This window comes from Biomphalaria glabrata, chromosome 4 (genome assembly GCF_947242115.1).
Source record: "Biomphalaria glabrata chromosome 4, xgBioGlab47.1, whole genome shotgun sequence".
In the NCBI taxonomy this organism is placed as follows: Eukaryota; Metazoa; Mollusca; class Gastropoda; family Planorbidae; genus Biomphalaria; species Biomphalaria glabrata.
Genome location: NC_074714.1, coordinates 3,277,151 through 3,400,572, shown reverse-complemented (window position 1 = coordinate 3,400,572; position 123,422 = coordinate 3,277,151). Strand labels below are relative to the sequence as shown.

The 123,422-nt window shown below is 37.2% G+C and overlaps 4 protein-coding genes and 3 long non-coding RNA genes across 7 annotated transcripts in view; 6 read left to right on the top strand and 1 right to left on the bottom strand.

Annotated features, from left to right (window-relative positions):
* Positions 1-1,604: 1,604 nt before the first annotated feature.
* LOC106052822 (uncharacterized) lies at positions 1,605-15,139 on the top strand. Its single transcript, XM_056027699.1, has 7 exons — positions 1,605-1,762; positions 4,869-4,970; positions 5,725-5,910; positions 6,931-7,083; positions 9,194-9,382; positions 11,064-11,294; positions 13,479-15,139. Exons 1-7 carry the CDS (start codon positions 1,736-1,738, stop codon positions 14,694-14,696), a joined length of 2,106 nt encoding a protein of 701 aa, XP_055883674.1. The 5' UTR covers positions 1,605-1,735; the 3' UTR covers positions 14,697-15,139.
* Positions 15,140-22,812: 7,673 nt separating this feature from the next.
* LOC106060814 (uncharacterized) lies at positions 22,813-55,353 on the top strand. Its single transcript, XM_056027462.1, has 7 exons — positions 22,813-22,927; positions 24,813-24,914; positions 29,536-29,721; positions 37,553-37,705; positions 41,846-42,034; positions 51,026-51,256; positions 52,421-55,353. The coding sequence occupies exons 1-7, from the start codon at positions 22,901-22,903 to the stop codon at positions 53,660-53,662; spliced, it is 2,130 nt and encodes a 709-aa protein (XP_055883437.1). The 5' UTR covers positions 22,813-22,900; the 3' UTR covers positions 53,663-55,353.
* Positions 55,354-60,138: 4,785 nt separating this feature from the next.
* LOC106070959 (E3 ubiquitin-protein ligase XIAP-like) lies at positions 60,139-75,744 on the top strand. Its single transcript, XM_056027623.1, has 7 exons — positions 60,139-60,243; positions 64,909-66,121; positions 66,431-66,606; positions 67,626-67,659; positions 69,272-69,403; positions 70,805-70,858; positions 73,311-75,744. Exons 2-7 carry the CDS (start codon positions 64,909-64,911, stop codon positions 73,523-73,525), a joined length of 1,824 nt encoding a protein of 607 aa, XP_055883598.1. The 5' UTR covers positions 60,139-60,243; the 3' UTR covers positions 73,526-75,744.
* A 7,912-nt stretch (positions 75,745-83,656) lies between these two features.
* Positions 83,657-86,839, top strand: LOC106069082 (uncharacterized). The gene is made up of 3 exons (XR_001218027.2): positions 83,657-83,842; positions 85,951-86,008; positions 86,601-86,839. It is a non-coding gene; the product is annotated as an uncharacterized LOC106069082 (long non-coding RNA).
* Positions 86,840-95,949: 9,110 nt separating this feature from the next.
* Positions 95,950-97,878, top strand: LOC106069081 (uncharacterized). Its single transcript, XR_008777589.1, has 2 exons — positions 95,950-96,775; positions 97,770-97,878. It is a non-coding gene; the product is annotated as an uncharacterized LOC106069081 (long non-coding RNA).
* A 5,352-nt stretch (positions 97,879-103,230) lies between these two features.
* On the top strand, positions 103,231-108,930 carry LOC106069083 (uncharacterized). The gene is made up of 3 exons (XR_008777363.1): positions 103,231-103,370; positions 105,805-105,928; positions 108,791-108,930. It is a non-coding gene; the product is annotated as an uncharacterized LOC106069083 (long non-coding RNA).
* A 9,506-nt stretch (positions 108,931-118,436) lies between these two features.
* LOC106069078 (baculoviral IAP repeat-containing protein 2-like) overlaps positions 118,437-123,422 on the bottom strand; it is a 6,477-nt gene continuing 1,491 nt past the window's right edge. The window contains exons 3-5 of the mRNA XM_056026198.1: positions 122,924-123,031; positions 122,390-122,521; positions 118,437-119,929 (exon numbers count right to left, since the gene is read on the bottom strand). Coding sequence (XP_055882173.1) covers positions 119,730-119,929; positions 122,390-122,521; positions 122,924-123,031 — 440 coding nt within the window. The 3' untranslated portion in view covers positions 118,437-119,729. The remainder of the gene's footprint in view (positions 119,930-122,389; positions 122,522-122,923; positions 123,032-123,422) is intronic.

Here is a 123,422-nt window from a genome sequence, read left to right as displayed (position 1 = left end):
GCGAAGCGACTATGGATCATCTCGGTGAGATGAATGCCTGGGCATTAGCTGTGGTCGGAACGATGTCGCCCACACATCAGTCCCCCCCCCCTCTCCACGCAGCTGATGTATCCAAAGGAACGGCAGTGCCGTTTGGGGTCAGCGGCTTCGCAGGTTCTGCCAGGGTGTAGCACTGGGTGCTGCAAACTGTCTTAGGGTCGCCAGCTCCTGATTTTTCCTCAGGGTTGACTCCCGAAGCCTTTCCCATGATTGGGTATAGCTGCAAGGCAACAGAGGTTTGAATTCAGAGTATATGATTAAAGAGTCTCATAACATACAGATACACGCATACGAAGTCCATAACACCCTCTCTGTAAAGATTCAGTCCCAAACGGACTAAAAATACATTAATAATAACGAAACGATCCAATTATCTTTTTATTATTTCCTCAAATATTTCACAGTTTTCAATCACATTAGTAAAATCTGTAGTAGGCGAGAATATCTTAAAATAAACATGTTCTGATGGAAGTACGTGTGGGCAATGTAGATTGTAGAGGCACTTATGACTGCTTGATATCCTGTATTGGCGGATGATCCATTTATCTTTTTATTATTTCCTCAAATATTTCACAGTTTTCAATCATATTAGTAAAATCTGTAGTAGGCGAGAATATCTTAAAATAAACATGTTCTGATGGAAGTACGTGTGGACAATGTAGATTGTAGAGGCACTTATAACTATTGATAGCTCTGCTTGATATCCTGTATTGGCGGATGGTGGTGGGAGGCGTGGTCGAGAGGCCAAGTGCGCTTGAACTTGGCTTGGCTTGGCTACCTAGAAGGGGGCTCGAGGTTCGACACCCGACACGGGGGGCAGAGTTGTGTTTACTGAGCGCCTAAAGGCAGCACGGAAAATCAACTCCTAGATACCCCCTCCTCCCCCCACTGATCTCACAAATGTGATTGGACCAAAGCGCTCTGAGCATGCTATAAGCATGAAAGTAGTGCTATATAAAAGCTATAAATATATATGACAGCATACCAGAGACGATAGTTTAGGAGAACAATAAAACAGATATGCCCACTCTCACAGAAACTGTATATAGAACGCTGGCATAGAGGAGAACTGCTGGCAAAAGAGGACCTCTAAAAGAGACCGAGAGCTCCCACGAAGAATGCGGGACACACCTATATGAGACACCTTCCAAACACAAACAAACAAACAAACAAACCCTTTCCTAAAACAGACGCAGAAGGCGAAAAAAAATAGACAAATACACCCCTGTTGGACAACGGCTTTATCTGCATCAGATGTGGTAAAACATGCAGGTCTCAACGGCGAGGTCACATGACATACTGTACTCATTTCTCATTTTGAGACTCGCATTCACTTTATTATCATTATTATTAGATGATAAAAAAATGTAGCGGTTATAATAGAGACTTGGGTACAAAGAAAGAGGGGGAATAACCATGTTGAAAAGAACAGACAACTAATTGCTACTAGGAACTTGTTTATATCATAAACTTGTAAGAGTGACTTTCGTAAGATGACCGGAAGTACAAATATAGTACTTGACGTCGTAAACTTAACATAAAGGATACTATCTACCCACTTATGTACACCATTTGAGCGTTGAACACAATGCAATCTTTTGAAGGGCAGTAACTGGGTGGAGACCCACAAGCGTGTCTCGTTTCAAAGTCAAGGCAGTATAAGAATGTCTGTGTTTTGGAGTGCAGTCACATAAATATGGCCAGCTTAAAGTTGTTCCCCTTGGTAAGCATTCTCTTATTTAGGCATGCAAATAGATTTCACTTTCAGTTCTATTTCCGCTGAGAATGCGTGGGCTACGTTGGTATATTTTGTAAGATATTTGTTATTAAAAACTTCATCTTATCAATTAAAAACATACTGGGGTCTAAGGGGCCAATGATGTTAAGATCAACTTTTTATCTAGAGTCAGCAGTTAACAACCATTCCATCTCGTCAATATTAAATATAACAAAAAAAAAATACTTTAAAAAAAAAAGAAAGATTATAATACAAAAAGAACCACACATTTACTGTCATTCATATCTCTCAATAAAGCAAAATTTGTCTCCTTTTCTATATAAAACAGACTTAATCAAATAGATCTAAATAGTTAACCAATTGGTAAAAGTTTTTTGAATGATTCATGTATTGTCTTCGACAGTGAATCATTTTGTAAAATTTCAACCTGATCTGAGAATGGGAAGTGGGAGAAATGATGTGCACAAAATTTGCACCAAACAGACAGACAAACAGAAAGATGTTAAATTATGTTTCAAAATATCAGTTAAACAAGTCTCTGTGTACAGTTGGCTATTTCATTTCTTTTAAGAGACGCATATGTTTTTCGTTTTCAATGATGACTATTAATAAGATGTCTCTTGATACGCTATCACAGAATGTTTCTGACCAGGAGGAGTGGTAAGCTTTGGTTGCACTCACATCTGCACCATTTCTCTGCCCACGCGAACGGTCAAATACAAATCATTTATTAAATTCGATCATACTCTCACGGCACTGGTTAATGCTAGACAGTTTAGAGCTCAATCAAAGACAAATATCATTCAAACTAAATATCTTTTTTTTAAAACATTATATTCATCTATTTCCTAAATTGTGGTTCGACATTATTCTAAAAATTCTTTAATGAGTCTGTCCTAGATTTGATAGGATGGCTGCCTGGTTGTGCGGTATGAGCGCTTGACTGTCGTTAGGGTTGTCTCAATAGTAAATAGGGTTCAAACCGTGGCCGCTCCCATTCCACGTCGTCCTACGTGAGGTTTGGACTAGGAAGTAAATTATCTTCAACTCTGAAGGAACATCCGAAACATGTAACATATTTTAAAACATTAGATAGTATTTGAAAACACACAAGACTAGTGGAGACAAAACATAGAAAAGTGGAATTTTGTACAGAATATTTTTAGTCACTTTGTAGCAGACTATTGTGGAAACAAATATATCTAGACGCAAATATTCAGAGACAAAAAAATATTGGGTGCAGTCCTCCCCACCGTTTTGTTTTTCTTTTTGGGCCACCGTTTTTTTTTTTAATGTTTTTTTTTTAATGTTTTTTTTTTTGTTTTTTTTTAAATGTTTTTTTTTTCACCAATGACTTAGTCAAACAGTATATAGTAAAGTAAAGTTCCCCCTTTCAGACCTTGTGGTCTATAGGGCAGATGATGTAAAGATTATCTGATTTTGTGGCTTACGGTTAACGAGGGTGTCATGTGGCCAGCACAACGACCAAACGCCTTTACTTTTCCCCAACTAACGTCAGTTACCCATTACAGCTGGGTGGATTCGAACCCCGGACCCCGGTTCGCTCAGCCACCGCGCCTCCTAGTCAAACAATATATGCTCATTTAATAATACTTTTTGAAAAGATCGATAGATGTTCCAATTTTGTATGTGTGTTTGTATTCAAATTACTGGATGCACCAGTCATATGCATTGACAATTTGGGTATAGTTATCATTACATAGAAACAATCTGATATTAACATTTTACATGTATATTTTAAATTTGGTCTAGTCTAGTGTGAATGTATATTTATGTTTTCTATAGTTATAATGTTTTGTTTGGTGTAATGCACAAATTGTGAGACAAATTTCCTGACGGACAATAAACATTATTATTATTATTATTATTATTGATGGCTGTCGGTATTTAGATACGGGAGATAATGCTGACAGACATCAGCAAAGAATATACATTATCAAAGACAGATCAACAAAAACTAAATATTAATATGCATACTGTTACGTGCGCATGTGAGTGTAAATGTGGAACGGTGCGAATGCGTGTTGAAAGGAGGAGAGAACCCAAAATGGAGAAATAGAAACGAAATAGTGTTCTAGTGTTCATGGACATTAAATGAGTTCTAAACGACGACGTTGTTGTTTTAGTGTTAATGTACTGTGTCAAAGAGTCTCATCTTAAAAAGGAGCGTAACACATAACAAGGGTTGTATCCCTTGTTTTAGGCTAGTAACGTCTCGTGAGTCAGGTTTAGCCTGGGTCAAGAAGGCGACATAATAAACAGGCCTGATACTGAATCGAGCTTACGTTTCTATACTGATATAGTAAAAGCAAGCAACCCTACAACAGATCCAACCAGCCCGTTCAAAGTGTGCTGCCGGCTTTTCAACTGTAATGGAATATGTGAGACATGTAATACATATACGTCGGAGCCCATGACGACCTGCTAACTATTGTAAAAAGACGAAAGCTTAAAACCTTTGGGCACATTACAAGATCTACGGGGCTCGCAAAGACCTTTCTTCAGGGAACAGTGCCAGGGTAAAGAAGAAGAGGCAGACAGGGCAAGCGATGGGAGGACACCATTGTTCTAAACAAGGCAAAAAAAAAAAGGGAGGAATGGAGAAAGACGGTCGACAAGTCTTGCTTGGTGCCCCAACGGTCCAACAGACTAAGGGATAGGTAAAGGTAAAGGTACAAGGTAATACATTTCAAAACATTAGATATTATCGAATTATTATAGGACATAGTTACATACGATACTGGGGGAGAACTTCATGTGACGAGGCGAAAGCTGAGCTGGTTTGGTCATACTGTAAGACATGACTCACTATCGAAAGTCATTCTTCAAGGTGAAGGTACCCTGGAGGGTTATCCAAAGAAAAGCTGGCTGGATAACAGAAAAGAATGGACGGGACTATCTCTTGATATCCTGCTAAGAACAGCTGCTGACCATGAAAAGTGGAGGGATTTGGTTACACGAACTGTCACAGCACCCCTAAGAAAGTGAAGGAATGTGATGTTCAGGGTCATATTCGAGTATAGTCGAAGATAAAAAGTCCGGTCATAATTTTTTTATTTTTTATTTATAGGTTTGGGTACTGACGTCATCGCTTGGGGTATCAGAAGGTCTATATGACATAAATAATGAAATGCAACAGTTAAAAAATGTTGTTTCCTCTCTTGCCAGGCAGGTAAGCCATTTTGTTTGAAATTCTGGATTCATAAAAAAATTGTAACTCCAGATCGCACAATCAAAAAATAAGAAAAGGTAATGTCCCTTAGAATAATGATTGATGTAATGGTCAATGTTATTTAGCTTGTGCTCGTTGTTCAAGATTATTTACATCGTAACTGGTTTAACTGGATGGTAAAAAGTCCGTACACGTGATTTCTTCCACAAACAATCTCGGATTAGGCTGAGTTTTCGCACAATTATTTCTTTTACTTGACAACACGAGAATAAATACAAATAAAAATTTAATAATTAGTTAATGAACCATTGGTAATATTTTTTTTTGTTTGTTTTCTCTGACAAAGGGAAAGAAATTGTAATTTTCTGAAGTGATGGTATGAACTGAATTAGTCCCCTTTATAGGTCATCGTCTGAGTCTTTGCGAAAAGTAGGACGAGACAATAGCAACAATAGATAACAATACAATCTTCCGTGTTCATAAGCGATTTACTAGCAGAGTGGTTAGTGTGTTGGCTTGCGAAGTCTGAGAAGGCTTGAGTCATGAGTTCTTATTCAGGTCGTTCCCCCTTTCTAAAAAAAATTATAAATGCTTTTAGTTTTAGTCTAGATCTATTACAAATTTAATTACATGACTGATCCAAACTAATTGATACATGTACCTTTAATATAAGGTTTGCTTTAATTTAAAAAAAAAAAATATTTTTTGCTTGATTTTAATGTTTTTATTTGCGATTTTCTGCTGGGGAAACTAGGTCATGTTACAGCAGTTCTCCCAAGAGGAGAAGCTCAGGTCTGACGGCGGGTCCGGAATCAAACAAGTCAGAGTGGACAAGGATGGGGAAAAGAACTACGACACAAACTCCCACAGTGGCGTCGCCATGGGCGCCATTCACGACCATTCCAACTACAAGATGACGGTTGGGCTAGGTGAAGGTCAAGTAAGCAGCCATTTGGTTTTCATAGTTGAAAGACTAAAACCAAGTATTTAGATACTGTAATCAAAAAGGAATTGTGTTGGCCAACACTAATCATGGGCGTAGCCGGGGGTGGGGGGGTTGGGGTTCATAATATTTTTCCCACGGGGGGGGGGGGGGGGGGGTCAAATATTGTTTTTCCACGGGGGGGGGGGGGGCTTGGGGTTCAAATATTTTTCTTCCCCCCCCCCCCCCCCGAAAAAAATCCTGAATACGCCCATGATACTAATACCTAGAGCTATCCTAAAAGAAAAAAAAATCAGTTAAAATTATATTGAATTGTATATATTTGGCCTCCTTCAGTCGTAGAACGACTACGGTTCAGCTCGAAAGTGAGATGAAAGCCTGGGCATTGACTATGTTCGGAACGATGTCGTCCACACAGCAGTCCCCCCCCCCCCCCTCCCTCTCCGTGCTGCTGATGTGACCAAAGGAACGGAATATCCGATACAGTTTGTGATCAGTAGCGACGCAGGCTCTGATAAGCTGTAGCACAGTGTGCAGCAATCTGCTTAAGGGTCACCAGCTCCTGATTTTTCCTCAGGGTTGTCTTCCGAATCCTTTCCCGCGTTTGGGTATAGCCGCAAGGCAACGGAGGTTTGGATTCAGAGTTTTCCTTCTCCTAGATGGGTAGCCAACCATGTCTATCGAGCCCCTCCTACCTGAAGCTTACTGGTTTAGGCGCCAGTTGCTCGCCTTTGCCCCTTCTTCTGTTAGTGATAACAGTTCCGCAAGGGCCCAGTATCTGAACCACACGTGAAGGCCAGGAGTTGGACTGGTTGTCAGAGGCTATTGGAGACGCATGCCATTGGAAACATTTTATAGGTAATGGTGGGCTTAGAACCATTACCACTTCCGGCGTTAACAACCTTGCGGAACTATTCTATAATTGTAGAATTATTATCATTGACGTCAATTTTTATGTCAAGCAAATTTTACATCATGTTTTTATTATAGCATTGAGTTGTTACATGTATCACTCAGTATGTTCTGAACGGAGTAGAATTTAGAACAAGGCACAACGATTACCAACTGAGAATGCCCAGCACCAGATCATCTGACTACCACATTATGAGTGAGATCCCCGCCCCAGCTGTACCGCCCCAGGTGCTGAAAAAGTCATCACTAGAAGAGCAGGCAAGTCATAAATCAGTCTAAAACGTTAGTTCCACTAGATCAGCGGGTCTCAACCTTTTAGGCTCGGCGACCCCTTTTTACAATCCCCCACTCTGCTGCGACCCCCCCCCCCCCCCGTACACACACATACAGCAACAGAAGGATAGACAAAAGCAATTCATTTTTTAAATGGTCTTAGGCGACCCCTGGCAAATCGTCAATCGACCCCCAAAGGGGTCGCGACCGACAGGTTGAGAACCCCTGCACTAGATCAACCTGGGCGAGTCGCCTATGTCACCACCAAATGTTATTGCGCCTTTAGAGGTGAGTTCAAACGAGGCCATTCGCTATAATAGGCCTCAATACTGACATGCGACGTCACAAAGATAAAAGGGCATGCCTCAATTCCATATTCTAGGACAAATATGCACAAATGCTTCTTCTTCCCTAGTGCTATTAGAGCATGGAATGGGTTGCCTGAGTTATCCAAGAAAACCAATGACTTGGCAGAGTTTATCTCATTGGTTAACATGCATCACTAGATTGACCTAGGAACTAGCGTAGGACGTAATCATCTTATTTTTTTTGAAGCAACGTCTGTATTTTTATAAGATAAGATAAGATAAACCTGTGGGCAATGGAGACCAATAGCTCGTTGGTACGTCGTATAGACGTGACGAGGCGACGAACTATTGGTCTACACTGCCCAAAGGTCAGTGTTTAGGCCTTCTATGACGATCAGTCTGTGTTCAAATCCATCGGCGAGCCTTCAGATGTAAGCGCCAATCCAGTGTAAGTTCCAGAATGTTCTGTGTCGGCTCCGAGGTGATGATTAATTGCCCCCAAAACTAACATACAAGAAATAGTGTCAAGGAGTATGAAGTGTCGTCTAACCAATGTTAGTTTTTTCATCCGGTCAGGGCCGGCCTTAGGTAATTGGAGGCCGTAGGGCCGCCAAGGCAAAGTGAATAGGGAGGCCATAGGCAAAGTGAATAAGGAGGCCCTAGGCAAAGTGAATAGGGAGGCCATAGGCAAAGTGAATAGGGAGGCCCTAGGCAAAGTGAATAAGGAGGCCCTAGGCAAAGTGAATAGGGAGGCCATAGGCAAAGTGAATAGGGAGGCCCTAGGCAAAGTGAATAAGGAGGCCCTAGGCAAAGTGAATAGGAAGGCCATAGGCAAAGTGAATAAGGAGGCCATAGGCAAAGTGAATAGGGAGGCCATAGGCAAGTGAATAAGGAGGCCCTAGGCAAAGTGAATAGGGAGGCCATAGGCAAAGTGAATAGGAAGGCCATAGGCAAAGTGAATAGGGAGGCCATAGGCAAAGTGAATAGGGAGGCCCTAGGCAAAGTGAATAGGGAGGCCTTAAAGAAATTAAAAAAAAAGTAATCCCTAAAACACGCCATGAAATATAAATCGTCCTGTACTCAACAAGTAAGATCTTGATCACCAGACTAGAAAAAACTTTTGACATTTAAATAATTAATAATTAATTTTTAAAATAAAGAAACAATAGTCTTCTAACGTGTTTAGTGTCTAGCAAGTAGATGAAAATATTCCACACTAAATCTTTAAGCTACAGCCAGTAGACCTAGATACACGTAGTTCTGCTAGTTTGAGATTTAATCCATGTTTCACAAACATTTTCTCTAACAAATATTTCTTTCAGACCTGTGCGTCACCAACACCAATCGGCGGCTGCCTTGTTGGCCTAGGCCTAAGTCCGGTCAAACGACAAGAATACAATTAAACTGTTTCTCTAGATATCTGTTTGGTGTACTGAACAAGTCTCTATGACAGTGTTTCCCAAATTGTCTTCCGAGGAACCCTAGTGTTTCTCGAGGCCGGTGCTCCACAAGATACTACAATAATTAAATGGATCGCCTGAACTAAATCTCTCTAAGAAAATAAACAAAGGGTTCCGCTAAATCCTCCGAACGTGCGAAAAGTTCCGTTAAGGAAAACACTGCTCTAAAGTATTCCCTGCGTTCAGGCATAGACAAACTTTAAGTAGCTTTATGCATGTATATATAGCAAAAAATTAGGAAAACAAAAACTGATTAAGCAAATGTATTTGGAAACCAATTAAAATGCAAAAGGTTTAATCATCTTGTGATTTTATGATTGCCTCCAGATTCTAGAAATGAGAGAGTGGTTCAAAGCCTGGAGAGACCAGAACTATTCAGTCCGAGACTACCGGAAGTACTTCAAACCAGTTCTGTGTTACCTAGAGGGCGCCTGGACCAAGAATACAGAAAGCATCGAGGAACCTTTCTTTAGTGACAGACACTCACTGGACGCTACCAGTTGGTTCGACCTACAGGTATGGACCGTATAGTTACTGCCTCAAGATCTATTAAAAAATAATTTTACATTGTAATGACCTTAATAGATGACCATAATTGGCAAGTATTAAAAAACGCAATTTAAAATTTGGTTTGCCAGTCACACTTCTTTATTTCTTTTTCGGGGGCCAATTTTCAATCAATGCATTTGATTAACCTTTCTCTTCAGAATACTTAATTATGTGTTGACAATGATTAACCTTTACCGAAATAGTTTGTTTTAACCCACTGACTACAACCGATATTTCAGTAATGTTTATTGTTGTATTTACTGCTTTGCTTTACCATAAAACTCGTGCTAAAAAAATCAAATTTAGCAGAATCATTTGTGGCCCTAATATCAGATTTATTCGATTCAATCGTAGCCAAAACATCAGATTTTAACTGAATCATCTGTAGTCCCAATAGATGAAACTTTTTAATTTATATTCATTGGCTTAACATCAGATTTATTTGATTCATTCGTGGACCGAAAACCAGATTTATTTGATTCATTCATGACCCAAATATCAAATGTATTTGATTCATTCATTGCCCAATCATAAGACTTATTTGATTAATTTATTACCATAATATCAGATTTATTAAATTCAAATGATGTCCCAAATATCTGATTTATTTGATTCTTTCATGGCCCCAAAAATCAGATTTGTTTGATTTATTTAATTGAACCAACTGTTTTAACTGCGAAACGGTTTCAACAGAAATTTGTTTCGGGTTATAGTTTGAATTAGAAAATTGTGGTTAGCACTTGACTACTGTTGCTTAAATAATCAGTCCGTAGAAGATTGCCATTTAAAAAAAAAATATAAGGAATCAATATTAATCACTGTATCAGAAAAATGGTGAGGGAACGACCTTAACCTTGGAAAGTGGGTTTTGTGTGTGTGTCTGTGTTTTTATTATCTGCTGTGAATGTGAATGGCCGCCTGGACTGTCGTTCTGTCTTGTCAGTAGTCCAGTGTTCATTCCCTGTCCACTGCATCCCCTGTCGTCTGACGGAGGTTTGGGCTAAGTGGTAGATTATCTTAAACTATGAAGGAACATCCGAAATTTATAAAAACATTGTATAAAATATGGATTTTACCTTGAAAGAGTGTATGGGGATTATGAGTTGAAAAACTGAAGTTTTATCTTAACTAGCATGTGCTGCAATATTTTCTATTTTGATTTTCACACACGTAAGGGCAGCATTTTGTGGCGTTATATTTATTCGTTGTATAAATACGCTTGCGAATTGGCATTTAAAAAAGTACGTCCTGAAATTGCTGTTATTAACAAGAAGCTTTTATCATGGAGTTGCGGTGGTCGAGGGTTAAGCGCTTGGCTTCTGAAACTGGGGTCCTGGGTTCGAATCTCGGTGAAGACAGTGATTTTGAACTTCGGGTTTTTTAGGGCGTCCATGAGTTGACCTAACTCTAATGGGTACCTAATTATAGTTGGGGAAACGTAGAAGGCGGTTGGTCGTTGTGCTGGCCACATGACAACCTTGTTAAACGTTGGCCAAAGAAACAATGACCTTAACATTATTTTCCCTATAGACCACAATGTCTGGAAGGGGAACGTTTTGTATCAATAAAGACCCATCTACCATCAGTTTTTGTCGTCAAACAAACAAAAATTCTTATGCACTGATGAAATGCTGTGTTTTCCCTGCAGGAGAAAGTCAGATACTCCGCCTACACGGGGAGAAAGAATTTACTGGAAAACTTTGCTTTCCTCCCCACGACCATAATCAACATCACCGCCGGCGGGGTGCCAGTGTACGCCCAGTGGAACTACAGGATGCTGTGTCACCCTCTGTCCAAAAACCTTCCAACGTCGTACCTCAAGCCAGTCGATGACCTCAGCGTACGCCTTCCAAGAGGACACAGTTTTGAAACTTATTCGGTAAGCTGTGTTATGAGGTGAATGTGCGCGTTTCTGATGCGATCATGTGTTTACAGGGCCGGTCTTAGGCCACTGCAACCTATGCGGTCGCAGTGGGCCCCGCGCTTTCATAAGCCCCGCGCTAATTCTAGGTGTAATTATTAAATTGTAAAATATACACGAAAAATTCCTGGAAATCTGAATTTATTAAAATCTTCTGAAAAATTGATACATTTTCATTTGTGGCTGTCATTCATTGCGGAAAACGCGATAAAAGAAAAAAGGCATTGTCAGCTTTCATGTAATAAAATGTAATAATCGGGCGAATTTTCACCTGGATCGTAAGTTCCAATACTTTATTTACTTTTATGGTCACTGGCATATAAATATGCCATAGTTACAAGGTTCGTAAAGAAAAGTTCTTTTGATCGCAATTTTGTACGTAGTAAAGAATGAATACAATTCAAAGTCGAATTTATTTTCTAATACAAAATCTTAATTTTCACTTATTATCCTTATTCCCACCCAGACTAGGCCCCGCGCAATCAGTTTCGCATAGGACCCCGCAATTGTTAGGACCGGCCCTGTGTGTTAAGGTGGGCGGATGGTTTGGTTGTGTAGTGTTATGATACGCATTTGATTGTTATTCGTGTGCTAATCTCGGGACCAAAAAGAGTAACTAAAATTAGGAAATACGCCATGTTTAGAGACGCTAGAAGGAGTGACAACAGAGACGCTTAGTGTAGAAGACTCGACGACCGTGTCGCCCCATAAATAAACGATTGAAAGCGTTATCCTGTTCTTTCAAGAGCGCCCAAAAAAGCCGAGCATCTGAGCGGACTGGCGACATGTGATGGAAGTCTTGATTGGAGCATAACAGAAGCCTGAAGAGATTCTGATGAAACCACGATGTGGTATGTCTTCGTTCAATCTAGTAAACAGATGGAGAAGAGCAGAAGAAGGGAGAGACCTTAAACCAGGGATTCTCAACCTGTGGTTCGCGACCCCCTTTGGGGTGGGGGGGGGTCGATTGATCATTTGCCAGGGGTCGCCTAAGACCATCGAAAATATGGATTGTTTTTTGTCTATTCTTCTATTGCTGTGTGTGGGGGTGGGGGTGGGGGGGGATCGAGGCAGAGTGGGGGATTGTAAAAAGGGGTCGCCGAACTTAAAAGGTTGAGAACCGCAGAGACAGAAAGACGTGTATATCTACTTCGATCTTCAGGTATCTTTAGATCATTTGTCTTTCTACATACATCTATGTTGAAGTTGAAAGCTGAGTATATTTATGAATAAAAGTTAGACTTTTTTTTTTCTTTAAATAACATTGTTTGAATGTTTATTGAGTTCTACAGTAAAAGTTAGATTTTTTTTTCTTTAAATAACATTGTTTGAGTTTATATTAAGTTCTACAGTAAAAATATAATACGCCTACACTGGTATAGATCTAGTTGTAACGCTTCAACTTTTAATTATACTCCTGACACGGAAGTCTCACTGGGTACTTTAAATCTAACAGCAATAGTTTTAGTTAACTTAGTAAATAGTTGTGCTGTCTTTTTAGCCTCTCTTTATTAGTATGGCCGAATCAGACAGGGCAACCAGAGTTCTAGCATGGACAGCTAGAGTAACATTCGAATGATTAGTGCGTAATACTCTTTTATTGAAGCGAACGTCTGTGATTTATAAGACCACCACCTTCACCATTCACCTATGTTGGGGCGACACACAAGATCTGTTGACAGCCTTTCTCGTTTCTCTGTCCTTTGCTTTGGATAGAATAGCTTTGAATGACAGGCCAGTCCATTCAATTATGTTATCTTTCCATCGCTCTAATTGCCTCTTCTTTTTTTTTTCCTGGTACTGGTCCCTGAAGGAAGGTCATTGCGAGCCATGTGGACCTTGTACTATGACCAGAGACTTTTAGTTTGCGTTTATTGACAGTAGTTAGCAGGTCATCGTGGGGTCCAACCGCTGTACTAATCCTGACTCTAATTTCTACGTTAATGATGCTGTCTTTGCATGTGATACCGTGGATCTCTATGTAGCGTCTTAATTCCATTATTAAGAAAATACTAATAGCAATTTATTGTTTGAAAAAACATCTTTTAATGCTTGAACTTTAGAGAAGTTACTCAAAATTATTATTTTTTTTTGCATTATTTATACAAATAAGTTAAAAAATGACAATGGCTCTATTTCTAGGCTACTAGAGGTGCAAGATTCACTGTGGTTAGCCCCGAAGACTCCCCTGACTGGAACTATCTGGACACCATGATGGGCGAAGTACCAGGAAAAGATAACTACGGCGCACAGATATTCGATACCGCACTTAACACTACGCTCCTGAGCGCGATACCGGAAGACGAGAACAAACTGAACGTGGGCTACTACAGCAGACGATATCGGGTTGAAAAAGCAGACGCCATGGGGCTTTCTTTTGGGAGGCGCGGCTTCAGTGATCCAAACGTCTTCATGGCGGAAACGACACACAAAAATATCGCGGACATTTATCTGAGGCAGTGCTATCCCAATAAAGTTTGCTTAGAGTCCAACAAGCGTATGTCCTACGCGATCCCTCTGGAGGTCATCTATCTGACCCCACTCAGCACCTGGAACCCCTACGACATCCCGCTTCACAGAGATGAGGATATAGATCGAGTCCTCAGCAATGGATTTAACGGGAAGAGAATCGGAGGCTTTCTTCCTCATAGTGCCTTCAATGGCTCTTTGTCTAGTCAGTACTACAGAACTCCAGCAGATTTTTTCTCGGGCGTAGAACTTCGACGAAACCCTGCAGATACAATGAAAAAGTCTGTTGGTGTTTTAGACAGACATAACACAATAAGAAACATGACGGCGTCGGGTATAAGAGTCTTCTTACCCAATATAACTGGAGTTGGTGTCTTGAGAACCCGATTTCCCATAACACCTGTTCACGCTGAAAGCAGCCCCGTTTGGAAAGAGTTGAACGCCCTCAAAGACTTTGTTACGAAGAACCTGGAAGATCGAAAAATGAACCAGAGGCAACCCAGACCACCTAAGGTCAGGCCACAAGGTGCTAGAGCCACTACACAAAAGTCAAGAGTTAGGCCAGGAAAGACCACTACTGCATCCACTCCTGTGTATCCAATCCGACAGCCTCTGATCTTAATGACCAGCATTGCTACAAGGTACCCTCCAGGCGAGCACTATCACACTATAGAGATGAACAAGCATCAGCAGGCTCGTCTTCAGAAGGGCGAGGTGGTTCATTTCAGAACCAGCCAAGACAACGGCCACTCGCACACGGTCAAAGTTCAGTTTTTCAACGGCAGATATCACGTGATTAAGTGTGACTCGAAGACGCCACCCTGTTGGGATGGCCACACTAAGTGCCTGACCACGGAAGAAGAAGCAGGGTGTCCACTGGAAGATTTTTAATATATCCATACTATTAGATCTACTCTTTCTACAAAGCATATATAAAGTCACTCTGTCTTTATCTGTTTGTCTGCCTGTCGGCCCAGATGTTTGTACACATTAATTCTCCGACACACAAACTCAAATCAAGCTGAAATTTTGCACAATCATTTCTTTTACCTAATAACACAAGAATAAATACAACAAAAATTAGTTAATTAATTATTGATAATAAATTACTTTGTTTGGTATCTCAAACAAGGGGAAAAATAGTACTTTACATGAATTGGTGGAATAAGGTGAATTAGTCCCCTTTGTAGATCGTTTGAGGCATATTACAAATTTAATTACATGACTGTAATTAATAAGCTTAGTAAAAGCTTTGTATTTTTAAAAAATATTTTGCTTTTTACTTTCTCTACAATGATTGCATACATAACTTAACTCTTTGTAATCCAAAATAAATACTTTTTATAATAAACAAGTAATTGTTTATTTATTTTTAAGTTATATGGTTCTTTACCAGAAAATAGCATATGATAATTTTTTAAAAAACTATAATGAATGTATTTAAGAAACATAGACTATATACCACAAAATGTTAGTGGGCAAGTTATATAAAATACTTTATTGCTTGCAGCATGCGCTGAGTGTATTTGACGTGATAATTCACTCGCGCAGGCCAATACCACTTTTTACACTAAATGCGGTCCAGAGTGGCACAGAAGTCTGAGACAAATGAGACGGCTTTGAAATACAGTCGCAGGCTATAATTCGGTGTTTCCATCTCCTAATCTGACTGCGACCAAGTCCGTGGAGCTTAGTCTGTGGCTGCTGGTGACCAAGTCAATAGAGCTTAGTCTGTGGCTGCTGGTGACCAAGTCCGTAGAGCCCAGTCTGTGGCTGGTGACCAAGTCCATAGAGCCCAGTCTGTTGCTGATGACCAAGTCCATAGAGCTCAGTCTGTGGCTGCTGGTGACCAAGTCCATAGAGCTCAGTCTGTGGCTGCTGGTGACCAAGTCCATAGAGCTCAGTCTGTGGTTGGTGACCACGTCCATAGAGCTCAGTCTGTGGCTGGTGACCAAGGCTATAGAGCCCAGTCTGTGGCTGGTGACCAAGTCCATAGAGCTCAGTCTGTGGCTGGTGACCAAGTCCATAGAGCTCAGTCTGTGGCTGCTGGTGACCAAGTCCATAGAGCTCAGTCTGTGGCTGGTGACCAAGTCTATAGAGCCCAGTCTGAGACTGGATGGTGATTAAAGCTACAGAGCCCAGTCTGTTGCTGATGAGCAAGGCTATAGAGCCCAATCTGCCTACAGGCCAAATTGCAGTTGTTCTATTTCAGCATAATTGCTATAATTTCATACTTAAACTTAGATTCTCCCCCCAGGCCGTTTAGCACTTGGGCAGCAAGCTTTCTGCAGACGTTATGGTAAGCTCTTACCACTTGGTGTCCACTAGTTCAACTGGTGTCCACTAGTTCAACTGGTGTCCACTAGTTCAACTGGTGTCCACTAGTTCAACTGGTGTCCACTAGTTCAACTGGTGTCCACTAGTTCAACTGGTGTCCACTAGTTCAACTGGTGTCCACTAGTTCATCTGGTGTCCACTAGTTCAACTGGTGTCCACTAGTTCAACTGGTGTCCACTAGTTCATCTGGTGTCCACTAGTTCAACTGGTGTCCACTAGTTCAACTGGTGTCCACTAGTTCAACTGGTGTCCACTAGTTCACGATCATCCCTGCAGGCGCAGCGCCTTATTAATAAATAAGAATAGTAGTAATATCCCAATTGCGTATGACAGCCCCCATAAGAAGTATAAATGACAAGCAATAAATTTTTTAAAAAATTAAAAAATATATGGGAATAATTTCACATTCATGGACATATACCTCAATACTGTAGGGTTACTTTCAGATCGATTCATGTGTTTTTTGACAATAAATAATTGAGCAAAACTACAACTTGATCGTAAAATGGGAAAAATAGCGTGTAAAATTTTTTTTTACCAGACAGACAGAGTAGCCTATTTTGATATAAACTTTATTAAAGTATAAATCTATTCGCTTTTTTGTTTATTTACTTTTTAATAATAAAAATTGTTTTACTATTGATTCATGTTTCGCTAAAAGTAAATGCATTTCTGTGGTTTATTGTTGTTCCTCTTCCAAAGCAACAGACTTTTAAAAAATTCGTCAAACACTTTATATGATATTTCAAATAATTTATTCATAAACCTAATAACCACGAATAATGCATGGTCCTAATAATTTTGTATCATGGCGTCACCCCCTCACATCATAGTACATAAGTAACCCTTACCAAAAAAAAAATATTTTTATTTATCAATCTTGTCATAGATGAAATCTGCAAAAATAGTATTTAACAGGGTTACAAAGACAGTTTGTGTGGAAAGAAAATTACTTGATGAGAAACTTAAATACTTGAAGCTTCATCCAAATAGCACAGCAAAACATTGCTATCAGTTAATCAATCGGGCTTGAGAGATAAGGAATTCGTCTTGATGACTCGCTGGCATTGATGAGATCATCGCCTAAAGGTCATTAAAAATGTTGTTTTAAACAGACTCCAAACATTGCAGACTCCTCTTTGGATACGTGTGAATGAAGTTAGGGCGTTGACTGTCATTGTAATCAAAATGTGTCTTTGTCAGCCTTACACCATGGGCCGTCTTGTTAACTATATTCTCACACATTCACACTGCCTACACGCACTCACAGGTTATGTGTTTGCCCCAAAATGCACTATCTTACTACACACACACACACATATACATATACACACACCCCACACACACAAAGAGTCGAGGTGGCTGAGTGGTAAATCGCTTGGCTTCCGAATAGGGTGTCCGGGATTCAAATTCTGGTGAAGCCAAAAATTTTTAATTTCGGAATCTTTGGGCGCCTCTGAGTCCACCCAGCTCTAATGGGTACATGACTTTAGTTGTGGAAAAAAGTAAATGCGGTTGGTCGTTGTGCTGGCCACTTGACACCCTCGTTAGCTTGACTTTGGAGGTCCTATGAGTTATAGCCTTAAATAATCTCTATCCTAATCACATTTTAAATTTATGTAATTATAGGGTCATTGTTTCTAATTAAATTAATTGATAGTGTGAACTGTGTGAAAGAAAAAAAACAACAACTCAATTAGCAGAAAGATTAACATTGTTGTTTTTTTTTTTTTACTTTCTAATTTTAGTTGCCCGTTTCCGGAAATGTAAATTAAGTGCTATTGTAGTAACATACTGCAAGTGACAGTACGTGACCATTCATAGTGTCTAGTCAAGAACATAAACAAGGACATTTGATGCAGATATAATGTTTACAGATTGAGGAAAAGAGAGAGAGAGAGAGAGAGAGAGAGAGTGTAAAGGAGAGCGAAAGAGAGAAAGAGAGACAGGACGAGAAAGCAGGGCCGGCTCTAACAATTGCAGTGCCCTATGCGAAACGGATTAGGGATAAGTATAATAAGTGAAAATTAAGATTTTGTATAGAAAATGAATTTGTCTTTGCCGTTTATTCATTCTCTACTAAGTACAAAATCACGATCAAATTAACTTGAGGAGCCTTGCATGTCATGTAGCGAAGTCATACAGTATATTATCAAAATTCTATTTCCTACATAGATCATGCTCAATTTCTAGAATCGCCTAATTATTAAATCTATCTTCGCGAATTGTTGACCTCAAGTAATTGATTAGTTTTAGGCGCGATAAGATTCATTCGCACTGTGCCACAATTACGAGTATTGCATAATGCCTTTTTTTTTATACCACTTAGGATTGACGTTTTCCATATTGAATGACAGCCGAAAATGACAATTTTGTCTTTTTTTCAGGACATTTTTATGAGTTTTCGGGAGATTTTTATAATTTTAGGAGATTTTATATATTTTGTAATGCGAAAAATGGCCAGCTCCTCTACCACCAAAGCAAAAGCCACCTTAACCTGTGATATTTGTGGACGGGAGTGTCTCTCTGTAATGAAATGATAACGACTAGAATACCAATAACATGGCTTTATTCGACAAAATTAGACTACAGTAAACAGTGAATGAAACCAGCACGTCTAGCATACCACTGATGCAGTCTATACACACACACACTGGACATGAAACACAACAATGGCCATGACCTTCAGACACGCTGGACGCACGCAGAAAATCAACTCAGTTACACTACACTCTCCAAAATAGGGCTACACAGCCACATGAAAAATTGTTCGAGATGAACCATAGTCGCTCAACGGCTTAAGGAGGCCACCAATAAGTCTCTCTTTGATATGCAAGTGTTTTAACTCTTTCTCTCCGTAATTATTTTACCATGTTTTGACGAATTCTTCAAGCTTCTCATTACTATTTCACTACTCTGTTATGATTAAGCTTTAGAAACGTTTTCATTTGTTATCAGAAAATGTTTTATTTGGTCTAGAATTAAAGGGGAAGGCATGCTCTTTTTATAAAGCACAAAGTAATCAAACATTTACTTAATTTATTGAGGTCGAATCAACGATGGTATCGTCAATTAGGAGAGAAAGAGTTAAGTGTTTACTTCTTCAAATGTACCTGGCCAACATGTCACTTTGTATTTCTTACGATGCTCGTGTATATCCGTATATGTGTGCGTGTCAAGACCACAGTATACATTCATTATCTGCAATGTCCATTATATATCCTAATTGGATGAAAGGCAGAAAAAACGTGACATACAAACCTATTTTAGTCGCCTATAGTAACTCTTTTTTTTTTAGCGTGTTTTAGAAGGCCAACCTGGCAACTGAAAATATCTTATTTCGGCTATACTTTTTTTTTTTACTTTTTTTGTCGTGTCTGTTTTTCTTGTACAATTTGTCTTCCGTCACTTCGAGAGTTCGTAGCAACATGTCTCGTAATAAATAAAACTATACAAGATGAATGAATTTATGAGTTTACTTTTCAAATAAATAGGTTTCCACAACCTTGTATGAAGCCTAGGTGATAAACTAGTGTTCTCAATGGTGTGATCTTGGAAGAAGCTGAGGTCAATCTAATGTCCTATGAACAGGAAGATGGCCAACTGAGGAGGCCTTAGCACAGAGGTTCTCAACCTTTTAGGCTCGGCGACCCCTTTTTACAACCCTCCACTCTGCCGCGACCCCTCCGTATACACTTCTTCTTCTAGCCAGCTTTATTGCTGCTGAGCTGTGAGCTCTTTGGCTGGGTGTTTCCTCAGGCTTTTTTAAAATATATAAATATATAGTCCCTGCATTTTAAGGGAGTTTTCGGTCTTGGCAATTTTCTCCAATACTGACATAAAAGGAAACATCTAGGTCTGAAGACTGTAACCGGAATATCCATGGGACAAGGTGGGGTTGGCCAATGGTCCATTCTCCGCCATCCATAGAGCTCTCCAAATGGAACTTTTCTGCAGTAGAAAGCTTAAAGTTGACTGTGCCCTGGGTATGCTCTGTGGAATCGTCACATCCTGGATCCAGGCCCCTTCACGATATCACATTCACCAGATTTAGAAAAAAAAACACTTCATGTTGGGTTTATGTCTAGTATTAGAATGTAGTGAGACAAGGACCTCCGTCTGGTGTAGTGCAATCCAGACCTCCGTCAAAAAGCACCTAGAGGGGGGGAAGGTCCACTATTATTCACTTAGTGAAATGCAAGTGGAAAGGCAGTGGGGTTATTTATTTCTCTTGGTCATTTCCAAGCCCCGATACCCACACGGGGGAGTATCGCCACAGAGTGGAGGTTTGGAGTCAGAGTTTTCCTTCTCCTAGATGGGTTGCGTTATTCAGGCTGACGTGCCCCATCAACACGAAGCTAAACTGGTTTTGAGGCGCCAGTGTTCCGCCTTTCATCCCTTCTCCTGTCAGTTTGTAAGAACAGGTTCCGCCGGATTTTTGAGAAAATCACACGTGAAGGCCAGGAGCTGGATTTGACTGTCAGAGGCATTTAGAGACGCAAGCCATGGGAGCATTTCTAGGAAAGTAGGTGATTATCCCCACTTTCATCCCCGGCATTGACAGTCCTTTGGAACCCCTCCGTATACACACTCAGCAATAGAAAAATGGACAAAAACAATTCATTTTTTCGATGGTCTTAGGCGACCCCTGTCAAATCGTCAATCAACCCCCAAAGGGGTCGCGACCCACAGGCTGAGAACCCCTGCCTTAGCAGGACGCGGACCCAGGGGCAAAGTGTCTTACGCGGGCCTGTGAGCCGTAAGCGTAAATAGCGTAAATGTATACCGTATCTACCTATCTACCTATCCCTTAGTCTGTTGGACTGTTGGGGCACCATGCAAGATTTGTCGACTGTCTTTCTCCATTTCTCTCTGTCCTTTGCCTTAGCTATAACCTCTTTCAATGGCAGGCCCGTCCATTCTTTTATGTTGTCTTCCCATCGCTTTCTCTGTCTACCTCTTCTTCTTTTTCCTGGTACCGTTCCCTGACGGAAGGTCTTTGCAGCCCTGAAGACCTTGTAATATGGCCATAGATTTCACATCACGCTATCGAGCTCGCCAGCCGCTAACGAAGTAGATCTTATTATTACAAAACTTAGCAGCTTATGTAGGTAAGGTACTATTGGCCGTTCAACTACATTAAATAATGTACTGTAATTGTTCTGAGGGTGCGATTATGTCCCCAGTGCTCTAATATTGATTAAGTGGTTTTAATCAACGCAACAAATGATTCAGACACATTTTGCATAAAACTTCAACAAACAAGGTAATAGTGATTTCTGCTATCGCGGGGGCTGTCGCCCCACTCGCCACACACTAAGGCCGCTTCTGATGGAACTGAAGGTTTCAAAAGCCTAACGCACACAGGGCACTGTTAGTGTTTACTGTTGCCTTCTTCTATTTTTTGTTTAGTTGTTTGCAGGTAATTGTCATCTTTTGCCTCGTAGTTTGAAACCTCGACATTCACGGCTCTACGCCTCGAGGAGAGACGAAGGACTAGGATTTTTCCAGTCATGCGTGTCAATCCAACATTCTATGAGAGCATCATCCTATCGCTTTTGTTGAGCCCCTTAGGGGCGACTTTCAATGCACAGCTACACAGACATTGTTTGGAGAGGTGATTGTACTGACTACATGGCCAGCCAATCTTATTAAGGAGCATTTCGCTGTGGTGTTGATACCGCTCATAGGATTTCACAGCCTGGTATGTGTTCAAACCAATATAGCTTTAGGTAGCACTTTTTCATTAACAAACAAAAAAATAAAAAACAACAACCTAACTAGAATGAACTGGTTATGAACTGGTTATAAACTGGTTTTGAACTGGTTATAAACTAGTTATGAACTGGTTATGAACTAGTTATGAACTGGTTATGAACTGGTTATGAACTGGTTATAAACTAGTTATGAACTGGTTATGAACTGGTTATGAACTGGTTATGAACTGGTTATGAATTTTTATGAACTGGTTATGAACTGGTTATGAACTGGTTATGAACTGGTTCTGAACTGGTTCTGAACTGGTTATGAATTTTTCTGAACTGGTTATGAACTGGTTATGAATTTTTATGAACTGGTTATGAATTTTTATGAACTGGTTATGAACTGGTTATGAACTGGTTATGAACTGGTTATGAACTGGTTATGAACTGGTTATGTACTGGTTATGAACTAGTTATGAACTGGTTTATGAAATTAATGCTTGTGTATATGTGTGTACCTGTAAATGTCTATATGAAACACTGTGTGCAGTGGCGTAGCTTGGAATTTGCCATCATTTGTGGCCCGGGGGGCTTGATGTCTCTGGGGGCCACTGTATTTTGACATACGACATCATGACATGAGATCATGGCTTAATATTTAATGTAAAAAATAATAATTTGAACACTCATTTGGGGTGCCCCCTCATGTGTGGGCCCCGGGATGATTTTAAAATTCTTCCCTCTCTCCCACACTAGCTTCGCCACTGACTGTGTGTTTGCATAAACTCGTCCCAATCACTGTCTATGGACTATTTTTTTTTTAGATCGTCCCTGACTTCGCCTAATAAAAAAAAAAAGCATGTTTAGCCGAAGGACAATCCAATCCCCCACTTATCTATGTCAGTGACGTTCAGGTCTAACACTCCATAAGGAAACAAGTTGCGGGGAAACTAATGGGGAGCAGGGTCACGGGGGAGGTACAACTTTACACATTAGCGAGACTACAGACTTGATATAAAACGCAACATTTTTTACCAATCTATTGCTTGTCAAGACATGGCGAGAGTTAGTAGTGTTGTAGTGGTAAGCTATTTAATCATAATTATAGATACAATTTAGGGACTTTTATTGTTTATAAATGAATATTATTTTAGTATAAGTTTGGCCAATCCATTTTCTCTTAGGGGTTCTTAAAAATAAACAACAACAATCCTGTTCTTAAAATATATATATATATTTAAATTTATTGGATAGACCTGGCCAAAAAAAATTGTTAAAGCTTAACCTCTGGTACGGCTGCAAACAGACAAATCAAACAAACAAATCAAACAAACAAATAAACAAACAATCAGGAATTCATCAACTACTTGAGATACATATTCGCAACTACCTGTTCTTAATGTAAAATACATTTTTAGATCGCTGTATTAGAAACGCGGAAGTTATTACATGTGAATGAATAATTTTAGTTCCATTTATATTGAGGCTGTTGCAGATGTTACAGAATGAATCCATTGATTTCGCAAAGTATTTTTTTTTGTTGAGAAACTGATTAAATGTTCTCTAATACTGAAGAAAGTTTAATAATGAAAAAAAATATTGATTTCTTGACGAAAGCAATCCAATCGTTAGAGTTTAGAAGTCAAAGAACGTTCAAAAATGTTTTTAAAAAAAGCAGAAAACTTTTACTCAGATAGTCTTACACTACATCGTGGCTAGAATCAGAATTTCTATTTGACATTATAGGTTACGATACAGGTACGAACAAAAAACAAAGTTTTCTCGTCAACTAGAATATAATTATGGTTTATATATATATATATATATATAATTTCAGTTTTAACTCTTTCCCTTCGTAATTATTTTCCTAGTTTCGATAGTATTATTCGTTTTGCTCATTTGTATTTTACTCTCCTGTTATGATTCAACTTCAATGATTTTTCAGAAAATGTTATATTTTGTATCCAATTGTAGGAGAATGCAATGCTCTTTTTACTCAAAACAAATTAAAGTTTATAAATCCAAAATCAATTTAGTTTAAAGGCGGTCAAATAAACGTTGGCATCGTCAATCAGGAGATAAAGAGTTAAAAACACTTGCTTTATGCCTGCAAGGAAATACTGAGACACTATAGATCTAACATGGAAACACGAGATGGCTTTAAGCTAAATTGGAAAGTAAATTGAAGTACTGCTACGTTTAAAGTTAAAAAGATAACTTTGAATCTGTGGGAGAATATTAGAACCAAATTTAAACATGCATTGTAAGAGGCGATAAAGCGCTTGGCTTCCGAACCGGGAACCGGGGTTCGAATCCTGGTGAAGACTGGGATTCTTAATTTCGGGATTTTCGTGAGCCTCTGATTCCACCCAGCTCTAATGGGTACCTGACGTTAGTTGGGGAAATGTTAAGGCGGTTGGTAGTTGTGATGGCCACATGACACCCTCGTTAACCGTAGGCCACAAAAAAACAACAACAGATGAGCTTTACATCATCTGCCCTATAGATCACAAGGTCTGAAAGGGAAACGTTTCTTTTACTTACTTACTTAAACATGGCAAAGACAAGACCAGGTCGACTTAAAAGAATGGATAATAAATTATAACCAGAAGACAAAGGGAAACAAACAACATGACCTATATAAATACATTAAAACACACACACACATACACACACGACTTTATTTTTAGTTCGTCTGATGAATGAACGTCTCAAGAGAAGTGCAGACTATTGAGCAAGAGTACTTCCTTCGTTTTCCAGGATGTTAAAACAATGAACTTTTTGTTAAATTTAAGTCTTTTTGTTTTAATTTTCGCTTTTTAGTTCATTACCTGTATTATTCAACGAAATAATCTTAGGTTAAGCAATACCCTTTTGATTTAGCGTATAGTTTCCGTTAATTGAACTGCGGTACACTTAATTGATTTTAATTCTGTATTATGTTGTATACTGATTTTTTTTCTTTTAGGGTTTAATTCTGGCTTCAACACTACGGATTAGCGTAAGTCAAAGTGATCCACAGGCTGAGATTAAAAGGTTGAAAAATGTCATTTCTGCTCTAGGAAGACAGGTAAGTTAAAGTCTAAATGAATGTTTCAGTGTGTTGCAAGATAAGAACTAATGAATCAGATCCACGGGGCCTGCCTTCAGTATTGAAAACCAAAAATCAACTCAATGTAAAAGATGTTCTTTAGCTAAGAAAGCTTTCCAAAGAAATGTTATCACTCCATGCTACTCACCAGAATCAAAGTATTAAAACCCAGATTGATTTATCATGAAGGTTTGAATAGCCTTGCATTCAATTTCAACTTTACCTATCCCTTAGTCTGTTAAATCGTTGGGGCACCACACAAGATCTGTTGACGGTCTATCTCCATTCCTCTGTTTTGCCTTGAATAGAATTTCTTTCAATAGCAGGCCCGTCCATTCTTTTATGCTGTCGTCCCATCGCTTTATCAGTCTGCCTCTTTTTCTCTTTCTCAGTACTATTCCCTGAAGGAAGGTCTTTGTGACCCCCTAAGGACCTTTTGATATGGCCATAGAGTTTTAAGTTTGCGTTTTTGTTGACAGTAGTCAGCAGTTCATCATGGCTCTGATCGATCTATTAATCTTGTTTCTAGCCTCTTCATTAGTGATGCGGTCATTGTAAGTGCTACCTTGGACCTTTCTGTAGCATATCAACTCCATTGCTAGGATCCTTCTCTCGAGTTCTGCAGCTATTATAATTCATATTTCATGTAAATAAGTGTATGTTACATTCATAAAAACATTCCCGGAAGTGTGCTGTTTTCTTTGTTCCTGAAAGCGCCTCACTAAAGACAAAGAATAAAGAAAGAAACAAAGACTATGAGAGGCACACCTTTATGGAATACAGTCCAATAACCAACGGCTGAGCCTAAAATCTTAAAGTCTGAAGTGCAAAAGACTCCTACAAAAAAAAAAATCCCTAGTATTAATATATGCGGATTAGTATTTCCTTGACACAGTTGCACAGTCCACAGATGCACTTGCGAAGTTCAATACAATATGGAAAGTCAAGAGCAGAGTACTCGGCACAAACACTAGACAGACGTGAACTTCGGTCATGGTGACTTTCTTGTATGTTTTGAGATTCCTTAATTCTAACCAATTAAATAGCGCGAAGTCCTAACCATGGAATCCAAGATGCTACAGAAGGATTCTAGGTATCATCTCCAAAGACCGCCTCACAAATGAGGAAATCAAAAAATTGGACCAAGACCGGGACCAGGCCCCATATCATTTAAAAAAAAAAGGCAAGATCTTACGGAACAATTTGAATGATTCCTATGGCTCGGTATATCAAGACAATATCGATGAATAATCAGGCCTGTCATTGAATGAGGCTCTAATCAAGGCATAAGACAAAGAGGAATGTAGTGAGATGATCAACAGATCATATGTGTTGCCCCAACAGAACAAACGACTAAGGAAGAGATCAATGTGAAGGTTATTTCCTTTAACACAATACTCAGAAATAAAAGCCTTTCTTGGACATAGTCAAGTGAAAATATTTTCATGGCATCATTAATAATTTGAAATGACTTAACGGAAAATATGCGCTAAGGAAAACGAGCAAAAATAAAAAAGGTCCAACTCAAGTTTAGAGAACCCCTAGAGCAGGGCTGGCGAACCTATGACACGCGTGCCCAAGGTGGCACGCGAAACGATCTTGTGTGGCACGCGACGACGATGATATTAAGAAATGTGTATTTTGGAAAAATCACGGATTTCTCAAATTACCATAATTAATAACGTTCAATTATTTCCGAGAACTGTAAATAATATGGAAGAAGCGCTAGTGGATCATATTCCATATAATTTTTTCATATGACTGTGTTTCATTTGGGGAGCATAGGGCATAAAAAATAAATTTTTCAAGACAAATTTCGTATTTGAACGAGATCTCCTTAGCTTCCGCCATTTTGTTGATACTGAAAACGTGTCTGTTTTACATCGATTGCTAGCGTTGCCATCAATAAATTTTTATCAGAATAATTACCATAACATGTCATTCTTAAAAATAAAAAAAAAGAAAATTCAATGAAGAAGAAGGAAGTGGCAGACCTTTTCAAGAGTGGTGGACTGAAAGATATGGAATGATTCACAGAGAAAACAAAGCCTTATGTGCCATGTGTTTGGAAAGTGTTTGTCGGACATCATCAGTAAAACGTCATTATGAGTCCAATCACAGCTGGCTTTTAGGCAAAAGCGAGGATGAGCAAAAAGAACATATATCGGGTGAGTTAAAAAAGTGATTTCACAATTCAGTTCTTTTGTAAACTTTGTTAAAAGTTCTTCTAACTTAGTGGCTGCAAGTTTTGAAGTTTCAAAAATTATAGCAAAGCATGGAAAACCTTTAAGTGACGGTGATTATATCAAGGAAGCAATGTTAGAATGTGCGTCTTATTTACTTTCAAAACAAGGATAAAGTCATTCAGAGAATAAAGGATTTGCCAATAAGCCGAAACACGGTTAAAGCGAGAGTTATGAAATTGCACGCTAATATTCAAGAACAAGTAAAGAAGGATATTAATGCATGTCAAGCCTGTTCTATTTGCCTTGATGAAAGTACTGATGTGATTTCGTCCGCTAGACTGGCCATCATTGCCAAATATAGCAAAGGAAATGAAATACACGAAGAATTAATAAAATTAGCACCTTTACCAACGACAACAACAGGTGCAGATATATGTCAAACTGTTGTGACTGAACTCAGAGATGCAGGTGTAGATCTAAAAAAAAATAGTTTCTATTAACTGATGGTGCTCCAAGTATGACTGGAAAAGATGCAGGCTTCGTTACTTTGTTTACAGGACATTTTGGACACCCACTAATAACTTTTCACTGCATTGTGCACCAACAAGCCCTATGTTCAAAAAACGGCTTAAAGGAACTTGAAGACATTATGAAATGTGTAACACAAACCGTAAACTTCATTACTGCCCGTGCTCTGAATGAGAGAAAATTTGAACAGCTGCTAAATGAAGTTCAGTCCAGTTACTCTGGCTTATTAATTGGACCATGTTTTCTTGGATGGGATTACACGACTTTGAAATGCAACTTGTGAAGTTTCAGTCCTGCGCAATTAGGAGACAGAAATTTATTGACTTAGAATACGACTTGAATTGATTGAACGTGAACGGTTAAATGGATCATTAGAACCTCAGATATTAGCAGAAAATGAGATTCTTCAAGTTTGGAATGACCTGCCTAAAACTTTCTCTGATAAAAGTAGCAACATCCATGCTGTCAATTTTCTCGTCTACTTACTCATACGAATTTTTATTTTCTACAATGAATTATATTAAATCAGATGCCAGAAGTTGCTAAACCGATGAACTAAGTGCGGCGTGTGTAACTTTGAAGAATACACGGTATACACCAGATATCAAACTGTTATCGTCTTCCACACAACAGCAGAGGTCGCACTGATCGACCTGCCCTAAGACTTCACATCTGTAGGTCAGGATAATAAAATTGAATAAACAAGTAATATTGTTAGTAAGCTGTTTTTATACATGCAGTTGACTTACTGGCTGTAGCACTTCTTTTATATAGCGGCGTCACTAGTAGACCTACTGGGCACGCAACAATCTTCATTGTTTTTAAATTGAAATTAATTGGCACTCGAACTGAAAAAGGTTCGCCAGCCCTGCCCTAGAGCTTTATTACAGATGTGACTAAAGAATTAAAGCAATTAATATGAAGTCGTTAAAGAGTTAGCAGTGAAACCAAACGCTGCTAGTTTAACGTTGCGTAGGGAACAGTGCCAGGAAAAAAGAAAAAGAGGCAGACAGAAAAAGCGATGGGAGGACAACATAAAAGAATGGACGGGCCTGCCATGGAGAGAGGTTCTAAACAAGGCAAAAAAAAAAAGGGAGGAATGGAGAAAGACGGTCGACAAGTCTTGCTTGGTGCCCCAACGGTCCAACAGACTAAGGGATAGGTAAAGGTAAAAGATCGGTACAGACTGTTTGTGAAACAATAAAGAAGAGGAAGCACTATTTAGGTCAAGTCGTTAAGGAGTTAGCAGTGAAACCGACCGCTGCGTAGACCAGGTCAGGCTGGTTTTCAATTAAGGAAGAGGACGCATCACATAATTTAATTTTTTTTTGAACCACAGCTAATGTGGAGGCGTACGTTTTATTTCCATGTGATGATCCAGAGGCGTTTCGCGACTCAAGAAGGATACACACTGTTAGACACCTTATTTATAGATTAGTTATTTAGCGACGCACCATAGAAGACGCATATTGATCGGGACTAGTGACGTTTGGGATATGTTGGGTTAGAGACCGGAAAATCAGTTAGCGATATAATCCTCTAGGGTAACGACGTGTTTAGTGACAGAGACTTTTACTGTGGCCTTTTCTTAGAATAAATTCATGGTACATTGTTCTTCAGCGTTGACTACATCTCTTTACTAGTTAAAACCGATGTGTTTGTTTTGTCTGGATTGTTGATCAACTACACGGAATACACCCGAACAATAACACACAAACTCTTGCAGAGTAATTGGTTGAAATTCAACAGTCATCCATAGTTGACCTCAAGACAGCCTGAACAAGCAACATCACAACATATAGCCTACTATTTGTAAAAGTCACATGACTAACATCGATTTATAAATAGCGCTTTTGTCACGTGGTTTTTTGTTATGTTCTATCCAGGTCATGTTGCAGCAGTTTGCCCAAGAGGAGAAGCTAAGGTCCGACGGCTGGTCTGGCCTAAAACAGATTCGAGTGGACAACGACGGCCCACGAAACTATCACACCAACTCTCACAGCGGCGGCTCTATGGGGGCCATACACGACCATTCAAACAATCAGATCACAGTGGGTCAAGGGGAAGGACAGGTACAGATTTACATTAGCGTCCTTATCAGGGCAGGATTTAAAGAAATAGAGACGTGGTTAGGGGTGGGCAATGGGGGCACGATGGCACGGGCGCTACCTTCAGGGGGGAGCCACACACAGAGAGGCGCTTGAATATCTTCTTGTTTAATGAATTGGGGGCGCCAATAAAGTAACTTGCCTGGGGCGCTTTTTTTACTCACTACGCCTCTGTCGAGGTTAAGAAGTGTCCGCTTGTACTGCACTCGTAATATAAAAAGGCAGCTCCTTATTTGCGGCAGAGAGTCTTACCTAGGGCTTTACCCTCAACTTCTAAATTATTTTTTACTAAAATAGGGATATTACATACATAAAATAAGATTAAATGTACAAGTACTCTGTTTATTTCGTCTAAACTATGGTTTAAGAGATTTTTCTTTAAGAGATGTTTGTTTAAGAGATGTTTCTTTAAGAGATGTTTCATTATTAATAAAAAGGAAATTTAGCTTTCGAAAAAAGTGTGAAGGCCTACACACAAAAAATCTGCCCCTGGGCACCAGAGGCCTTTTAAAAACGGTTGGTCTCGATCAAGATATCTTCAGTTGTTGCGTCACATGTTTTGTTTTCGTTCTTCCACCTTGAATGTGGCCTTGAACTAATAAATCTCACCAAAATGTCTGTCACGTGACCTATGGCAGAGGTTAAACTAACTTGTCATTAGAGACATTTTGATAACCAAGGGGAAGCAATACCTTCATGTCAGTGTACTTCAGTGGTCTTCAACCTTTTATGGCCTACCGCCCCCTTTTCGAATTTTTTCTTTAAAAAAATCCGCCAGCGCCCCCCTCTAAGAAAAACAGTTATAAAGAAGCGTGAGAAGGCCAATTTGAACAAAATATCATCTATTTATTAATTGTTATGCTGTCAATATCCCGCTTGAGAGACGACCGCATGCCAAAGGCGATTGTTGTGAACTCCTTGGCCTATGACTGACGAGCTTTGAGGTGCCCCTCTCCCCCGTGAGCGCTATAAAGATTTATTCAGGCGCCATTTCGCTCTCACTGGCATAGAGGAAAGTACCTGGCAACATTCTCTGGCAGCAGATAGCCTCTGAGAGAAACAGTTCGAGAGCTCTTACAAAAACTGCGGGACAAACATTGGATACTCAAAGAAAAGCCAGCACACAGCGGGAAAATATGTAGGTCGCAGTTGGGTTTGCGTAGTTATTTGAAACACTGGCCGTAATCTTCGGAATTAAAGGCAAAAACAGCCAATATTATCATTATGCAAAAATTATGCCAAATAATTTGCAGTGATTACACACAAAAATTAATTGTAAAGACTATCTTTCAAATCCTAAGAATAGTCTCCGTTTGAAGTTTTGAATATTAGGGCCTACTGTTTTTAGGTTTATTGTAAATTTAGTTTTAATTTTTAATATAAATATTATTATTGCTGAATTCACTACAAAATGAAATTAAGCTAATGGTAACCTTGTGCCTCCTGTAGTCTGACAATATTAGAAATTTCAAGCTTTAAGTTAGCCAAGGCAAGGCGAAGGTCTCCTATATTTGCTACATCCAGTCTATTTCTTTGCTTATTCATTAACTTTGTTACGCACTAAATCTAGATTAATCATGTATGTTGATGGAATAGCTAAAACATAATTCCAATTTCGACCAAAGTTTGGAATTTTACTGAAACATTTAAATGCAGCCACATCTCTGTTGTGCCTCTAGGGACGTAGCTAGGAATTTCCATCGTTTGGGGGCCAGGGGGCTTGACATCTTTGGAGGCCGATGCATTTTGCGTAATATTTAATTTAATTAATTAAAAAGGTAATAATTTGCCCCCCCCCTTTAAATGGGGGCCCGGGGGAATTTTCAAATTTCCCCCCTCCCCCACCATAGCTACGCCACTGTGTGCCTCCTATGTTAACATTCTTTTTTACTGAAGACATGATTTTGTAAATTTATTTTTTCATGGAACTCAATTTGAACGTCAGTAACAGATGTTTAATAATTGTCATTTATATATATTTTTTTTTAATTTAATTTTAGAAGCGAATCTTAATTTCTTCATATAGCATTGTTATGTGAATTGCTTAGATATCGGTGTCCTTGGGCAGTAATTCATTTGTCAACAAACACCTTATGTGAGATTGTAAAACTCTTTAAAATAAATTTAATATCTCGATTAAAGAGAAAATGATATCAATAAAAGTTAATCTCTTTCCTAGCAGTCGGAGGTTGGTTTCATACATTTGTGTTAGATGCCTACCATGAGAAACAATTTTTTTAGCCTGCTTTAAGTCATTGCCAATGGTTGAATCTTCCCGTTTGTCAAAAAAAAAATTATTTAAGAGCTTAAAAAACGAGCCATAACCATCCAGCGAACTTCAGTTTACAACAAGAGTCTAACACCTTTTTTCATCATTTATTTCATAAAACTGTTGAAAGATGCGCTTATTCTCGGCATGGGTTTGTATTTTATTTAGTTTTATAATAAGATTCAAATAGAATAAAATTGTGGGCTAAACTTTTCTTGTGTATCATAACTCACAATGTGAATAGTGAATAGATTTGTTCTTTATTCTTTATTACCTATGAAATCATTGTAGCGTCCAACCACTGATGGTTTCTTATATGTCCCCATAAGCTAAATAACAAGACAATTTTGAAATAATATTTCATCTCTAACAGAAAAAAAAAGTCTTTATGTGTTACACATGTTTTAAAATAAATTTTGTTTTAATCAATTTTTCAACAATATCATAAGAATTTTTAAAAAGCTATGCATTTTTCTAAGAAGCCACTAAAACATATCCTGCTTTGCTGTTTTTTGTTTTTAATATTGTTTTAATTGTAGATTTTTATAATTGTTCATGAATATTCTTAAATTATTTTTGGATATCGCTATATATTCGTGAAACCGACTTGGTTTCATAACCTCATCTGAAAATGCCATCAAAGTAGAACCTACTATTTTTCTAATGGCAATTCACTAAATCTTAAGGAAATCTTAGATGACATACCAGTGAGTTTTCGTATCATTTTATCAATGTTTTTTGTTTTTAAAAAGTTAAATTATTCTGTTAAATGTTACCTGTAATGTTTTTTGCAATTAACATTTACATATTAATATATTAACATATGTAGATAAAATAAACTATAAAACTTTGTTTATCAAATCTTAAACGTTTATATGCGCGAGATACATGGACAATAAATACTCTCCAATCATAGCAAAAAAGTAAGAATTTTTAAAATAGAAAATGGGATTACCAAACTCAATTTCTAACGCTGTTCCTATTCTTAAATAAGAAGCAAGTTAACTATAATTTGTCTATATTTAGTTTAATGTTGAAGAATTTTAAAATTTGTTTTGTTTCAGAGCACCTTTAGTTTCTTCTTTCCGCCTTTATGCCCAGCGCCCCCCTACCGCCCCTTTGGCTCTCAGCGCCCCCCAAAATCTCGAAAACGCCCCCTAGGGGGCGATATCGCCCCCGTTGAAGACCACTGGTGTACTTGAAGATAAGTAAGAGGACAGAATCTGTTTATGACAATGGAATGAAATATATTCAGATTAAGTGGAACCTGTTTTGATTTGCTTGTCACAATGTTTATTACGTACAATAATCCACCTTTTTTTTAATCAGCCTGTGGGCTACTTGTGAAATTTCTACCTCTGGCAAATATAAGTGTTAACCTGAATAGCGCAAATTCTGAGGTTTCCTTTAAAAAAAAAAAAATAATAATATAACGTTTTTAAAGTGCTAGATCAATAAGTCTAAAGTAAGTCTAATAAAATACTTTTAAAAGGCTAGTAGTTAATTCCTTATTATTGTAGCCAACCTTTCTTACTAACTTTTTGGAACAATTCAAGAATATAGTCTATGAGAAACCAAGGTGGATGAAGCTGAGTTACTTCATGAAGAAATCCCATAGTGGCGATTCGGAGAAATATGCCAACAGTAATGCACCTGATAATTAGTGGGAAGCGTGGTCGAGAGGCCAAGTGCGCTTGAACTTGGCTTGGCTACCTAGAAGAGGGCTCGAGGTTCGACACTCGAGTTGTGTTTACTGAGCGAGCCTAAAGGCAGCACGGAAAACCAACTCCTAGATACCCCTCCCCCTCCCCACTGGTCCACAAATGAGATTGGACCAAAAAGCGCTCTGAGCATGCAATAAGCATGAAAGTAGCGCTATATAAAAGCTATAATAATAATAATGAAACAGAATCATACGATCTGGTGTAGAGTCGCTGCTTTGCGATATGTCAATAGTTCAACCGAGATCACATTCTACCTCGTAAGCAAGACACAGACACTGATAATGTTTCCCCCAAAGTACAACAATCGACGTCGGAGAGGTTGTCCTACTGAAGACCTCTATCTAAACGATGAGCTTCTCCGGAAGGTCATCACCAGACATGCATTGCTGATTGATGTCTTTGTTTGCTGATAAAAATTAGCGATTGTATTCGTTTAAAATGTAAAACCATGGGATGCTTACAAATGTTACGCATGCCTAAGTCATTTTACTATTTTAATAGGAGAGCATTTCTAATGCAGATGTTGAATAAAGTGTATACCTTTATTTGGACTCCCCCCCCCCCCACCCCCACACAATAAATTACACGTTGAGACCTTGCGATCTATGGGGCAGATGATGTTAAGCTCATCTGTTTCTTTGGCCAACTGTTAAATGGCAGGGTGTCATGTGACCAACACAAAGACCAACCGCCTTTACTTTCCCCAAATAATTCAAGTACCCATTAGGGTTAGGTGGATTCAGGAGTGCCCTAAGTATACTGAAATTCAAAAGCCTGGTCTTCACTAATATTCGAAATCAGGACACCAGGTTCGGAAGCTAAGCGTATATTTCTGGCTTCTGGATGTTATTGCTGCTAGGCTTTTGTTTCTTTAGCAATGTAAAGCTTGTTTTAAAAAAGGTATATTCATGTAAAGATAAACAAAAAGAATTGAAATAGACTACACCGTATTAATACCCATATTGAACAACTGGTTGGCTGCCTGGTTGGGCGATATGGGCTTACGAAAGTTATAACGAGTACCCTGAGCTCGAGGCTTGACCGATGCCTACCATTTGAGGATGACGGTCGCTGATTCAGAAACCCCATTGACAGCGAAAAACATACTGGGAATTACTCCCTTAGAGCACATGAGAGGAAGCGAGCAGTGAGTTTTAAGGTCGCCTTGTTCCCGTACAAGGACAGCCTTTGTGTCGGCCATGAACCAGGTATCTCTCTATCTAATCCTTTCGTGCAGAGCTCTGCATTCGTAAAGAATGTGGTCTATTGTTTCGTCGTCCTCCATGCAATGGCGACACCGTGTGTCGTTATTCTCCTTCCACCGTCCGAGGTAAGCACCAATTGGACAGTGTCCGACCCGGAACTGGGCCAGGACCGCCTGTTCCGCACGATTCAATTGCCACCATGCATCTCTTTTGTCTGGTCTACTCATTGCCCGGTAAAGCTCACGTCCCTTGTCCGAAGAATCAAAGCCATCGTGCCAAAGTGCCAACTAGCGTTTGTCGGCTAGGGCTCGCACACTTTGGCAAGAGTACGGTTCATCATGTTCGAGTGCTGATGCGGTTTTCGCGAGGTGGTCAGCCAATGCGTGGCTGGCCACCCCACAATGGGCGGGCACCCATTACAAAGTAACGTTCATGCTGAATCGTAAGAGACGCCCTCCGACCGTTATGACGTCCCATACCATTTGTAGTACCAGATTGCTAGTAAACAACTTAACCGATGTAGGCGTGTAATAATAGTTAAAATTAGCGTAATAAACTTCTTTTGTGTACAAAATTTAATGTATTTTTTAATTATTATCAGCTTAAGATGAAATGATATTTCAACAAATCCAACACACTATGCCAACACGTCGATACACTCTCGCTTCATTGGGTCGTCTCCCGTTCTTAACTTAGATTATGGCAGAGACGCTTATCTTGCATCATTCTACAAGACTAACAATTAATGCGCCCTTTCTTCAACATCACCTTGGAAACGCACACACACACACACACACACATTCCATTACACTCTGCCAGCTGGCAGGAGTTTGGAACTACGATGTAATAATCTTCATTTTTTGAAGGCACATTCGAAACAAATACATCCAAGCAACGCATGCTTGAACAACGACCATTTTTTTCCCTCCTCCTTGGGTCACGTGGACATATCACGTGGACTTTTTAAGTTCGGCAAAGTCATCCAATACACCCCCTCCTTCTTCTTATTTAGACTGGATCTTGTGACATTCAGATTACCTTTAGACAATTTACCACCCTTCCCTGTAGCTAGTTATATAGTTCAAATATTGCAAAGCACACAAACCATGTATTTTTTTTCTCGGTCTCACAACTCAGTCTGTCTGTCTAATTTGTATATATACACATTTGCATACCTGATTTTTTTGTGTATCTATTTACCTATGTATAAGAGTCGCTTACCTAATAAACCTGGTTCGAATCCTGACAAAGACTGGGATATTTTTTTTAATTTGAGGTTTCTTTTTGGCGTCTCCCAAGTCCATCCAGCTCTAATGGGTACCTGACATTAGCAAGGGAAAATTGAAATGCGGTTGGTCGTGGTGTTGGCCACATGAAACCCTTGCCAACCTAAGGCCAAAGAAACAGAAACAGATGCAACATAGATCACAATTTCTAAAATGGGAACTTCACTTTTTTTATGTATACGTATATATATATTTCATCAGTCTGCTTTCTATTAAGGTATATTTCATCAGTCTGCTTTCTATTAAGGTATATTTCATCAGTCTGCTTTCTATTAAGGTATATTTCATCAGTCTGCTTTCTATTAAGGTATATTTCATCAGTCTGCTTTCTATTAAGGTATATTTCATCAGTCTGCTTTCTATTAAGGTATATTTCATCAGTCTGCTTTCTATTAAGGTATATTTCATCAGTCTGCTTTCTATTAAGGTATATTTCATCAGTCTGCTTTCTATTAAGGTATATTTCATCAGTCTGCTTTCTATTAAGGTATATTTCATCAGTCTGCTTTCTATTAAGGTATATTTCATCAGTCTGCTTTCTATTAAGGTATATTTCATCAGTCTGCTTTCTATTAAGGTATATTTCATCAGTCTGCTTTCTATTAAGGTATATTTCATCAGTCTGCTTTCTATTAAGGTATATTTCATCAGTCTGCTTTCTATTAAGGTATATTTCATCAGTCTGCTTTCTATTAAGGTATATTTCATCAGTCTGCTTTCTATTAAGGTATATTTCATCAGTCTGCTTTCTATTAAGGTATATTTCATCAGTCTGCTTTCTATTAAGGTATATTTCATCAGTCTGCTTACTATTAAGGTATATTTATCAGTCTGCTTAGTATTAAGATATATTTATCAGTCTGCTTACTATTAAGGTATATTTATCAGTCTGCTATCTATTAAGGTATATTTATCAGTCTGCTTACTATTAAGGTATATTTATCAATCTGCTTACTATTAAGGTATATTTATCAGTCTGCTTTCTATTAAGATATATTTATCAGTCTGCTTACTATTAATGTATATTTATCAGTCTGTTTACTATTAAGGTATATTTATCAGTCTGCTTACTATTAAGGTATATTTATCAGTCTGCTTACTATTAAGGTATATTTATCAGTCTGCTTACTATTAAGGTATATTTATCAGTCTGCTTACTATTAAGGTATATTTATCAGTCTGCTTACTATTAAGGTATATTTATCAGTCTGCTTACTATTAAGGTATATTTATCAGTCTGAATGTATAGACATTTTTTTATCAATACACGTACATATATATATGTATATTACATGTTCTTGTGTGTTCCAGTTTGTCCTGAACGGAGTAGAGTTTCGAACCAGGCACAACGACTACCAACTGAGAATGCCCAGCCCCAAATCCTCCGCGTATCACGTGATGAGTGAGATCCCCTTCCCTCCCGTACCGCGTCAGGTGTTGGATAAGCCCAGTGTACAAGAGCAGGTAGGTCATGGAATAGTGACTTATTGAAATAGTAGGCTAATGGTTGGATATGAACTCAGAACACTACATCTAGAAGGTGAGAGAACTACGTTAGTAAGTAAAAAGAAAGGCGTAATTCAAACTTTTTTGTCAACACAGTGGTCTGTTTAATGTTTTCAACACCTTCATCAATCCTTTAGTCTATTTTATTTATTTGATGTGTTCCCACCGATTTCTCTGACTGTCTTTTCTTCTGCCTGGTACTGTTCCATGCAGGAAGGTCCTTGATATAACTATATTGGCTTAAGCATTGTCTAATTGTGGTTTGAAGGGCATCGTTGAGGCCAATGGCCCTTTTAATCCTGTTTCCAATTTTCGCGTCTTTTTTTTTTGTTCTTGTACACTGCTTTGATTATTTAGTTGGTATGCATTTAGTTGCAATGGAAGTTTGTGGGAGGCCAAATCGTCTGACAAACACACCTTCATTATTACTGCTTTTGAAATACAACACGTGCGTTAGTTCTTTATCATAAACTGAATTAGAACAATGTTTCGCTCTAAGTATCTTCAATCAGGGCCGGTCTTAGGCCACTGTAACCTATGCGGCCGCAGTGGGCCCCGCGCTTTCATAGGCCCCGCGCTAATTCTAGGTGTGATTATTAAATTGCAAAATATACACGAAAATTCCTGGAAATCTCCTGAATTTATTAAAATCGTCTGAAAACTCATAAAAATCTCCTGAAAAATAGTCTAAATTGTCATTTGTGGGTGTCATTCATTGCGATAAAAGAAAAAAAGGCATTGTCAGCTTTCATATAATAAAATGTAATAATAGGGCGAATTTTCACATTAATTGGAAGTTCCAATACTTTATTTACTTTCATAGTCACTGGCATATAAACATGCCATAGGTTGCAAGGTTCGTAAAGTAAAGTTCATTTGATCGCAATTTTGAGCCAATAAAGAATGAATTAAATTCAAAGTCAATTTTTTCAAATACAAAATCCTTATTTTCACTTATTATCCTTATTCCCACCCAGACTAGGCCCCGCGCAATCAGTTTTGCATAGGGCCCCGCAATTGTTAGGAACGGCCCTGTCTTCAATCGTTCATTATATTTCTATATTGATCTTGTAGAGATAAAAACTTGAACTGAGGAATCTAAGGCGACATAAAGAAACGAATCTATTCCGATATAACTATGAATTTAAAAATACTAAATGTATTTTGATTATTAATGTACTTGAACAACTAATTACTATCTAATTACGTGAGGCGATACATCACTTGAGTACCACATCCTGGTTACCTAATTGAATAGCCTCGAGGCCTCCATGTGTGCATCCAAAGTTGTTTCACTTCATGACATCTAAATATAGAGTAGTGTCCTTGTTTCGTGTCTCAGTCTTTCCCGGTGAGAATTTTTGAAATGTGATAACGATTGTTGACTCTCCTTTACCCCCCCCCTCTCTCTCTCTCTCTCACACACACACACACACACACAATTACTTGGCCTCTCTACCTGTCACTTTCAGGCTCTCAAACTGTCTTTTATTTTACACTCTTTTTCTCTCTCTTTTTTTCTCTCTTTCTTTCTCTGTCTTTCTCTCTCTCTCTCTCTCTTTTACCTCCTCACCTTCTTGCGCTATTTTCTGTCTTTCTCGTTCTCTCTCTCTCCTTCTCTTATTTTCTCGCTCTGTCAAGCATTCATTTGGGCACATGTACTCTCTATTTTTCTCTCTCAATCTATCCACTTACACACTTTCCTGTTGTCTCTCTTTCTCTGTCAATCTATCCACATACACACTTTCCTGTTGTCTCTCTCTCTCTCTACCTTAAACTTTCTCTTACTTTCTCTCGTTAACATAATTTATTTCTCTCTACCCTATAAATTTTCACTCTTTCTCTCTTTAACTCATACTTTTTCTCCCTTTCTTTCTCAAACTTTCTCTTATTTTTTGTCTTTTCCTTTCCATATTCCGTAAAAAAAAGTTTGTCGTAGAGGTGCTATGACAGTTTGTCGTAGAGGTGCTGTGACATTTTGACGTAAAGGTGCTGTGACAGTTTGTCGTAGAGGTGCTGTGACATTTTGACGTAAAGGTGCTGTGACAATTTGTCGTAGGGGTGCTGTGACATTTTGACGTAAAGGTGCTGTGACAATTTGTCGTAGGGGTGCTGTGACATTTTGTCGTAAAGGTGCTGTGACATTTTGTCGTAGGGGTGCTGTGACATTTTGTCGTAGAGGTGCTGTGACAATTTGTCGTAGAGGTGCTGTGACATTTTGACGTAGAGGTGCTGTGACAATTTGTCGTAGAGGTGCTGTGACATTTTGACGTAGAGGTGCTGTGACATTTTGACGTAGAGGTGCTGTGACAATTTGTCGTAGAGGTGCTGTGACATTTTGTCGTAGGGATACTGTGACATTTTGTCGTAGGGGTAATGTGAAAATTAGTCGTAGGGTTGCTGTGATAGTTTGTCGTAGGGGTCTTAGCATGTAATGGGTTGCCTGAATTAGTTAGGAAAATGAAAAACTTAGTACAATTAATTTTTTTACTTAACTTATGACAGTAAACATCTTTATTTAACATAAAATACATTGATTAACACTGTCAGGTCCTTTAGACTTGGCTCAATGGGTAATTAGAACATACAAGAATTAACATTTTTAATATACGAATATATACTTAATGAACCTCTAAAGCTACAACTATCCTAGAGGCGCTTGGGTCCCGGGTTCGAATCCTAGTCAAAACTGGGATTTTTCATTTCGGGATCTTTGGGCACCTCTGAGTCCACCCAGCTCGAATGGGTACCAGACATTAGTTGGTAAAATGTAAAGGCATACATGGTCACATGACACCCTCGTTAATCGTAGGCCACAGAAACAGATGACCTTTACATCATCTGCCCTATAGACCACAAGAACTACTTTTAACCTGGAACTAACAAGTTTAATGACTATTTAAGTTAAAATACTACATGACAGCACACAAACACCTGTCCGCTTCTACTCCCAGCAGTAAGTGTCCAACCTTTCCGGACAGGAAACAAAGACCCCACTAACTAACACACACACACACTCAAGAAAAACTAAAACATTAAATTCACATTACTAAAGACTGTTCCCATTCATAAACAAAGGGATGTAACTCTTTCCTACCAAAGTTACAACAAATAAACAATACATTCAACCGCTTCATATTGTTACGTATTTCTGAATCTTCTGGCTAAATGTACTAGCAGGCACACAAATAAAAACACTGCAAAGAACTTGACGACTCAACTTTCAGCTTCATATAACTATATTGACTATTAACTCTAACAACTCGTCACTGTAACATGTAGCGTAGAAGACTGTACAATATCTGTCAGTTTACAGTTAGCTATACTTCGTTGCGATTCATCTCTTCACTTCGTTGCAATTTCATCTCTTCACTTCGTTGCGATTCATCTCTTCACTTCGTTGTATCGAGCCGTATTCCACAGAACAGACCAACGACACACTTCCCAGTGTCGCTCCAGGTCTCCCAAAGCTGAACAAGGTCGTACTCAAGTCTACCGAATCAGAGCCGTACACGTCTTACATCGACTGTATCGACTGTAACGGCTCAAGTCCACTGTAGTTCGCTGTATAGACTTTAACGACAGTAGTCCACTCCAGTTAACTCTACCCTAGTTAACTTGCATCGAGTCGTACACATCTCTCTTCTACTGTCTCGCACAGTAGACAACAGTACCGACGACTCACTCACGACTGACTTTCACATTAACTCTCTGGTTTATATAAAGTCCCTAATCGCTCCTCCACAAGTTGCACAAACACTGCTAGTATCTTCTGGAATAACACGTGAGGAAACGTCACATCCTGTCTTTGTTTGCACATGTAGATTCCAGAGAACACTCGCTGCTGTGTCATCTAGCCGGGGTCATACGTTGACCTCTACCTATCACTGTTCATTTGTAACTATACATACCGGTAACAAATATAGTATTAAATGTAGGACGTAATTATCTTCTCTTTTTAAAGAAACATTTCTAATTTCTCAAATTAAATATCCCATTCCTTTTTCTGCATATAATTATACTGCCTTGATAAATGATTTTATTAAATTAATTACGTTAGACTATTTTCTTAAATTGTTATCTTCCTCTATTGACTAGATCGTAGAGATGAGAGAGTGGTTCAAAGCTTGGAGGGACCAGAACTCTTCGGTTAGAGATTACAGGCCCTACTTCAAGCCACTTCTGTGTTACCTGGAAGGGGCCTGGACCACAAACACTAAAGAGTTAGAGGAACCTTTCTTTAGTGACCGCCACTCACTGGACGCTACCAGTTGGTTTGACCTGCAGGTTAGTTAATTGCTTCCGCTTTATGTAAGCTATGTCTTAAAAGACTAATGATATTACAGTGTTCTCATCAAGAGCACTATAGAAATGTATTTGTTTTGATTATTTATTTTGTTTTGATTATTAAAAATGTGTGTATCCATGTTCCCACATAGCACTGAAAAATTCTTAAAGAAATGTTAAGTTCTGTACTGTATGGCATTCGTTATTGTAAACGTAGTTCTGTGCTATTATTTGAAATTCCGTGCTTCTTTCACCGTGTGAGAAAGGGGAATGAAAATGAGATCTTTAAAAATATTTCATAACTTTAAGTCTTATTATTGTTTAGTATAGCTTTGTATCTCGAACCTTTTTGTTCGTAATACTATAATTTTCTTATAATATGAATTGTCTCGCGGGGTATGCTAATTTTGTTAAAATTTCTTTGAAATATCACTAGATTTCAAGGCTTATTCACAGTTTAGCCAAGATTGTAATTTTACTGTTCAGTTATGTCCCTTTAAAGTTTTCTTTATCAAATTGAAGTTAAAAATTTTTAAGTACATTAAGTAAAAGTAAAAGACGCTATTAGTTGTATAGAGAATGTCAGTCCCGTTTAGATCTCGTAAACTAGAAAAGATATTGAAAATTGGACATCACAATATTTTAGACCATTCAAAGTTCTGATGCAACGGCTACTTTTTTTTTTCTGAAAGCGAAAAATCTAATTTTTAAAATCAGTTATGCAAGTATTTTTTAAAGAGAAAAAGCTAATTAGTATGCATTATAAGTAAAACCTAATTTAAAACGAAAAGTAATCTTATAAAGTTTATTTTCCTGAAACCTTTTTTTATGGATCCACAAATGTTTAAATTTTTTTGTAGAGGATTCGAATAAGAGATTGAGCCTTTTCAAAAAATTAGAATAATTATAAGACATCAGTTAGGCCAGGGGTCGGCAACCCTTCGAGTCGAAGGAGCCAAAAATTACAATTAACAAAATTTCTAAGGTTTTCAAGAGCCACACAATTTTTTCGTGCCAACTATAAATAGTACTGGGATAATTAAAGTTCTTTGATAAATAAAAAAGAATCAATTTATTTCTGACAAAAAATATCGATTTATTTTAAATATGACTAGTGTTTTTCACAACAAATTAGATAATATATACATGTGATTATTAGATAATTACTTTTTATGTAGGCCTATGTAAACAGATTAAATGAATTAAACATTTACATACAACACAAACTTGTACTTCAAAAACAAAACTATTGAGCTAACAAATTCAATGGGAGCGATGACTTAGGTTTTAGAAAGTTCGGACACATTTTGCTCATAACTTGTTTTATTTTCAAACACGACTCTACATTTTTAAATTGTTAGTAGGCTTCTTACTTTAATTTTAATTATATTCAAGTAAGAGAATGCTTGCTCGCACGAATATGTCGATCCGAATATAGTTAGCACTCCAATAGTCAACCTTTTCACTTCACTGTAGCAATCTGGAAGACAATTCCATGTGTCGAATATAAGTGCCTCATCTCGCGGCATTTCTTTGAAAGCTGCATGTCCATTTTTTTTGTGTTACATACTTATCTAGACCCCCAACTCTTCCAATTTCCTTTTCAAAACCGTATTCTCCACTCCAGAAACTTTACTTTTATAAAAGTCCAGTATCAATTCCAAATGGCTCAATGTAGATTTCGTTACTATTAGTGTTGAGGGGATTTGCTATGAATGCTAGAATGGTTTTGAAATGCTTAAATCTCTCAGCGAATTCATCTGTAATTTTTTAAATAACCGTGCTAAAGTAATTCTTGTCAACAGTTGCACTGGTTTTATCGCGATATTGATTTAGAAAGTGAAAATGAAGTCATTTATCGCTCTGAATAAGTAAAGTAAAGTTTCCCATTCACAACTTGCGATCAGATGATGTAGATGATGTAAAGTTCATCTTTTTCTGTGGCCTGCACAACGACCAACCGCCTTTACTTTCCCCCAACTAATGGCAGGTACCTAATAGAGATGGGTGGATTAAGGAGCGCCAAAAAATATCCAGAGATTAAAAATCCCAGTCTTCACCAAGATTTTTATTCGGGACCCCGGTTCTGAAGCCAAGCTCTTTACTGCTCAGCCAGCGCTCTTATATCTTCTTCTAAAACATCGGCTGTGTTTTCCTTTTTTTTTTTTGTAGTTTTAGATTCATCTTATTAAGTTTTCCTGATATATCCATCATAAAATAACATTTTAGCAATCATTTGTCTTTCTCTAATTCAGGGTGATTAATACCTATAATACTAAGGAATGTATTTATTACATTCAAGCACAAAGCTAGAAGTTTCAACACCATACCCGTAGAAAGAAATCGCACTTAATGGGGAAGCAGAAGGTCGGAATATTGAGTCTCCATTTCGTCTAATTCTTTCAACTGACGATGGTAGAGTGCTTATTGACCAGCACTTCTTGCTGGAGTATGCAGTGAAACGTAAGAAATACATGGAGACTCGCAGATTCTCTTTTTATTTTTTTCCTGTCATACTTCTGGCTCCATCAGTTGAAATTGAAACGAGTTTATTTGAATCGATCTTATTGTCTTCAAGGCGTTTTTGCACGGCATAAGATTAGCCTTCTATAGTTTTTCACGAGAGCGCTAGCAATCCTTGGGAAGACATATACCTGACAGAAAGCTAACTTGTGCCGTGTCTTTTATGTCGGAAGACGTATCTATATCAAGTGATAAGGCAGAAGAAAGTTGAATTCTTCCACTTCCAAATATGTTACATTTGAAGACCTTGGGAGGGTTGCGGTGAAGAACAAGTACAAGCGGCTGAGAGAGAGAGAGAGAGAGTCGGTTCCTTATCTTAGTTAATTTGTTCAATTTTGTTTTCGATAAAATAAATAATATTTCAGTGTGGTACTAAAGAGCCGCAACTTAACATCCAAAGAGCCGCATGTGGCTCGCGATCCGCAGGTTGCCGACCCCTGCTTTAGCCGGATTTCCAACAGTCTTTCTTCCTGTCTAAACCCCCCCCCCCCCCCTCAAACCATGGTTCACAAATAAGATTGGACCATGGCGCTCTGAGCAAGCTACAAGCATGAAAGTAGCGCTATATAAAAGCTATAATTTATTTATTTAATTATTTCATTCAATGGAACTCACTTAAGCAACCATACCCTATATTTAATGGTACCCACAACTAATCAATGAAACCCGCCTAATCAAAATTAGTGGATTGGATTTTTTTTTTTTTCGCGTTTCTAGAAGCGGATTTCTTGGAAGTCCGCCAACAATGTATTCCACTTAGCGTAAAGTTTATCTACTCGGGGAGTGGTGGGATCTAAAAATAAATACGAGGCAGGCATTTCATACCTACTATACAATTTATTTTTCTTATTGTTATTTCAATTATTATTTTGATCATGAGTATAAATAGTATTGTAATTTTTTGTAAATGTCAAAATATTTTATTTATAATCTGCTGTCGTTTTGTTTTTTTTTTGTTTGTTTTGCCCGTTCTATATCTAGATTTTAATATTTTGTTTATAGTTTGTTTGTTTGTTGACTATGATTGCTATTTTTTGTTTGTTTTGCCCGTCTTTATCTAGATTTTAATATTTTGTTTATAGTTTGTTTGTTTGTTTGTTCACTATTGATTGCTATTTTTTGTTTGTTTGTTGTTGTTGTTTTTTGTATATCTTTATCTTTGTTTTTGTTCGCCTGTGATGTTTTTTGTTTGTTTTATTTTATGTTATTATCTGCACTCTCAGACAACATGCATATGTGCTAACACAGACGAAACAGCTCCGGACCTAATGTTTCCCTACACTAGGCCACAAACTTTTCACTAAACGTAGACAGTTTTTCTCCACAAGATACGGTCCATTCGCCACACTAAGACACGACACCTAAACTAACCAAATAAAGCAAGCACCACATCAACACGTTAGACGCATCCACCCCAAGCCCCTCCCAACATTAGTGCTAGGCCCACGGTTTGGGTGGGGGAGCTGGTGAGTTAAAGTTTAACGGTCTGGTGGGACCTGGGGATGAACCGTATGGGCTTTTAAGTGTTAGCCCCCGAGGGAGGCAGTGGAGACTTAATGATGATAGTCCAACAGCCCCAAATTAGTGCTAGGACCGCGGGAGGGTGTGGGGGAGCTCGGGAGTTAAAGAATGATGTCCTGCTGGGACGTGGGATAAAACTTAGGGGCTTTTATGCTAGCTCTGAGGGAGGCAGTGGAGAAACTCTAAGGGGATCTAGTTTTAGCTATCCTAGAGTCAGCCCAAACTCTAATGAGCAACTATTTAAAACGAAATAGACCATAGAAAATTATGATGCTACGAAATATCCGCTCTCTCTCTCACTCTCTTAATCTATCTTTCTCTTTTTTTCTCTCCCTCGTTTTTTTCTCTTGCTTTCTTTATTTTACTTTCTCTCTTTCTCTATGGCTTTTTCTGTCTCTTTCTCTCTTTCCTCACCCCTTCTCTTTTTCTTTCTCTCTCTCTTTCTTCTCGATTCTTTTTGTTCATCTCTATTTCTGTTCTCTATTTTTCTCTCGTCCTCAATCTCTCGTTTTAGTCTCTCTATTTCTTTGTCTCTTTTTCTCTCTTTCTTTCTCTTTTACTTTTTCTATATCACTATCTTTTTTTTTCTTTCCTCGTCAATCTTGTTTCTCTTTCTATTTTTCTCTATTTCTCTCTCTCTCTCATTATCAATCTCTTTTTCTGTCTCTTTCTGTCTCTGCGTTTCTATTGCTTTTCTTTTTCTTTTTTTCTTTTGTTCTCTCTCTCTTTCTTTATTTCTTTGTCATTCTCTCTCTTTCTTTATTTCTTTGTCATTCTCTCTCTTTCTTTATTTCTTTGTCATTCTCTCTCTTTCTTTATTTCTTTGTCATTCTCTCTCTTTCTTTATTTCTTTGTCATTCTCTCTCTTTCTTTATTTCTTTGTCATTCTCTCTCTTTCTTTATTTCTTTGTCATTCTCTCTCTTACTTTCTCTTTTTCTATGTCTCTCTTTCTTTCCCCTCTCTCTACCTCTCTTTTTATCTCTTTCTCTTTTTTTTCTTTCTCTTTCTCTCCTTCTCTTATTAAAAGAACAAAATCTCTACAACAGCTATTGATCATTATTGAGATTTATTTTCAGACATTTGTTCTGTTTATATTACAAATATTGTCCATATTTATCATTATCATTAATTGAAATGTGTAGTAGACACAATCCAGAATATAGCGAGGAGATATGTACAAATCTACTACCACCTTTATATACACATCTACTGTCACCTATAAGTCCATACTGAATAAGATTATGTTTACCAGTGGCGTAGCTCTGAATAGAAGAGCCTGGGGACTTGCCCTCTTCTGGGGCCCCTCTATTTTTGACATTAGAAATCATGGCATTAGATAAATCTACTTTATAGATATATAACTTAATAATATGTAACTCGGGTTACTTCCTGAGAGTAACCCCGCATGAACTGAGTTAATTAATATGTGTGGAGTATATGCAACAGGGTCATAACCAATTTAAAAACATGAATATCAAGATTAAAAAACTGTGCATTGCACAAAAATACGGAGGCGCACGTCGAATGTAACAAATACCCCCTGCACCCTGGCTACCCTTTGACCGCATCTCTGGCATCCAAGTAGTGCCAGACGAAGGCGAAGAGAAACGTGAATTGTCCGATGAGGAATAGGCTGAATGACCAGCCGAGACTAAATTTAAATTTTGGAAGGTAGAGCTGCATCAAACCGATTCCCTTACCAGCAACCACACTCAACCCTACAAATCCAACCACAGCTGAAACAAGACAAACATTTTTTTTTAAATATTTTTTTTAAATACAATACCTCTAATATTTAACTTAATTAACTTAATTAAGATTTTTGGATCATTCTAAGTTTTGAACCAGGACACTGTCAGCTGCTAAAACGTACACATTTTTTTTTTACTTGGCCAGTGAAGATGGCAAACCTGGGCGACTATTTATTGCTATGTTCATTATATGGACAGATCTAACACTAGACTTAACGTTCTGATTAAGAACTATTAAGATCTAGTCCAGGTCTGCTTCTAGATCTAAAATCTAGATGTAATCTCTATTAGATTTATAAACTTCAATAATATTGAAGCAGCTTTAAAAATATTCAGTCAAATAGAGCATAATAATGATGTTGATTGATTGATGGATGATGATTGATTGAGGGATGACGGTGTGTCACAGCCTGGTTCTTGTTGTAGGCGTGATGACGCGAATGTCTCTGTGTGTTGTAGATACCTCTTCTGGTATTACTATAATGTTCTTCTTAACTAAATACTTTCTTACACGCACTAGATTTGCTAGTGCGTAATAACACTAGTATACTAAAGTCTCCAACGACAACATTTAGAATTATTGATAAACACACTGGTAGCAGACATACATTTTATTCACACAATAATTCACAAAAGATATTGGCAACTTAAGCCATCACAAAATGTAATCCAATGAAAAGAACAGCATACTACATAATAATTACTCAGTGCTCATACAATATACCTAAGGAGATAATAACGCTCCTCTCTCTCTAAGAGTCCATGGTCAACTGAGGTGTCCACCTCGTGGTCAGTCCCCGACCAGGAGAAAAATCTCGTGGTGTTAGCACGGAATAGTTCAGTGACTACTAGTCACCAAATATTACAGGGGTTCTAAAACTGATACATGACACGGTGATGATGATTATATTGTTGATGGATGATGGTGATGACGATGATAATGATGATGATGGTGATAATGATAATGACGATGAATTGATGGGTCAGTTGATGGAAAGCTGATCTGTTTCTATGGCTAACAGTAATCGTGTCTTTTGACCAACTTAAAGAACAACAGTCTGTAATGTTTTTTCTTCTCTAAAAAGACAATGCTGGTCTTCAGTAGATCAGTTTATTAGCGGCTCCTGAAAGGGGAAAAGACGCTATTAGTTTTGGCAACAGTAGAGTTCAATTTAGCGTCCTGTATTTTGTTTAGTTGGCAACAGTAGAGTTCAATTTAGCGTCCTGTATTTTTGTTTAGTTGGCAACAGTAGAATTCAATTTAGCGTCCTGTATTTTTATTTAGTTGGCAACAGTCGAGTTCAATTTAGCGTCCTTCTATTTTTGTTTAGTTGGCAACAGTAGAGTTCAATTTAGCGTCCTGTATTTTTGATTAGTTGGCAACAGTAGAGTTCAATTTAGCGTCCTGTATTTTTGTTTAGTTGGCAACAGTAGAATTCAATTTAGCGTCCTGTATTTTTATTTAGTTGGCAACAGTCGAGTTCAATTTAGCGTCCTTCTATTTTTGTTTAGTTGGCAACAGTAGAGTTCAATTTAGCGTCCTTCTATTTTTGTTTATTTGACAACAGTAGAGTTCAATTTAGCGTCCTTCTATTTTTGTTTAGTTGGCAACAGTAGAGTTCAATTTAGCGTCCTTCTATTTTTGTTTATTTGACAACAGTAGAGTTCAATCTAGCGTCCTGTATTTTTGTTTAGTTGGCAACAGTAGAATTCAATTTAGCGTCCTGTATTTTTGTTTAGTTGGCAACAGTCGAGTTCAATTTAGCGTCCTTCTATTTTTGTTTAGTTGGCAACAGTAGAGTTCAATTTAGCGTCCTTCTATTTTTGTTTATTTGACAACAGTAGAGTTCAATTTAGCGTCCTTCTATTTTTGTTTAGTTGGCAACAGTAGAGTTCAATTTAGCGTCCTTCTATTTTTGTTTATTTGACAACAGTAGAGTTCAATCTAGCGTCCTGTATTTTTGTTTAGTTAGCAACAGTAGAGTTCAATTTAGCGTCCTGTATTTTTGTTTAGTTTTGGCAACAGTAGAGTTCAATTTAGCGTCCTGTATTTTGTTTAGTTGGCAACAGTAGAGTTCAATTTAGCGTCCTGTATTTTTGATTAGTTGGCAACAGTAGAGTTCAATTTAGCGTCCTGTATTTTTGTTTAGTTGGCAACAGTAGAATTCAATTTAGCGTCCTGTATTTTTGTTTAGTTGGCAACAGTCGAGTTCAATTTAGAGTCCTTCTATTTTTGTTTAGTTGGCAACAGTAGAGTTCAATTTAGCGTCCTTCTATTTTTGTTTATTTGACAACAGTAGAGTTCAATTTAGCGTCCTTCTATTTTTGTTTAGTTGGCAACAGTAGAGTTCAATTTAGAGTCCTTCTATTTTTGTTTATTTGACAACAGTAGAGTTCAATCTAGCGTCCTGTATTTTTGTTTAGTTAGCAACAGTAGAGTTCAATTTAGCGTCCTGTATTTTTGTTTAGTTGGCAACAGTAGAGTTCAATTTAGCGTCCTGTATTTTTGTTTAGTTGGCAACAGTAGAGTTCAATTTAGCGTCCTGTATTTTTGATTAGTTGGCAACAGTAGAGTTCAATTTAGCGTCCTGTATTTTTGTTTAGTTGGCAACAGTAGAGTTCAATTTATCGTCTTTGGCATTGTTTAGATTACAGTAAAAATCTTTAATGTGTATAAGTGTAGTCTACATCAGTGATGCCCAAAATTCGGCCCGCGGGCCACACCCGGCCCACGACCTTATTCCACTAGGCCCGCCGATACGTCGGTATAAGATGTAAAAAATCCCCTCTATAGAAAAAAAAATGTTTTAAAAAATGTAATTCTACGTTAGGGTAAATGGCTTGGTACCAATAAGCCGAAATATTTGTTCTATAAAGAAAAAGAGGCTTATTTTTAAAGAACAATACATTCAACAGCTTTATGAAACCAAACTCCAACTGTATACCTCATTTATGAAGCTAGATATTTAAAAGTTTTGGATAAACTTTTCATGAATTAATGCAAGTACTAGATTCGCTGGTTTCTAATAAAAATGATTTATTGTCTTTTTCCTTTTTTATCATTTTGTTGGTGTGGCCCGCGACACGAGTGTCGAAAATTAAAATGGCCCGTCGGCCGAATAAGGTTGAGCATCACTGATCTACACTCATTCTTTCATCTTTTATGTATTCTTAATTTGAGTATTCCCCCACCAGGAAAGGGTCCGATACTCCGCCTACACTGGCAGGAAAAGTCTGGACGAGAATTTCGCTTATCTCCCCACGGCTATAATCAACATCACCGACAGCGGGGTGCCAGTGTACGCCCAGTGGAACTACAGGATGCTGTGCCACCCTCTGTACAAAGACCTGCCTACGTCCTACCTCAAACCTGTCGACGACCTCAGCGTGCGCCTTCCAAGAGGTCAGACCTTGGAGCAGTATTTGGTAAGCAAGGAGCATTTAGTGCTGCCTTTTTAATAATCATCATCTCTTTTGAAGTAACCTCTGTATAATATAAGATAAGAAGATAATAATAATATTAGATACAGTAATTTTTATGTTGCCTTAGTCTCTTTTCATTGGTTAGAAGAAGTGGGGGTTCAGTCAAAGAGAAGGCAAGGGCGTTAATTTATTGGGGTTTGGGTTTAGGGCACTTCGGCACAATTAAGGCCATGTCATGCCTCAGATTGTTACAGTTGTCAATATGTAATGGGGGATTTTCATTTGTCTGTTTTTGTTTTTTCAATTTTTAACACTATGATATATTAAAAACTAAATGATGACCAAAGAAATAGAACAAATTACTTAGTCCTACAACCGCAGAGGTTTACTAATAAAAATTAGCTATTATTCATAAAATACTGATCCATAATTTACAATCATGAAAACAAAACCTAATAAAATACTTAAGAACACTCAAAGATAAAGGCAGAGTCCTCTATTCCTTATGCTAGAACGAGTTATTCTAAGTTCTCCATTCTCCTTAGTGATATTAGGGCATTGAATGGGTTGCCTGAATCAGCCAGGAATACCAACTACGAAGCAGAGTTTAAGTCATTGACAAGCAGCAATAACTAGATCAACACATGAAATGCGTAAGACGTAGGCTAATGCAAAGGCTAACACTACGGGTTACCGTAAGTCAAAGTGATCCACTGGCTGAGATTAAAAGGGTTGAAAATGTCATTTCTACTCTATTAAAAAAAGTCTGTAATTTTATAAGATGATAAAATAAGATAAGATAAGTATCTACTTTGCTTAAAAGTGCGTTTACATGCCATTACCTTCTTTAATACATTGCTTTTCAATGCTTTACCTCATCGAAGCTGCTGTAGATTCTATGTAAAAATCCCCTGACTCCTGTTATATTCTAAAAAGCTAGAGTTTGAAGGCTCTTAAATTTGCAATGCTCACTTTTATATGCTCTTATTAAAACATACTTTAAAATGTATTTATATAAAAGAAAAAATTGATCAAAGTCAAAGTGATCCGCTGTGTGAGATTAAAAAGGTTGAAAATGTCATTTCTGCTCTTTTAAAGTCAAGTCTGTAATTTTTAAATGTATTTATATAAAAGAAAATTCATAATTATCTTACGATGTATTTATAGACTACAAGAGGTGCCAGATTTTCCGTTGTCGGACCAAACGACAAGCCCAACTGGCAATACCTAGACGACATGATGGGCGAGGTGCCAGGGAAGGACAACTATGGTGCTAACATTACTGATTCCACCTTCGGGATGAAGCTCTTGCACCCGGCTCCAGGAAACGACAGCAGATTTAACGTCGGCTTCTACCACCGTCGCTACAGGGTCGAGAAAGCAGACGCCATGGGGCTCTCTTACGGCAGACGAGGCTACAGCGATCCAAACATCTTCATGGCCGAAACGACGCAAGAGAAGATCGCGGAATTCTATATTAAACAGTGTAGCGCGACAAAAGTGTGCTACGAGTCTAAGAAGAGAATGTCGTATTCCATCCCGCTGGAGATTATTTATTTAACTCCCTTGAGTACTTGGAACCCGTATGACATCCCGTTCTATTCTAATAAAGACAAGAATATTGTTCTCAGCAATGGCAAACGAAACGGTGGTCTCAATATCAACAACGCGTTCAATGGCTCTCTCTACAACCAATTCTACAGAACACCAATACAATTTTTCTCAGGGGGCGAAGTTGGTTCCACAGCAGCAGACACAGTGAAAGGTTCTGTTGGGGTCTTGGATAAGAACAACACCATCAGGAGCATGTCGGCTTCAGGCGTGAGAATCTTTTTGCCGAATATTCCCGGAGTAGGAGTTCTGAGGACCAGATATCCTATAACCCCGGTTCACGCTGAGGGTAGCTCCGTCTGGAAAGAGTTAAACGCTCTTAAAGATATTGTCTTAAAGCTTGCTTCTTACGAGAGGCTCTTAACGGAAAAGATTCCTAGAACGCCAGAGGTGAAACCGATAGCCTCTTCACCTACTCCTCAGAGGACTACCCCAAAACTAGTGACGTCCACTTCGACAGCACTTCCAAAAACATCTACCACTTTGACTCCCAAATATCCCATCCAGCAGCAGCTGACCCTGATGACCACTACCATCTTCCAGAACCCTCCAGGCGAACACTATCACACGATAGAGATGACCAAGGACGAGCAGGAACGTCTTCAGAAGGGCGAGGTCGTCGACCTCATCACCAGCCAAGACAACGCCCACTCCCACGCGGTCAAGGTTCAGTTCTACAACGGCAGGTATCACGTGACTAAATGTGACTCCAAGGCGATTCCTTGTTGGGATGGACACACTTCGTGTCTAATGAAAGAGGGGGAGCGTGGCTGTCCTATAGACAATGGACTACCGTAGATTGGTCACTACCATAGACAGGTCACTTAACTACCATAGACTGTTTATTTTTATAAATGTATTTTTCTTAATTTTGCATTTTCAATTTCATCTTGCAGTCTACTTGCATTCGTATCTTCTGAGTTAAAAAAATGTATTCATGAAATTTGACATGACACAGTAACTTATTCATTTATAGTAATTCATATTATTATTTAGGAGGCTTGGTGGCTGAGCGGTAAAGCGCTTGGCTTCCATATCAAGTGTTCTGGGTTCGAATCCTGGTGAAGGCTGGAATTTTAAATTTCGGGATGTTTTGAGTCCTCTGAGCCCACGTTTTGCTGGCCACATGACACTTTCGTTAACTCTGAGCCACAGAAACAGATTACCTTGGCATCGTCTGCCCCATAGATTGCATGGTCTGACAGGGGAACTTTACTTTAATATTGTTATTAGTATTATAATTTCAATAGTTATATTCATTGCTATTCATATCGGCATATGATCCTGTTTACATTGTCGTTTAAATTATTTATTCCTATCTTATTTATATATGTATTGTGGTGGCCTAGTGGTAAGGCACTTGGCCTCCGAACCAAGGGATCCCGGGTTCAATTCTAGTATTTATTAAATTCGGGATTTTAAAGGAGCCCCTGAGTCTACCCAATTTTTAATGGTTACCTGACATTAGTTGGTGATAGTATAATGGTTGGTCGATGGCCACATGACACCCTCGTTAACCGTCGGCCACAGTTGACCTTTACATCATCTGCCCCATAGTTCGCAAGGTCTGAAAAGGGAAACTTTTCTTTTTTATCGTCATTCATTCGGTTATTTATTTGCATGGTTTTTATATTATCATTCAAAATGCCATTAATATTGCCGTACTTCAACATTCATATTGCTGTTTATACTTCATAGTGTTGTCGATGTACTCAATACTTCTTAACGAAAATTGAATAAAACCTATCAACGTATATTCATTTCAAATAGTGTGCAATGCTACTCTGTCCTTTGGAAACAGAAGGCGCACGATTTAATTTGATAACCCGGTAATGATTATGCATTTCGATTATTATGTAAATATGCACATGTCTACTACTTTTTTTTCCCTCGTTACGCGATAAACGTATTTATGTAATGTAATTACCAGATGTTTGTGTACGTCATGTAATGAAGACTACTTCCTGTGAGGTAACAGTGCATTGTTTACTTTAATATTGTATGCGAGTGTGTGTGTATTTGGTACACAGATAAGAGAAACAAGTAAAACGAATGTATATCGTCAGTTTAGAGCAGCGGTTCTCAACCTTTTAAGTTCGGCGACCCCTTTTTACAATCCCCCACTCTGCCGCGACACTCCCCCACACACAAACACACACATACAGCAATAGAAGAATACATAATAACAATCCATAGTTTCGATGGTCCCCAGGCAAATGGTCAATTGACCCCCCAAGGGGGTCGCGACCCACAGGTTGAGAACCCCTGGTTTAGAGTTTCTCTTTCGCTAACTCTACATGTACTAAAATTGTACATATTGTGTATGCAGCGTAAGAGCGCGGTGGCTGAGTTGTTAAGCGCTAGGTTTCCGAAATGGGGGTATATTATTTTAACTTTCGTGTTTCTGTTTGTATTGTTATTACAGCGCCTTGAGCCTACATTTTGTTTGTTAACAGCGCTTTATAAATAAAATTATTATTATTATTATGTATCTCGGTAAGACTGGGTTTTTTAATTTCAACATTTTTAAAGCGCCCCTGATTTCATCCCACTCGAACGTATAACTGACTTTAGTTAGGGAAAGTAAAGACTGCTGGTCGATTTGCTAGACACACGACACCCTGCTCGTTAACTGTTGGTCAAAGAAAAAGATGAACTTAGTATGATTTGCACCATAGGTCGCAAGATCTGTAAAGGGAACTTTTAGTTTGCTATATGCACAGTGTTAAACGTTTAAAAAAAAAAGTGAAAGGAGAAGTGTTTTAAGAACTATGGAGTGCTTGTTCAACGAATGTTCAAATTTATGAAACACGTTCTGCTTTAACAATAAAATAAACATAATAGGCCCCCTAATTTCATTTTCAATCCCGTAAGTAAGAAAAAAAGAAAAGATGGAGGATAAATGTCCATAACAAATGACGCTATACTTAATAGTTACTGAATTCTAACAAAAACTTATATCCACTTACTGTCTGGCCACAAAGGTTGCACACGTTATTTCTCTGCCACCCATTCTCGGATCTAAATGAAATTTCGCGCAATTATTTCTGTTACCTGACAACATTAGATTCAAAATTAAAAAGTTAACCAATTAGTTAGTTTATTATTGGTAATAATTTTTGTATTGTGGTATCTCGAACAAGGGAATGAAATTGTACTTTAAAGAAGCGGTGGTATAAGCTGAATTAATCCCCTTTATAAGTCGCCGCTCTAAATTAAAAAAAAATGATATACAATATTCTCTAGCAGAGTGGTTAGCACGTCTGCCCGTGGAGGCGTGAGCCACGAGTTGGAATTATAGGATCACAACGTACTGAGAAGTCTTGACTAAAAAAATCTCTGCAAATCAGTCTAAGTCTAAGGTAACCCTGAGATTTCTTCTTATTAGGCTTATTAATCTAGAACGGGGGTTCTCAACCTGTGAATCGCGACCCCCCTTGGGGGTCTATTAGCGATTTACGAGGGGTCGCTTAAGACCATCAGAAAAAAATATTTTCGTCTAGAAAACATGACATTATACACATTTTTTAAAGGTTATTTACTTTAAAAAAACTATAATAGTAATTCGAGGATAGATGCTGAGAAACAATTAAATTAAAATCATTTCAAACATTATAATGTCGCCTAATAACTATTGCAGTATTGCAGTTCTTTCTATGGTGAAGATTTACGAGAAGCACATTCGTGTTTCATTAACAATACTTGTTGTTGAAGGAGATATTTTCATTATGAAACAAACCGTGAAAATGGAAATCGTACAAAAGTACGTTAAGAAAATATATTGACAATTTCTTATAATATTGTTTTACTTCAACAGTTTAAAAGCAGGTATTGAAAAAAAAAAACTTAACGCGTCATTTGTGACGAAGTTCTCTTTTCAGACTCACTAAGTCCGCACAAACTGAGACGTTATTTTGTTTTGTTTTTTTGTAAACCTGTTTAAACGACTAATACAGCACCTGATTTGACAAATTTGCTCATTTCTGGAAAAAAAAAAACAACGTGCAAAATATTTGTAGCATGTGCAAAGATGCTGGTCAAAGTATTGTAGTAACTCCAGTTGCGGACCGAAAGGGTTAATGTATGAGCGGCCAACTGATACACGCGACTCAGGCCAATCACACAGGTCAACGGCTGTAAAACAAGGGACAGTACTGCTAGTTCACTCAAATATGACCCATGTTGTGGTCATGTGACCGAAAGCCTTCAAGGAAGAGACACGTACAGTGTGTAACAATAGACAGTTGAGTCCAGGACAGCAAGGCAGTAAGGACTTTGTCATGGTACCTTGTGAGTCCTCGAGAATGTAACTGTACGACTCTAGAAGTAGACAGAAAGAGCTTGTAGTGTTTAGTAGGCAGTTCTATTGTACTAGAAAGCATTTGAATTTGGTGTGGCCAATTGTGTTGTATTGGCTTTTGATGTATTTGTCATTAAATCACCACTTTGTTACTTGAAGCTCTTGTTGTCAAGTTCTTGTGTTAGATATGTTGTGTTGTTGGGCAGTGTTTGCAGAAGGCCTGGTAGAGAAGATCGTAACAGTATGCTTGGTTGTTGGTTAGGAGTTGAACTTTTGGTACAGAATGCGTCCACCAAAAGTTGCCAAAGGTCATCAGAACTTACTATTTAAATCATAGACGAATATTAGTAATTTCCACAAGAATACGATGTTAGCCCTTTGAATTTTGTGAATTCGAGTGTTTTAAACAAACATTCGATTATTTTAACAAATTTGATGAATCCGAAAAAAGTTTTTGCTATTTCAAACTCAAGTTAGCTGAGATAAAGTTCGAAAACGTTTGTTATTTTGTCGTATTTAATACGAAAATAAAATCGAAGGTTGAAGCGCTCTTTATTGATGTACGTGAGCTACAGAAACAAGTTAAATTTCTAACATCAAATCTTGTCAAAACAGTATTTTTTAACTTGTTTAATACAGAAGTATATTTGGTGCAGAAGATGTTCTGATCTTGCAAGCCCTAGAACTCCCGATCTAGTCGAACGAGTTGTGGCTTTTCCCACAAACTGTCGCAACATTTTGTAGCTATGTATGACTCCATTCGATGGAGTTTATGACCATGTCCAGTCACGTTTTTCAAAATTGTCACATAATAATAAAATCTTGAATATAGTCAATACGCTATTGAAATGTAACAAGTCATAAGGGTACAAAGTCATTTATTTGCAATTTAGCTATTAGCGGAACTATTTAATGTTTCTTGATACAACGTCTGTGGCATTTTACGTCTCGAAAGACGATCTTTTCCCTTTGCAACTTCTTGTGTGACTAAAGAGGCCAATCCTTGATACACAGCTGCGATCGCAGGTTGGGCATATATAATCACCAGGCGCCGTTGCATTTTCACCCTTCTTTCTGCTTCTGTTGTGTATGACATCTGCAATCTGTGACCTATCCTTTATGCTCTCTCTCCATGTGGATCTGTCCAGTGCCACCTCTTCCCAGTTGCCATTGTCGATTTTGAAGAGCTTCATGTCGCGTTTGCATACATCCGTATAACGTAAAAGTGGGCGACCAGCAGCTCTCATGCCTTCTATTAGATCGCCATACAGAATGTCTTGTGGAAGTCGACCTACTGGCATTCTACGAACGTGGCCAAGCCAGCCAAGGCGTCTGCTGCTGATAACAGAGCGGATGTCCTGGCATCCTGCTCTATGTAGCACTTCCTCATTGGTTATCTTATCTTGCCACCTTATTTTAAAGATCCGCCTTAGGCATCGGAGGTGGAAGACATTCAGCTTTTTTCCTGCCATGAGTAGGTTGACCATGTTTCACTTCCGTACAGCAAGGTGCTCAACACACAGGTCCGGTAGACTAGGGCTTTAGTACTGCTAGTCAGCAATATGTTGTCCCAGACTCTTTTCTGCAACCGTGACATGGTGGCCATTGCCTTGGCTATCCTGTTGTTTATGTCTTTATCCAGTAGAGTGTTTTTGGATATGATGGAGCCAAGATAACAAAAGTGATCAACAATTTCTAGTGGTTGGCTATTAATGCTTACTTGAGGTGCAGTGTTTGTGTTTTGGACAAGTAACAACGTACAGCTTTGGCAATTCATATCATTTATTTGCATTTTGATTTCAATGTTATATATAACACCCCGCAATACCCGTAAATGTGGAATTTATTGAAAGAAGCTTTCCACCCCTCTAACTATTGAGATCAATAATTCTCTTAGATTGAAACATTTGGTAATTCTTGCTATTGAGCGTGATCTATGTAGGAAATAGAATTTTTAGGATATACTGTATGACTTCGCTACATGCAAGGCTCGTAAATTAATTCTGTACGTAGTAAAGAATGAACAAAATGCAAAGACTAATTTATTTTCTAATACAAACTCTTAATTTTCATTTATTACCGTATCCCTACCCAAACTTGGCTCCGCGAAATCCTTTTCGCATAGTGCTCTACAATAGTTAAGTCCGGCCCTGATATTTAGTGACTGGTGAATACAGAGTTGATTACTTGTTCTCTTTCCATGGCTTCCTGGTCACGATGGTTAAGTCCGGCCCTACTATTTAGTGACGGGTGTCGGGTGAATACTACTTGTTCCCCCCCCCCCTTTTTTTTTCGTCTCGTAAATTACGGAGGGTAACTCTAGTTGCATAAATAAAAGAGTGATCTTTCCATTACGTGGTGTCCAAACTCTTGAGCCATGAAGAGAATTATATATATAGATTGTTGAAATAAGCTTAAAAAATACACTCTAAAGTATTAGATCTGGCCAGGATAATTTAACCATTCTTTACATGGTTTCTTATTCACTGAGAAAGCAAGTATATTGCATTTATAGGGACATGTTCCATCATTGTACGAGCACACAGAAACGAGGAAAAGTAGATCAAATTCATAAACATATGTACTTGTTTTTTTTCATGCAGTTTTTAGCCATATGTCTTTGATATTAAATAACATTTATATTACCAATGCCATATTTTTAGGTTAATCACTTTTCAATTGTTTATGATTTAATACTTGTGAATTATGAGAACTTTCAAATAAAAACATAAAAAAAAAAAAAAAAAAAAGCCCACAAAAGAGGCGAGATGGCCCATAAAAGAGGCACATAGAGCCCTAAAAAGAGGCAAAGAAAAGAGGCCTAAGGCCCAAGGATTCCTATGATGATAAAGCTAAAGCTGAATAGCGCAAATTCTGAGGTTTTCTTTTAAAAAATAAAAAAAACTATAGCTCTAAGATTTAAATACCCGAAACTATTATTAGATAAGGACGATAAGATTAGATATTTTCTTTCCCTGACATTCCGGAATTATCTAGAAAGCCTGTTCAAGCCAGTTGCATTGTTCTTATTGTATTTTTCAATGTTTATTATGCTTCACAGTTTCTGAGATTTAAAACGGTTTGATTTGTTATTATTAAATCAAAGAAACCGCTTATCGTATTCATTATTACTGTGGGAATTAAAAGTGTCAAGTATTTCTCTTGTTACAGTGTATGAACAAGACCCACCTACAAGAAAGGACATTTTAGTAACCTTTGTTAAGGTATTTTCTATCTGTCTATCTATCTATCTATCTATCTATCTATCTATCTATCTATCTATATCTATCTAATCTATCTATCTATCTATCTATCTATCTATCTATCTATCTATCTATCTAATCTATCTATCTATCTATCTAATCTATCTATCTATCTATCTATCTATCTATCTATCTAATCTATCTATCTATCTATCTATCTATCTATCTATCTATCTATCTATCTATCTATCTAATCTAATCTATCTATCTATCTATCTATCTATCTATCTATCTATCTATCTATCTATCTATCAATCTATCTATCTAATCTATCTAATCTATCTATCTATCTATCTATCTATCTATCTATCTATCTATCTAATCTATCTATCTATCTATCTATCTATCTATCTATCTATCTATCTATCTATCTATCTATCTGAGAAGCGTGGTCGAGAGGCCAAGTGCGCTTGAACTTGGCTTGGCTTGGGGGCTCGGGTTCGACACCCGACTGGGGCAGAGTTGTGTTTACTGAGCGCCTAAAGGCAGCACGGAAAACCAACTCCTAGATACCCCCTTCCCCCCCACCGGTCCACAAATCATGAGCATGCTATAAGCATGAAAGTAGCGCTATATAAAAGCTATAATAATAATATCTATCTATCTATCTATCTATATCTATCTATCCGGTCACAATCTTTGTAATGTGTGATAGAGCACACGACTATTCCTACAACATTTTGACAAAATTATTTTTTATTCTGAAGCGATGTCGTTAGGGTTATGTCATGTAATGTTCATTTGTGATTTACCCGAAAGGCTTAAAAATAGAATGACTGTAAAAGCACCTACGAATCGGGAATATCGGAAATGTGATATATTTAGATAATTAAAAAAAAAATGACGGAAATTTTCTTCTGCAGACAAAAATACGAGTTTATAGAATCCATATATCAACTCACTCTGTCTGTCTAAAAGTCTATAATTCATATTTTAAACACGACATTTCTCCCATTTCCCTTTCTCTGATCAAGTTGGAACTTTGTACATTTATTCCTAACGAAACACAAATCGATTTAAAAATTTACTAATAAGCTAATTAAATAATGGTTAGTAATTTTGTTTTTATATCGAAAAAGTAAATATATCTTACAGTATTGAGATATATGGCGCCCGGGGGAGGGGGGAATGAGTTCTTTCCTTAAGATAAGTTCGTTAATTACAATTATTTCTTTTTTTATTTTAAATTACCTTCATGGAACTTGAAACCTTCAAAGACGCTGATCTCAAAAACTGATCTATAGATTTCCCTACAAATCTAACAGATGATCTATAGCGCTGAGAAAAAAATTACTCGCTAATTAGCCACACAGGGAAAGCTCTTGCTTGACTCCTACAATTTTTTCTAAGTAAAAAAGAAATACATTTAAACTACGGTATAGCACTAGACCTTTAAAGGCTATTTATAGAGCTAATATCAGTTTTGAATGGAATATCGATTTATAAAATTTAAGAATGCAAGTTTTATTGATTTAAGAATTTAATAGGTTAATGTTCAGGAAACTTTTGCACATCGACTTTTAAGTCTAGATTTATAGGCCTATCTTTTGAATTATTCAAATTTAAAAAAATGAGATAATTTAAAGTTGCCGTTTAATGAAAGATTATATAAGCCGTGCTTCCATTTTAAGTAATACTTATTTCATTTCGATTCTATAATCTAGATCTAATATTTTACTTTTCCCCGAATAATGCCAGATTCCCATTTGAGCTCGGTTGACTCAGAGGCACCAAAGATCCCAAAATAAAAATCCTTGATTCAATGACAACTTTAGTAGAGCGTACAGCATTTTCAATTCTTAAGAAGCACAATGCACTTATTGGTTAATTTTTTTTTTTGATTCCGAAGATGATGGAATTAGTGCTGTGTTTCAAATGACTAACCAAACCCAGTTGCGACCTACATATTTTCCCCCACGTAGTGAAGACAAAGCCGCTTTCCGCCGAAAGTCTACTTATGTTTGTGGCTTGTTTTCTATGCCCTTTCTTTAATAAGGGCTTTTCTTTGGTTCTCTGATGTGGTACCCGCGGCCTTTGTGACAGCTTTCCGATTGACCCTCTCTTTTTCTCTCTGCCTCTAACTGTGGGTGACTAGACACCTCATCATACGAGACATTTCATCATGGCAACATTTCATCATTGCAACATTTCATCATTTCAACATTTCATCATTGCAACATTTCATCATTGCAACATTTCATCATTTCAACATTTCATCATGGCAACATATCATCATTTCAACATTTCATCATGGCAACATTTCATCATTTCAACATTTCATCATTTCAACATTTCATCATTTCAACATTTCAACATTTCATCATTTCAACATTTCATCATTTCAACATTTCTTCATTGCAACATTTCATCATTTCAACATTTCATCAAGGCAACATTTCATCATTGCAACATTTCATCATGGCAACATTTCATCATTGCAAAATTTCATCATGGCAACATTTCATCATGGCAAAATTTCATCATGGCAACATTTCATCATTTCAACATTTCATCATTGCAACATTTCATCATTGCAACATTTCATCATTGCAACATTTCATCGTTTAGACATTTCATCGTGGCAACATTTCATCATTTCAACATTTCATCATTTCAACATTTCATCATTACAAAATTTCATCATTTCAACATTTCATCATGGCAACATTTCATCATTTCAACATTTCATCATTTCAACATTTCATCATTTCAACATTTCTTCATTGCAACATTTCATCATTTCAACATTTCATCAACGCAACATTTCATCATTGCAACATTTCATCATTGCAACATTTCATCATTGCAAAATTTCATCATGGCAACATTTCATCATGGCAAAATTTCATCATGGCAAAATTTCATCATTTCAACATTTCATCATTGCAACATTTCATCATTGCAACATTTCATCATTGCAACATTTCATCATTGCAACATTTCATCGTTTAGACATTTCATCATTGCAACAACTCATCATTTCAACATTTCATCATGGCAACATTTCATCATTTCAACATTTCATCATGGCAACATTTCATCATTTCAACATTTCATCATGGCAACATTTCATCATTTCAACATTTCATCATTGCAACATTTCATCATGGCAACACTTCAACATTTCATCATTTCAACATTTCATCATTGCAATATTTCATCATTGCAACATTTCATCATTTCAACATTTCATCATTTCAACATTTCATCATTTCAACTTTCATCATTTCAACATTTCATCATTTCAAAATTTCATCATTTCAACATTTCATCATTTCAACATTTCATCATTTCAACATTTCATCATTGCAACATTTCATCATTGCAACATTTCATCAAGGCAACATTTCATCAAGGCAACATTTCATCAAGGCAACATTTCATCATGGCAACATTTCATCATTGCACTATTTCCTCATTGCAACATTTCATCATGGCAACATTTCATCATGGCAACATTTCATCATTTAGGTTTAGGTGTTAGGGTTAACTTGCTCAGTATGTTAATGACTTAATTACACCTACATGTACTTATGTTTTCAAAATGCACTTTATGCAAAGATGAAATGTCTCGTATGATGAGATGTCAGGGAACAATATATATGTTTCTGGGAATTCAAGTAACATTTTTATGTTTAAATCATTTATATTTTCCTTTTTTGTTAAAATCATTTATATAAAAACAAGATAACAAAATGAGTTTGTGTGATAGCACAAACTCAGAGTCGGCCTCTTACGGAATTCGATTATGGACAAGGAGTATTGAAAGTAATCTGTATAAATATAAATATAATATTATAAATATATATATATATATACTACATTACTACATTAGCCAACCGACACACGCCAATTACAGCTAAGAAATAAACACCGTCGTAGGTTATACACATTATTCTGTGTGGTATCTGTTAATAAATTGCTTGATTCTAGCTAGAGCTTGACCTTACCATCTATTATTACTAGGTTTACTAGTATTTACTAGCTCTAGGACTAGATCTAGTTAGATCTAGATGAGATCTAACTTAAAGATGTAGAATCAAGTAGGCAATTCGGCCTCTGGTCAGACTGGGCTCTATAGCTTTGGTAAGCAGCCAGTCTAGCAGACGGAAACTCCGATATAACACCTATGTCTATCTGTTGTTCACAGCCGTCTCAGACTTCTGTGCCACTGTGGACTGCATTTAGTGTAAAAAGTGGTATTGGTCTGCGCGAGCCAATTATCACAGTAAAAATACTCTGCGCAGGCTGGAGGCAATGCAATAATTAGCCCACAAATATATATATATATATATATATATATTTATTTATTTATTTATACATATATAAATGATCTTAACAAAAAAGAAAATAAAAATTATTTTATCATAGAAATGTTACTTAAATTCTTAGTATACGGCTCTGGAAAGATTTCTTATTGTACTATTAATTCTAATTTAGCATAATTGTATGCTTAAACTTTGTTAAAACTCTTGTTTCAGATGATGAGAATAAAGGTACTGCTTTCCTGGATAGCCCTATTGAAATTGTTTCAAATCATTTTAAAAGTGATTATCTTGAACTGTGTGTATTTGGACTTGTATGCCACTTTAATAATATCCACCAAAAAATCAAAGTTTCCATTTCTTTTTCGTTTTCCCAAAAATCTCCATTTAATACCTCAAAACATTCATGTCCTTCCCATGCTAACTGGATCAGGAGATGTAAACTTACATAAAGTAAAGTACAGGTGTGTCGCTGATCGACTACTTACCTTCAAAAAATGCAATCCTAATGTGTCAGCATTAAATTTGGCAAATAACGGATTCATTTATACAGGCGGCGGAGACGACGATGTTTTCTGTCCATTTTGTTATAAAGCTATGTCCAGTAGGATGATGGGAGAAAATGTTCGACAACATCACGTCAGAAATTCACCCAAATGTCCATTCTATGAATCAGACCACGAAGGGAGGTCGTACATCGACATTTTCCTGAAAGAGCACCCGGCAGTACAATATGTTCCTCCTCCTCGCCGGCTAGCTTCTAGATCTGCAACAACAGGGGAGTTAACATCAATCGCGGATGAAGAAAGAGGTGCTAATGGACAAACAACACATCCAGAACATTTAGAGACAGCGTCAAATGTTAATTTACCGAATGTTGAAGATAATAAAAATCAACGTGCAAACACTTCTCATCCACTTTCACTGCCAAGACATTTATTGTCACATTTTCACAATTCACATTGGAAATTTCAAAGACATCGAATTGATCATTCAAACAATAGGCATTGGGATAAAGTGCACAGATTTCCAAATGAACATGTACACAATGTACATACTTTTGGATTTCACCGACGTCATATTCCTTATACATTCCATACGTGTGAAGCAAATCGATATCGATTTTCAAACACTGAACACATGAATAGTTTTCACCAATATCATAGCCTTAGCTGTTCTTATGATAGCTTTCCATCATATCGAAATCCTTTTTCATTAAAAACAACTGTTGAAAGTTTTACATATCAAAGACATCAACGCGAATTTTCAGATAATTTACTTAAATCTAGTTCTATATCACCAAGAAATTGGAAACCAGAAACACTGAAATACTGGGAATATTCCAAACGAAAACAAACTTTTAATTCATGGCCTAGAGAAATTCTTTTTATACCAAAACACTTTGCAGATGCTGGATTCTTCTATAAAGGTAGGCTGACAGATAATAATCAAAATACTTCTAAATTTTATCTTAATTTGACTGACGTTTATCTCTATTCTCGTGAGGTAAATATAAATTCTTCTAAAATGTATCTAAATACTTTTAATTTATCCAAATTGCTCCTTAAATTGCACTTAAATTTATATAAATCTTGAAATAATCATAAATTTATCTAAATTACTCTTAAATGATTAAATTAAACCTATCTAAATCCATCGGAAATCTCTGTACAGACAGACTTCTTAAATAATAATAAAACCTTTTTTTTTTAAACGTACTGCAACATTACAATTCTAGGTCATGGTGATTGTGTAAGCTGTTTCTACTGTGGAGGCAGTCTAACAAACTGGGAAGCTGAAGAAGATGCTTGGATAGAACATGCCAGATGGTTCCCTAATTGTAATTACTTAATCCAACAAATGGGACGTACGTTTGTTGCAACAGTCCAAGAGCTGGACAAGGTCAAAGACCACGTCAGTATCTGTATAATTACTTTTTAGCTTCTAAAGCCAAATTTAAAATACAGGTTTATAATTTTTTTTTAAATATATTGAGAGCGTAGTTATTTTATTTTAAACTGGTATATAAAAGAGCTTGTATACATTTTACTGACAAAAGAAAACAAATCCGGCATTCCTAGGCAAAAGAAATAAAAACGCACTTATATCCTACTATACTAAAACGCATGGGCGTATCCAGGGGGGGGGGGGGGGCGAAATGAAATCCTCCCGGCGTTTATTGACTGATCTTTTGCTTTAATTTTGTTTATTTTAGGTGAAATTTTAATACTAAACCATCACTAGGGGGGTAGGGGGGTTTTGAGTTTGAAACCCCCTACCAGGGGATTTTGAGTTTGAAACCCCCTACCAGGGGGTTTTGAGTTTGAAACCTACTACCAGGGGTTTTAAGTTTAAAACTCCCCCCCCCCCACCCCCACCCCCGAAAAAAATCCTGGCTACGCCTATGCTAAAACGTCAGGCAATCTATTGAATGCCGGATTGTCTACTTTTCCAGAAAAATATGTGTTATCGGCAGAGTCCTAAATTCGTCTATCTAAAACTATATATAAAGAGACATATATATATATATAAAGAGACATATATTATATATATATATATACATACATTCATACATACATACGTACATACGCCTTACTTTATGCTTTATATTATACATTTCTTAAATTCTGTGTTTTACGTTATAAAATCTTGGATTATGTCTGTTGTCATTCCGTTGCGATATTTCTATTCTATGGGCAGATCCATTAGGGGCCACCTCTGTGTTTGTGTAATCTTGTTATATTTGTATTTGTGGAGATAGCGATATTTGTTAATCGGGCGGGATAAAAAAAAGTTTTATTTTTTACTTATTATTTATAATTTATTTAGAATAAGATAATATAGAAACTTAAAAAAAAAACAAAAAAAAAATATTTTTTTTTATTTTACTGGCTTGTTTGTAATAAAATTGCGTTTATTTTTTTTTTTTAAAGATTCCATTGAACAAGAAAGTTTGTGATAAACTCCGTAAGTTTTTATATACATGTTTTGTTATTAGATTTTCTTTCCTTAACTATTGATAATTCAGATACTTTTGGATTTATTAAATGTCTTTGTTAATTGGTGGATTTATGCAGTCTGGCCGTCAGGTTTAGATCTTAAAACAAACAAGAACCAACATTTGGTTCTGAAATTTGCATTGTTGCTGCAGCTGCTTAAGATAGGTCGAAAAGTGTGTTCTACGTTTGGTCTCTGTCACATCGTTATAGTTTGATAGTGACTCGTGGAGTCCTAAAGCGTGTGCAGTACTACACTCGGATCCACGACTGAAATTCAGACAACGTAGGCGTGGATAGAGGACAGTCCAGTACAATGACAATCCGAATGCACTGAGCAAAACCTGATATAAAAGACATAAAATTTAATAAAAAACAATAAATATACATAGCATACGGTACGTGAAGATTCAGCCATACGCCGATTGCTATACAAATAGTTAAAATGAAGTAAAATTCAAGGTTGAACGCAGTTACTAAAATATGTTGAATCCGAACTATACGTCCGCCCAATGGAAGGATAAGGTAACAACTCTCAGAATAACAAAGTTAATAAACGAATAGGTTCTGGTGCACACGTCTGCTCTTCACTGAGCTCCAGAAGTAGCTGACTATAGCATATTTCACTCCCTCTCTAAAACTCAGAGGTTTTTCTACTGCCCTTGGCACGTTTACAAATCATAGACATATCATAATGAGGTTACAACGAGGCTGTGACAGTAACCTTTTTCATTAACATAATCATGTCAAATGGGTTCAGATGACAAGTCTCAAATCTGAGTTGTAATGTGTGTTTTAGGGTAAATGTCTTATTCGAGCTTTACGTTTGCCGTTTTGAAACCAACAATTTTTTTGTGTTATTTAAAATTAAATATGTTAAAAGAATATTTACAAATGTTCAATGTACAATTTCACGTAGTCGCGAAAGTCGCTAAACTTTTAATTATTATTTATAAAACACAAAACTTAGAATAATAATAAGATCTTTTCACTAAAGTACTTTCAACCTCTAAGTATTTTAACTAATATATCACTTAAAACAACTATAATAATTTTAACAACTATAGTAACTTTAAATACAATTAAACTTTCAACCACTACAGCAATTTAACCACTAAAGTACATTTAACAACTATTATGCGTTAAACCGCTATAGATATTTTCTACTATAGTACTTTCAACCACTACAGGAATTTAAACCACTTTAGTATTTTTGATAATTTTAGTTCTACAACTGCTATAGTACTTTCAACACTACAGGAATTTTAACCACTTTGGTATTTTTGATAATTTTAGTTCTACAACTGCTATAGTACTTTCAACCACTACAGGAATTTTAACCACTTTGGTATTTTTGATAATTTTAGTTCTACAACTGCTATAGTACTTTCAACCTTTAACAAACATGGCTCCTTCAACGAATGCAGTATTTCCAACCACACCCATTCTTTCAGCCACTAATTTACCTTCAACCACTATATCACTTTCAAACGATGTAGCGTCTAATGCTTCTATTTGTACATACAGCCATGAAAAATTATTTTGAATGTTTAGATATTACTTCTATTTTTTTTTATATGTAGAGAATTGTACCAACTGCCCATTTAAGGACAGAAGAAATCCATTAAGGAATAATCCTTCAGTGATCGCAGTCATAGAAATGGGATATCCAGTGGAAGATGTTATTGACATGGCTGAAAAAATCCAGAAAGAAGGTACGTAATCGCCAGTGTGTTTGATTAATTTCTAATTATCTTTTTCTGTTTGCTTTTATTTTTGTTTGAAAATTTCAAAACGCCAATTAAATCATTGAATTGATATCAAAACGATACATTTACACAAAATTGTGGTGCCTTTATGTCCTACAATATTGACTTCCCTGCAAGCAATGAATAAAAGAAAACCAGGTGGTAAGGCGTTTGGCTTCCGTAACTTTGGTATCAAAGTCGAAGAATTAGTTTTGAACTTCGGGATTTTAAACTTCGGAATTTTAAACTTCGGAATTTTAAACTTCGGGATTTTGAACTTCGGAATTTTTAGGACTCTCCTGGGTCCAACCAACTCTAATGGATACCGGCTATTAGCTAGGGAAAGAGATCATTGTACTGGGCACATGACACTCTCGTTAGCCGTCTGCCTTAGAAGGAGATGACTTTACAGCATCTGCCCTATAGAGGTGTAAAAAAGAAACTTTTACTTCATACAATTCATGAATACATTTATAACAATGAGTTACTATAAAGAATAAACATATGTGATATTGAAGCCAATTAATGTTTATCCAAATGTACTCGTATAAGGCACTCTGCAATTATGTTTGGCAGTGGAGTGATTAACACGATAAATCAGGCCAGAATGCTGTCCAACAATTTTAAAAGCAAATGTTAGTGATTTTCTTTTTCAACATTTGATATGAACATCAAAACGGCAGTTCTAGATCTATTCAAATAGTTTGAACCACTACAACACCAATTTCCCTTTTTACTAATGCACGTTTTCTCCCCTTCGTTTCGTGATCCAGCTAATTGCACCTGCTTGGGCATTCGCAAATTCCCTTGTCTCGAGTGTCTAAGGATGAATCCAGATATAATACGAATATTAATTGCTTCTTAATTTGTGACAGAATCTGCATGATTAAGCTATAAATATTCTGGATCAGCAAGCATTGCCACAGTTCGTGCGTAGGAATTAATCGATCTTTGTGATTTCATCCATGAAGGCTATCTTTCTCTTATTCATGTCTAAAGCCACCTCTATTCTTCTATCCCGCCCCCTCACCATACTCTACTTTGTTTCTTTCTGTGGATTGTTAACGTAGCTGACATCTCTGTATTTTAATATGCAAATTTACTGTAACAGAAAACTGGTCAGTTAAGACGCCCTCTTTTGCACCGTTCACATAGCATTAACATTAATAACTGTTGCCAGGGGTGTATAATATTTAAATAATAATAAAACGTATATATACACATAGAATCCGATATATATTTGATAAGTCTAAGATATTCATTATATTTTAAAAAAGATTATAATGTATGTAAGCTCAATATAGCGTAGTTATTAAAGTTATACTGCAATAAAGAGATGTTGACATTTATTATTGTTTCTTTTCTTAGGGATCCAATTAACAGCCCTCGATATAATGAACAAGCTCTTAAACAACAACAGAAGTAAGATTTATGATAATAAAAGTTACTCATTTTTCATAAATGTATTATTATGGTTCGTTGTTTATGGTAAGGACGTTTAGAGTTAAGATGTTTCATTCACAAATGATTACTACGTCTTGGCTTAAAACCTTCTGTAAGATATAAGGGGATGGAAGACGGCAGGGTTCAAACCCGGGATCGTACTGATGACTTTTTTTAAAGTTTATAGGTTTGGAGCACTAGCATGCTATAGTGAGTTAAAGAAGCCTCAGAATAGTTACAGTGAGTTAATGACGCCTCAGAATAGTTATAGTAAGTTAATGAAGATTGGACTAGTCATTAGTATAATAAGTTAATGAAGCCTTCGACTAGTTATAGTTACCAAAGCCTCGGAGTAGTCATAGTGAGTTAGTGAGTCATTATTATAAGAAGTTAATGAAGCCTCCGACTAGTTGTTATGAGTTAGCCAATCCTCGGAATAGTTATAGTGAGTTAAAGAAGCTAGTCATTATTATAGTAATTAAATGAAGCCTCAGACTAGTTATAGTGAGTTAATGATGCCTCGGACCTGTTATAGGGAATTCAGGAAGCCACGGAATGAGACATTTCACTAAAGAAAGCATAAACATATCTATTGTTTTATTAAACATGATGATCCAATAACAACTAACTATTCAAAATAATCTTTTAATCCGTTAAAGTGTTGCCACGAAATAATCCACTGATTATTTACGTGTTGTTTAGATCTATATTTTACATGAATGCATAATCATCAATTCGCTATTGATATAATAAAACATGTAAAACATTACTCACAAAGAATGAACTTCACATTCTTTATACCTTATATCTGTTATTAGCGGCCCCCGAAAGGGGAAAAGACGCTATTAGTTTTGTGCGAAATATCTGTCCGTCTGTCCGTCCGTCCGTTTAGATCTCGTAAACTAGAAAAGATATTGAAAATCCGACATCACAATATTTTAGACCATTCAAAGTTCTGATGCAACGGCTACTTTTTTTTTCTTAAAGAGAAAAATCTAATTTTTAAAATCAGTTATGCAAGCAGTTTTTTAAAGACAAAAAAAGCTAATTAGTATGCATTATAAGTTAGACCTAATTTAAAATAAATAGTAATCTTATGAACTTCATTTATCTGAACATTTTTTATTGCGGACATTTTTTTTTTTAGGATTTGAATAAGAGATTGAGCCTTTTCAAAACAATTAGATCAATTATAAGACATCAGTTAGGCCAGGGGAGACGCGGTGGCTAAACGGTAAAACGCTTGGCTTCCGAACCGGGGGTCCCGGGTTCGAATCCTGGTGAAGACTGGGATTTTCAACTTTGGAATCTTTGGGCGCCTTTGAGTCCACTCAGCTCTAATGGGTACCTGACATTAGTTGGGGAAAAGTAAAGGCGGTTGGTCGTTGTGCTGGCTACATGACACCCTCGCTAACCGTAGGCCACAAAAACAGATGAACTTTACATCATCTGCCCTATAGACCACAAGGTCTAAAAGGGGAACTAGTTAGGCCAGGTTCACATCTAACTTTACATTCACTTACACCTATCCTTTGATCTGCGGGACCGTTGGGGCACTACACAAGATCTGTTAACCTTCTTTCTCCATTCTTATCTCTCATTTGTCTTGATATAATTTCATTTGGATGTTCTTTCTGAAAATATTGAAGCCTGCCTGGGTGGACCCTGTTTGGGGGCCGATTTTGAGTTTGTGTTTCCACACAAACTGTCTTTTGTAACCTTGTTATTCTTAATTTTATAGAAAGATTGCACTCCACTATATAGCTAGTGAGTGTAGCATTGAAAAAAAAAATCATATTTTACAACTACATCCACCCTTGAGAAAGAGATCTACCTAAAGGTAGAGGTTTTCATAGGGTTTTGACGCCAATTTCCATCGTAACGAACGTTTTCTTATGTTTTAAAAAAATCAACATTTGTTTGAACATTATGAAAACAATACTTTAAAAGTATTAATAGTTCATTCCAATGCTTGTCTCCATTTTTTTTAAATAGAAGAATATGCGCAGCAACTATAGCGGAAATGACTTCAAAGAACCTGGGCCCACAACTAATAGATGCCCTCAACAAATAGAGGCCCACAACTAATAAGGGCCCACAACTAATATGAGCCCGCATCTAATAAGGGCCCACAACAAATATGAGCCCGCATCTAATAAGGGCCCACAACTTATATGAGCCCGCATCTAATATGGGCCCTAAACTAATAGGACTCACAACTAATAGGGGTCCACAACTAATAGAACCCCACAACTACCCTGGGCCCTCAGCGTGACTCAATTAGGCTTGTGTCACAGTCATCTAAAAATAAAGGGGGCAATTATCACATTATTGAGCACGTGTCCGCAGGTTTCTTGCTAAGCTACTAAATACATGTTTTCTGTATGTACTTTCTTGCTGCTGAACAAGTGTTACATTTTTTGCTTTGCAGAAAAATCCAAGGATAGCGATGTTCTACTTCCGTGTCGGATGTGTGGTTACAGAGAAGCCAGTTGTGTTTTCCAACCTTGTGGTCATTCGATGAGCTGTGCAAACTGTGCTCCCTTGTTCTCACGATGTCAACAATGTCAAATATTGATATACAGAAAGACAAATGCAACAAGCTATAGAAAAAGAGAATACTTCTTAAGATCAATGTTTATCTAAGGGGAAATAACGCTTATAACGACCATTCATCTGCTTATTACACGGTTTAACTCCATTTCATGAAAACAAAAAAAAATAATTATTACTAAATTATAATTAATTTGGTGAATTTTTGAATTGATTATTATTATTCGTGTATTGTTATCTAATATGAATAGAGTCACAATTTAAACTTGATCCGAGAATGGGAAGTGGGAGAAAACGTGTCACAACGTAATAATGGGACTAAATCCATATATATATATATATATATATATATATATATATATATATATATATATATATATATATATATATATTTACATCTATCATTACCTTTACCTATCCCTTAGTCTGTTGGACCATTGGGAGACCACGCAAGATATTCGACACTCTTTCTACATTCCTCTAGGTCCTTTGCCCTAGCCAGAACCTCCTCCATGGCAGACCTGTCCATTTTTTTCGCTATCTTCCTATCGCTTTCTCTGTCTGCCTCTTCTTCTTTTTCCTGGTACTGTTCCCTGAAGGAAGTTTTTGCGAGCCTCGAAGAAATTGTAATAACTCCCTAGATTTTTAGCTGGCGTTGTTTTACGATAGTAAGCAGGTTATCATGGGGTCCAATCGCTGCAGTAACCATGTCTCTAAAATCTTGGTTTGTGATGCGGTCTTTAAATGTAATAATTTGGATTCTTCTTCTAGCATCTCAGTTCCATTGCTAGGATTCTCCACTCTAGCTCTGTAGTCAGCGTCCAAGACTCACACGCATATACAAATATAGCATGACAAGGGAAGACCTCAGTCTGAAATTGGTGCCGAAGGCTAAGCCTTTGTCTTTCCATATATTTTAAGTTTTGAAAGTGCAGCTGTGGACTGTGGTATTAGGACCAGTAGCATAAGTTTTGTTCCCTCCTCTGAGACAATAGTTCCGAGGTATTTGAAACTACTGATTCTACTGATTCTAGTCAGCTTTTCACCTCCGAGACTGATGCCCCCTTTTAAAGCCCTATTGGCTATTGGTCATATTTTTTTTTCGCCATTTATTTGCATACCATGAGCTACAGAAGTCTTGTCAATGCGCATCACCAGGTCAGCTAGTTCTTCTTCTGTCCCTGCTAGGCCATCAATGTCACCTGCGAAGCGCAAGTTAGTAATTCTTCTTCCTCCAATGCTAACAGTACCTTCTCTCTCTCTCTCTCTCTTCTCTCTCTGTTTTGGGCATCTCCTATTAAGTAGAATTTATTTCCCTTATTTCAAAATGAAACAAACTAATTATTCATCAATAATTAATTAACTAATTGTTGTTTTTTTTTAATTGATTTATGTCTTGTCAGGTTCAATAAACTTTTTTTAAATATATTTTTTTTAATTTGATAAATCAATAACATTTCGATAACATTTACGCTAATAACTTTATCTTTCATCCCCACCCCTTCCCCAACTGATCCAGACACATAATTGGATCGTAGCGCATTGGGAATGTTAAAAGATTGAGAATGCGCTAAAACAAATTTCAATTACATGACTACAAGTATGCTAGTTCGATCAGGTGTAATATTGTTTGTGAAACTGTGGGGGAATGGGGTATCGGGAACCTTTTTTTGTGCTGCATTTAGGCGTTCAGTAAACAAAGCGTAAGCCTTGATTCCAACTGGAGCTCCCTTGATAGGCACCCAAGTAGTACCTACCAAGCAGACACTCAACCTTCTTCCACGTTGATCTTCCTTCAATCTTTTTTAACCACTTTCTGAAGATAAGTCTCTGGTTTTAGTTCTTTCATTCAAAAAAAAAACATGAGCGTCTGCTCTGTCTAGATGCTTCAGAAATTAGATAGTGAGAGACTTAAATACATGAATATATGAGGAGGCGATGTGGCTACGAGCCTTGCCTCTTAGCTTCTGAACCCGGGGTCCTGGGCTCGAATCCTCGTGAGAATGGTATTTTTAATTTCAGAATCTTTGAGAGGGATTTGAGCCCAACCAGCTCTAATATGTACCTGACACTAGTTAGGGAAATTTAAAGGCGGTTGGTCGTTGTGCTAGCCACATGACACCCTCGTTAGCCGTAGGCCACAGAAATTGATAGACAATATCTGACCTTTAGATTACAATGTCTTTAAATTTTTTTGGAAAACAGGATAATTCACAGTGTATGTATCTATCGTGTGAATTTAATTTATGAAATGTTGACTAATTGCCTATTAAACATGGATTTTAAAAAATATTTTTTCTTTATTTTTTTTTATATCAAAATGATTTGCAGAGCATCGCTAGTTAATTTTCAATAGCATTTTGAAACTTCGGCATCACTATAAACAAACAATCTAAGAATAGAAAAAAAAGATTCCGTTTTTATAAACAAAGCTTATTTAATGCGAAATAATCATTAAGTACTGCTATTTATCTGAAAATTACGAGGCTTATCTCCCCACCTGCTATATAAAATAAAAATAAAAAAAAGAGCTTGTTTTAAATACAATGCTCTTCAATACTTCAATACATTGGAGCTACCGAAGACTCTGGTACAAAATATCCTCCTGTTATATTTTAATAAGCTAGATTTTGAAGGCTCTTTAATTTCCAAGTCTCACTTTTGTATGCTCATACTAAACATACTTAAAACATACTTAAACAATTATATATAAAAAAATATATTCATAACTATGTTATGATGTATTTATAGGCTACAAGAGGTGCCAGATTTTCCGTTGTCGGACCAAAAGACAAGTTCAACTGGCAATACCTAGACGACATGATGGGTGAGGTGCCAGGGAAGGACAACTATGGTGCTAACATTACTGATTCCACCTTCGGGATGAAGCTCTTGCACCCGGCTCCAGGAAACGACAGCAGATTTAACGTCGGCTTCTACCACCGTTGCTACAGGATCGAGAAAGCAGACGCCATGGGGCTTTCTTACGGCAGACGAGGCTACAGCGATCCAAACATCTTCATGGCCGAAATAATTTTTTAAATTATTTTTTTTGCCACAAAGCACAAGTGCTTCAAAGGCAGTCAAAGTTACAAATAATAACACTCTACACATAATCAAGATGAAAGCAAATGAAAAGTAATAATAAAGTAGCAATATAAATTATAAATTGTAATCATAACTGTCACGGATGAATGTGTGTATGTATGTATAATCTATTTTTACAATCTGCGCGAATGACCGGAAGTGTGTTTTGTTGATCAGAGAGAGACCAGCGTGTGTGATATGCAGTAAAGCTGATTCAAGTTTATGTGTTTGATCTAGTGGTTTCATTGTTTTATTTCGTTAACTAGAACTGAACCAGGGACACCTAGACCTATGGTAGATTCTACAGAGTTATAAGTAGATAGAGTTATATAATAGGAAAGCTGTAACATATTTGGAGGCTCGTTTATCTGTTACTTGACTTAGTCTTGGAAGACATAAGCAGAACTGCGGTTCGCCATTGTGAAAAGGTCAAGGACAAAGAAGGCCGTGAAGTCGTGAAGAGTGTGCGCTCACGTGCAACGGCGGGAAAAAAACTAAGTCAATCAGCCGAGACGAAACCAGGTCAAACACAGTGATAAAACTATTTGTGTTGTGTATATTGTATGCTAGAGATATAAACAAAATGTCAGAGAGATTAACACAGTTAATAGCTGCTGGAAAAGAGATGGGATTGTGTGGGACAGCTCTACAGGAGTGGGTGAAAAAAAGAGAAGTCAAGCTGGAAAAGAAAGAAAAAGAAAGAGAAGACAGAGAGCGTGAAGAACGTGTTAAAGAGAGAGAAGAAAGAGCTAAAGAAAGAGAGGTGGTGGAGAGAGCTAAAGAGGCAGAAGAAAGAGCTAAGGAAAGAGAGGCGGTGGAAAGAGCTAAAGAAAGAGAGGCGGTGGAGAGAGCTAAAGAGGCAGAAGCAAGAGCTAAAGAGAAAGAAGCTGATATAGAGATACACAAATTGAGATTCAGACAGTTGGAGCTTAGGGAGACGAAAGGAGAAATCAAAGAGCATATAAAACCTGTGTGCAAACCAAAGATAATTACTCTGATTTAGTCATGTAATTAAATTTGTAACAGATCTAGACTAACAATAATAAACATGTGTGATAAGTAATATTTTTACCAATTGTTTTTGTTAAGCAATTTCATGATTATAGATTTCTCAATACGTCATGATCCTATCACTTGCCTGGACCAGTTAAAAAAGGGTATGGGGAGAAAAAACGGGGTATCTGGGTGGTCGATTTCGAATGCAAACAAACATAATGTTTGCACAAATCGATTCGTTTGCCCCGACAATTTTGACTATTTCGCTAAACATTTTTTTCAGTATCGATGATGAAAAGATGTTTTCTAATGGAGCATTCCTATTTTCTAAGGAAATAGGTCAAAGTTAACTAAAAAAAACAACAACTTAAAAACAAACAAACAAAAACAAACTTGGCAATAGAGCTAATTTAATATCAATTCAACCTCTCCCTGTATCTACTAATCATTGTTAACTCTTTATTGCCGTAATTATTTTCCATGCTCTGACACAATTGTTCATTTTTCAAATTTTTACATTGTACCCTGTAATGATTAAACTTCAATAACATTTTTCTTTGTAATCAGAAAACGTTACTTTTGGTATAGAATTATAGGAGAGTGCATGCTCTTTTTATAAAACACAAGTTATATTTTCTAAAACCAAAAACTTTGTTTAATTTAATGGGGTCAAATGCAACGGTATGGTATCGTTAATTAGGAGAGAAAGGGTTAACATTGCTGTTAAGAATAGCATGTCAAAGTTTGAGACCTGATCAGAATTATTGGACCACACTCTCAATGTTACTTACAGGCGTGCCATATAGGTCATAAAGCATCCACTAAAATATGTCTGACCATCGCTGGCACACACAGGCAAGTTTACAACTGGACATATATTCACGCATTGTGCACTTGCCGGGTCAGAAGTGAGAGCTAAATAAACAATACAAATAACAAGCGAAAAAATTTCTAAAAAATCTTAAAAAAAAAAACACAACAAAGTTTTTGAAAGTGCATGAAATTTACTGCTATATATCTCAATACTTCAAGATACATTGCCCTTTAAGTAAAATAAAAAAAAATATTAATTAAGCAAGCTTACAAACTAGTTGGTATAATTTTTTTTTGCAATTGTTTATGTGTTATTGGCAATGTATAATCGTGAAAAGTCTCATCTTGAACCGAGAATGGGAATTGAGAGAAAAAAACATTTAAAAGAAACTTGACAGACAGACAAAGTGAGTTAACTGAAGCTTTGTTATAAACAAAACATGTTCAAAAATTATTTGCTTAAACCACGAGAAGATGTGTATCGCCTTCTCCGCATTTTGACGAGATAGACTTTCTTGTTGCACATGCCAGTGCTGCTTTTGGCAGACTTCCAGAACATTTGTGGCAACGGAAAGGACTTAGAGTATCTTCAAAAGTGAAAGTCTACAGTTAACTCTTATATGCATCAGAGTCCTGGACCTTAGATTTCAGCCACATAAAAAAACTAAACTCCTTCCAACTACGCTAAGAAAAATTCATCGGGTTATCTGGTTTGCCACGTATCAGACGTTGAAATCCTACTTTGTCACATATGAACAGTATTCACGCCGCAGCCAAAAGGTACCAAGTTTGATGCTGAGACATATAGTACGTATGCCAGAAAATTGCCTTTCCAATCGACTTTTTACGGAGAGCTTTGTCCAATCAAGCGTTCTTAGGGAGGGTCAATACAAACGTTACTAAGACACCCTTAAGAGCTCCTTCAAGGAGGGTGATATTGACATTCATTAGAGGGAAGCAGTAGCTCTAGATTGATCCTCATGGCGTGAGCCCGTTAGTGAAACGATGCAAGGAGCATGGCCAACAGAGAAAAGAAGCACGCCTATCTGCAACAGACCCAACCTACCCATGCTATGTAAGTAGCCGGCTATTTAAAGCTTGTATTGGATTTTTCAGTCACCTTCGAGTTCAAAGGAATTGAGAAATATACTATTTCGATGATAAGGAGGAGCCAGTGCTTATTTTGTGACGGTATTCTAGCAACAGTGTTTGCTACATACACAATTGTTGAACTCATCTTCTTTGTTGCCTTGCTTTTAAGCTTATGGAAGGTAGCTATGGTATTATGCTGTTGTGACGTTTCTTTCGTCTGTGTACCCCTGTTGTTTCGCTGCCATAGTGTATTGGACTAGACCTTTCAATTAGTCTTTCTTACGTCTATACAGGGAGTTAGTTCTGGGATTATCAAGTCTACACTACAGACTGGAATCGACAGTGGCTAGTCGTCCGATGTTTTAGAGTATTTCACTGTGGGACAGCAATGTGAATACAGGTGCTAGATATTTAGTAAATGTTGTTTTATCTACTAAAATTGTAATATGGTTGTTCTTAATATATTGATGACTCTAAAAGCACAAAAACAGTACTTACCAATGACAAGCAGACAAACAAAAATTTTAATTGTCAGTACGGTCATTGTGTACTTTGTCAAATTTTTAAATACGAAAATAAAATCAATGTCCTGAATAATGCAGTTACCGCTCTTGTTCATGAATAATTGGAGTCTATTTTTAAAGTTCTTCTCCGATGTAGCGACGTGTACGTAGAAATATCGACTTTAGACATCAATACTTGTCCCTTAATGAGATAGCTGATAAAATGAGACAGTAATTACACATTAACATTCACCTATCCCTTAGTCTTTCGAACTGTTGGGGCACCACACAAGATCTGTTGACGCCCTTCTCCATTACTCTCTGTCTTTTGCCTTGGATAGAGTTTCATCCAATGACAGGCCTGTCCATTCTTTTAGGCTTCCGATCGCTTTATCTGTCAGCCTCTTCCTCTCCTAGCACTGTTCCCTAAAGGAAAGTCTCTGCGAGCCCTGCGGGACTTTGTGATGTGGCCAAAGTAATCTACTTAGCACAATAGCATTATCACGTTTAGGCAAATGACTAATGAATGAAAAGTGCTACACTTCTATTTAGTCTTTTCTCTATTATTCATTTCGTTCAAGTACTTTTTACTTTTTAGCGGTACCCGAAAGGGAAAAAAGCGCTATTAGTTTTGTGTGGCCTGTCTGTCCGTCCGTCTGTCCGGTTTAGAATTCAGAAACTAGAAAAATAGTAATAATCCGACATCATAATATTTTAGACCATTCAAAGTTCTGATGCAACGGCTACTTTTTTCTTTTCTGAAAACGAAAAATCTATTTTTTTAAATTACTTATGCAAGCAGTTTTTTTTATGAAATACACCCTTTTTACAATTATTCCGATATATTTTTCTCTTTTTAGGAGGCCTCTTTCTGTTGGCTGTAGGCCTGTAGCCCCACCTGCTCTCCTTTGAATTTGGCCCTGAATATAGTTAGCCTACTTATACATCTTTACCATTATCATTATACTTTTGAATTCTATAGCAATACTTTTAACTGTGTAGCTACCAATCTCTAGGAAATCCCAATACGCAGTCTGTAATCTAGTGAAACATTTATTATAGTAAGTAAGCCTACTATTCAATTAGGGACCAGCCGATTTTCGGTGTCAACATATGTACTCGCAATTGATTTTCTTTTGTTCTCAATTGTGTCTCGTACTGAAGTCGCCTGCAGCCAGGTGCTCTTTTGTATGTCATTTAAGACTCATTTGTTAAAGTAAGCAAAATACAAAAAAAAAAAAAGAAAAAGCTTCTATTAAGTTTATCAATTAGCTTCGAACAGTCATGTAATTAAATTTGTATTAGATCTAGACTGACAATAATAAATCTGTGCGATTAGAAATATTTTTTTTCTCAATTGTTTTTTGTTTAGAGTAATTTCATGCATATAGCGTTCTCAATACGCTATGATACTATCACTTGTCTGGACCAGTCGGAAAGAGATTCTAGTCTTGTCAGGTAAAAGAAATAATTATGCAAAATTTCAGCTTTTTCCGAGATCGGATGTCGAAGAAATAGCGTGTACAAACTTTTGGCCAGAGAGACCGACAGACAGACTGAGTTGATAAGCTTTGTAAAAATCAAAACATTATTTAAAAGCAAACTCCCATGGTTTTTCAATTTCGAGTTATTGCCATATTTAAATTCTGCGAAAAAAGTTGGAATAGTAAACATTTTAGCATTTTATATTTAAATGCTTAGAAGCATTTATATTACTTGAATTAGTCGGTAAATTCTAGACTAAATAAAAAAAAATATGTACAAAACTCTACCGGAGCGTTCAGATGACTAGACCAATATATGAGATGAACTGCGCAGTGGTTTCCAAATCAGGGAGCTCTCCATATAGTTTCCTTTCTATTGGGGTGATTTGGGGCCAATGTCTTATACGGGCCTCTTTGTAAAGTTTTGGAGGATGTGATCGGCATTTTCTAGTGATACTCTACATGGGCAGATTTCACTGGTTCCAATTTTGAGCTTCCGGTACATGTGTTGTCGCATTCTGTTGTGTCCGGTCCTGAGTCGAAAGATTAGACGTTGATCTTGTCGGGATAGCTTATAGTAAGCATCATCTTTCTTGTGTCCATTTCTGCTCGTCCATTTCTCATTTATTTTATTTACAATTAATTTCTTCATTTCTTCTGGATAGAGTGCAGAGTTTATTTGTGAGTTGGTTCTCCCACTCGTGGCAAGTGTGTCAGCCACACTTTTATAACATCCTTACATTAAAGCTTAAAATTGGTTAATGTTTTGAAGTCAATATAAATTTTGGTACGTTTCTCGGGATAATTTTGAGGAAGTATTTTTTAATTCTATTTTTTTTATCGGTTTTTATTCGTTTCACTACGGTGTCATCCCAAAGCTCTGATGTGGGTCCGATCTTGGTAAATTTAGGTCATTGGTTAATATGCATGACTAAATGCATGACGCGTAGGACGTAAACTTCTTTTTTAAATAACGTCTGTATCATATAAGATAAGATAATGCGTGTCCTCGAGTCCGAAGATTAATGAGGAATACGGTATTTTCCCTGGCTGCGACCTACATTGTTAGCCACAGTCTGCACAGACATAACCATTTTCCACAGGTGATGGATTTAGATTTTATTCGTCTGTCCTCAATAGATCAATCAGATACAGGGTAACATCAGTTTAGCCAGGTTCACAAATTTTCACAGCTATGAGTTCATTGAATATATTTGAATATTCACCTTCACCTTTATATTAACTTATCCCTATGTCTGTTGAACGGTTGGGGCACCACACAAGATCTGTTGAAGGTCTTCCTTCATCCTTTCTGTCTTTTACATGGGATATAATTTCCTTCAATGACAGACTCGTCCATTTTTTTTTTGTTGTCTTCCCATCGCCTCTTTATTCTTTTTCCTGGTACTGTTCCCTATAGGAAGGTGTTTGCGAGCCATAAGGACACTCTGATGTGTCTATATAGAGTTAAATGATTATCAGATCATCGCTTGGTCTTATTTGCTGTATTAACCTTTTTCAAATCTCTTCATTGGTGATGCAGTCTTTGTAAGTAATCTCTAGGATCTTTCTGTAGTATCTTAATTCAATTGCTAGAAATATGAATATTTCCTGATAATTCCACAATTATATAATGACGAATACAATAATTTCTAGCAAACTGATTGATTTTTCTGTCTACTTCAGGCAAATCGTTCCATGCTCAAATATCCCCAGAGAATAAGAGGCATTTGTACAATTCTGTCCCAATATATGGAATAAAAAGTATGTGGGAAACGTGGTCGAGAGGCTAAGTACCCTTGAACAATGAAGGGGGCTCGAGGTTCGACACCCGACACGAGCAGAGTTGTGTTTACTGAGCGCCTAAAGGCAGCATGGAAAACCTACTCCTAGATACCTCCTCCGCCCCCCAAATGAGATTGGACCAAAGCGCTCTGAACATGCTATAAGCATGAAAGTAGCGCTATATAATAAAGCTATAAAGATATGTCTTTTTTTTAACATGGTTTATTTGATTATGCTTTTTGTATCTTTAATTTATATAATAGTGCTGTATGTCTAATTGCTGCTTTACTCATTTTCTGTTTAAGTATTAAATCATTTTTAAATAATTCACTGCTTCTGATAACTAATATAAATGTACTTTATTCTAAGAAAATTTTGCAAGTTCATTTTTTCCAGATATTTCCACAATTATATAATGACGAATACAATAATTTGAGTGAAATCATTTCTTTATTTTTTCTTGCAATAAAAACCTGACTTTGCTTCCAGGGAGAGGACCTAGTCTAGACATAGTTTGCTTTTGCTGCGGTGGTCAGCTGTGGAATGTTACTCCTGGTGCTGACATCTACTACTTACATGCTTTGTACTTCCCACGCTGCGTCTACATCAGATGTATCTTAGGTGTCCACTACATCCACGCACTTAATGATGTAAGTTTTTTTATTAGAGTTTGTCATAGTAAGTTCCTCTTTCCGACTTTGCGATCTGCAAAGGTTATCTGTTTCTGTCCCCCACGGTTCACGTGGGTGTCATGTGGCCATCACAACTACCATTTTTTTTTAAGAGTTCGTAGATAGTACCTAGCAATGTTTCGAAATCGATTTATTTTAAATTCTATAAATAGTGTAAACCATCAAAGGGAGACAACTCTATGAATGAGCACTGTAAAGTTGAATGGTGATTATTACTTATGATAAAAGATTTGAGACGACAAATTTAGACATAGATCGAAATGTCAGTCTTAGTTATCAAGCCTTCTAGCTCATGCGTGTAAGATTGTCTGTCTCCTCTGTCTTGGCTTTCCTAAAACGTCAACATACTGTATCGTTCTCTAGTCTTCAGATTGTCTTAAGACCGGCTGTCTTCACAAACCAAAAGGAACGTCTTCAAGTCGCTAAAATAAACCCTCCCACTCGAGTCAACGCACATACGGTCCTCTAGTAAACGCCTGGGCGCAGCTATTAAGCTACGAATTCTCCTCGAGGACATCGGCAGATAGATAGACAGTTGTCTTTAAGGTCCGCAGCATGTTTTGACGTAGACTTAACGTTGTCCTGATCTGTCCGGCTAATTGAGATACAAATCTAAAACAAAAGCTTTACTCAGGCTATATAGGTCTCTTGTTCTCGTTCATTTCTCTGTCTCTTTCTTTTTTAGGTCTGTACTTTTCGTTGAAATTAGCAAAATCGTGACGTTTCTAGTCTTAAAGGCCATTCTTGTACAGCACATCAGCGCCTGAAACGTAACTGCCTGAACAGCCAAATCTTTTGTCGTGTCCAGTACCTGATGTGATACTCTGATGTGCGGCGTAGTGCCATTTTCAACCTTTAAGAAATAAAACAACAAAACTAAGAAATAGATGTAAGCTTACAATGGCTAAACCTTAAATAGACATTTAAGTTCCCCTTAATAATATAACAACATTTATCGACTAAGGCATTAAGACCATGGCTAGACTGTAAACTGGAAAGCAGAGCCGTCCTTAAACCGATTTGACCGTTAGCTTCAAACTGGGTGCCGCGCCTGGCAGGACTGTTTATATCAGTCATGGCTCTGGCTTTTAAAGATGTAGTGTATCGTACGATCGACGTAAATTTAATTAACGCACTGGTGCCTATTGAATTTGAGTTGCTTCATTATGCATGCTGTTATGAAAAATGATGATATAATGACCTAATTAATAGTAATAGTCGTAATTGTGAAATACAAAAAAAAAAAAAAATAGAAGAGGGGCAAGTATCCATTAAATTTGATTAAATTAATGTAAAAAAGCAAAGTTCCACTTTTAGACTTTGCAAAGTATAGGGCAGATGATGTTAAGGGCATATGATAACGGTTAACAAGCAGCGAGTCATGTAGCCAGCACAACGACCAACCGCCTTTACTTTCCTCAACAAAAGACATGTACCTATTAGAGTTGGGTGGACTCAGGGGCATCCTCAAAAAAATCCCGAAATTCAATATCCAGGTCTTCGCCGAGATTCGAACCCAGGACCCCAGTTTCGGAAGCCAAGCGCTTAATCACTCTGCCACCGCACCCCTATTAAACTAGGCATCGCAATTTGTAAGGCCGGCCCCCTGCTGTAAAGCTTGTGTCCTTGACTTTGTGCAATGAGAATACGTTTGTGACTCGCACAAATTGTCAACTAGCTTACAAGCAGCCAACTTTTTTTTGTTCTTCATTGAAAAGATTCACAGTGCCAATTTTTAGAGTTGGATTTGAGTGTCCGTGTACAGTAAGAAGTGCCAGCTCTCTCTTCTATACAACAGTTACGGTTTCAACACCAAAACTCTAGTTCAACACTTGTAAGTTTCGGACGTCCCTTCAGATATAACGATTAATACGTCCTAGTCCTCCAAACGTCCTGCAGGACGTTGGGAGATGAAGGCGTTGCATGGTTTAAACGCGGGGCCATCAAGACGATACCTATTCTAGTTTAATTTTTTAAAATAAAGTAATAATACATTTAAATAAACTGAAGTGGTTCTAGAAGTTTTTAAAGATAGCTGTCACTCTCACTCATGTTTTGTTTTTAAGATGATCTCAAGTAGAGTACAACAACAAGGGCGGACAAACCGAAGTCGAGTTGTTCCTGGTAAGAGTCTTTGTTGTACAAAGCTTATATCAACTCACTCTGTCTGGTACAATTTTCGTACACATTATTCTCCCACTTTATCGGCTAGAAGTTGTTTTTTTTTCGTTTTGGCACTACTTACTATTTGAGTCGCACTGTTCACTGCAGTAGACACACTTTTCAAATTCATTACATCCTTATAATAATTAAATCATTATATTAAAAAACTCTGGCTTATAGTTTTGTTTACATTATCTATTTAAAGACCTTAAATTTTATTAAGATAATGAAGTCAAATGGTCGTTACTACCTTTGACGTCTTCGAAAATTATACTTGCCCATCAAATGTTTTAAATAAAAAATGTTGTAGAAGCTTGTTAGGTCAACATATTCTTGAATACAAAAACACGAAAGTGCGCGAGTTATTTGCCAAAACCGAAGCCTTGAGTTTGATAAATCAAGTTGCACTCTATGAATGTTTTACTTAATAATAAAAGCCTTAATTCTAACTCTAAACTCTAACCTTAACTCCAACTCCTATTTTAAAGATTTACTATTATGTCTCTATATTTAATAATTCAGAAACAATAACCAAATACAACTTTATCCACAGATCATAATCGACACTATCAAGATGAATGGGCATCTGGAAGGTCAACAATATTCAGATGTCTGCTCTGTAACAGCAGACGACGATCTATTCAATTCTACCCGTGCAATCATTTACTATTCTGCCTGTGTTGTGGTTTCAACGTTAGAGTGTGTCCAGTTTGTGGCCTCCTGGTCATTTTTATAGGATACGTTATACAAACCGGATGACCAGCAGATTCAATAAATAGAATAATATTTTAATTGTCTTTGTTTGTTTTTTATTATCTGTGTGACAGTATATCAGTGTGACAGTATATCAGTGTGACAGTATATCTGTGTGACAGTGTATATGTGTGACAGTATATCTGTGTGACAGTATATCTGTGTGACAGTATATCTGTGTGACAGTGTACCTGTGTGACAGTGTATCTGTGTGACAGTGTATCTGTGTGACAGTGACAGTATATCTGTGTGACAGTGACAGTATAATCTGTGTGACAGTGTATCTGTGTGACAGTGTATCTGTGTGACAGTGACAGTGTATCTGTATGACAGTGCATCTGTGTGACAGTGTATCTGTGTGACAGTGCATATGTGTGACAGTGCATCTGTGTGACAGTGTATCTGTGTGACAGTGTATCTGTGTGACAGTATATCTGTGTGACAGTGTACCTGTGTGACAGTGTATATGTGTGACAGTGACAGTATATCTGTGTGACAGTGCATCTGTGTGACAGTGCATATGTGTGACAGTGTATCTGTGTGACAGTGACAGTGCATCTGTGTGACAGTGCATCTGTGTGACAGTGCATATGTGTGACAGTGCATCTGTGTGACAGTGCATCTGTGTAACAGTGTATATGCAATGAAACGATCATTTATTGTAACTAGAGCTTTTTTTTTTTTTTCGGTACGCACCAGTACGGCGTACCGGCACCTTTTTCAGTGTGGGGAAAAATTATTATTATTTTTTTTTTGTATTTTAACATTTATTATTAATTTATTAGTAGTTAAAAGTTAAGCAATCCGTCATTGAGTACCGGCACCTATATTTTTACCAAAAAAACAACAACAACAACAACACTGAGTGTAGCTACCCCAAATAATTTCTATTCCCTTATCTTTCTTGCTACAACTATTCTCCACTTATCTTTCTTGCTACAACTATTCTCCACTTATCTTTCTTGCTACAACTATTCTCCACTTATCTTTCTTGCTACAACTATTCTCCACTTATCTTTCTTGCTACAACTATTCTCCACTTATCTTTCTTGCTACAACTATTCTCCACTTATCTTTCTTGCTACAACTATTCTCCACTTATCTTTCTTGCTACAACTATTCTCCACTTATCTTATATAATACAGACGTTACTTCAAAAAAAGAAGATGATTACGTTTACTTAGTGAGATATAGGGCTAAAACTTTCCAATTGTGTACATATACAGTCATCCATCCATCCCTCCATCCCAGTGGCGCTACAGCCCATGGAGGGCTCTGGCCTGCTTTAACACATCCTTCCGTTCAGATCTCTCCTGGGCCTTTCGTCTCCACATATATAGTCATCACATTTAGATTTTCTCAATTAACGGATATTAAAACTGGGGGGGGGGGGGACTAGACTAGTTTTCTTTGTGCCTGTAGCTAGATTGCCATAAAGGATGGATTCCTGGATGTATTTGTCTTTAATACAGCTGTCATTATAATGTGTGTATAATCTATTTTTAAAAATATTTGGAGGCTCGTATATCTAGTAAGATGGCGTAGTCTTGGAAGATATTAGGTAGAACTGTGATTTGCCATTAACTAAAGGTCGAAGACTACGAAGCCCGTGAAGTAGGTGCGCTCAAGTGTTACGGTGGAGAGAAAAAATTAAGTCAATCAGGCGAGACGAAAGTAGGTCAAACACAGTGATAAAGCAATTGGTACTGTTTATATTGAAGGCTACACATATAATCAAGAATGGCAGACAAGAGTATCACAGTTGATAGCCGCTGGAAAAGAATTGGGATTGACTGGAACCGCTTTACAAGAGTGGGTAAAAGAAAGTGAAGACAGAGATCGAGATGAAATAGCTAAAGAGAGAGAAGTGAGAAGTTTCTGTGTTTTAATCGAGCTGTTTATGTTTTTAATGTAACTACAGCTGAACCCAGGAACACCTAGACAAACAGTGAAACTAAGATAGTTTCTAGCGAGTTATACGTATAAATATAGAAGATTCTAGCGAGTTATACGTATAAATATAGAAGAGAGGTGCTACAACAGTGTATATAAACAAACATAGTTGGAGTAAGACAAGGCTGCCTACATTCACCAACACTTTTAAATAGCTTCCTTGAAAGGATAATGGAAGATGCTCTCGAGGGCTATGAAGGTACTGTAAGCATTGGAGGAAGAAGAATTATTAACTTTCGCTTCGCAGATGACATTGATGGCCTAGCAGGGCCAAAAGAAGAATTAGCTGACTTGGTGATGCGCATTGACAAGACTTCCCCAGCATATGGCATGCAAAAAAAAATGTCCAAAAAAAACAAAACAAATTATGACCAATAGCCAATAGGGCTTTAAAAGGGGCATCAGTATTGGAGGTGAAAAGCTGACTAGTGTTAGGAGAAATAGTCTTGAGATTTAACGAAACTGGCACTACTGGCCCGAATAGCACAGTCTACAGCAGCACTTTCAAATCTTAAATTAATATGGAAAGACAAAGGCTTAGCCCTGGGCACCAAAACCAGACTGATGCGCTCCCTGGTCATGGCCACATTTTTATATGCTTGTGAGTCTTGGACACTGACTGCAGAGCTAGAGAGGAGGATCCTAGCAATGGAATTGAGATGCTACAGAAGGATCCTAGGCATCACTTTCAAAGACCGCATCACAAACCAAGAGATTAGAGACAGGGCTACTGCAGCGATTGGACCCCATGATGACCGGCTAACTATCCTAAAAAAAAAAAAACGCAAGCTAAAAATCTACGGCCATATTACACGATCTTCGGGGCTCGCTAAGACCTTCCTTCAGGGAACAGTACCAGGAAAAAGAAGAAGAGGCAGACATAGAAAGCGATGTGAAGACAACATAAAAGAATGGACGGGCCTGCCATTGAAAGAAGTTCTTAACAGGGCAAAGGACAGAGAGGAGTGGAGAAAGACGGTCGACGAGTCTTGTTTGGTACCCCAACGGTCCAGCAGACTAAGGGATAGGTAAAGGTAAAATTGAAAAATATAAACAAGCTGGCATGAGGTCATGTTTGAGGGTTGTGAATGTACTGGCAAGACCTTAAGAACAAATATCTCCGTGTGGTGCGCTCTGATTAGTCACGTGACTATCAAGAATGGGCTGAGACAGTGCAAGATGTACGAGTTATCTCATTAGCTTCACCTGGTGTAGTCTCTCACACTCGCACCGCCCTAGCGACTCCTCTGCCTTAAATGCGCTTACCTTTCAAACTGAAGCTAATGCTTAAATGCTATCTTCGTATTCAGAGGCAATAGTTACTTAACTAAGACGAGACGCGGTGGCTGAGTGGTAAAGCAATTGGCTTCCGGACCGGAGGTCTCAAGTTCGAATCCTGTTGAAAATGGGGAATTTTTTTATTTATTTCGGGATCTATGGGTCTGAGCACCAGCTGTAATGGGAACCTGACATTATTTGGGGAAATGTAAAGGCAGTAAGGGCCACATGGCACTGTCGTTAACTATGAGCCACTGAAACTGATAGCCGTTACGTCATCTTCTTTTTAGACCGCATCGTCTGAACGCGAAATTTAAGTTACTAAGATGTGTTGGGCCATCCTGACATTAGTTGAGGAATGGTAAAGTCAGTTGCTCGTTGTGCTGGCCACATGACACCCTCGTTAACCGTGAGACTCAGAAACTGGTGACCGTTACATCAGTTGCCGTATCGATCGCAAGGTCGGAGAAAGGAACTTTAATTTAACCTACAACTAAGACCAGAGTGTAGAGAAATTGTCTGTAATCGGCTTATTTCTTATATCTAGAGACGAATGATACCCCCGAAAAATAATATAGTGGTTTATCGTATCTGATATAATACAGACGTTCCTTTAAAAAGGCCATTCATGTTAACCAATGACTTAAATTCTGCCAAGTCATTAGTTTTCCATGCTGATTCAGGCAACCCATTCCATGCTTTTTAGCACTAGTGAAGAAAAAGTATATGTATCTATTTTAGCTCAAAATGGGAAACATAGTTTGTGGATCATTAAGAAATGATATGATGTCTGATGAAATTAAACTTTTGCATAAATGAATATGTTGAAATATATAAACATTCGTAGAAAGCCTAGTATACGTTTACTACCTCCAAATGGCTCAAATTTGTTTTGTTTTTTTTCCTAGTCGAAGTAATAGTCTAATATGTGTGTACATATACTTAAAAACACATTTAATTAAATAATACTCTATAACAAAAGAATCAATTCCCCTGGAGCTCAAAGAAGGCACGCTTGAAACAATTGAAAGCTATCCAAAACAGCCATCCATATATATACACCGACGGATCGGCCTTCAAAGCCACCATCGATACTGGTCCTGGTGCCTTCCTGGTCTTCCCCAAAAATAAACACTTTGAAATAATTGCACCCTGTGGTGATTACTGCACAAACTTCCAAGCCGAAATGAGGCAATTACCATGAAGGGATACAATCACCATCAGATATTGTTGTCTTTACAGACTCCCAATCAAGCACTTAACAGCTGCACCTTAAAAAGCCCAAGAGAGTTGACAACATTAATAGTGATAATACACCAGATGATGACAAAATTAAACATCAACATCACATTACAGTGGATCCCTGGACACATTGAAGTCATTGGAAATGAAAGGGCAGATAAGCTTTCAAAGGCAGGAACAACCTGATAGGCTTGTTAACTACCTCACCCTAAGATCAATGTTAGTCAACAATCACAAAGAGGAGTGGCTCAACCAATGGGCAACAGGAAACACAGGCAGAGCCATGTACAAAGAATGAACATGCCTAACAAACTGGACAGTATTAACTTCCTCCCCCGCAAAGAGCAATCTACAATCTTCCAACTAAGAACAGGAAACACACCTCTGTTAAATTACCATCTCAATAAAATAAATTCCACAAAGCTTCCCTTTTGTAGACACTGCGCCTACCCTTATGAGACCGTAAACCTTATCCTTTTTTTATGCCCCTTCCTAATCCACCTTAGGCAGACCCTACTACCACTCCAGCCCAACATAACCAACACCCTGTACGGAAGTGCTGAACAACTGAAGAAAGCAGCACACTATTTTTCCTTGGTACAGTCTGCAAAAGCGTTCACCGCTCAGCAGCAAATAAAGCTGGCTAGAAGAGGAAGAAGAAGTGTACTAATACTATAATGTTAACTCTTCTTGTGTTTTATAATTGACGTTGCTGCCACGAGTATATACACTATCAATTATGAACTGTAAAAGTAAAATCAATCCACTTCTGTGTATTTCACATTTCACCGTGTAGACTGTAGAGTGCTAAAGAGTGATTTAAAGTATTTTCTTGTATTGTACATAGTCGGGAACTGATTCGGATTAACGTTCGGCTTCAGGACAAGAATAAGGCAAAGTTTACTTTGTCTGACATAGGTTTAGTCATTCTTGTGAATGACATGCTGTGACGGAACGGGTCCCTCCTCAATACAGAACTGACAAGTTAGCATTGAATAGCCTCCCCTCAACACTAAACAGACCAGTGTAGAACACAAATATCCTATTACACCAAGGTTAGATCCAACCACCAAATTATAGGCCATAAACACACATCCCAAGTTACGCCCCAAACGCCGAAACAAACGTACGCAGCCATTCAGTCCAGGAACATTAAAATTGAAAGTTACGCCCCAAACGCCAGAACAAACACACGCAGTCGTAAAGTCCAGGGACATTTAAATTTGGTATCCACATACACCACTTTGAGTCGACACTCCTAACGCCCATGGCTATTCAAATCGCTCCCGTCCGCTGTGCCATCGAGCGATGGTCTAGCCTGATAATTGGTGCATGGTTCCGCTTTCATCCTCCTTCTTCCCCCCCCCCCAGGTCGCGGGTTAAATAAGTCAGGTGAGTGAGCCCCAAATGAAAAGATTGGTCCAATTTAACAACTCTAAATTCGAAATACTCGATGGCCATTGGATCGTCACTACTCTAACACACCGCTCTGGAACCTATAAAAGCCGGAGACGAAAGTTTCAGGTTAATGCCATTCTAGATCAGAATCACTGAGAAGTCAGAAGACTCTCAAGTCAACGATTCGTTTGGGAATTTGTGTGTGAGGCAAAGCGGGTGAGTTGGAAAAACTTTATCATTATTATTTAGTGTGTCTTCGCCTGTAACATTTATGTTCATGTATCATTACCATGTTAATTAACACTTGTTTGCTTCCAAATATTACATTTGTAAATCTCTATGAATATGTGTTCCTCATTTACTCGTCAATGTTGACTGTACTCCCAACGGGGGACATCCAACCTACAACTTAGTTAACCCTATTGTCTATTTATGCATTTCTTATTTATTCATATCCATATTCATCTGGACCTACTCACGTCTAGATTATTTCCTTTCCTGTGCATATGTACCTGTATATGTGCACATATATATACATTACAATTATGCGTGTTTTTGTTATGCACATACTGTGCTGTTACCATGCATCCTTAGGCCCCGAGAATCAGTCTCGCGTGTCTACCCCACTATTTTCAGCTTGTCGACCTGCATAGTTATGTGCCCTTTTGCACCCCCCCCCCCTCTTCTTGTCACGGTCCTCTGGTCACGAGCGAGTCCGAGCGACCATGGACTTGTTTACCTGTGGGTCAATGAAGTCACATGGGCTACAACCCTGTAATATGGTCTCCCTGTTTCCCTCCTCATTTATGCCCCTGCCATGTACATTTATATGTGTATTCGTAATATTATTATTATATTATTTGTACAGCAATTATTATTAGACCTAGTAAAATATCGTAAACATGTATCTTAGTTAGCCTGACGGAGACGCTCCTAATCAAGGACGCGCCCCTCGCCAACCAGTCCATATGGTTTAATAATTTAGGATCCTCTTATGTCTCATTTAATAGCCTCCTACACCAGGGCTGGCGTGTTTTGTTGCATGAAGGTAGTCCTCAGCAGCTCTCCACACATTCCCGTTGAGGGTGAGTCACTCATCAACCTCGACCAGAACTGAAGGCATTCCAGACTGAACTCCCTCCAAATCGGCCCCCAAAGTGGTCCACACAGGAAGGTAAAAAAAAAGTTAGGTTTCAATATATTCAGAAAGAATATCAGAATGAAATATTCTATCAAAGGCAAATGATAGAGAAGAATGGAGAAAGAAGGTTAACAGATCTTGTGTGGTGCCCCGACGGTCAAGCAGACCGAGGAAAAGGTGAAAGCGAAGGTGAAGTTAAATGTGAACCTAGCCTAAATCGTTTGCATAAATGTGTTCGAAATAGTAAATGGATATTTCCATTACTAAATAGCCTCCCGTGTTTGTTACTATTAATAGTGAATAATTGTAAAAATGGTGTATTTTTTTGAAAAAAAATGCTTGCATAGCTGACTATAAAAATTACATTATTGCTTTTAGAAAAAAAAAAAGTAGCCATTTTATCAGAACTTTGAATAGTCTAAAATTTTCAATATCGTATCTAGTTTACAATATCTAAACGGGACGGACGGACAGACAGACCACACAAAACTAATAAGCGTTTATTCACCTTTCTGAGGCCGCTAAACAAAATTAAAAATATAATAATGTGTAACGTTCTATTGGACACGCCTGCTGTCTCAATAAATATTAAAAAGTCCACGGACACACTTTGTATTCAACTGACATTTGACCAAAGTTGACGCTCGACCTGTTCCTATTGTGTTAAGTAGATCACTGGCGTGGTTCATCTCATTAAAGAACAATTACTGATATTAGGTCAGTCTGTTCAGAGTCAATATAAACATCCATAAGTGGCTACATATGGTAATGAATGCTAAACACGGTTAATCTCATACGGGTAAAAAGTACTTAGAGAGGTGATCCAATTTGAAGACCAGCATTGATTAAGTCAGTTTGTTAAAAGTCAACCAATTTTAAGACACGTGCCTACATTAAAGTACAAACTTTAAAACTAGGTCGCCTACCAGAGTTTATGTACAAGCTGTACTTGATCCAACCAAATATAAATAGGGGACAACATAAAGATTTTTCAAAAGCCAAACTTGGTTTCAGAAACTACGGTCTGGTGTTTTTACCAACAAGATTTGAGTTGATTAACTCTGTTGAGGCTGTTCGTTTTTTTTTCAAAGCTAGACAAAATAAAATGAAACCACTGACATTTACAGTTTGTGTTTGTCTGGTATTCTTTGGTAAGTACTTTATGTTTGTTTGTCATTGGTAAGTACTTTGTGTTAACTTATCTTAGGTAAGTACTTTGTGTGGTTTTTTTTTTTTTCATAGGTCAGTACTTTGTGTTTGTCGGTTAGATATAGCTAACTACTTCATGATTAATAGCCATACAGTGTGATTGATGAGTTTTTTTTTTATATTTATTTCTTTTTGTTCTCAAATGTGTATCCCACGGCCTTCGTGAGTGACCTCAAGCTGTCTCGTTCTGAGGCCGCATTCAACCAGGTGCTCTCTTCTATGTCAGCCAAGGAAAGTTGACGCCTAAGCTGGTCTTTGAAGCGTTTCCGTGGGGCGCCTCTGTTACGTCGACCACAGTTTAGCTCACCGAAAAAGACTGCCTTTGGCATACGTTCGTCTCCCACACGGGATACGTGCCCTGCCCAGCGCAACTGTCGGACCAAAAGAAGTTCCTCTATACTGTCCATACGGACGTTCGCAAGGACATCGCTGTTTGTAGTGCGGTCTTGCCACCGTATGTTCATGATGGAGCGCAAGCACCTTTGGTGGAAGCGCTCAAGAAGTCTTAGATGTTTCCTGTATAGTGTCCATGCCCACATACTTACTAAATATATAGAGAACCTCAACCAAAGTACAGTATGTTCGCTTACTGGCATTTCAAAGCTAAAGAAGATTGGTCTTCCTTACTTATACCAGAAAATGTGGAATTACGACAAAACCAGTAAAAGATGAATTCTTAAAGTGAAAGAATAACGAACTGTTAAAAAACTATATAAAAATATCAAGTAACAGATCCTCTTCTAAATGTGCCCGCGACACCTTCCTTGTTAAAGAAAGAAATAAATAAGTTAAATACGCGTATTACTTTGTTATTCAAGACCGAAAATAATACAAAGATTTTCACATTAAAGATCAAGATGTTCAATGCATTCGCCAACACACCCTAGAGAGCCTCGATATTGTTAATTAGACCGAGGCCCCCTTTACTCTTGCAGTGGTTCTGTGAACTTTAAACGTATTGTAAAATAAATTTGGTTGAACAGCTTGCAAGCCATTCGCATTTTAAAATAATGTAAAAAAAAATAATATAATAAAACCAAGACCAGTAAAGAGATGGCGATTATAGTCAAGATATCTTAAATGCAAGACTAGATACTCATTAGACGTAATTATCCTTTGATAAAATGAAAAGTCCAATTCATCAGATATTAACCTGTGATGACAAATGACCTGCAAATCGTTGGACAGAAAATCTAAATGTAAGGTATTAGACCGGAAATATATTAGAAAATATCATTTAGTATAGGGAAGCATTTGTTAACCGCTGGAAAATACGACAGACATGAAGGTATAATAAAGAGGAAAAAAAAAACACTTAATAGTTAATTCTTACTTCGAATCGAGGGATCCTGGTTCGAATCTTTGTGAAGAGTGTTATTTTTACTTTCGGGATTTTTAGGGCACCTCTGAGTATACCCAGCTCTAAATGGGTACCTGACATTAGTTGGGTAAAAAGTAAAGGCGGTTGGTCGTTGTGCTGGCTACATGACACCCTCGTGAACCGTAGGTCAAGGAAACAGATGATGTTATCACCATTTGCCCTATAAACCACAAGGTCTGAAAGGGAACTTGAGTTTTTTTTATATTGTTATAGTAATTGTTATACATAATGTTTGTTCTTTGTTTCTAGCATTCACTGCTGTCCTGACTCAGGCCCATTGTCCATCTATCTGCCCCTTGATCTACTACCCTGTGTGTGCCAGCAATGATCGGACGTTTGATAATGAATGTCAAATGCAAGCCTACTCGTGTCGGTAAATAACATTCATCTGATCTTATCTTATCTTATATGATATAGAGTGACTGATGCAATGAACCATCAATGCCAAAATATTTTAATTTTTTAAGCAAACTATGATTCATAGAGTGATCCGATGATTCTAAGAGTGATTCGATGATTCATAGAGTGATCCGATGATTCTAAGAGTGATTCGATGATTTATAGGGTGATCCGATGATTCATAGAGTGATCCGATGATTCATATAGAGTGCTCCGATGACTCAAGCCAGATATTAAACTTTAAAATGCTTTTTTTTTTTTTTTACAAATACAATGATTAATAAAATAAATATGTTGAGGTTTTGGGGAGCGATTTGGCTGAGTGGTCAAATGCTTTACCTCCAAACCGCAAAGTTTTGGGTTCGAATTTGGAGAAAGACTGGAATTTTGAATTTCGGGAGTCAAACCATCACTAATGTGACTTTCTATCTATCTATCTATCTATCTAACTATCTATCCTTCTATCTATCTATCTATCTATCTATCTATCTATCTATCTATCTATCTATCTATCTATCTATCTATCTATCTATCTATCTATCTATCTATCCATCTATCTATCTATATATATATCTAACTATCTATCTATCTATCTATCTATCTATCTATCTATCTATCTATCTATCTATCATCTATCTATCTATCTATCTATCTATCTATCTATCATCTATCTATCTATCTATCTATCTATCTATCTATCTATCTATCTATCTATCTATCATTATATATGTATATATATATAAAGGGAAACGTAGTCTCACATATATCACGCATGCAAGACACACTCAATGCAAGTAGTCTCGGTTAATGACCTTATCTACTAGTCATTTTATATATGTCTCTAGCCTAATTAAGAGTGACCCATACCACGTTGAATGGTCTAACTCTAGCTAATTAATTAATATCGATCCCCATTGATTGACCGAGTTTCTCACACCAAATTTTGTCTTGTTTAATTTTTATTTCAGACAACATCTGAGCCTTACAAAGAAACACGATGGTCCTTGCTAAAACACTTCATATGAAGGAACACTACTCACATTTATTCAAATTAATGTCGACCTATTTTCTGAAAAACATATTAGCTTTATAAGTTACTTTCGACCAGCTAATAGAAAATGTACACTATAATAAATAAAGACTTAACTTTGACATGGCGTGTTTGTTGTTCGATTAGTTCCCCTATAACCCAAGTGTTATTCACTATTCGTTTTGTGCTAAGCTTACATCAAGTCACTCCTTGTCTCTGTCTGTCTAGTACGATTATAGAGCATGCTATAATTCTCCCACACCCGTTCTCGGATCAAGCTGAAAAAGTGCGACAGTTGTTCATTGTTCGTTGACAAAACACGAATCAATAATCCAAGTTAACCTATTAATTAGCTAACTAGTATAAATAATCATTAGTGTTTGAAATAGAAAAAAAATTCAAGTTGCTTAACCTTTGACACTAGCCTAGAGAAAAATCTCACAGTTTGACATGGTCGTGACAATAATTTTGAAATTGAAAAAGGCCATGTTTTCAGATGCGCATACATTTTTTTTTGTTAAGTTAAATAATGATTATTATTATTTTAATTTCATTATAGATACTATTGCAACCAATACATCAGTATGTAACATTCAGTAAGTCTCAAATATTGCGTGCATCGTAAATGAACATGTACCCCACCCCCTTCCCTTTTTTGTGATTTAGTGGACTCAAGAGAAAAACGCGAACAATTTCTTTTCTAAAAACAACAACTTTTATTAAACTTACTTGTATCAACAAAAAAAGTACAGAACTTTATCAACAGATGTCTAAGAAATATCTTTAAAAATACACTGGTACGACAAAATAGAAAACACCAAACTGTGGGAGATGGGTGGGCAGAAAAAATATAGAGGTGCACATCTTAGAGAGGAAGTGGAGATGGATTGGTCACACCTTTAGTTAAGATGCCAACAACAGAGCTAGGCAGGCCCTAGAGTGGAACCCACAGGGAACAAGACGTAGAGGAAGACCAAAAAGAACATGGCGACGCAGTGTACGAGATAAAGCCGAGAGGACAGGAAAGAGCTGGGAAGCCATTAAAAAACTAGAAAGAGACCGTGGAGAGTGCCGTGTTTTTGCTGAGGCCCTATGTCCCATGAGGAACTGATGACCGTTACATGATGTAACCTATAGACGTCATGGTCTGAAAGGGAACTTTACGTATCTGAGATCTTATCTTATATAATACAGACGTTACTTCAAGATGTGTTCACCCTGACATTAGTTGAGGAATGGTAAAGATCTATGGGCGCCTTTGAGTACCAGCTCTAATGGGTACCTGACATTAGTTGAGGAATGGTAAAGATCTATGGGCGCCTTTGAGTACCAGCTCAAATGGGTACCTGACATTAGTTGAGGAATGGTAAAGATCTATGGGCGCCTTTGAGTACCAGCTCAAATGGGTACCTGACATTAGTTGGGGAATGGTAAAGATCTATGGGCGCCTTTGAGTACCAGCTCTAATGGGTACCTGACATTAGTTGGGGAAAAGTAAAGGCCGTTTTTTATTGTGCTGGCCACATGACACCCTCGTTAACAGTGAGACACAGAAACTGATGACCTTAACATCATTTGCCCTATAGGTCGCGAGGTCTGAAAGAGGAACTTTACTTTAAACTTTAAACGAAGACCAGAAGGTAGCGAATTTATTCAAAATGTCTGTAGTCGCCTAATTTCTTATATCAAGAGACGAACGATGCCCCCAAATAATAATATATTATATCTTATATTATCTGATATAATACATACGTTACTTCAAAAAAAGAAGATGATTACGTCCTACGCGTCATGCATGTCTACTAATGACTTAAATTCTGCCAAGTCACTGGTTTTCATGGCGGACTCGGGCAACCCATTCCATGCTTGAATAGTACTAGAAGAAGGAGAATTTGTACACATTGGCCCTAGTATTTAGATTAATACCTTTAACCACTAAAGGAGACTGTATTTATGATACATATATCTTTATGATGTGTGATGAAATTAAACTTTTGCATAAATGAATATGTTAAAATATAAAAACACTAGTAGAAAGCCAAGTAAACGTTTACCACCTCTAAATGACTGAAATTTGTTGCTGTTTTTTTTTTCTAGTCGTAGTAACGGTCAAAATGTGTGTACTTGTACAAGAATCTTAACTCTTTTTATGTGTTATATTGACGCTGAGGCCGAGTATATACAATATAAATTATGAACAATAAAAGTAGAATCAATAAACTTCTGCAAATCTTATATGGATGTATGGACATTATACATGTTTGTAAAATGTTTTACATGTTTCGGATGTTCCTTCAGAGTTGAAGATAGTTTACTTCCTAGTCCAAACCTCCCGCAGGACGACGGGGGATGGCAGCGGGCAGGGTTTGAACCCTCGACCGTGGATAAATCCGAACGACAGTCCAGCGCGCAAACCGCACGACCAGGCAGCCATCCTGTATGATAATGAGTGAGTTGAAGCATTTTGTTTTATTGTACATTGTCGTGAACGGATTCGGATCAACGCTCTGCTTCAGGACAAGAATAAGGCACATTTTACTTTGTCTGACGTTTAGTTAGTCTGGTGAATGATATGCATTCTATAGTTATGGCCCAGACTAGTATTAAATAGTATAGTTATTTCTAATCTGACAGCTGAATGTCACTCACAAAGGCCGCGGGATACACATCTGAGACCAAAAGAAAATCCGCTGCCGAGGACAGACGACCACCGGCGGCCAATGGTTATGCTTGCCCTGGTTGTGACAAAGTATGTAGGTCACAGCTGGGGCTGCGTATCCACTAGAAATACTGCATTCCTCATTAATCTTCGGACTCAAAGACAAGCCTTTTTATTTAATATTATTATTTCTAATTTACCTAAAATAATTTCTGTTGTTATGTAGAAAAAAACAGATTTCGAACTTTGGATGTAACATATTAATGAGCAGTGTTAAGCCAATTCTTTTTTTCAAATTTTTTTCTAATTTGCGCACATGACATGCATTATAGGATTCGTTCAATACAAAGGTAAGACTTAAGTGAGATGATTACATAGTATATAGGAACAATAAAAGCAGTGGCGTCACTAGAGGGGTGCGGGGGTGCGGTCCGCACCGGGTGACACCCACCCTAGTGACGCCACTGAATAAAAGCATTACAAGATACAGATATTTTACAAATAAATTTACAGATATAGGAATCAAAGAGTAACTTGTTTTTCCTTTGCACAAAGCATATTTTATAAAGAGTAACAAGAAGGCTCAAAAGTAACAAGAAAAAAAAAACCAAGAAAAAACAAGGTTACAAAGACAGTTTGTGTGAAGTTGTCCACCCAGGCTAGTAAAAAGGCAGGTTTCAATACTTTCAGAAGGAAATATCGGAATGAAATTCTAAAATTCTATCAAAGATCTCTTTCTCAAGGGTGGATGTAGTTGTAAAATAAGATTTTTTTTTCAATGCTACACTCACTAGCTATACAGTGGAGTGCAATCTTTCTATAAGATTAAGAATAACAAGGTTACAAAAGACAGTTTGTGTGGAAACACAAACTCAAAATCGGCCCCCGAAATGGTCCACCCACGCAGGCTTCAATATTTTCAGAAAGAACATCCAAATGAAATTATTTCAAAGACAAATGAGAGATAAGAATGGAGAAAGAAGGTTGACAGATCGTGTGGGATGCCCCAACGGACCAGCAGACCAAGGGACAGGAGAAAGTGAAGGAGACATTCAATGTGAATCTGGCCTAACTAATGTCACATTATGTTTATCTAATTATTCTATAAAGGGTCAATCTCTTATTCAAAGACTCAATAAAAAAAAACAAAAAAACATTTTCGTTAAAAAAAAAATTCTCCCCTTCCTTTAGTTTGTAGTTAATTCGTTTATTGTCCGTTGCAATGCAATGCAATTCACGCGATAATATAAAAAAAATTACTTATTAATTGTTTTTTTCAACTATTGTCCACTTATTTGCATACTAAATAGATTTTTGTCGTCTAAAATAAAAGTTAACATTTTTCTTTAATGTAATAGCTAGTATGACAGAAATTACTTAACTTAGCAATATATTATAAAAAAAAATATTTTTTTTTTTACAAAAAATCTAAAGACGTTTTAATAAATGTGTCAAAAATATGGTACATAGTCGTCTCCCTTACTGAATAGCCTCCAGTTATTGTTGCTTTTAATACTGAATAGTTATAAAACTGGTGTATTTTTATGAAAAAAAAAACCCAGCTTGACTTGTTGATTTAAAAAATTAATTTTCGCTTTTAGAAAAGAAAAAAGTAGCCATTGCATCAGAACTTTGAAAGGTCTAAAATATCATGATGTTGGATTTTCAAAATCTTTTCTACTTTACGAGATCTAAACAGTACGGACGGACAGACAGACCACACAAAACTAATAGCGTTTATTCTTCTTCAGGGGGCCGCTAAACAAAACATTTTATAATATATCAATTTATTACCTTTTATAAATAGCCGCATGGAATATAGTAATAAGTCTTTTTGACAAGTTTGCTGTCTTCATAAACATTAAAAGTCCAGGGTCACACTTTGTAGTCATTAGACTTTTGACCAACGTTGGTGCTTGTATTGTGTTAAGTAGGTCACTGGCTTGTTTCATCTCATTATTTCATTTCATTAAAGGATAAGTATTAATGTAAAGATAAGTATTAATGTAAAGATAAGTATTAATATAAATATAAGTATTAATGTAAAGATAAGTATTAATATAAATATAAGTATTAATGTAAAGATAAGTATTAATGTAAGGATAAGAATCAATGTAAAGACAAGTATTATATGTAAAGATAAGTATTAATGTAAAAACAAGTATTAATGTAAAGACAAGTATTAATGTAAAGATAAGTATTAATGTAAAGATAAGTATTAATGTAAAGATAAGTATTAATGTAAAGACAAGTATTAATGTAAAGATAAGTATTAATGTAAAGATAAGTATTAATGTAAAAATAAGTATTAATGTAAAGATAAGTATTGATGTAAAAATAAGTATTAATGTAAAAATAAGTATTAATGTAAAGATAAGTATTGATGTAAAAATAAGTATTAATGTAAAGATAAGTATTAATGTAAAGACAAGTATTAATGTACAGTATTAATGTAAGTCAGTCTGTTCAGAGTCTATAATAACATCCACAATGTCCACATATGGTAATAAATGCTCAACGCGATTAATCTCATACCGGTAATTAGAATTTAGAGAGTAATGCGATATATAGACCAGCCTTGAGTATAACAACCATTCTGAGACATATGGCTACATTAAAGTACAAACTTTAAAACTAGATCGTCTGCCATTGTGCATGTAAAAGATGTACTTTATCCTACCTAATATAAATAGGGGAAAAACATAAAGATTATCCAAAAGGCAAACCTAGTTTCAGAAATTACGGTCCTGTGTTTTTACCAACAAGATTTGAGTTGTCTAACTCGGTTGAGGCTGTTCATTCTAATTTCTTTTTAAAACCCTAGAGAAAGTAGAATGAGAGTACTGAAACTTACAGTTTGTGTTTGTCTGTTGGTCATAGGTAAGTACTTTGTCTTTGTTTGTTAGTCATAGGTAAGCACTTTGTGATTGTCTGTTAGTCATAGGTAAGTACTTTGTGATTGTCTGTTGGTCATAGGTAAGTACTTTGTGTTTGTCTGTTAGTCATAGGTAAGTACTTTGTGTTTGTCTGTTGGTCATAGGTAAGTACTTTGTGTTTGTCTGTTGGTCATAGGTAAGTACTTTGTGTTTGTCTGTGAATCATAGGTAAGTAGTTTGTGTTTGTCTATATATCATTGCTTAGTGCTTAGTGTTTGTCTGTCTGTCATAGTAAGTGCTTTATTATTCATAGTCATAGAATTTGATTAAAGAGGTTGTTGTTTTTTTTTATTTAAAAAATCTCTTTTTAAGTATGTTAAAAAAACATATTTTGAAGAAGTATCATTATTTTCTCAAGAAGATTATTTCAAATTGTTATGAGATGGGAATCATGGGAAATATTTTCAAATTAAACTATGATCGACGAGTGATTAGTTCACTATTCAAGGAGGGTCTCTGGTTTTATGTTTTGACTAATTCCATCTGGTAACGTGTTTATACAGTCATCAAAATATAAAGGACAAAGATATACCAATTTTAACAGGTGCCAACCTACTTACTAAATATCTGGAGAGGCTCAACACAAAATAATTATAAGTTCACTTAGTGGCATTGCTAGGCTATGGGAAGATTTATCTCCCTTACTTTTACTGATAATGTGGAATCACGACGAGACCTATATATATAATGAATTCTTAAAGTGAAAGAATAGCGAACTGTTAAAACAATATTGCAATTTATAGAGTCTCACATCAAGCAACAGATCCTCTGCTTAATGTGCCCGCGACACATTCCTTGTTATAGAAAGAGATAAAGAAGTTAAATATGCGTATTACTTTGTTATTCAAGACTGAAAATAATACTGATATTCACATTAAAGATGAAGATATTCAGTGCTTTCGTCTACTCCTTCTGAAGAGCCCCGATATTGTTAATTAGCCCGAGGCCAAATTTACTCTTACAGTGGTTCTGTGAACTTTAAACCGGTTGTAAAATAAATTTGGTTGAACAGCTTGCAAGCCGTTCGCTTTCTAAAAAAAATTTAAAAAAAAAAAAGAATATAATAATAATAATAATATAATATAGAAAGAGATAAATAAGTTGAATACGCGTAATACTTTGTTATTCTATATTCAAATAATGCTAAGATATTCGCATTAAAGAACAAAATATTCAGTGTTTGCGTGCATACATTTTGAAGAGCCCCGATATTGTTTATTATCCCGAGGCCCTTCTTTACTCTTGCAAAGGTTTTGTGAACTTTAAAACCTGTTGTTAAAAGAATTGGATAGAACAGCTTGCAAGCCATTCTTATTCTAAAAATAATCTAAAATAAAAAAGAATAAAATCAAATCAAGACCAGTAAAGATATGGCCGTTATAGCCAGGATATCTAACATGAACGATTAGATACTCATTTGACGTAATTGTCCTTTGATAAAATGAAAAGTCTAATTGATCAGATATTAACCTGTGATGACAAATGACCTGCAAATCGTTGGGTAGAGTGTCTAAATCAGGGGTTCTCAACCTGTGGGTCGCGACCCGCTTAGGGGTCGATTGACGATTTGCAAGGGGTCGCCTAAGACCATCGAAAATATGGATTGTTTTTGTCTATTCTCCTATTGCTGTGTGGATGGAGGTCACCGAAGAGTGAGATTGTAAAAAGGGGGTCGCCGAGCTTAAAAGGTTGGGAACCGCTGGTCTAAATGGTAAATATTGGATCAGAATATACATTAAGAATATCTTTTAACGAAGGGAAGCTTTTGTCAACAACTGGAAAATACGACAGACAGGGAGGTAGACTAAAGAGAAAAAAAAACAAGCCTTGATTACTACTTCTTACTTCGAATCGAGGGATCCTGGTTCGAAACCTTGTGAAGACTGTTATTTTTATTTTCGAGATTTGTTGGGCACCTCTGAGTTTACCCAGCTCTAAATGTTACCTGGCATTAGTTAGGTAAAAAGTAAAGGCGGCTGGTCGTTGTGCTGGCTGCATGAAACCCTCGTTAACCGTGGGCCACAAAAACAGATGGCCTTAACTCTATCCCTCCGTAATTATTTTCCGCGTTCGGAAGGAATTATTCATTTTTTGACATTTGCATTTCACTAGCCTTTTAGGGTTAAAACTTTAATGTTTTTCTTTTAATCAGAAAACGTTATAATTGCCTTTTTATATAGCACAAATTTGAGTTTATAAACCCAACAATTAAGTTAATTTAATGGGGTGAAATTAACGACGGTATCGTCAATCAGGGGAGAAAGAGTTAACATTATTTGCCCTATAGACCACATGGTCTGAAAGGGAACTTTTTTTGTTTAATTGTTGCAGTAGATGTTTTATATTTATTTTTGTTTTGTTTTTTTCATTGTTCCTAGTATTCACTGCTGTCCTGACACAGGCCCAATGTCGAGTTATATGCCCCATGAATCTCAAACCTGTTTGCGCCAGCAACGGTCGGACATTCATTAATGAATGTGAAATCCGCGCATTCTCGTGTCGGTAAGTAGCTTTCTTGCAGTGATCCGATGATTCATAGAGTGATCCGATGATTCACAGAGTGATCCGATGATTCATAGAGTGATCCAATGATTCATAGAGTGATCCAATGATTCATAGAGTGATCCGATGATTTATAGAGTGATCCGATGATCCATAGAGTGATCCGATGATTCATAGAGTGATCCGATGAATCACAAAGTGATCCGATGATTCAAACCAGATCTAAAACTTCATAATGCTTTTTTTTTTATTTTTACACTTACAGTGATTAATGAAATAAATATATTGAGGTTTTTTTTTTTTTTTTGGAGGGTGGAGGGGGACGATTTGTTTGGCTGAGTGCTAAAGTGTTTTGCTACCAACCAGCAAAGTTTTGAATTTGAATTTCAAGGACCACCTCTAATGGGACTTTCTGTTGGTCATTATTAGTCATTGATAATCATCGAGCATTGAAATGCATGATCTATACAATATCTGCTTTATAGATCGTAAGGTCTGAAAGGTACATCTTTACTTTTCATTTTAGCTCCCCCTAAGCCCCCCAAAAAGGGAAAAAGCTCCTATTAGTTTAGTGTCGTCTGTTCAACCGTCTGTTCCGTTTGGATTTTAAAAAAAAAATGCGTCTTGCACGTTCATAACGCTAGACGATCTATTTTTGCAAAGCCTCTATTCAAGTTAGAACTTCATGGAACCTGGTCCCTGGAACCTGAATAGCTGATCTTAAAAACGGCTCTAACGATTTTCTTAGAAATGTATTAGTTGATGTATATCGCTGAGATCAGAATTACAACTCGTTAGCTGCATGGAGAAAACTCTTATAATTTCTAAAACTAAAATACAAATAAATGAACATTTGGCTAGAGACTAAATCTAGGTCTAGAGCCAAGATCGGTTATGAAAGGACTATCGCCTTCGGGCACTTCCGAATGTAAGGCATTATTGATTCAAGAGTTTAATAAATTAATGTTCAGGTATATTGTGCGCATCGTCTTTTGAGTCTAGATTTTAAGGTCTACTTTGGAATTCGTCAGCCATAGTAGTCAGCCATAGTAGTCAGCCTTAGTAGTCAGCCATAGTAGTCAGCCTTAGTAGTCAGCCTTAGTAGTCAGCCATAGTAGTCAGCCTTAGTAGTCAGCCTTAGTAGTCAGCCATAGTAGTCAGCCTTAGTAGTCAGCCATAGTAGTCAGCCTTAGTAGTCAGCCATAGTAGTCAGCCATAGTAGTCAGCCATAGTAGTCAGCCATAGTAGTCAGCCATAGTAGTCAGCCATAGTACTCAGCCATAGTTGTCATCCATAGTAGTCAGCCTTAGTAGTCAGCCTTAGTAGTCAGCCATAGTAGTCAGCCTTAGTAGTCAGCCATAGTAGTCATCCATATTAGTCAGCCATAGTAGTCAGCCTTAGTAGTCAGCCATAGTAGTCAGCCTTAGTAGTCAGCCTTAGTAATCAGCCATAGTAGTCAGCCTTAGTAGTCAGCCATAGTAGTCAGCCTTAGTAGTCAGCCATAGTAGTCAGCCATAGTAGTCAGCCATAGTAGTCAGCCATAGTAGTCAGCCATAGTGTACAGATTAGACAATAAATGAGTATATTTCGTATGGTTGAAATTAATTGAAAGAATATTTACGTAAATTGTTTGTTAGTTTTACATGTTTCGGATGTTCCTTCAGAGTGGAGGATAGTTTACTTCCGAGTCCAAACCTCCCGCAGGAGTCCAAATTAAATTAATTTTTTTTTTTGATTACATATATATTCTAGATCTGGAAGTAGATCTAGATCTAGACTTAATCTAAAGGTTCTAAAGGTTCTAAAACAGCAGTCTATGTCTAGACTCAAGTGTTAGATCTAGACAGATCTAGACGTCCATTTCAATATCAGTAAATAGTCGCTAAACTACGCACCGCCTATTTGTCGATTTGTTAACCACCTTAGCTCACGAGGCTGACGGTGCCTAAATCAGATACCCAATTTGAACCAAATAATTTTTTTGTATTAATTTTAATATTTTTTTATATTGTAAGTTGTAAAACAGAGGTATAGTCTTTTTTTTAAATGTATTTTGTAATTATTTTTTGTGTGTTAAAGTTAAATGCCAATTCTATTTTGATTTTGTGAAATCGAACTGTTTGGTTTAAGTAATTGTTTTTTATTTCCTAAAATTAGACCACTTTTAAATGCAAGACTGCAGGGGAGGTGAGTCTGTATAATAGGTCACAGACTTCTTCATTGATAACAAAGTTTTATTGGGTACTCAGGTGATAAACATAAGTGAACGCTGTCTAGTTCGCTAAGAATGTTGCAAGACTTAAGTCTCACTCCACTAAATACACAGACTGTTTAGTAGTCTTTATTCTGTCCATTTCCTGTATAAAGAAAGCCAAAGACCCGATGACTAGAGTCCAGATTTAGCAGCGGATGTTGGATATTTAAAACTCGTAGCCTTTACAATGTTCTCTTGACTTTCACGAGGGATACCTTCCCAGACCGCCCGCCAAAGTCATACTGCAAATTGTAGACGCGGTATTCAATTTCATATACGTACGTTTGCTTATGATTGTGGTTTGAATCCAATGTTGTTAAATATATAAATATAAATAAAATATAGAAATATAAAAATAAATAAATAAATATATATATGTGTGTGTGTGTGTGTGTGAAGCGTAATCTCACGTATATTGCTTATGCAAGACACACTTACTTACGGTTAAAGACCTAATCTACTAGTCATTTTATATATGTCTCTAGCCTAATTAAGAGTGACCCATACCACTTTGAATGGTCTAACTCTAGCTAATGAATTAATATCGATCCCCTTTGATTGACCGAATTTCTCAGACCAAATTTTGTTTTGTTTATTTTTTGTTTCAGAAATCAACTGACCCTTAAACACGAAGGTGCTTGCAAAAAAACTTCATAGGAAGGAACACTACTAACTTTTATTCAAATAAATGTCGACCTATTTTTTGAAAAACATATTAGCTTTATAAGTTCTTAGTTGTATCCACCTAAGCTGGGAGCGCATTTCGTAATCTTTAGCCAGCTAATAGAAAATGAAAACTTGAATAAATAAATACCTAACTTTGACATGGTGTGTTGGTTGTTCGATTAGTTACTTTAAAACCCAAGCGTATATCAAGTCTCTTTTTGTCTCTGTCTGTCTAGTATGAATATTGAGCATGCTATAATTCTCCCACACCCATTCTCGGATCAAGCTGAAAAAGTGCGACAGTTGTTCATTGTTCGTTGACAAAACACAAATCAATAAACAAAATTAACCAAGTCATTAATTAATTAGTGATAAATAATTATTAGTGTTTGAATTTTTTTTTTTTAAATTCAAGTTGCTTAACCTTTTGACACTAGCTTAGAGAAAAATCTCACGGTTTGGCATTGTCGTGACAATTATTTTTCACATGTTTTCACATGCGCATACATTTTTTATTTTAATGTTAAGTTAAATAATGATTATTAGTTTCATTATAGATACTATTGTAACCAATACATCAGTATGTAACATTCAGTAAGTCTCAAATATTGCGTGCATCGTAAATGAACATTTACCCCCACCTCCTCCCTTTTTTTTGTGTGTAAAAAAAACGTGAAAAATGTCTTTTCTAAAAAAAAACAAAAAAACAACTTATATTAAGCTTGCCTGTATCAACAACAGAAAGTACATAACTTCAGCAACAGATGTCTGAGAAATATCCTACAAAATACACTGGTACGACAAAGTAGAAAACACCAAACTGTGGGAGATGAGTGGGCAGAGAAAATAGTGGTGCAGATCTTAGAGAGGATGTGGAGATGGATTGGTCACAGGCATTAGAGAGGAGCCCCCAGGGAACAATGTTGACATCGTGTTTATGTGTATGTGTTTGTTATTAGTATGTGGAGTTATTCCTCTTGGTAAGAAAGTTCATATCATAGTGTTGTGTGTAACCTCGTACTGTGAGAGTGTGTCAATAAATTCACTGATTAATCTGGCGTTATAGTGTTGGCGTTGTTTATGGTTATAAAGCGTAGCGTTTTATAATTTACCAACAACAGAGCTAGAGAGGCCTTAGAGTGGAGCCCCCAGGGCACAAGACGTAGAGAAAGACCAAAAAGAACGTGGCGACGCGGTGTACTAGATGAAGCCGAGAGGACAGGAAAGAGCTGGGAAGCCATTAAAAAACTAGCAAGAGACCGTGGAGAGTGGTGTGTTTTTACTGAGGCCCTATGTTCCATGAGAAACGTGTTTTTACTGAGGCCCTATGTTCCGTGAGAAACGTGTTTTTACTGAGGCCCTATGTTCCATGAGAAACGTGTTTTTACTGAGCCCCTATGTTCCATGAGAAACGTGTTTTTACTGAGGCCCTATGTTCCATGAGAGACACAGAGAAAAGATGATGATATTGACTTGTATCAATTAGTCTGCATCAGTCGAGTTATAGATCTAGACTTATAATAAAAAAGCATTTATAAAAATTTAATTTAAAAGAAAAAGGGAACAACCTGAATTCGAACTTGCGAGCTAAAGCATTTTCAAGACAAGGTGGTGACTAGTCCACTAGCGAAGAGTCTTTAAAGATAAACATTTGTAGAGTTATCTATTGTTTCTATTTCCTATTTGTGTTCACTAAGCCAGACACGGCGGCCTAATATAAGGGGGAGTAATTCAGCTGATACCACAACTTTAGTCAAATAATAATTCCTTCTCTTCATCCCATTACCAAACAAAGTAATTTTTTTACCAATAGTTGATTAACTAATTGGTTCAATTTTTTTTTTATTGATTCTTGTTTATTTCATCTATATGACTTAATTGTGCAAATTTCAACTTGCTCCTAGATAGGGTATGGAGAATATAACATGTACAAGGTTTTGGATAGTCTAACTCCCGTGGTGTATCAGCTTAGTATATATAAAAATTGAATTGTTATGTTTATGTTATTGTTAAAGAAGAACAGGTTTGACGAATTTAAATATTCAAGGACATGCATTTCATAGTTCATGACAAGAAACACTGTTCTGAACAGCATGACGTTTACCAACTTGCGATCCACAGGGCTAACCGCCGGCTAACGGTTAACAAACAACGATGGAACCGTTTTTATTTTCCTCAACTAGAGTCAGGTACCCCAGTTTTCAGTTTCTTCATAAATCTGTAAGACAGGGAAAAATGATAGCAAAAAGTTTGGAAATAGTCAAAAATCATAGAACAATAAAAAAAATAAAAAAAAACAAACAAACAAGGTTACAAACAGAGTTTGTGACAGCTTGTGTGGAAACACAAACTCAGAGTCGGCCCCCGAAGTGGTCTACTCAGGCAGGTAAAAAGTCAGGATTCAAAATTTTCAGCTAGAATATTAGAAGCTATGGGCTGAAAAGAATATCATTAACTACAATTATATCTCCGCCAACACACACACACAAAAAAAGACTTTTGTACGTATGGAAAATTTGGCAATATTATTATATAGTTAGGCCGGCTGACGATATGATTACTACATAATAGGAGATACAAACATATATTATGTTTATTCTTGTTACAATGTTAACATTAATATATATTCAATGAACTGATGATTGAGAAGATATGGTTTCAATATAAACCTGGCTTATCGGATGTTGTATGATTATCTAATTGATCGTTTTGTAAAGGGCCGATCTCTCATTCAAAGCGTCAATGAAAATAAATTCCTTTAAGCTCAATCTCAAAACCGTATCTTAAATGTGTCGCTTCGCAATGTAGTGAATAGCATAAAACTCGGCTTAGTAAATGATGTTTTAAAATATATTTTACTTATATATACAGATTAAATATATTTTTTTATATTGAAAATGTAAGGTCAATTATGTCTGTCTGTCTGTCTGGTAAAAAATTTGTACACGTTATTTATCCCACACTGTATCTCGGATCACATGGACATTTACAAAAAAATAAATAAAGTATGGCTTTTAAATAGCGCTACTTTCATGCTTATAGCATGCTCAGAGCGCTTTGGTCCAATCTCAGTTGTGGAACTGAGGGGGGGGGGGGGGAAGGAGTATCTAGGAGAAGGTTTTTCCGTGCTGCCTTTAGGCGCTCAGTAAACACAACTCTGCCCTAGTCGGGTGTCGAACCTCGCGCCCCTTTCATAGCCAAGTTCAAGCGCACTTAGCTTCTCGACCACGCACAATTATTATTATTATTTTGCATAATTATTTCTTGTACCTGACAAAACAAGAATGAAATTAAAAAACAACAACAACCAGGAAATAAAGTATTGGTAATTAATTATTTTAATTGATATAGAACCAAGGAAACATATAGTACTTGACAGATGTGGTCATGTAAGCTGCATTAGTCACCTCGAGGAGCATTGAGCCCTGAGTGAATACGTTTATTTTTATGCATTTAAAAAACGACCACGGTAACATTAACACCTTCACTGAAGTCCAGTAGGGAATTGGCGCCTACGATGGCGCCTTTATCCCGTTGATTGTTAGAAAGGTTTTTATCCAACAACCAGGCTTGGACATAGGGCTCTCAATACTTGTCCTGTCTTAGGGCTCCCAGCAGTGACGGCCATAATGACTGGGCATGAGGGGCCGTACGACGTACACGGCGCACCGCACCTCGTTTCTTAGACCCCACTCATGACAAGTGGCCGAGGGCAATGCTAACCATGGGGAGATTGCCCCGTTATTCCTATACTGTAACCGCCACTGTTCAGTGTAAGGACCGCCCCTCCAGAGTAACGGCTAACTGATGACGGACCCCTTTGTGGAACGGCGTGGCGGACTTGTTGTACTGGGGTGCGGGCTACTTGTTCCATCCCTACCCCGAGTGAGACAAAAAAAAAAAAAAAAAGCTCACCCTGGGAATCCTGCAAGGGCCTGGTTCGCTACACGTACTTGGCCTATCTAGTTCCACCCACTAGACGTTTCCACGGAGGCGCCACGCTGAGGCGACGGGTAGCTGAAATCCTCCGTAACATTTACACAGATACCCCCTTCTTTCCCCCCCCCTTTTTTTTCTTTTACAAACTGGTCCTGGCAAGTGATAGGATCATAATAATAATAATAATAATAAGGCTTGTCTTCCTGTCCGAAGATTAATGAGGATTACAGTATTTCCCGTGGCTGCGCAGCCCCAGCTGTGACCTGCATATTTTACCACATCCAGGGCAAGCATAACCATTGTCCGCAGGTTGTCGATAGGATCGTAGTACGTGGAGATAACTAAAAGCATGAAATTGAGCTAAACTACGCATAGACTAGATCTATTACAAACGCAATCACATAACCAATCCAAACAAATTGATACAATTAAACCAAGTACATTTTTAAAAATTCTTTTTACTTTTTGTTTAAGTATTTTTTTTTTTTATTTTTTTAAAAAGAAATACGACAACAATTTGTTTTAGAATGCTATTTATACTGCTGACTAGTCTAAGCGGGAACTTCTAGTTTATAAATTTTTACACCTCAATGGACCTCATTCACCAACCGTAGACTAACAACATTTAGCCACGTGGTGCTCTATCTCTTCTATAGAATTTAGGATCTCATGTTTAATTCATGATGGTTGTCACGTGACAGTTTTTTTTTCCGTTGTTTTATCAATAAGATCACGTGACTAAATGTTGTTTGTTTACGATTGGTGAATGAGGTCCATTGATATCAGGGATATTTTTTATATTTCTAGGAAATTCTAGGACCTGAATAAAAATAATCATATCAGGTTGTCTACTATGGTTTTCTCCGAAACAAGTCGTAAGGGCATGTCTATTTACACGTAAGTAAATACAGACTTTGCGAGCTATGCTGCCTTTAGGCCCTCAGTAAACGCAACTCTGCCCGAGTCTGGTGTCGAACCTCGAGACCCCTTCTAGACAAGCCAAGTTCAAGCGCACTTAGCCTCTCGACCACTATTATCTATTATTTCTATCGCCTCGTTCTATTTTAAGGTTTGTGTTCACCAAGTCTCAGACGACGACCTATAAAGGGGACTAATTCAGCTTATACCAACACTTCAGTCAATTACAATTTCAAGTGCTGTATAATAAAGTACACAAAATTGCAAGTCACAAATTTTCGTTTCATAAAACTCTTTTATCGGCCAGTCTATATTTATGTATGTCTATGGCAAAGACCTTGACTTTATATAAGGCTTATATATTTTTACTGAAGATACAATAAATATAAGTGTACACTTTCGGGAAAACTGCAGCTGACTTATCGGGAAAATCCCATATTTTATTTAAACCTTAACTTGCCATTGGTTAAAATTCAGCTTTTATGCAAGCCTTAATCATGCCGACGTGGCGAACTTTTGACAGACCTACTTTCACACATGTTTTGAATGACAGACATAATGAGATACAGGTCAAGTACAGTACAAGTGTTCACTAGTCTGTTGAACTATTGGGAAAAACAATACATGTAAAATGGGCTACTTAGTAGAAAAGGTTAAAAAAAAAAGATTTGAGTGTTACACTCAACCAATGCCCACATAAAGACTCATTAATGTTTATTTATATTATTATAGCTTTTATATATAGCGCTACTTTCATGCTTATAGCATGCTCAGAACGCTTTCTCATTTGTAGACCAGGTGGGGGGGGGGGGGGGGAGGGTATCTAGGAGTCAGTTTTCCGTGCTGCCTTTAGGCGCTCAGTAAACACAACTCTGCCCGAGTCGGGTGTCGAACCTCGAACCCCATTCTAGGTAGCCAAGACAAGCCAAGTTCGAGAGCACTTAGCCTCTCGACCACGCTTCCCACCTTTTCATCTCATCGCCATGACTCAGGCTTTACCTCATTAAATAAGAAAAAGATACAAAATAATACTTTAAATAAAAAAAAAGACTATACTTCCTTTGTACATTGCGGTTCCTGAACAATAACTTCATAAACTTTGGAATGAATAATGCCGAAACGCGGAATACCGGAAGACGTATAAATATTTTCTAGCCAAATTTACATTCACTTATTTCTATACTTTCAAAATAGTAACAGCCAGAGTTAACTTTTTCAGTGTGGCCAATGAGCTCGTTTTGATCTGGCCATGTGGTCAGACAGCAGTTCTTGTTTGGTTCTAGGACAGGAAGGACGTACGATCCATATTGTTTAGAGTGTTATTAGGCATAATTATTGAGGGTATTGGATCTAAGATTTTACAAGTGACTTTGGCAGGTATTGTTAATTCTTGTATGTAGCCTTATGGCTGGGTTTGCCTCCTGTGTATTGTTATTTTATATTGAATAAATTTATCGACTGATGAGAAGGGAGTTATCTAGTGTTTTCCCCAAACCAACCCTTTTTTCCCCACCCACCTCCTTTTCCCCAACACAACCCTTTTTTTCCCAGCCAACCCTTTTTCCCCACCCAACTCCTTTTTTTCCAAACTGGTCCAGACAAGAGATACGATCATAGCGTACTGAGAGAGCTCAAAGCATGAATTTGCGCTAAATAAAAACGAATGGTAAAAATATTTCTCATCGCAGAGATATTTTATTGTTAGTCTTGACCTACTCCAAATTTAATGACATGACTGATCCAAACTAATTGATACATCTACATTCAATGTAAGCTTTTTATAAACTATATTTGTATATTTTCTTGTTAGCTAAGTGTAGTTCAGATCTAAAGTCTAGATAGATCCTAATCAAGATGTTTCTTATTGAAAGAAAGTTTTAAAATTATTCTCAGAAAGTAAAACAATTGAAAGAGAAATTGGTTTTCACGGTTCTCATAAAAGGTCAAGGCAGTTGAAAGATCATAGAATTTAAAGGGAAGTAAGTTTGATAAGAAATTGAGTAGCTCTTATACTGACTAGCAGACGTGAAATGTGTGTTGCGACCACTTCAAATGAGTTGATACATTTAGCTTAAATTTAGGTGCGTGTTAAATAGATATAAAAACAGAACCCATTGACCATGATCTCACATGACTCGTGCTAAACATGGTCAATATATGTAATACAGAAAAAACCTAACAATTTAATTCATCAATTTTATTTGAATGGTCACATTACACATGTGCTACAAACTAAAAATTACAAATAATAGCGATCTACACATAATCAAGATGAAAATAAATGAAAAGTAATAATACTGAAATTGGTAATAAAAATTATAAATTGTAATTTTTATATAATTATAACTATAATAATGAACAACAATACCGCAACCATCAGATCACACGATTCACAAACAGTGAAACGGATGTCTAGCACCTAATCACAATCCAAGCAACACACAATATGAGAATAATGATGTTAATAATGTAATCAAGTAATATATTAAAATAATAATATAAAATTCTATTGCAGGATATAGCTTCTGACCCAAAAAAGGCTTCTGTCTATTATTCACAATCTCACTTGTGACAATAGACCCCCCCCCCCCCCCTCCTCTGAAGTGTTAAATTTAGGACAGCAATAGTACACATGTTTTTACGTTGACAGCTCATTCAACATACCACTCATTTTGTATAAACAATTATTGCTAGAGATATATATCACAGCTACCATATTAACAAATTCATATGGATAGTTTCATTACACAATTCTGTCAACACTGTCTCAGTGGATTAGCTAGGGATTTGGGGGTCCGGGGGACTTGGCCTTTTTTTTAGGGGGGCCCCTTCACTTTGAAATACGTCATCCTGACATAAGAAAATGTACTTAATAAATACATGTCTAAATTCCAGTTGGTAGAGATTCTAAGTAATTTTTTTGTTTTTAAATTATCGTTAAGACTACTGTATTGAATGATACCTTTGTTTATTGGAAAGACAATGCACAAGTGACAAATCTCCATTCAAATCGCCCCACGTCGTGCTTTCTATGCAGCAAATAATGCCATCTGGATCAATGCTGTCTAGTATTTTTGACTTCACGTGAATAGCGAGATTACATGGCAGTGGCATACTATTTAATATTAGTCGACCCACGGCGTAGCATACGCCGTTATTTTGCAGGGCCGGTCTTAGGCCCCTACCTTACCGCAGTGTGCCCCGCACTTTCAAAGGACCCGCGCTAATTCTAGGTGTAAATTATTAAATTGAACCATTTTATAAGTTATAACAGAATTCCCGCAGCCTCCTGATTTACCAGGAGCGTCTTAGAATCTCCTGAAATTGCAAAATATATGAAAACGTCATGGAAATATCCGGAAATAATTAAAATCTTTTGAAAACTCGAAAAAATTGCAGAAATAAGAGAGTGATCTTTCCTTTAATTCTTCTTTTCGTCCAAACTATGTATATATATATATATATATTTAGTTTGAAAAAAATAGTATATTCATTTGGAGATCCGCCTTAGGTGGGGGCCCTGGGAATTTTCGAATTCGGGGCCCTTCTCCCCCCACCCTAGCTACACCGATGTACTATTTATTGAAATGTATGCAACAACTAAATTAATTAATTATTGATTTAATTTCACAATTTCTTAATATACAATACCTAAAATAATTACTTATATATAACATAGAAAATACATTATAAAATATTAATATTTACAGTGTAACAATCTATACTATATCAATAACATATAAAACACACTCATAAAACGAAAAATAACATTATAATATACACACATCGAGAGCAGCATTTCTTTACAAAATACATGTTAAAATTGTACTATTAATAGCGGGGGACGAAGGTATGCCAAAGGCTGTCTTTTTTGGTGAGCTAAAATGTGGTCGACGTAACAGAGGCGCCCCACGGAAACGCTTCAAAGACTAGCTTAGGCGCCAACTTGCCTTAGCTGACATAGAAGAGAGCACCTGGTGGCATGCGGCCTCAGAACGAGACAGCAGCTTGAGGTTAATCACAAAGGCCGCGGGATACACATTTGAGAACAAAAGGAAATCCGCTGGCCAGGACTGACGCAGACGGCGAAAAGAAAATCTAAATCGACCACCGGTGGACAATGGTTATGCTTGCCCTGTTGGGGCTGTGCAGACACGGGAAATACTGCATTCCTCACCGATCTTCGGACTCGAAGACAAGCCTTATCATTATTATTATTTACAGTGTAACATTCTGTAATAAGTCTATCAATCAATTAGAGAATTTAGTTAGCTCAATTAATTTTCACTCACAATTAGCATTCTCATAAAACAAAAGTAACATTACAATATACACATGTCGAGTGCAATTTCTATGTCTAAAATGATAAAAGTGAATCATTCGCAGAGTGATTTGGCGTATACCAACAATAAAACAACAACAACAAAAAAACGGATTTTTTTGTGTGAATTTTATTGTAAGTGTAAGTTTAGTAGTAAGCAGACGCACTGTTAAAAGTAAGAAAACTTTCACTAAGTCCTTTTGTTATGCTGTTCAGATTAATGTTTTCTGAGTTGTTTGTAAATTTAATACCTCCCATTGGAACCAGCTCAAACCCTAGACAGGCCGGCAAGAGGTAACAGCGGGTGGGGGTTTGAACTCAGAATTGTTACCCTAACAGTCCTAAGCGCACGCCTCGCTGATTTTTGTGATAGAATACAGCTGGGGGGAAATGTATATCATTGAGATAATCATCAATCACACAATCATCAATCACACCATCATCAATCACATTGCTGTGTAGACATGAAGTCTAGGATCACGAGTTGGCCCGAATTTCAACTGAATCCAGTTGAAACGCGGTTCACCTGTCGCCGCTGTGAGGCCCGTGATTTTGACAGGGAACATCAGCAGCTTTGCAATGTCAACTTGACTTTGATCTTGGAAAGGATCAATCATTGAAATTCATGGTTTACCACTACAACTAAATTTTAGTGCAGGTAAATCATATCATCTGCATTAACTCTTTCTCTCCGTCATTATTTACCACATTCTGGTGGAATCAGCGCTGATATCGTCAGTTAGGAGAGAAAGAGTTAAAAAAACAATGAACATGACACAATTTACAATTGAAGATTTCACACAATTCACATTTGGAAAATTCTAATACTAAACGCTATTTATAGTAAAGCGGGGTTCAAACCCTGGACCATTAAGTCCATCCAACAACAGTCCAAATGACAGGTGACCGTCTAAAGCAGTGGTTCTCAACCTTTTATGCTCGGCGACCCCTTTTTACAATCCCCCACTCTGCCGCGACCCCCCCCCCTCCACACACACACACATACAGCAATAGAAGAATAGACAATAACAATCCATAATTTCGATGGTCTTAGGCGACCCCTCGCAAATCGTCAACCGACCCCCAAGAGGGTCGCGACCCACAGGTTGAGAACCCCTGGTCTAAAGCTATTTAGATATCAATATTAGTGTGCTTATTTCGAGACGGTTTTGTTTGCGTTATGTATTTTATTAGAGAGCTCTTACTGACGGGACGAAAGATTTATAGCGAAATGATTTACAAGTAAATTGTGAAGCGTATGTCAGTGAAGTCAATAATATCTGTAACCAAGGGACTAATTTATTACATATGTGTATTAAACAAAATACATAGATACATGTTCAAAAGAGTCAACAAAAGAAGACAACATAACTGTTTCTTTGTTTGACGGTTACCAATGTCGCCCATGTGGCCAGCACAATGACCAACTGGACTTCCCTAAACTAATGTCAGGTACCAATTAGAGTTGAGAGGACTCAGGGCATGCTAAAAACTTCCAAGTTAAAAATTCCTGTCTTCAACGACATTTCGAACCCGAGATCCCATGATTCGAAAGCCAAGCGCTTTACCGCTCAGCCACCATGCCCCATCTAAAAGATGTGTACTTCTTTTCAACATTTACTTGCGACAAGACATAAGTCTAACCCTGTAGCTAGTGAAGATTTAGGATAATCCACTCCTATTCACGTTTTCTTCACTCTTCTCTAGCCCATGAAGGCACGGACTATTCCTCTGACGTGGTTCCTGCACACTGGGCAATCCTTCATGGCAGCGGCGCAGTCAGTGCAGGACACTAGATGACCACAGGGCAGAAAAACTACTGCCACTTCTTTGTCCATACAAATTTTACAGACAGTCTGTTGGCGAAGCTGGTTATTCTGTTCTTTCAAGCTCCTGAGTCTTTCTGAATATATTAATTGGAAAAGAATCTGTTATCCCAGTGTTAATGAATGACTTTTTCTTTCATTGGTATTTTTTATGTTATGTATTGTTAAGTAGGAAAAAATGTTTTATATTATACATCGGTGCTTTGAAAATTTTACTATCTAACTATGATAATAATGTCTTCGTAATCTTCCTTCCAGGGGCGGACTTCCACAAAAAAGTGGCCTCCACAAAAGAGATTTTAAAATCACCTATGGTTTTGCTCTCCACAAACTCAAAAACATACAAAAATATTTACAAAAATAAAAAGGGGGCTCGAGGTTCGACACCTGACTCGGGCAGAGTTGTGTTTACTGAGCGCCTAAAGGCAGCACGGAAAACCATCTCCCAGATACCCCCCCCCCCCTCTCCCCCACTGGTCCACAAATGAGATTGGACCAAAGGCGCTCTGAGCGTGCTATAAGCATGAAAGTAGCGCTATATAAAAGCTATAATAATAATTTATTGCTTCCAATATATGGCTAGCTATTAGATATCCGAATGTCCATTGATAAGAGTTCAAAGAGTTCAAAAGTGTTTATTTTTAATTAATCCTTTTGAAAAAGTGTAGAGGCCTGGGCTAAAAATGTGCACCGGGAACTCCACATGCTTAAATCCGGCCCTGTTTAGTTTATTCGTTTCTCAGCGATACTCCCACCTCTATCTATATCTAAAAAGTGTCTTTCCTGATCTAAAATTATTTTTTTTTCTCCAAAATCTTAGTCGTAAGCACGGGAATTAGAATGAAACCCTCATTGGTTTATGGCGACAATCTTTTAAGTTAGCTAATTACGGACTTAACTGCAGAATTAGAGAACAGGGTCCAAGCCATAGAATGATGAAGATTGTATGCAAATCATAAGGCTTAATAAAGTCCCAAAGTATATACATTATTTTTTTTATAATTAGAGTCTAATAAATGGATAAATAACTCACTGTATGATTATAGGCCAAAAATAAAAATAAAAAAAATCCCACACTCCAAAATAGTATGACACACCACACAAGTCATATATTACAAATAAGTACATAACAATCATATGCCACTAGGCAAACTATTGTTATACTCGTGAAAAGCTTTCTAAACCACTTTATATACTGTACACAGTTCACGTTACAAGATCCAGTGATTAAGCTTTTAGGAGGAAATGGCAGATAAGCACACTGTACATAGTCGTATATAGCCTTCTTAAAGGAAATCACTCCTGTCTTTCACAATTACTCAAAAAGAGCTAACTCCCCCCTTCGTTAACCCCACCTTTAAAATGCCCTTGAGAGAAAACATGACACACAAGGCATTCAACTTAAAACTAAATTTGGTAAATAAATTAAAACAAATAAATAGTAATTAATGACTTTTTTTTTATACTATGTGAAAGCTCATGCTTGACGTCTCATTATTTCTAAACTTAACAATGTTTCCGATAATTTATTGCTGCCTGTGATGGACTTACGTTTGGCAACTGTAAAGTTCTAGGTCTAATTAATTAAAACCAATGTGGTATGGCTTGGCTAGATATTTACATTTTCTTCTAATGTTTGTTTCAAAGTCTCAAGAGCAGAAGTGTGGAAATGTATGTGTGTGTGTATACTATGCAAAGTTATCTTACATTTGTAGTTCAAATTTACTTTATTTTACCACTTTAGTAAAGTAAAGTTTCCCCTTTCAGACCTTGTGGTCTATAGGGCAGATGATGTAAAGGTTATCTGTTTCTGTGGCCTACGGTTAACAAAGGTGTTTTATGTGGCCAGCCGCCTTTACTTTTCCCCAACTAATGTCAGGTACCCAGAGCTGGGTGGACTCAGAGGCGCCCGAAGAATTAAAAAATAAAAAATCCCAGTCTTCGCTTTACCTCTCGGCCACCGCGCCTACTACATTTGTAGTTCAATTTTTTTTAAAATTTACTTTATTTTACCACTTCAACTATATATATGAATTGAATGGCCATATTACGAGGTCCCCACTGCTAGCAAAGGCCTTTCTTCAGGAAACAATACTAGGGCATAGAGAGAGAGAGATATGGGACGACTAATGATGGACGGCTTTACCCTTGAAAAAGATTCTAGTCAATACAAAAGACAGAGGAAGGCAGAAAGCCCACAGATCAAGTTTGATGCTTCAACCTTTCAACGGACTAAGGCAGTGTTTCTAAAACTTTTACCCTTATCATTTCTCACATTCTGAATAAGTGCCAAACACTCTAACACTCAATGTTTTAGAGAGAGACTAACTCACGTGGTGGACTGCTAGTTAATTGTTCCATTAGTTCGTGAAACACCTATTCAGACACAGTTTGGGAAACATTGAATTAAGGTAGAGGTGAAGTAAAGTAAAGTTCCCCTTTCAGACCTAACGATCTATGGGGCAGATGATGTTAAGGTCATCTGTAGAGGTGAAGGTTAAACAAAAAAAAAATAATAGAATTAAAAGGTGGCCTACCTGTGTCTCTGGCGAGTGTTTCAGTGTTAACTCCATCTAGCTTTAATTCCATTATTTTAGGAGCATTCGGCCTTCTGTTAATGTTATCCGAAACAAGTCTGTCAAAAATTTTATCCGCTGACAAAATATTCCCTGAAATGTATAGAGTCTGCATTTAAACACACTGATTGTTTTATCAACCGAGGGGATTATAACAATTGACCTCACAGACATCTTCAAGGCCCTTAACATTCCTAGGAACATTCCTCATTGCCACACAGAGGACGGTACTGCTGCAGACCTCAGTGGAAACTGTTAAAGGGACTACGATGAATTTTGTTTCGCTTTAGCGAAACTCGACCCTGGCAGCGCCAGAGAATGACTACTCGTTCGTTTCTAACATAATAATAATAATGTTTATTATCCATAAGGAAATTCGTCTTACCATATGTGCATTATTTTAAACAAAGCATTGTACCAAACAAAGCATTGTACCAAACAAAGCATTATACTAAACAAAGCATTGTACCTATAGAACGTAAAAAAAAAACTTACCATCGTTTTTAATTGCTTCAGCTGCAGCAATAACTTCTACATAGGGGAAGCCCATGTCTACTACTGTCTTAACAGCAGGGTCTCTTTTCAAAGGCGTGTCTTTTGTGTCTAAAGGTAAGAAAGCATAAACTATAGAAGCAGCATAACTTCAACAAGTTATTAAGAAGTGTGTGTGTCTCTGCAGTAAAGTTCCCCTTTCAGATCTTGCGATGTATAGGACAGATGATATTAGGGTAGTCTGTTTCTTTGGCAAACGGTTAACAGGCAGGGTGCCATGTGGCCAGCACAACGACCAACCGCCTCTACTTTTCCCCAATTAAAGTCAAGTACTCATTAGAGTTTGGTAGACTCGCCCTAAAAATCCTGAAATTAAAAATCCCAGTACTTCACTGAGATTCGAACACAGGACCCCAGGTTGGAAGCCAAGCGATTGACTACTCAGCAACCTCACAGTTGTTTTCATTGATTCATTTTTAATATGTGTAACAGCGAGACTATT

Excerpts from the sequence above, each read along its gene's own strand:
- LOC106052822 (XM_056027699.1), top strand. The coding sequence starts at position 1,736 with ATGGCCAGCTTAAAGTTGTTCCCCTTG. Across the intron at positions 1,763-4,868 it reads GCTTAAAGTTGTTCCCCTTG|GTTTGGGTACTGACGTCATC; the intron begins GTAAGCATTCTC and ends TTTTATTTATAG. Across the intron at positions 11,295-13,478 it reads ACAGTTTTGAAACTTATTCG|GCTACTAGAGGTGCAAGATT; the intron begins GTAAGCTGTGTT and ends CTCTATTTCTAG.
- LOC106060814 (XM_056027462.1), top strand. The coding sequence starts at position 22,901 with ATGGCGAGAGTTAGTAGTGTTGTAGTG. Across the intron at positions 37,706-41,845 it reads AGCCCAGTGTACAAGAGCAG|ATCGTAGAGATGAGAGAGTG; the intron begins GTAGGTCATGGA and ends TCTATTGACTAG. Across the intron at positions 42,035-51,025 it reads CCAGTTGGTTTGACCTGCAG|GAAAGGGTCCGATACTCCGC; the intron begins GTTAGTTAATTG and ends TTCCCCCACCAG.
- LOC106070959 (XM_056027623.1), top strand. The coding sequence starts at position 64,909 with ATGATGAGAATAAAGGTACTGCTTTCCTGGATAGCCCTATTGAAATTG. Across the intron at positions 66,607-67,625 it reads TGGACAAGGTCAAAGACCAC|ATTCCATTGAACAAGAAAGT; the intron begins GTCAGTATCTGT and ends TTTTTTTTAAAG. Across the intron at positions 70,859-73,310 it reads GCTCTTAAACAACAACAGAA|AAAAATCCAAGGATAGCGAT; the intron begins GTAAGATTTATG and ends TTTGCTTTGCAG.